The sequence below is a fragment of the Centroberyx gerrardi genome, chromosome 18 (genome assembly GCF_048128805.1).
Source record: "Centroberyx gerrardi isolate f3 chromosome 18, fCenGer3.hap1.cur.20231027, whole genome shotgun sequence".
NCBI lineage: Eukaryota > Metazoa > Chordata > Actinopteri > Beryciformes > Berycidae > Centroberyx > Centroberyx gerrardi.
The window spans coordinates 16639267-16779653 of record NC_136014.1 but is presented as its reverse complement, the minus strand read 5'-3'; the positions used below and the strand labels follow the sequence as shown (position 1 = coordinate 16779653).

The window sequence follows — 140387 nt, the reverse complement described above, 5'->3', positions numbered from 1 at the left end:
TATGCAGGGTACGACCTGTGGGAAGTAGCAGTGACACAGACGCCGTAGACCTCGATAGAATGAAACAGGTAAAGGAAACACACAGTAATAACTAGACTATAAACTAATTTGGCTGACAAAATCCTAATTCCACTTTTCACTGTACACACTTTACTGTGTACACAGATTTCTGCAAATATATATGTGAGATCCATTATGAACAATAATTTTTTGTTGTGTTTCACCAGGAAATCTTGGAAGAGGTTGTCCGTGAATTGCACAAAGTGAAGGACGAGATCATTGATGGTATGTTCCACTATGTTCCTCTATAAACACACAGTGAGAAATCAGGCCACTTGTGTAGGATCATTGTTTCTCTCTCTTCTAATTTGTGTTAATAGCTACTTCATTGGGAACTTATCAAATGGGATAATAGGAGAGGAGTTATGTAGTTGTGTTGAGTTGCAACCACTAGGTGGCACCAGAGATTTAGACAGACAGACAACTAAACAGTGGAATGAAGCCTGAACACTGACTCACCTGCATAGGAACATTGAGAACATTTTAGTTATGTCAGAGTCAAGTCAAATGTCAAAGTCTGACTCTCTAGATTAGTGAACAACCTGCTGCTGGGAAACGTATATTCTATGATGCAAAGCTCATAATACACAGCATTTGTACGTAAAATGAATACACAATTGTAGCAACTGATAAAATAACTGCTGGATAATGTTAGAACCTGTCAAAATGTAATAAAATGTCCCTCTAAATGGGTTGAAAATACAATAAAACTTGTTAATGTAGGCCTAATAAATTTCCAAATTATGTAATCTTCAAGCTTCAGATTATTACATTACCTGGCAATTACATTATAAAGATTGTAATATATATTACATATTTTATTGCAATATTAAAATAAAAATTACTATCAATTACAAATTAAACCTGTTAATGGAATAAATTCCGAGATAATGTAATACAATCACATTATTACATTAACTGGCAATTGACTTCATAAAGAGGGGTATGTGATAACTTGGGTTATTACATTATTAGTCAATATTATTATTATTACATGATTGGTTGAAAATATACTACTATTATAAAGTAATAATTGCAATAAAGTAATGTGATTTATTACATTATTCAGCAATTTCTTTCAACAAGTTTTATTACATTTTCAACCCATTTAGAGGGACATTTTATTACATTTTGACCAGTTATTACATTATTACTTGCTACAATTTTAACATTGTGACCATCAGTATGTTTTCATGCCACATTTGTAAGTCTCACCATGTTATTTACATTTTGTTTTACTTGTCAATTTCCATCCCCATTGAATGCAATATGTCCTTTTTATCCCCTCCAGAGGTTGTATCATCACCTTAACTTTGTCCCCATGTTTTTTCTCTCTCTCTCTCTCTCTCACTCTCTCTCTCTCTCTCTCTCTCTCTCTCTCTCTCTCTCCGCCTGCAGCCATTAGACATGAACTCAGTAGAATTAGCACGACATAATCTTTCAGAGCCACTCCCCCGACGCGCCCCACCTTTTGGAACCATCGCCCCTGCAGCAGCTGCTGCGGCCCGGAGGAAGAGGAGTCAGGAACGGAGGCCCCAAACTGTGACATCTACTCTTTCTGTTTCTGCTGCGGTGTCGAAGCAATGTGGCAACGTTGCTGCGGCACTTCAGAAATGTCTCTTTAACATTTTGGTTTGGTTTTTTTGTTTGGAGAGGAAGACGTGAGCGGGGCGCACACTCTCGCACTGATTACTCTGATTTCTTTAAAGTCTCTGTCTGTCTGTTCGCCCAGTTTGCTCCTCTGTCCTCGGCCTAAAGGAAAATGGATAAAATTCAAATGTTTCTTTTTTTTGTTTTGCTTTTTTTCAGAAGTTTGTTTTAAAATGTTGTTATTATTGCTATCATTTTCATTATTATTACTATCATTTTTATGATTGTCAATGTAATGATGTTAATATGAGTAGTAGTAGATTAGTGAGTACAATGGTAATAATGGGGAAATGATAATGAGAATATGATAGTAATGATAATGGTGATAAACATTATTGCACATCATTTTATGTCAGCCTTTTGTATTTTATATTGGTCGTTTTCATTTGGTTTTGTTTTAGATACGATTACAAGCACATATTCCTTTCTCATCATCTGACCTGGAAAATTTTTTAAAAAGTTTTTTATCCTTTTCGCCAACACAGCTGTGTGTGGAATCATGACTGAAAAAGACCTGAAACAGAAGGTGGAATAAACTATTGTTCTTTGGATATTGCAAATCTTATGAACAAAAAAAATAATACACCAGAGTATTTGTGATCATGTTGTTAATAAAATGTTTATTGGCTGCAAGGATATGGTGAAGTATTGTTCATTTTATTATTTCCTTTTATGACAAAAGTGCTTCCTGGTTTGACAACGAAAAAAAAAGATACACACTAAGTTTAAAATGAATTCAAATAAAACTGTGAACAATGTCTTGGATAAATGAGGCCGTCTCTTTCATTTTGTCTATTTCATGGTTGTTTGTGTGCTGTTTTGATGCCAGTCTGCCGCTTATGTCTGGCTGTTATTTCTCCTTTCAGTTTTGATTGTTTTGAAATGCCTCTCCATCGACATAAGGCCCTGGGCTTATTGAGTGGGTGCAATATGTTACAGCTGCTGCAACACAGAGAACTGTGAAACATCTGAGCCGTTTCTGTGCTAATGCCATTATTGTGTTATACAAGTGTTACAGTGTAGGATGCTGTAGTAATAGGATGACTATTGGGGTTCTGTTATACTCACCTGCCCTCCAGAAACATTTAAGTAGATTCAAGAGATGAACAATACAAATAATGCAATGTATAGCATATTTAGTTTTTCCCCTGCAGTGTGTTATGACTGCTATTCCAAAAAAAAAAATAGTTGTCATAATAATTTACAGCTATTAAATTCCTCCTATGTTTGTCATTTGGTTATAAGATAAATTCATAGATTCAATATAACTGCTGCAGTTACAAAACCCTTGACTATAAGATGTGATATATGAGTTTGCTGCAGCCTCTGCCAGTGTTACATACTGCTATTTTTTTTACTTTAGTATGCCAATTACCTACCTGCTTACCTATCTATCTATCTATCTATCTATCTATCTATCTATCTATCTTCCTCCACTGGTTTCAAGGTCTTGGTGGAAACATGAAGGTAGGTAGCAGGAAGATTAAAATGGGTTCTCACTTGTCCTTACAGATATTAATATCAAAAGCTATTGGGTATCTTATGTTTCCACAGCCTTCCATGTACCTGCGACATATGGCAGGCTGAATAAACTGAAACTAATGAGAAAACAAGGCACATATTGCTAGATTAGCTCACATAATAGCCCACAAATTATGTTTGGGTTTGTGAAAAAAAAAAAGAGAAAATGTGATTCGCTTTAGAATTGATGATTCATACTTGATTCAGTTAAATTGAATGTAAATGGGTTTTTAACACAGAACAAACTAGATTAGTGCTAGTTCTCTGGAGTGTGGCTTTGGGAGGGAGTTGTTCATGTTGACAAATGTTGATTCATACTGAAGAGCGGCAAGGCCTTACTAAACCAGAGCAAAGTGAGAGGTATTCCCCTTCAGACTCAGCTTTGGTCATGCATATTTGTAATGCAGCAGGGGCAGAATGTGTCTGTCTCCATACTGCCACCTGCAGATCAGACAGGTCAGAACTGATAATAAAAATCAGATGAATAACCCAGTCTACTCTTCTCTTTTTAGACTGGCTGGTAGGATGCAGTGACTTTTTTTGCAATGATAAGGCTTTTATCTGTGGTGCAATAAGATGTTGGGCTTATTGTGTGGTGGTGGTGGGGTTTTCTACCTCATGCATTGACAGAAAGTAGAAATATAGTATATATTGATAATAGGAGACTCCTGGAGGGGGCCAAAGTAGGGGCCGGAGACCCCCAGGGGGAGTATTTAGAAAGAGATCAATTTTGTATTATTGCATTTAATAAAAGTTAGCCCAGTGAGAGAACAGAAGAATGACTAAAAAAAATGAATATTCTCATCAGAGGTTTCACTCTCTTCCTCCCTGCGTACAGCATAAATTATGTACAAAATCATATTTAATAAATATCTAAACCCCATATCTATTTAGGGGTCTCCGGCATGGGAAAAGTTTGGGAACCCCCTATTATTACCAGGTTCATCGAAGTCTCGCGATGTTTCGAGATGAGAGCATAGTGGCGACGAGAAGTGGCGTGGGACGGAGTGAAGAGAGTTGTTATCGAAGAGGGAGAACAGACAGAGGCAGGAGCAGGGGGTGTGTTTGTGGGGCCAAAAAAAAAAAACCGAGCACAACACGGCGTGAATGAGAGAGGCAAGCTGGCGGAATTCAACATGGCATCCGGAGATACGTTGTACATTGAGGCGGACGGCTCGGAGATGCCGGCCGAAATAGTGGAGCTACACGAGATAGAGGTGGAAACGATACCGGTGGAAACTATCGAGACCACGGTGGTCGGGGGAGACGACGACGACGACCAGCCCATGATCGCGCTCCAACCGCTGGTCACGGACGACCCCAACTCGATCCACCACCACCAGGAGGTGATCCTGGTCCAGACCCGGGAGGAGGTGGTCGGCGGGGACGACTCGGACCTGCACACGGACGGCGGGTTTGAGGACCAGATCCTCATTCCCGTGCCGGCTCCCGGAGTGGAGGACGAGTACATCGAGCAGACTTTGGTGACTGTTGCCGGGAAAAGCTCGGTGGGTCGGATGAAACGAGGAGGCGGCGGCAGCAGTGGGAAGAAAGCTGGGAAAAAGAGCTATTTAAGCGGTGCGGAGGCTAGCGGTAGAAAATGGGAGCAGAAGCAGGTGCAGATAAAGACACTGGAGGGGGAATTCTCTGTTACAATGTGGGCGTCGGGTAAGTAACGCTAGCCTGGCTCTATCTGTCAGCTCCAGTAGCTCGTACACCCCGCATTGTTCATGCTTGGTTGTTAGCCGTTGCATGAGGCCTTGTTGCAGGGCGTTGTCCTCCTGCACCAGACTAGTTCCTGGAGTGGTCCGTCGCACCGCCAAAGCAAGCGCAAATAATGCAAGTTTTCGATGCAAAAACGCGCTGTGGCAGATTGAAATGTTTTTGTTTTGAAGGGAGGCCATGTTTTAGGTGTTGCTGGGCGCCGCCATATTCCCCGAGACTAGTAAGTATGGCGGCGGCCCGAAAAAATGGCGATAGTTCGGGCAGGCAGAGATGGCGGCGGCGCTTCGGGGAGAGAGAGCAGAGCACACTGCTGGGTTTAGGATATCAGCAGGCCGCAAACTGTGGCGCACATACAGTCACCTGCAGCTGGCGTGCACTTGGAGAATAATGCGGGATGTGCGGGAAGTTTATTGTGAATGTAAATTTGTGCCAGTTATTATTTAGCCAGCAAATCGTTTAGCTCTTAGCCATGGCTGCTGGTGATAGTAAGTTAACCAGACAGCCCGTAACGTCTAGATCACCGTCTGTGTAAAGTGTTGACGGTGCTGCAGGTTTCAATTTGCAATGTAATTTTATTAACCACAGTCACTGATCATTAGTGTGCCATTATGAGCCGCAGCAGATGGACTAATATTGGCTAAGATGTTAGGTTATCAGTAGTAATGGTTACCTAAATCTCGTGTTAAAATTATAATTAAAATGTAATGCATTATGTAATAACTTATTACTCAGTATATCCTGCTGGCTGAGGCGGCTGCAGATGTATTTGACCTCCTTAGACGTGTAGCTAGGGAAATGCCAGTATGTTATCGGTTCAGTCTCTACAATGTGTTCTAGATGACAATAAAGACATTGACCATGAGTCAGTGGTAGAAGAGCAGATCATCGGGGAGAACTCCCCCCCGGACTACTCGGAGTACATGACGGGGAAGAAGCTGCCCCCTGGCGGCATCCCGGGCATCGACCTGTCAGACCCCAAACAGCTGGCCGAGTTTGCCAGGTGAGTGTGTGTGTGTCTGACTGTGCCTGTTATCCCTAAGCAAACACACCCGTTTCCCGAGAAAAGCACACACAATTGACACGTACTAGAATGAATATTTCACACAGGAGAAGGCTGTCATTTGTGCAGCAAGATAACACCATGCAGTGTATCTTGAATCACGATGAATTGTTAGTCAGATATGGTGCCAGACTAGGGGAACAGTTTGTCCCTGGCACTCTGTACAGTCACCACTCTTTCGCTACTCTTTTGCAAGTGTTTATCAGGAAAAGCAATAAAAAATGATGCTCATAACATTACGGTCCAAAAGTGTCTTGGGTCTTATTGCATTCACCAGAATCCATAGCTGTCCAGTGCAGTCAGACAGGTTGTTGACTGTCATCAGATTGCTCTCTGTACTCTAAAGGAGTCACAGTTTAGGGCCTTTTGGTCCAAACCCAGCCTTGTAAGTGCTGGTCAGTTTACTAGAGAGCAGGCTTACATTTTATTAAGAGAACATAGTTTGTTCACAAGGTCCCACAGAACCACATTACATTTTTCATGGTGTGTTTTTTATTATTTGCTTTAATTACTTGCACTCTTAACAGTTGTCCACAAACCTACCTACCTACACACACACACATACCGCCACCTGGGGTATAAAATTTGAAGTGAGGCAACTGTTACCTTGACAGAAAGCCTTGCCCGGCTGCTGGCTATTGATTAACACTAAAAAATCGACATCTAAACTGGACTAAGAGATGGACTGTGTTAAAGCTCTGTGTTAAAGGGTTGGCCTTGATGGTGTGTGTGTGTGTGTGTGCGCATGTCTGTTTTGTGGTTATTAAACTCTCGACCCATGTCGGTTTTTTTAAACAGGATGAAGCCCAGGAAAATCAAAGAGGACGACGCTCCCAGGACGATAGCTTGCCCTCATAAAGTGAGTGTGCTGACCCGACTCCGAGAAACCTTCCCACCACTTGACTAACATCTGTTACCATGAATGTAATGGTTCTCTATGGGATTAGTAGTCTTATGTTGTTGCTTTGTTATTTTCCGTGAAATCGAGAATTTCTTGAAAGGTTATTTCAACATGGAGAAAGCGCTGGGGTGTATGGATTTCTGTGTACTTACAAGAAAAATCAAACTCTATTTGAACCCTACATGTTTGACTACTGTGCTGAGGTTTCCTCGCTCTATGGGCAGAGTAGTTGGTATCACCACAAGTGGATTGGATTTTATGTGAATAATGGAGGATTGAAGCTTTTTTAAGTGTACACTTACACAACAAGGCAGTTGCACCCCTGTTCAGGATCCTAATTCAAAGAAAAGTTAGTAGATGAATTATTTGGAAACCTGATGAAAGCAAAGGATACAAAGCACAACACATTTTATATTTGTATTTGTGTACAAGAGGAAAAAAAACACTGCTTTTAAGCACCGTCTTAAGAGTTAAAACCCCTGTTGAGACTTGTGTTGTTTGCTAACCCCGTGCTGCACTGTCTTTCCCCCCCAGGGCTGCACAAAGATGTTCAGGGATAACTCAGCCATGAGGAAGCATCTCCACACCCACGGGCCCCGCGTGCACGTCTGCGCCGAGTGCGGCAAGGCCTTTGTGGAGAGCTCCAAACTCAAACGGCACCAACTTGTTCACACGGGGGAGAAACCCTTCCAGGTTGGCATCTGCACACACCGCACCCACACACAGTTATATTTACATTGCATTTACATTTTAGGTATTTAAGCCTATCGTTCTCTGTCTGTCAAATAAGCACACTCATACACAGTCAAAATTCAAGCTAAGGGGAATGGAACAACTAATTGCTCACTTACAGGGTCCAGAAATAACAAGCAGCAAGCGGTAAATGCCAGTATAATTTGTCTATGGCGGATAGATCAATACGCGCCACCCGCCACGCCGACTGGTAACATTTTGAGACATTTGAATGCCTCGGTTAAATAGTCTTTTGCTTGTAATTTGAATCCTGCACTTGATGAATTGCAAACATGATCCATTATGTGAGTGAGCAAATTTTAAATGAACACACACTACCTGCTTCTGTACACAGTGATTTCTGATTTCTATGAAGAATTATATTTTGGTAGGAAAAAATAATCTTGGTAGGGAATTTTTTTTAGTTTATCAGCCCTTGTCAGGTGTGCCAAAAAGTAACTTTCAGACGCTGCATCATCAACTTGAGTAATTATTCCCTTGTTCTCCTCTTTCCTCTTCAGTGTACCTTTGAGGGCTGCGGGAAAAGGTTTTCTCTGGACTTCAACCTGCGCACACACGTGCGGATCCACACTGGAGACCGGCCCTACGTCTGCCCTTTCGACGGCTGCAATAAGAAGTTCGCCCAGTCAACCAACCTAAAGTCCCACATCCTCACACACGCCAAAGCCAAAAACAACCAATGAGAACCCACCCACCAGCCTCAAGCCACACACACCCAGAAAAAAACACAACGCATCTTAGCAACACACGTGAAACCTCGTTTGAAGACGGAATGAAAAGCTTGAGACTTTTTGATTTAAAAAGAAAAAAAAAACAGAGAATAAAAGACTTGAAAAATAGTGAAATTCAACTAGTTTTCCTCCCTCCCCTTCTTCTGCTGTTGTATTGGCTGAGGAACACGGTGACTATTCCCCAAACGCCCGCCCCTGCCGCCACTGTCCTTCTCTTTCTCCAGTGGCGCTCAGTTGCCAGAAGATGGAACCCATGGACAAACATCAGAGACTATTTTTACCACAGAGCGAAGAGAGAAACAGCAATCTGTCCTTTTTTTATTTACTTTAAATTAATTTTGCTGCATAGCTTTTATTTTTTCTTTTCCTCCAAGTGTGCATATTGTACACTTAACTTGGGCTATGTTTACTAAAATTGTGATTTTCTTCTCCTGCGTTAAGAGATCTGTACCTATGATATGAAAGGCCTCGGCCTTGTGTGACCCGTTTCACATGTATGAGAAGTTAAAAAAAATCTGTTTGTTTGCATTTCCATACCTTCTTTGGTTGTATTTTTCTCTAACCACAAAATAACCTTGTATACTTGTATTGTATGGCTGTATTGAAATTATGTAGACATAGATAGAGGCGTGATTTAAAGTGTTAACCAATTAAACTTTTAGTCATGAGTTGCTTTATCTTTTCTATGGACTGTCTTTACACGGATAAATGAGTAATATTAACTTACTCAGAGCCTGTCTCAGTTAAAGTATCTGAAACGTACATTAAATTGACTGCTAGACCATCACTTTCTTTGTTAGAATGTAATGTACAGACGTCAACCATTAACTTCCTTTGTTGATATTTACACCCATGTATCTCAATTGCCCACAATAAAATGGGTCATTCCAACCCTGTTGAAATAGCCGAATGCTTTTACTGAGTGCATCTTGTTGATTGACGAGTGTTTGCTATTCATTTTAGACGCAAATGCTTTCTCGTATACATTAGTGCTAATGGCCAGACTGCAGCAATTATCCAAGCGTATAATCCTCCAGCCTGCTGGTGGTTATCAAGTCTAAATCTAATCTTATGTCTAAATTCCTATGGTTAGGGAATATCCCGTGTGCCGTCCCATGCATATGTATGTTTTTTAGGGAAATAAAAGCCCCAAATGTCTGTCTTCATTCATATTTAGCTTGCACACGTTCTAAAAGTTGCAGTGGCTCGGTGGGATTTCCTTCCTTCGCACGTCTCCACTTGCAAATTGGAGTTTACACTTAAGTTCATGCCTGTTCTGCTCAGGCAGCAGGATTACCACACTGTCTACCTCAGCGTCCTGCCAAGATGCTGCTGCCAGGAAGCCTTTGAGCCTGATCCTTGTCATCCTGCTGCAGACTCCCGACTCCCGCCCACACCAGCTTTCACTGCCACCTATTGGCTGTAAGTGGTAAAGACTTTAACCAGGGTGACGGCGCTGTCCATGGTGCTGAACCCATCTGCGCCCTTATTGTACAATAAAAGGGATCAGCTGTGATTAAAAGGCCGTGACCAAGCCTGCTCGTTTGAAGAGTTTCGTCTTGTATTCAAACAGCAGGAGTTCATTATCTGCATTTCTCCTCCTTCTCACTGTCTGTAGAGGTCTCAGTCTGAGGGTTAAAGAAAAGCAAAAGGGAGCCGAGTGGCTTTCTGTTTTTTTTTCCTGAAGAAATACATTGATTCAGCTCAAGTGCATTCCTGATGTCTTATCGGCTTTTTAGACACCGAAGAACTCAGATGCACCGCTGACTCGCTGCTTGAAATTCAGAGCCCGATGCACTTCCCTCTACCTGAGACCGCAACAGTCTGACTGGGGTTTAGCCCACACCGTCTGTGTGTGTGTGTGTGTGTGTGTGTGTGTGTGTGTGTGTGTGTGTGTGTCTGTGTGTGTGCGTGCGTGCGTGCGTGCGTGCGAGAAAGAGAGAGGGTGAGAGAGCAAGTTAGAAAGAGAAAGAGTATCTGTGTGTGCGTGTATATGTGCGTGCGTGCGTTTGTGTGCGTGTGTGTATGTGCCCCGCGTGCACGTGCGCGTGCGTGATGTGTTTAAAGCCCGATTCAGGCATGATTCCACTTGGGGGTCTCCTGCTTTTTTCTTTTCTTTTTTTTTTTCTAACGGAGCATTTATTCATGCGATTGGTTGTTTTGATTGACAAAGGCAGGGGAGAGTAAATGCGCTACTTGTTATGCAGCCGAAGTCTGTCAAGCCTCCAACACCTGCTCTCTCTCAGATGCTTATTTCATTATGGCTTCTCCCTCCCAGGAGCCAAGGCACTTGTTTTTTATCCTGTGCTGCGTGTTTAACCTGGATGTTATTCTCTCTCTCTCTCTCTCTCTCTCTCTCTCTCTCTCTCTCTCTCTCTCTCTCTCTCTCTCTCTCTCCCTCTCTCTCTCTCTGCTTCTTTGGCCAAGTCTTAGGCTATTTGCAGCGGAGTGTGATCTCAGCCACAATCTCTATACGCCTGGATTTTCTTTCATCAGTTTTCCCTCTGTCGCTTTCTCTCTCCCTCTCTTTCTCTGGCGGAGAGCAAACAAAGGTTTATCACACTGAACCAAACCGAGCAGCCCGGCACGAGGGCAGCCTGCTGCCGCTGCACTAAACCCTTCATCCGTGAATGTAGACTAAATCAGGAAATCCGTACAGATCGACCTGATCAGCCCTCTGTGGTTTATTATTTATTTTACATTTCTTGATAATATTCTTGCAGGACCCTTCTCTCGTCGGCGCTTCATGGGCGCCTGTGCCCGATAAACTGATTTTCATAGTCATAGGTAAATAAAAATGCACTATCACCTCCAGTGGGAGATCAAGAGGAAAAAAAAACCCAACATAAATATAAACACAACCCTATTATAGCCTATTTTCGACATTAATTTATATATCCCCCCCCCCCCCCCCCCCCCCCCCCCCCCCCGAAAATACCACGTCTTCCTATAACTTACACCAGTTTGACATTATTCTATGATTTAGAGCAATAGCCTACTATGAATTTAGGTCAGAAAGATTTATGTCAACCCAAAAAGGTGAGTAAACTTAATTCCGCATATAAGGAGTTGAGCAAATTTAATTTTAGGTGGGTTTACCCTGCAATACATCCCTGCTGGTTGCATAGTCAAAGTCTGTCCATGATTATTATGCTTAACTCATCCATGGCTCTCTCTATCTCACAGCCAAATGAATGGTAACGTGCGCAGCATTGTTTCAGCACAGCTCAATTTCATCTGCAGGTCAAATCTCTGAACTTAAATCTGTTCTAGACGCGTTTAAAATCTTTTCAAGTGCTTCGGGTGTTTTTTTTCGCGGTGGGCACAGATAGAGATGCTATTTCCATGCAGAAAATATGTTGCCAAGGTAACAGAGGAGGGAGAGAGAGAGAGAGAGAGAGAGAGAGAGAGAGAGAGAGAGAGAGAGAGAGAGAGAGAGAGAGAGGCTGAGATACCCCCTGAATACCAGGACTGCCGCTGCAGACGCAGAGCACAACACTCCGCCCTGTCAGCATCAGCAGAGCAGATTCTCAACCCATGTAAAACACTCATTACACATCTGAGAGCTGTCTGTGAATGCTTTAAATGTCGAGGCAGGCTTTATCCGACCAATATAGGCTTTCTCTCTTTCTGTTTACGTCTCTCTCTCTCTCTCTCTCTCTCTCTCTCTCTCTCTCTCTGTCTGTCTCTATATATACACCAGCTTCTCTCTATATCTCTCTCTCTTCTCTCTCTCTCTCTCCCTCCCTGTATATACCTGATATACCAATCTCCTTGTCTCCCCCCCCCTCTCTCTCTCTCTCTCTCTCTCTCAGCTCCCCTCTGTATCCATTTCTGTCTCTCCCTGTATGTACAATACATTATATACATCTCTGTCTGTCTGTCTGTCTGTCTCTCTCTCACCCTGTATATACCTGTCTCCTTCTCTCTCTCTCTCTCTCTCTCTCTCTCTCTCTCTCTCTCTCTCTCTCTCTCTCTCTCTCTCTCCGTGTCTGACTCTCTCTATAGGCTATATATAGGCTACCAGTATCTCTCTCTCTCTCTCCTCAGTCTCAGTCTCTCTCCCCCTCCCTCTCTCTCTCTCTCTCTCTCTCTCTCTCTCTCTCATCAACCACCAAACGTCTATCACCAATTGACCTTTATTTGATTAATACTTCATTTCAGGATCCTCATCACGTCCAGCCTCTCCTGCGCCCCGCCCCCCCCCTCCGCTCCGCTCCGCTCCGCTCCACCCCGGTCACTAAAAGGTGCGCGCTCTCTTCAAAAGAGTATAGCTATTGCATCTACATTTCAAATCACTGACTGTAACGCTGCACGCTGCACTGGAGGTGTGATCTGTGTTTTTTTTTTTTTTTTTTTTTTTTACATCGCAAACGTGGTCACAGTAAGATCAAAAGACCTTTAAAGCCTTGTTTATGAAGAGCTACCTGACATTCTCAATTTTCCCAGCAGCACCACTGTCCCATCAGCAGCAGTGGATGACAAATGATCAAACAATTGCTGAGGAGCCATCGCACTGATTATTCTGTCTATATCCCCTTGTGTGTGAGCTTGTATGCTTCATGTGGCCAATTAGTGTGAAATTCATGTTAAATGTGACATCATGGTTTGATATCTCAACTTAACAAGCACACTTGGATGAGATCACTATGACCAATAAATAAGCAAGATTAGTAGGCCTACACAGTCGATTCATAATCCTGGCATGACAGCCATAAAGCCATGCAGTATCTCGTGTGCATCTGTAGAAATGATTTAACCACGTGAGGATGAGCATGGCCCGGTGATATCCAGGCATGCACACATTAATATAATAGTTTGGGACCACTGGATGTTTCTGAGATGAGTGAGCAAAGCCATGTGGTCCACAACCTCCCAACAGCCTCCTGTATCCTCCATTACCAGAAGCCTGTAGCGATAACAAGATTAGCATAAGCACTTTTAGTAAGTCACTGTGAATGGGATCCTTAAAGAGGCTTAACCGTCCCCCCATCACCAGCCGCTGATAGATAGTTGGGGCTGACTGGCAGATCTGCTCGGTTGCTGCTACTGCTCTCTTAGTGATCTCCGGCACTGGCAATCAATGGCAGATCCATCATTGGGGACGCTCAGCGCCGAGACAGAGAGCAAATCACCGCTATAAGCGATAGCAGCTATCAGGCAAATGGGCAGAAAATGGTTCCTAATGGTGCCTGGTATGTCTGGTGTAAACTGCAGCCAGCCTCTTTGTCGTCCATCACCCTGGAGCATATGTAACCGAGAGAGGGGAGGCGGCAGGAGAGGAGAGGAAGAGGAGGAAGCATCTGTTCGTTCAGCGTGGGAACCCCTCAGGGGGTGAACGAGATAATCTGGGTTCACGTCAAGCCAAATCTGGTGTCTGTGCAGTGGGACGTTGCCGTGACACTTAGTGAGTCCGCGTGTCAAACAGTGGAAGTCACTCAGTCGGCACCCCGTGGTGTTTGACCTTCACTCAGCCAACTCCTCCGCTCTCTAATGGGAGTTCAAAAAACGCTCACTCGTTTTCTCTCTTGGCTTGATCCCGTTGGTAATTGAAGTATCGTTGACTCAAAAGCAGAGCCGATAAAAAATGAATGACTCTATTCTCCAAACCCTTGAACTCACAAAGTCACAGAACAACATGGGTCGAGGGGAAACTAAAATAGCTCTATAGCAATTAACATCATTATTAGTTATCAACTTTAGTCACGAGCTTGACTAGACGGTAACAGTTGGTGCTGAGTAAACGAGGAAGTCTTTAGTTTTGATTTGACCATTTCAATTATCTCTCCCCTTGCCGAGACTGCTGTTTTCTCAGAAACAGTAATCACATTCAGTATTAATGAGCCATGTTCATCCTGGACCCATTTACTCCTCTCAATAATGCATACTCTTTGGAATTGCCTGTGCATATTTTACACTGCACCATCTCCCCCCTGTGTGTTCCCCCTGAGAGGGATATCACCGGTGTTTTGGTCACATTCACTATCTGGCCCCAGGTGCTTTCTACATATACTCTTAAGGATAATGCTTACCAGGGAAGCAATGTCTCATGTGTAACTCGGGCTAAAGCCGCCTGCTGTGCAGAGATAATGAAACACTGAATTGCTGCATGGAGGGTAAAAGGTGCCAACACACTTGTTGAAGCACCTCGGTCTTCTTCAATTAAACATTCCTATTACTCCTCTCTAACTGTGATTCTAATAGGCTCTTCGGTTTGTTGAAATAGGCTCAACGATCTCTTTAAACAAGACAATTGACCACAAATTGGACACGTCAATGCCCCAATGTGATTTTCACCATATCATGATTGTCATTAAAAGGAGGCAATTGCGGCATCAGTGACCATGTTGGTTTAAGTGCTCTGTAAAGAGACTTGTCCTGTCAGAACAGACTGAAACTCACACAAAGGAATGAAAAGTCCATTACCAGTGACAGCAGAAAATGGATTTAATTGGTGGAACATTCAGGCTCCTATTGAGAAGGGGGAAAAGCTAATCAAATTGCCTCTCACGATCACTCTGACCCAGTGGCATTTGAGTAGCATATCAAATCTGTGTGCTGGCTGTGTGGTGATTGGCCGGTCTGGCTGCAGAAGGCCGGTCGCGGACTCAGAAACACAAAAGACTGGCAGGCGAGTCCTCGAGCGGGCCGGTGGGTGGGGGTCAGGGGTTTGGATGTGAGGGGAGGATGTGAGGGTGTGTGGCGAGAGTCTTGCAGTTAAGTGGAGTGAATCAGCTTGATGCAAGGCAGTGGAGTGGAGAAGGGGCAGGAGGGAGAAGGGAGATAGGTCAGATGGCAGTGGGATGGAGGGGTGGAGGAGAGAAGGGAGGGGGGGCGTAGGAGGAAGTCTAGATACAGGAAAGGTATGATAGGGGGGTTCGCAAGTGGGGCAGGATCATGCGGCGTTGTGAGGGGTGAGCGTGCGGTTCTGATTTGGCCGCGAGGCGCACATCGCTCTGCTCATTGACAGACCTCCAGCCGAGGTCCATTTCCTCCTAAACCCCCTGCCCCCCCTCACCCCCCCTCCTCCTCCCCTCTTTGTGGAGGTGCACTGAATACTGAAGAGCCAGAGGCTGCATGGCTGGCTTACAAAGAATGCTCTTTTCTGTCTCCTGCACTCCCTTTCTGTTTCGCTCGCTCTACGTTCTTTCTTACTCTCAGCTTTCTGTGCCCTCTTTCTCTCTCCCCGTCTCTTGCTCTCTCCCCGTCTCTGACAGAAACCCTCTTTACTTTCTTTCCACCTCTCGCTCCCTCTCCGCACCTCCGCCCCCCTCCCCCTCCCTCCCTCCCTCCCTGCCATATTTGTTTCAAAACCTTCCATCTACTCCTCTCTCTCTCTCTTCCTCACCTCCCCTCTCTTCCCCTCGTTCCCGCTCTCCCCAGAAACGCATCTATTATTAACACACACCTCTGGCACTCACCAAAGACTGAACCAAGGTCCAGGCCAAGCTCCTCAGCATTTTAATCACCCGTAATGAGCAAGAAATAATAAATAACAGTGCTTGAATCCAGGGCCTGTTTGGGTGACAGCAATTAATGTATGTCTAACATACTGTGTATGTGCAGCACTTCTTAACAGTTTTCCCTGTAGCCTACAACACTGTTTTTCACCAGGATCTCAACCCAATATGCTGTAGGCTATCCCTCGAGGTCCAGCTCGGTGCACATGTACAGAAATCAATCCGGGCAGCATCCGACCACCAAAAACACCGGGTGAATCAGAGCTCGCATTCCGGCAGATAACGCATATCATGTCAGTCCAGCGATGTGAGACATTACTGTAATTGTAGATTAGTTGTGTTGCAGGTTTCCCACTGCGGAGGCTGGCGTGTTTAACCTCTCGTTCTTGCGGCAGGCTTCTGCAGTGCCTGCCTGCCTGCCTGCCATCCCCGGCGCAGAGTCTGAGGGCAGAGGCAGCGCTGTCAGACGTGCGTGGATGTGCGGGCGAGAGGCGTCCCCGGTGACTAGCATGGCCTCTTTTCATCATCTGCTTCCCTCTTCCCTTTGAACAAACACAAGGCGCTCAGGGCAGAGATCTGTCAGAGGTCCAGCGCTCGCAGGGAGAAGGGGGATTATGCTGCTTCAAGATTACCGAAACCCCCCAAAATCATTACTGGTAGAGCTTGCTGAACTAAGGGATACATCAGTTGTTTTTGTTCGCTCTGATAGGGCTTTACCTTGAGATGGTGTAGATACAACCAACCCAGATGCAGGCTACAGCACACAGCGGTCTGCACTCGACTACTGATGCTATGAAGAGGGACTTGAGGGAAAAGTTGGGCAGATTCACAAGGCAAGCTGAAAGTGGATTAAATCTGAAAGGATGTGAAGCAACGCTGTATCACTGCATCGCTCTTAAAAAAACATGAGTATGCCCCTTTTATCACTGTTTTATTTATACTGGTAAACATCAAACAGAAACAACAGCAAAATCAAGAGCTGACTTCCTCCCATACTCATGTGTTTATCGTTTCTCTTACATCGACAAGTTAATTTACAATGGTTGCCACTGGTGTGACATGATAGCGTCAGTAAGTAAAAAATATGGAAATGAACGATGTCCCTTTCCTCTGGATTTCATCCACACGCAATATCGGATCACTTCCCGCACCTGTCATGCTGTTGGTGTTGGTTCAATTGTCGTTCAAATCAGTCATGACAGGAATCCTATCAGTGTTGAGTCTTTATGTAATTATGTGATAAAAATGTATCGATTCAAACCGGAGGGCAGTATTAGGCTGAGTCGACTTGTGCCACAAATGCCGCATTGTGCTGTGTCTGGAGTGTCGTGATGAAAAGATTTGGGCTCTGTCTACTACATTCTGTCCCAACACCTCTGGGATGTGCAGCACATTCATAATCTTTCCAAACCACCGCCAAGGTAATTAAGACATGTCACCATCTGTCTGTAGAGCCGGAGACAAGAATCATATCCAAAGTCTACAGAGATTGTATCACTTTAAGTAACAGGCAATGAGAGTACAGGTATAACAACCCCAACCCCAACTACCTGTTTCCCTTTCTTTCTTTGTTATAATATGTCCAACAAGGTTACTGCATTCAATACCACGTGAACACTTACGTTGTCTTGAGATATACCTCACACAACTAAACATTTTTTTGTACATGAAGTTGCTTTATACATTGTTGTGCCTTTCATCAAAGTTCGATCAAATGTCGCTATAAAGAAGACTTTGATAGGTTATAAGGTAGAAAACAAATGTGAAACGCTTCCCATAACCCTGTATGCCTGCCCTGCCCCCAGATATATGAGAGAAGCTTACAGGTCCCTCAATAGAGAGCACAAAAGCTCAAAACAAGGCATAAAATCCCTGTCTGTTCCACAATGGGCCACAAATCCAATCCAAGAAAACAAGAGAACCCAGGTCATAAACTCCAAATCATAAAGTGCTCTCTAGAAGCCACTCAGACCTGGAGAGCTTGTCCCTGGCCCGGCGAATGTTTGTTGTGCTCTCGAGCTGCGGCAGCTCTCCACTCATTGACAGGCTCCGTTTGGAGCGCAAACTGCCCCCAGCTTTGGGGTAGGCCACATAGTAGCGCTCTTTATACGAGTCCACATTCAGGGAGTGCCTGCGGTTCACCCTCGTACCCCCTGCAGGCACAGTCATGTAATGGTGGGGGGCTTGGTGGGGCCGCGGGCCCCTGGGAACCGCAGTCCATTTGGTGGGCTGGCCGGGTACAGCCACTGCAACAGCGGTGGCCATTTTAACCTCTGAGGAGTTATTCCGGTTCATGTTATCTAGCTCAACGTCTGCCTGAGCTTCAGCTCGGCGGGCCTCAGAGGGTTTCGAGGGAGCGATGGAACGTTTGGGCCTCAGAGTGCCTGGGGAGGCCGGGTGCCAGCTGTGGCTGGCAGCCGAGGTAGAGACGGTGCAGTCAGGGATGGAGGGTTTGGTGGTCGCTACCACGACTGGCAGTCGCTGCTTGGCTGGCTCCGGGGGCGGCAGGGCAACTCTCAGGCAGTCCTTGTCATTCTTCTCTGGTCGCAGGACTTGCTTGGACAGGGACTTGGGGATCCCACAGCCCTGTAGCTGCCCGTCACTGCTCAGCGAGCGAATATCCCCCATCTCCAGTGCCTGAGATAAAGTGAGATGGAAGCAGAGACAAGAAACAAGTAAGACGAGGGCGATAGGGAGACAGAGGAATGAGAGCAATTCTTTGAGGCATCCCTTTCAATATCAACACCGTCAACAACAATACCGAACCGATAAAGAACAACATAGAAGGAATCATACAAAACTGACCTTATCTACGTCTCCTTGGTTACAGACCCGGTAGCGCACAATGAGGAAGATGATAAAGGCAAGCACTGAGGCCACAATAATCCCTCCGATGATAACCACAATGGTGCCGCCGAGAAATTGGGACTGCATGAAGTGGCATCTCAGGTACTGCGGCTCAGTGGTGAAGTGGATACAACCTACCACCCTGGTGGCCGTCAGCGCGGTCACCTGGTCATCGTAGATGGCCAGCACACACAGGTCATACTGCGTGCCGGCCGCCAGGTTGTTTACCAGGATGTTCTTACTGGTCGGGGGTATCATCCTGTAAAACAAACGCGTTGTGAATCCTGATATCGACTAGAGAGGGTTAAATGACAGGAGACAGAAGCAAATCAGATTAACCGGCTTATTGTTTTGTAGCGATGAAATGACATGACAATCATTTGTCTCTCAGGGGGCTATTTAAGATCTGTCTGAGGCATAATCTTTTGTGACATTTGATTTATTCTCTCCAACATCATTACTGATAAAAGGTTGCTTTCGGTAGCTGGGGATGCAGGATGCATCCGTTTGTTCACAACATCAGGATTATGGGCTTGATTCCCTAACGTGTCTCCTGCATTCAGTAGCCGATGCTGCATGCCATGGGTGTTGTTGACTTGAAGTCCGTTTGGATAAAAGTGTCTGTGTGATGATCCTATCATATCTTAGTGATAAGCACTAAATATGGAGTGAAAGAGGGGAGAGATGAAAGAATGCTGTGTACGCCAGTTTCTCAGATGGGCATGTGTGAAGCCTCTGAAGGTTTTTGTAAAACACTGGCTGACTTCTCTTTCATCTTCCCATCAGTCTGCAGCTTAGTGCTGACACTCTATTTTGATTTTGTTGATTAGGCATTATCAAGGTTTTGCACATAGTAAATGATACACTCTGGCAAGGGGGATTATAAGTCAAAGAAAAAGAAGTCTGATACAGTGCATTAGTCTGTCTTCCTGATGGGATAAATAGACACCACAAATAATCATGTTGACAGCCAGGTCCAATTCTTAATGACTGAATTTCCAGTGGGGTTTAAACAATGAAAGTAGACTATAAAAGGTAAAACAAGGGTCATGAGATTTTTTATAACATGGTTCACAACAGCTTTTAAACACAGTTTGCGTAAAACCATGCAGATTTCAGATTCATCTTATTAAAGAAGGGGTACAAATTTGTTTTGTACACCAGCACTTTAAGAGAAAGGAGCCTCTCTGCCAGTTTGATTCTACAACCTCGGCATGTTTCATATCAATCCAGCACGACTCGGCATGTGTTGCTGCCTACCTGTAGACCAGTGAATCATCGTAGCTGCCATTGTATTGGATTTGGAACATGCGGATTCCAGGAATACTCCTCTGGAAGTTGAACTTGACCAGGGCCGAGGTGGAGGTAGCCTCGGCAATTACCACTTTCTTCTCCTGGCTCGTCTTTGCGTTCCCCAGGGGCACGCCTCCCGCCTCCGCCCCCGTCTTGGTCACCGTGGCGATATCTGATGATCCGGGGTCGGGCTCCTGCTCCGCGATAGTGTTGTTGGTGATGTGGGGGAGTTTAGCGATGACCAACTCCATCGTCTGCTGGGCTTCCCCGGCCGGGTTGGAGGCTACGCAGGTGAAGGAGCCTGGAACACAAACCCAGAAGATTATCATCCTCCCTGATATTCATTATGATGCACAGACTAGTACTACACGCCACACATCTATTAAAGTCGCAATGAAATGGCATTTTGAGAACATCTTGCTTGTATTTCCGGTTGAAACAGGATGTTGGGGCGGGACATAACGTGGGGAGGGATCATTCAAAAGTGTCCGGTGGTGTAAACCGATGGGATAGCAGTATCTGCCAGGGAGAGAAGGCAGTTTTATATGATGGGAGGGGCAGAGAGGGGATCTGTGATATTTACTTCCGCCAAGGAGGTTATGTTTTCGGTGCCGTTTGTTTAGCAGGATTACGGAAAAACTACCGGCCCGATTTTCATGAAACTTCGTGGAAGGGTGTAGCATGGGCCAAGGAAGAACCCATTAAATTTTGGAGCGGATCCGGATCCGACTCACGAACAAGCAATAATAACACGAACCTTGGCGGAGGTCTGCGCTCTCTGAGTGCCCTTCTAGTATTGGTTGGTTTTTAGTTTTCCAGGAAGGGAAAGCAATGGGTTTTTGATATAAAAATCTGAGAAAATAAAAACTTGATCATTTTAACTTGATAATTTGATAATCTTGATAATCTTTGGTATGTATTGTAAATAGGTGTATATAATGACATGGAAAAAAAAGGTCATTTTTCATTTCATTGTGACTTTAACCAGTGTGCCAGCAGCCTACACACTTCCACGCTCCAAACTTTATCAACTGATGTAGACAAATACTTCAGTCCTATGGGCCACTGGTGTACCCAAGTAAACAAGTAATTTCGTTCAGTCAACAACACAAGCACAGCCGCTGGGTGTAAACAGACCGGAGTCCTTGACAGTGCTGATGAGGATGTCCAGCGTGCCGTCACTGTGGACCACGGCCCTGGAGGAGTTGGACATAAGGCGTCCGTCGGGGGCGATCCAGTGGATAATGGGGTCCGGGTCGCCCCTGGCCTTACAGCGCAGAGTCACACTCTGACCCTCCAACGCTCGCAGCTCCTGAGGCAAAGCAAGGCAAGGCAGTTAGAGCTGGGACTTCTGCATATTTGACAAAATACAGGAACACTGAATCTACTCTTGTTCAACTGTCGTTGAGAAAGCCTAAATGACTGAGATACCATAATTAATGCCATTATTGATGATCGATATTTCTAAATTGTTGCATTTTAAAGCTGTAGTGTCTGATATGAGAATATAATCAGCTATTCATCTTCATCAAGATAACAGGAATTACCATGCGTATGAAGGCAAGATAATCAATATGACAGTAATTTTGGAGTGTATATGCAACGGTCTTAGTAAAGATTTAGTTTCACTGCAATTATCTGAAAGGAGTCTAGTGAATGTAAATGAGGATATATAGCTGTGATTATTTAGAAAGGATTTGCAATCAGATGATTTTGTTTGCGTGCATCAATCGAGGGCTAAGTCACTGTAAGCTTTCACTGTGTAACAAGAGCGTCACAGAAGATCCATTATAAACCTACAAATAGCTTTATTACACTGATAACTGAAAATCCATGAAAAAGAGCTACTCCAAACAATCTCAAGGCCACAATTTGATTACATTTTTAAAGTAAACCATGCATGATATATTTTATCTGAAACAATATTTGGTTAGCCTCGCAAGCCAGAAGAGCCTTGCAAGTTGATCAGCTTTGAGGCAGATATTTGATTCTGCTTACGTTAATCCAGGATGGCATTTTGTGCTTTCTGTGCCCATCACACCAAATATAAGCCTCGCAAGCCAGAAGAGCCTTGCAATATCTTTACTAGCAGCCAGCGTTATATCTCACAGTGCAGTTATACCTGCATACAGTTATACCTGGGAGTGTCTGGTGATGAGAGGAGGCTCACACAGGAACTCCTCCTCTGAAACCGTCCAGAAGTAGCGTCCAGCGAGGTGTTGGGGTGAAGCGCAGGTCTCCAGATCGTCCTCCCTCCTCAGCCTCCTCAGCCACAGCAGCTCACAGTTGCACCTCAGCGGGTTTCCCCCAAAGCTCAGCGCGAACGACGTAGGGCCCATTATCCCCGACGTGGCCAGGACCCCCGCCCGCTGGAACACGGGGTCGGGAGGAAGCTTCTGGAGCTTGTTGGAGGTCACGTCCAGCCTCTTCAGCTTCTGCAGGCCGGAGAAGGTGCCCTCTGGGATATAGCTGAGCATGTTGTGGTCCAGGTTGAGGGTGTGGAGGCTGGACATCCTCTGAATGGCCACCCACGGGGCGCTTTCCAAGTTGTTGTAGGACAAGTCCAGCTCTTCCAGGGCTGTGAGGTCGTTGAAGGCCCCGATGTGGATGTTGATCAGCTGGTTGTTGTTGAGGATGAGGTGGTGCAGCTTGGACATGCCGCTGAAGGTGTCGTTGGTGATGCGGGTTAGCCGGTTGCTGTCGAGGTGAAGGGCGCGCAGGTTCTCCAGGTCTTTGAAGGCGTGGGGCGCGATGGAGCCGATGGTGTTCCGAGAAAGGGTCAGGTCCACCAGCTTGGTCATATTAGCAAAGTCTCTGCGTTTTATGCTGGTTACAAAGTTATCGCCCAGACGCATCTCCACCGTGTGCCTGTCGATGTTTGGGGGCACAAAGAGCAGCCCCTTTTTGTCGCACAAGGTTGCCAGGTTGGGGTTAAGCATCTGGCAGACGCAGCGCTTGGGGCAGACCTGAACTTTGTGGGCCTTCACAGCCATGCCGAGGACTATCAGATAAACCAGGAGAGACTCCATTTGGCTTTCCAGTCAGGTTAATACACCTAAACAAGACCGGTGAAGAGAGAGAGGGGGGGGGGGGGAGGGAGAGAGGGAGAGAGGGGGGCATGCTATTTATGAAACAGTTTGGAAATGCAGAGCATGAAATGTGGTGATTGTTTGTAATTTGTGTAATCTCTATCACACCTGCACTGAGAAATCCCCTCCTAAAACGGCGCTGGGGGATTCTACTCTGTAAAGCTAAGATGTCAGCTTTCGCACTAGATTTGAAATATTATTGACAACTCAGAGCTGAGATTTGCAGAGAATCCAAGCTGAGCAGGGAGCTAAACAAGTCAATGCTTGAACAAACCATAGAGGCTGTTCAATTAGACATTAAAATAATTGTTCACCTGCAGAATTTCAGAATAACATCGCGACAGTTTTACTTTTTAGCCCCTGCTCTGCTGATCCTACTTTTTGATATGATAATGCAAGTCCTTTCATGTTTGTGTACAGAGGGATGAAAGTCTAGACCGGCGGTCCAGTGCCTCATCAGAATTAGACTGATGTCTCCCAGGATCATATCGCCAATGGAAAGGGATGATGGGGCCCACTGCCTCCGTGAGGATGTGCTATGCCTGGCTATTGATTTTCTCTCTGCTCTCTCTGCTGCTACTCTTACTTATGACACAACTGAGATGGGGGATAAGGAGGGATCCATTTGATGAATCCTGAGACCTTGTCAGGGATATAGCATGTCATAAAACTAAGAAAGTGGAGCTCAGAGCACAACTGTGCAGGAGTACGACACAATAAAGCCGATTTGGTGTGACATTAGCCCTGATTATATTTGAAACGAAATTTATTGTCATTTTTGTTCAACATGCAATATTCATCCCTCTGGGTGTCCTGTTACCGCACACAGAAAGGAACACCAATCCAATCAAACACAGAGAACAAGAGATCCAATCCCACAACTGTAGTAAAAATACAAAGGCTAACCTTTAAATACAGAACAGAATGGCTGATTTATGATTATGGCTTTCTGTGGTTTGCTGGTAATGCCCCCATTGCCAACGTTTGGTCTTGGAGAGTGTGCATAAAAATCTTGCCTCAGCAAAGGGCCAGCCAACCGAGTTACTTCGTGCTTCAAAGGCCTCTGCTGCACCAGAGCTGTGACACAGAACTCACAGTATAATAACCTTGACAGTCAGAGTATGAAGAAAATGTCAAAGAGTGAAGAATACCTCAGACAGAATGTGAGTGACACGCAGCCATGTGGGGGCATGTTTTTCATGTTAAAAGGGAGTGAAGCCTGGTGGCATCCACTGACAACAGTTGCATTTTGACAGCTGTATAAAATGTATCACAGCCTGACAAGCGGGGAGAAAAGAGGTCGCGTTAAAATGGCCCATAATAGCAAGGGGAGGGATGATATCATTTGGGAGAGCACACTAGGTATGACATTTTCATGAATACTGCTGATCAAGCGGCCATGCATCAATGTCTTTCCTGACCCATTTTTACGAGGGACAACTTCACCCCCTTTACCAAGTCACACAAGTGCGCTGCCTCGGCTCTGGTGTGGCGTTTTAGTCAGGGGAACAGCAGCGCAGAGATCTCAGTGTGAAGCTGCTGAGAAATGGACTGTAGAGCAATTGTTAAATGCTGTTATGACTCTGCTTAAAGATGGCAGATGACTTCAGTGTCATGCAATACTGCGAGGCTATGTGGAGTGATGTGCAAGCACCCATGTGGAAGGGAGAATATATATATATATATATGTGTGCGTGTGTGTGTGTGTGTGTCTGCGTGTTTGTGTATATCAGGGAGTGGGTACAAGAGAGGAGGTGCATGCGAGTGTTCAAGGGAGTGTGTGCATGTTCATGTTTGTGTGAATGTGTGCCAACCACCTTCTGCTCTGCTCTGAGTGGCACAGCCTCTGGATGTGCAATGAGGCGGAGAAGACCTGCTACTTCCCGACTAGAATGGCGCTGAGGACGTGATATTGATTCACTCTGCGGAGATGGGGCTTTTTTCGCCGGTGAAAACTCAGCCAAACGTGAAGAGAATGGTTGCAACGGTAATCCCTACGAAATTCGTTTTGTGAGGACAAAAGGACAGCCCCATCGCCGCAGAGACCGGGCGGGAAAGATCTGTTGCTGTCTACCTAATTTGCATTTAATTACGGGGTGTTCCACAGAGATTTGCATAAAAGGTCACACTCATCAAGTACATGAACAAATAACTAGATAATCAATCAATGAATTCATCAATCACACACTTCATCTTTAAATGTCACTCCCTCGGAAAATCATTATCCTACAGGTTGGGCTGTTCATTATAGTGAGGCGACATGGGAGGGCCACAAATAAACAAAAAAGCAGATAATCTACTGATGCTTTAACGATAATCTCCTTCTTAGTCAATCAAATGTTTCTTTACTACCTCTGAGCAGGTCTTTTCCATCTCAGAGCACAGACTGACAGCACACACCCACACACACACACCAGTGGGTGGAATTGTGCCTAATAGAGGTAGCTCACTACACAACAACCCCCAGCTATGGAGACAGACATTCATGCGCAGCAGCAGTGTACTGTAGGAGAGGATATCTATGCTCTCCCTGGGGCAGCATTCGCCAAGAAAAGCCTTATGCAGCATGCTGCATGCCAATCGGCCGGTGAGGTCATGGGGGATATGTTTTCAGATGGTCTAACTTATGCTGGAGCTCATGTGAGAAAGCCTCTGCAATCCACGTTTGGGCAGGGAATCAGGGAAAGCAGCCCTGAGAGGGGAAGTTAATGAGATGAAGTCTGCTTGGTATGCCTCCACACAGGCCGGCATAATGGCACATGGCAGTGTCTCACCTGGGTTATACAGCGAAAGCAGCTGGATATCTGCTACTGCCAAAAATAAGCTTTGTTGTGTCAAGGAGGTAAACTGATGCTGCAATACATGATGGTAAAAGGGTATCGACAAAACAGTGAAATGGGTACTCAGCCTGCCCACTTTATGAGACCAAATGGAGCTGCTGCATCTGCTGAAGTGGATCAAATTTTGACTGAGCTGGTAGAAATTCTATTGTGTCTGATAAATGCTCTTGTAGCCCAAGTCCAAACATCCTGACCAAACATCGATGCTGTTACGGCCATCTAACTAACACATCTGTGTTTGTGAATGTGGGTATGTGCGTTGTGACACCCTTTTCCTACAGAGTCTGCCAAATTCCCTGCCAATGTTAGAATGCGATAGCTCTTGGGTGACAGCCTTGATACCATGGCAACACAGAAAACGTCAGTTTGGGGTGAGATGTAATCAGTGGCTCATTTTCAGATCACCTAATAATATTTACAACAAAGACTGTTCTCTGGAAGAAAATACCTTGACAATTTTGTTTTTGGTAATGGCAGAGGTTTTGCTTGGAAGCCACTGCAGACTCATTCTACCATGTATGACACCTACTTAACTCTGTACCGATGAGAAAAAAAGGAGAGATTGTATACTCAGCTAATTCAGTATTGGATTCAATGTTGGGAGTGACTGAATTGTTACCATTCTTCCAGCCTTGCGCATAAATAAAAAAGAGCAATGGCTAGATGGGGCTGGATGGACCTCTGATGTAGTTTAATTTATTTTTCTGTTTCAGCCAGACAAATGTCTGTGACTGTGCGTGTGTGTGTGTGTGCCAGGGGATAGCATACTAAGCAGACCCCACTGCATCAATAGAAGTGCTGTTCATCAGCATTTACAACTACCCCTTGTAATTCCAAGTGTTTTCCTTCACACAGTATCAGAGGAAATTCAGCGCTACCTTGATAGGCTAGATAGGCTTCCATGACTAGAGCAGGCTTCCCATTAGTCCAACAACAACGAACACAGAAAACACCATCCAGATTTTAGATGCTGCTGTCTTGTATTGAGCAGGAGACTGAACCGACCAAATTCAAATGCTGTACATTGATTTTACACCTTAATTCTCCCACAGCAGCGCAGACCCCCTGATGTGAAGGGCTTATGACCTGGGATTTTCTTCCTGAAAGAGGAATGCACAATCCTTAAGGAGCACCTTTGAATATCAATATGACCTCCTCAAGTGAATATTCTCCACACTTGGCCCACAAGTGTATAGATTTTCAATTCTGTCAATGATTGTGATCGTACACAGTGCAATGTCTTCATATCAGGATCAGCAACCGTAAAAAAAATAATATGCAGAATCCAGACCTCTCTTAGTGAAAATATCATGTTCTATTACAAAGGCTCTCAAGGACAGCCAGAATTAAATCTATGATCACAATTCACCCATTCATTCATTTTCCCTTTTCTGGAGACCCTCAAAAACTTCTGTTTTCTCCCTCACACAGCAACAAAATGGCTAAATAATGTATAATGCTCTCTCTCCTTCTCCTTGTTGTGTAATCAAAAAAGCTGCTCTCTCTCTCACACACACACACACACACACACACACACACACACACACACACACACAAACACACACACAGCATGTGGGCCAGGTGTGTGTGCATGCAGTTTGTGAATATGCCTGCACTGATAGGCCTGGATGTGAATTTATTTTCTTGAAATTCAGTGTGTTCGAAATGTGAATGAGAACGATTCTATAAAAAAAAGAAAAAGCTTCTTTTGTGTGCGGAGCAAAATTTGGGTCAATGAGTACAGAGCCTGTCTGCACAAAGCCTTGCTGTAGTAGAACCATATATCACTTCTTTTCCATCAGTGAAAGATAGCGGCACAGGCTACATCATTGAGTGTATTAACATAGCAGTAAGAGCAAATAGAGGCAGTAAAATGAGGCGTGGGCCTGGTTTCAGTGGTGTAGCAGTTACAATGGTGCCTCAGGCACTCATGAATAATAAGATATGTGATAACTAACACTCGACATTAAACAAGATCATTATACCTCATCGTTTATAAATCTCCCGGACAATATTTTCACTTGTCTACATCAGTCACCTGGCACTATATTTCCCTGCCTACATACTTAACCAGTAATTAATTTTCTTACTTGGCCTGATTTAGACTTTATCACACCTTACCAAGTGAATGATTGACGTGTAATTTGCATATCAGTCGTGGTTTAACCAGAGCACACACCTCATTACAGCAGCAGATATCACCGGTCCCTCTTTAGGCTGATAAAAGATATGATAAAACACACAAACATTTCACATCTGAAATCAATCTTGTCCTGCATGCATCCGAGAGCGGACTGGGTAATGGGCGCATTAGGCATGATTCAGTTTCACCTGTAGAAAAAACAGCATGCAGCCAAGTGGATACTAAAAATAAAATTGCTATCTGACCGCGTTCCTTAGCAAATGAGGAGATTTTTTTTGACCTTGCGGTACAGGTCCTGGGCTAGCGGGTTACAGCCTATACGCATAACCCCTGTCATAAGGGAAATTCTCCACCTTTTTTCAGATGGGTCCTGGGAGAACTACTCCAAGTCAACAGTATATTGCGCTTCTTGAAAGGCAGTTTCCCAAAAGAGTTCAGGAGCTATAATTCACACCATTTCACACCAGCCTATAAAATGTTAAATTTACCTTGCAGATGGAACATCAACCCAGGTCAATGGAGGGTGATTTGGAGCTTATTCCCTCCCAGTGGGGCTACGAGCATACTGAAGGAGCCTCGTCTAAAACAGGACCGACGGTGCCTCTTGGAGATAATTCAGGTGTCCCGAAAACGCGCGTCTTGGCTCCTACATCAGCGTGTGACGGCCTGCGAAACCACCGATGCCCTTCAAGAAATCCATGACCAACAGATAAAGGACGATTCCCTTCCGATGCCCTCCGACCGGTAAATTCTCACCGACAAATACAGCCCGCCGTCGCCTATGTTAAAAACCAGAAAACGTAACCTGAAGGGTCCCGGTATGGCTTTGAGGCTGCAGCTGTGCAGGATCGCCTCTACTGCGCATTCGCCTGCATGCACCTCCAGAAGAGAAAACGCCTTTGTAGCGACAGGCTGCTTTATTATCTACAGCGCTGAGTGACTGGTGTGCTGCTGAATCCAGCCAGATGTTCGTATCGCTTTCACGAGGTTTTCTGGCGACGCAGGGCTCAGTGTTGAGTTAATCCAGATTGACTGAAAGGTTGCTGCCATATATCCCCTCTTCTGCCCCCGGACTACTGTCAACCTCTCGCTGCCACCGATCCAGCTCCATTTCTGACCAGAGGTGCTGTGCTCGGAATGGTAATTTGTGCGCCCCGAGCTGCACAGAGACCATTTGTGTGCATAGACAGATGCAATGCCTCCCAGCCTATCTCACAGGCAGGAATCATAATTTATTCATGTAGATTGAACTCTGCTGCACGAAAATGCAGTAGGCCTATCCATAAACGCAACATTCTCTCTCTCTCTAAAAAATAAAAAGTAGGACTGCAAGAAGGTTAGTCAATCAGTAATCATTTAGATAGGCAGGAGTCAATCATAAGGAAAATGCTAATGAAGAGATATTTAATCTAGCAATTTAGGAAAATATGTCAGGCAATATCCAGTGTAGGCCTAAACTTGATATAAGATTATATTATCAGAAAACCACCCATCTTCTTCTGCATGAAACCACTGAGGTGAAAATCTACAGTAGGCCGGTCTACCTATACACTTTATGGTAAATCACTGTTTTTCAAGCTTGGATGTTACAGTATAGCTGAATATTTCTGCATGCATTACATAGATTGTTGGCAAGAAAGTGTCGAGTTGGCTTAAATTGAAAGCGCTGGCTCCCTGAGGGTCTGGCTGGCACCCGAACCCATCACTATCAGATGCACAGGGTCGTATGGCCTTTAGTGCAAGTTGGCAAGGTGCACATGAATAGGTCTATTACAGCGGCACAGTCACCTTCTTGGACGGGATAGTCGCACACTCAGTGTTTTTATTCCCAAGAACAATGGCCTGTGCTGCTCCTGGGCCTCTTGGCACTTCCAAATAGATGTTTGTTGTCATCCAGAGAATTACCCCGAGGAGCTCTACTCCAGATCAATAGCTCCATCCAGTTACAACTGACGCACTTCAGATCAATAGGAATAGCCTCAGTGTAAGTGGTTTAAGCATTCATAGCTATCCAGAACTGGAATGGCAAGAGCCCTCAAACAGATTTTCATCTCTAAGTGTACAAAAATACATAATGACTGGTGTTAGATGTGTAACTGTGACACTGTGTTGCTGTCAGTCTTTGTTACAGTAGGACTATCCAGTCTCCTCATTAGACCACATGGTACGAAACTATAGTCAACCGTCCAGAGTGGCTAGTAGATTCAAATCTTCACTTGCCAATTACATTTCTTGGTAGCTGAAGTAATTTTCATGCTAAGATATGAAGAACATAGGTTGGCTACCTGCAAAAACAGCTAGTAGAATAACTGAGTTTTACCAGCCACACCCAAAACTCACTAGCACTTGGCTGGTGGCAAGTGGTAATGTCAAGCCCTGCATGTGACCTACAGTTACTGTCCCATCACAGCCATCCTGAGCTAACAGTCGATAGGAAATGACACTGACATGCCTTGCGCTTTGCTGTACTCTTTTACTGTTGTGATTGACTTCTGGTTTTCACTGATGCCTGTCGTCCAGGAACTGCTGGTAGGTGAGTTTGTCTGCCTGCTCGCCTGTCTGGCTCTTTTTTTCCAGGAACAGCCCCATGCCGTCCCGTGGAGGGTCAGCGATGCTGCGGCTCCACAGGGGCTCTGTGATCCCCAGCAGCTCACGCACGCGAGCAGAGATGACCTGCGGGGCACACGGCAGGGTTGAGTTCTCTGATAACATATATATTATTTATCTAACCTTTATTTAACCAGGTTAGTCCCACTGAGATTAAGAGCCTCTTTTTTTCTGGGGAGACCTGGCCAAGAAAGCAGCATCATGATAAGAAACAAAAAAAAGTTGCAGATCGACAACAATATATCAAGCTAAAATCACATAAAAGACAGAAAAAGGTGACATTTTCTACATAAGCACTCCAAAAGGCAACAGTCTATCAAAACAGTATACTGGCTTATAGGCCAAACCTATTTTAATCCTGACTAAATAAAGCAAAGACAACTCCTTATTGAGTCAATCTGTCTCAGGATCCTTCATTATCACTTTAAAGTCACCAAGAGAGAACAGTTCTTTAAGCTTTATTCTTAGATTTTCTGCTTGATTTTACAGTGAGCTCCATAAAGAGGGAGCAGAGTACATAAAGGCACTTTTGGCTCATTTAGCTCTGACCTGAGGGAGAGATAACAAAAACAATCCTCCTGACTGTAAACAGCATATATGAGATACAATTGATCTATCTGGTGTTTATTGGCAATGATGCTCAGTTCCAAATCCAAACTTTAATTGGATGTCACACTGTTAAAAAGAAGCATGTTAAACTGCCAAATGTGATGTGCAACTGAGCTGGCACCAACTAATCTTATATTTACTGAAACACACATTGGAGAGAGCTTTGAGGTGCAATATTGGTAACATAATATTTAACATACTGTATATTGAACGGTGGCATGGTATTTTGTTACACATCATATGCTAAAACACCAATTTGAGCATTTGAAAGTTGTGTGAGCCACCATCTTTGCCATTTTTAAAGATATAACAGCACTGTTTGGTAATTGGCACAAAGAGAGGAGAGAGAGGAGCTGTGCGCTGTTGGCAGACAGGATGCTTGCATAATCACATCAATCTCCAATTTCTGACACTAGTCTCTCTGAAACTTACAAACAAAAGAGTTTCTTCTTCTTCTTACCTGCATATCTTTAAAATCTGTGATCCCTAGTCTTGGAAGGTAGACACAATTCACATAAATGAGCTTTCTTCCAGTGATGAGGTTCTCCGTGAAACATGCCTGCGATATAAATGGATTAGGGCGTTGAGAACTGAAATACTGACAGCTTGATGGACGCTACTCTGTAACCGCATAGCCTGTATTATCTCAGTTTTAGTCAGGTGAATTAAACTTACTTTATATTGTGGATATCCTATGGATTCAATCCACCCTGCAACGTCATGACAACTCCAGTATAGGAACTCCATGTCGCCTGTGTGTATGTTGCCATGGAAACTGTCACTGCCACTAGGTGTTCGTTACCTTGAGTAGCTAGGTAGAGTTTCCTTGCCCCACAAAAAATGCGTTTAGTCCAGTCGGGAAGGTGTATTAAAAGTGCTGGGTCCTTATGCTGGCAGTACTGGACGTTTTTTAATGCAACATAAACTTGTATTTTTCACACCAAAGTTACTGAGTGGGGGTGTTTTAGGTTGAATAACACAGTTTGACTTTGGACCAATGAAAGATATGTAACGGAGATGAGGCGGGTCTAATCAGTGGTGGTTGGGTCTGCTTTTGTAGAGCAGCCAATCAGCTTCATAAAATTTAGGGCGGCTGGTAATTTGCGCGAATTGATTGGTTCTTAAATTGAGCTTGTCCCGCCCACGCTTAACGGAAACAGAATGCCTACGCGCAGCTTTCACTGATCTACACATCATCTCCACTCGTGCTAATCACTGAAATCGAGACTGTGGAGACGTAGAGGTCGTTTAAAAGCGCAGCATTGGCTTTCACCTCTGTCCGCCGCTCGACTGCATGATTGCTGCTACATAAAGTTCTCTTGCACTCGGGTGTCTTTCGGGTCGGTTCAAGGGCTCCGAAGCAGGAATAGAAACAAGCGAGTTTCAACAATGGCAGCGATTCTCGCCAGGTCCCTAGTGAACAAGAAGGTAAAGCTAATTCGTGCTCTTGTTTTATAGAAACGTTGTTTTGTTAGACGCTGTGTGCAGCTAAAAAGAGCTAACCGAACCTAGCTAACAAAGTCGTTGCCTTCCACACACGTTGCAGACAGTCACCCCTCCTTCTCGCTTGCAGGCATGTAATATTTATGCATGGCCGAAAGTAGTTGGGTAGGTAAGGTTTTATTTGCATCACGTGAACAGGAATTACGAGTCAATTATGCAAACAGACTGCTCCTGTTCCTAGAAATTTCGTTTTTCTCAATTACTTAAACACATAATCCTCGGATGATTATCTACTACCCCATACCATCATTAACTCATTTGCTCACAGCACTATATCATTTCTCTGCTTTTACACAAAATGCAAATGTGAAGCACATTTAGTATTTAGTATTGAAGTATTGATCAAAATGGATTACGCTGCTTTTCGGTTGAATGCATGCATTTATACATATGTTTATAGTGCAAGTCCTTGCATGCAAAATAGTACAACCAACATTCAGTCAACTGAGACACACACACATATTACGTAAGTGATCTGGTATTGTGTAAAATAAATTGACAAATACAATACAAGCTTGCATTACAAGCTTGCATTTTTTGTATTTTACTGTAAAGGTATGCAATGGGAAAACTGAATAAATATTTTTGTTGACTTTTGTGTTTTTGTGGCATAATCTTTGACGGCAAAACTATGCAGTCAGCTACATAGAAAAATGACAATTTGACAGTATTTTCCAGTAGGCTGCTATTGTCTCAATATGGTATAAAGTAAAAGAACACATTTTCAGGGTACATTGTGTCATATTGATGCCAGTAGTTAGCAGTTTGTCTGTCTTGGTTTAAGCAGTGATAAGGGGGACTTTAAATTTGGTGACATTGATTGGATTTGTTGATGGATTAATTTACTTTTGAAACAGGAGTTAAGAGTTAGGGGCTTTTGCAGGTGAAATATAGTTTTGTGCCACACAGTATAAACTGTTGTAGTGTTTGCACTTGCAGTTTTGAGACTGTTGACAATGTTTCAGAAAACGTGTTAAAGCAAATGAGAACTGTAATATGAATTGAAGTTCTCTAATGCCTTGGTCTTATTTTGTTACAGGCCCCTCTCCAGCTGGGCCGCATGTGCTACTCCTCCTCGGTGGTAAGAGCTTTCAGTCATCAGCTTTCATAACTCATCAGTGGATGAATTGTCTGTTGTTCAGCACAGATTGTTTATATTGTATGGAATTTGTTAAAATGATGCATCATATTTGATTATGTATTGATGGATAGATTACATAAATGGCCCTAGTGGTGATGTAACCATAGAGGAAGTGAATTTAATCATTGTAATTTTTGTGTTTCTGTAATAATGCTCCAGCCCACCACCAAGCTGTTCATTGATGGCAAGTTTGTAGAGTCCAACACCTCTGAATGGCTTGACATTCACAACCCTGTAAGTATGCTTGGATGAAGAACTGAACCTAACCCACGCAGCTCCTGCAGTAACGAGATATGTGCTGTATATAATACCAGTGGAACTTTGTAATAGTAACTTGGCATGAAGCTGTAGAGCGGGGGGAGTGAGTCTGGATTTGATCAATTTGAACCCCCTCTACACAGCCAGTTGAACTGAAAATGCATGTTGATGAATTTATGTCTTCCATAAGCCCCACTGGCAATTTCCTTGTCAAGTGTTTGCCTCCAGCAACGCAGCGATGGATGATTATAGAATGCTAAAGCAGCCATCTACTCGCACTCCCCAAACATTTCACATCAACAACAATATCAAAAAATAAAAATTGGGTTATTAATATCGATGGACTAATGCATAGCAATAACACTGATTACTTCCCCTGCTCTCAGTCAAGTGTAATATAACCTGACTGGATTGTCCTGGGCTGTCTCCTGTTCCTCAGGCCACTAATGAGGTGGTGGGACGGGTTCCCAAAGCCACCGAGGGAGAGATGCTGGCAGCGGCGGACTCCTGCTCCAAGGCCTTCCAGTCCTGGTCCGAGACCTCCATCCTCAGCAGGCAGCAGGTCTTCCTTCGTTACCAGCAGCTCATCAAGGATAACATTGTAAGGAAATGTCTCTCTCTCTCTCTCTCTCTCTCTCTCTCTCTCTCACTCATATGCCTCAGACTTTTTTTTTTTTAATTCATCATCGATCAGTGTTTTTCCATTTCCTAGAGAACAAATTGGTGAGCAAGGGAGTAGCTATATGTGTAATGGTTTAAACAATTATTCCTTGCTGATGTCTTGAACTCTTGCTCAGAAGGTTTCCCCCCTTGATATTTCAGAAAGAGCTGGCTAAGCTGATCACACTGGAGCAGGGCAAGACCCTTGCCGATGCTGAGGGAGACGTATTTAGAGGACTGCGTAAGTAAAGCATGGCCCTGGCTCCCAGCTATGCTGTTGGATTGTGAAGGCTGGTGAATGGATGTTGGACATCATATTCCCTTATTGAAACTGTTTGTTTTCTGTTGTCTATAATATTCTTATCTCCCGACGACAAGTCTGTACATTTGTTACTCCTTTTATACCAAAGTTCGATCCTAAGTGGCTTGAGGATGGCCATTATTTTTGCGTAACTGGACACCCCCCAGCATATAAAGGCTTGCATAAATTGATTTTCAAGAAGTCTTCAAAATGCCCAGTTTAATAAAGCAAGGATCATAGAAACGTTAGATGTAACAGTACAATGTGACCATTTTGGTATTTTACTGTTACTGGGTTTTATGCCTTTTTGTAAAGCTCTGCTTTATTTACAAGCTATTCAAACATTATTATTCAGTTCCTCTCAGTGAGACGCGATTGTTGACATCAGCAGATTTGCATCAGTGACAGAGATGTTGACAAATTAAAAAGCCATTGGAACTCCAAAATAAAAAGAAATATATATTTTGCTCACTACAAGATGGAGCTGCCAAAGTATTTTTGTACTCCTTAGTGTAGTGCCCAGTTTTGGGATGCCCAAATCATTTTGGGTTACTAACTTTAACTTATCAGCTGAAGGCCAGGCTGTGTTGGCAGGTGTGGGTTGCCAGCATTGCAGAGATTTACTACAGTGCTGGCAAAGGGACCAACTTGATTTCACAAGACCAAAAAAACTGTTTTCTCCAAGAAATAATAGAAACTGCTCAGATTTTTTTTAAGCTTTGGCCTCCAGAGAAAAAAAGATTTGGCCATGGTACAAACTGGATAATACACTGTAAGGTGTACATTAAATCATGTTGAATAAAACATAGACACCAACATGTATTATCCATTAGTTCACTGTGTAGCTCATCTCTCAGATGCTGCAACTCTTCTGGGCCCTCATTTATCAAGAGTGCGTAAGTACAAATATGCGTGTAAACCATGCGTATGACCATTTCTAAGCAAAGAGTCGGATTTATCAATTTGTGCTTATGCTTGAGAACGTGCGTAAATTTAAGCACAGCTCTGAGCATTCTTACGCACAGCACCAAGCGGTTGAAAATGAAAGACCACCAAGAACGACAGGAACAGACAATCAAATGAATAGGCATTTTCATAATTATTAATATAAAATTCCTTAGGCTTCAGTAGTTGAGACTAAAAGTGCATGTTATACCATTCATATACAATTTCGACAGTGCATATTGTTCAACTATATTATCTAGTCCATTTAAGCATACTGAATTAAATCGACTAATCATCATTTTAATTAGTATGAGTGATGAAATTCAGGATATAGGCAATCATAAAAGGCAACAATAAGACATTGATAGTTGTGTGCGCAAAATGGCTCATCTTGCTTTGATGGATGATTTGGAGCATTATGCATTGCGCATGGAGCGCGTTCTCAGAGAGCACACCAACTTTTTAACTGAAAGCGATGAGGGGCGACTCAGTAGATTTTGCTTTATTGGACCTCTGCCCCACCTTCTTCTTCAGGGAGGACCTGCAGGCTTAGAGAAATATATTCAAATGAAAATTATGTATCACAATCCGGTGTCCGGTCCACATCGGACAGGCTGGTCTCAGTCTGTTCTCCGCCTGTTGCAGCAATGTCCCTCTTGTTGACTATAATTATTTTGGATTCAGGTCAAAACCTTTTTTTTTTTTTCTGCCACTGCTCTGCTGATAAAACTGTTTAATGCCGCCGCTCACACCTGCTGACAGGCTGTATGTTTTCACTTGTTTATCAATCTACCATCGAGTGTTCCAGAAAGTACTTTGTGGTGCCACAACCTCAGTTAGTAATTTTTAATAATTTTAATAATTCAATGTCTGCATCTGTAAATTCTTCCTCCTGCGTTCTTTGTCTGAGCCGTGTTCAGCACAGAAGAGATATCAGTGACATTTCCTGCTGCATTTAAAGGGAAGGTTGTCACAATATATGATCGATTGGGGGCGTAAATTTATGTTAATGAGTGGCTGTGCACGAGTATGATGGTGGTTTAGAACGTGTGGTATTTATCAAGGCAGGTTACTTACAGGTTTGCGTACGCACGTTTGATAAATACCGATTTTTTTTTTTGTACTTATGCACATTCTAAATTTTATTCGTAAGAGAGAATTTAGAACCTTTTCTACGTAATGTTGATAAATGAGGGCCCTGGGGTTTGCCTCACCCTCTCTCCTCCTCTTGGCCCCCTAGAGGTGGTTGAGCACGCCTGCAGCATTACATCCCTCATGCTGGGGGAAACCTTGCCCTCCATCACAAAGGACATGGACACCTACACCTACCGGCTGCCCATCGGTGTGTGCGCCGGCATCGCTCCTTTCAACTTCCCCGCCATGATCCCTCTGTGGATGTACCCCATTGGCATGGTGTGTGGCAACACCTACCTGATGAAACCCTCTGAACGGGTCCCAGGATGCACCATGCTCCTGGCCAAACTGCTCCAGGACTCTGGGGCACCAGATGGCACACTCAACATCATCCACGGCCAGCATGCAGGTGTGTGTGTGTGTGTGTGTGTGTGTGTGTGTGTGTGTGTGTGTGTGTGTGTGTGTGTGTGTGAGACTGCACAACGTTAGCATGAAATATGGAAAGGGGTAGCAAGAAGTGTTTGTTTTTTAAATTGTCTCTTTATTCAGATGCAGATAAATAAGCTGTGTGTGTGTGTGTGTTGAGCAAAAAGCAAGGTCCAGAGATCATTTAAACATTAATGATATACCCTTTGGCAATATGTAGATGGTGGTTTGCATAATGTGTGGCACCTATGTCTTTAAGTAATTCACCAAAATGCTGTAGGCAAGAGAGACCCATTTTAAACTCTGTATCAGTGGCCACTGTGCCTTTAGGGTGCAGTGAAGAAGAAGAGGACTGGATTTACAGTATCCATTTGTATCTCTCATGTAGCGGTGAACTTCATCTGTGACCATCCTGCTATCAAAGCTATCAGCTTTGTGGGCTCCAACCAGGCGGGAGAGTACATCTATGAGCGGGGCTCCAAGAACGGCAAGAGAGTGCAGTCTAACATGGTACATCCAGAACACACAACACTACATTTTAACATCCTTCGGCTAAATATGCTACTTCTGTGTTTGTGATTATCTATCTCTCTGGGTAGAAACGGTTATTTTCCATGATAACCCACACATTACACATGGCGCCCATTGTTACGGACAAAAACATTTGCTCTTGCTGCTTCACCAAGACTAAAGCTTAGTTCTTGGCTGCAAATCCCTGAGGTTTGTTAAATATGTGATTAGCCTTTTTCTGCATCTGTTTGATGTCCTACAACGTATTGCAGAGAAAAATCCTACAGAGCCATGTCCTACATTTTTGCATTTTAGGGTGCCAAGAACCATGGTGTGGTGATGCCTGATGCCAACAAAGAGAACACACTCAACCAGCTGGTGGGCGCTGCCTTTGGGGCGGCTGGTCAGCGTTGTATGGCTCTGTCAACTGCCATTCTTGTGGGCGAGGCTCGTGATTGGCTCCCAGAGCTGGTGGAGCGTTCTAAGGCACTGCGCGTCAATGCAGGTAATTTCAACAGTATCTCTTTGCTAAAATGAATACAGCTTGTTCTCACGGATTTGATATAAAATACTGGGGTGTATGACAACTGTCCTGTGTAAGGGGAAATTATATCCTAATTTTATGTGCGTGTGTGTGTGCCCTGAAGGCGATCAGCCTGGGGCAGACGTGGGCCCCCTGATCTCTCCTGAAGCCAAGACCAGGGTGGATTCTTTGATCCAGAGCGGGGTGGACGAGGGAGCCAAGCTGCTGCTGGATGGCAGAAATGTCAAAGTCAAGGGATTTGAGAATGGAAACTTTGTAGGACCCACCATCCTGGGCAATGTTACGGTGAGACAGGAACTGGAATTGGGTTAGGTTTTGAGTTACCATGAAGCGGTAGGGGAAACTCACTGTGCTGTTCTCCCCAGCCGGACATGACATGCTACAGGGAGGAGATCTTCGGCCCAGTGCTCGTAGTCCTGGAGGCCGAGGATCTCGATGACGCCATCGGTTTGATCAACAAGAACCCCTACGGCAACGGCACCGCCATCTTCACCAGCAACGGAGCCACCGCACGCAAATACACACATGAGGTGGACGTCGGCCAGGTGAGAGACGCCGCCCCGAAGCTATGTAACAGACAAACTAGGTTAAAAGGTGGGGGTGGTGTCAGTTTGAGAATGAGGAAAGAAACACTTGTTATATATCGCTTTATTGGACTGTGATTCAACCAAGTGAGTCAGACGATCTTGTCAGCATCAGAGCCGTCATCTTTCATAACTGGATGTCGGCTAATACATTGGCTTCCCGCTGCCAGGCAGAGCAGAGAGGCTCCAACGGAAATGCTCCGTTTTTGCTCTCTGCCCTTTTCCCTTCTGTCTCCTTTCTTCTCTCCACATTTCTCTCACTCTATCCATAATAATTCATTGTCACTCCTCTCATTCATTCTGTACTGACTATCTTTACTAGGGGTGTAACAATTATCCAATTGGAATCCTTGGGACCGGGCCAGATATACAAGATATGGCTGTACCAATTTAAACATACGAGACTGGGGGGTTATTGGCCGTCTTACGACCAGAAAAACACAATTCGACAGTCAAAATCTCTATCAGTGTTTCTTTTCTTTCGCATCTCTCTTTCTCCCTCCATCCGTGTCACACTCGGCTGTGACTACTCCCCTCCCTTTGTGAATGTGACGGTTGTGAATGTGACTGCAGTTTCTGCTGAGTTTACGTCACATGAAGTGGGGAATAGTCAGTGGAGTGACTTGATGGCTCAAAGCAGTGACTTGGAAGTGTTCATGAAAGTGATGCATTTAATACAGATTTTCTACCCCAGTTTGCTCATTCCATTTGCTTTTTTTTTTTTTTAAATGTTCATCCTTTGAATCAAAGTTACTCTTGGAATAATTTTGTGGTGCCATTAACTTGACCTAAAGAGCTTTTCATATATTCTTATATAAAAAAAGAAATACTAGAAATAGGCTCTTAAACACTTGTTTTTTTTTCCCCAAAAAATTCTGGGGGAGTATGTCCACTGAACCCCACTAGCTATAATGTGTCTTCAGGTTTTTGTCACATTTTGACCCCAGATGTGTTTGCATTCCTGTAGTAATTATGCATCATAACTTCTTGATATTATGGTGACTTATCATGTGTGTTTATGTTTTTTTTGTACAGATTGGCGTGAACGTGCCCATCCCCGTCCCCCTGCCCATGTTCTCCTTCACCGGCTCCAGAGGCTCATTCAGAGGAGACACCAACTTCTATGGCAAGCAGGTAAATAAGAAACAAGCTGCATCACGTGTTACAACATCGAATACTACGCATCAAAACAAAATACTTTCACAATACAGACACACTCCCCTGTAGAAATGTTCTGGGTGGCTGCCTGTCACAGTAGTTGTCTCTTTCTATCACCAGGGCATCCAGTTCTACACTCAGATCAAGACGGTGACATCACAGTGGAAGGCTGAGGATGCCACCCTGACGAGCCCAGCTGTTACCATGCCAACCATGGGACGCTAAATTGACAGGAGTGCACCAAGAATAGATGTGTGATTACATCCAGCATAACCTTCAGTGACTACTGATATGCCTTAATATTTAAGAAGGAGCCTGAGGGGGGTTATCGATAAAGGTTGCAAGTCTGTTACCGTTTAGAAATATTTTTACAGGATTATTAGTCGGTGGTTCTGCTACTTTGAACAACCTGGACGATGTTGCACAAACAAGTTGTCCATTTCAAATATAAGCCACATGCTACCTCTTCTCACAAGAAGGGGGAGATAAACTGAATTGATGCAATGAATGATGCTGTCACAGAGTCTCCAAGGGGGTTGTATTTTCTACCATCATGTTCCTTATGTTAATTTTCTGTACTGACTAGAAAGACCATGGTCTAGTCGGTCATTTCTTTGATCCCCTGTGAACTCTGCCTTCACCTTTCTCAAAACCTATAGGAGGAATCAAGCAAAGGATGTAGGATTCTGCCTCAGAGAAATCAAAGCTCTTCCAATGTTCTTCTATCAGTTTCTGCTGTTTTTTTCCACTTGCCCTGTGTATCAGCATTGTGTAGATATTTGAAAAGGAGATAAATTGAACAAATGCTACATGTTTCATCATCATTTTATAACACTCCAGTGAAATTTAAATTACGGTTCCAGCTGTTGTACTCAAACTGTTTGTCCTGTACTGTCCAGTGTCTGGTTTAGAGTGTGTTTAGTGTGTGTTTGAATTTGATAGGTTCACAGTTTGCTCTGTAGTATCACAGTGATGCTTTCTTTTTCTGGCCGTGTATGGTAGAGAATTTGTATTGCATTGTGTTACATGTGATAAAACCTGACACTTGATATTATTTTGAATCGTTATCGTGAAATTCCTTGGAATAAGTTGTTTGTAGCTGCACCATAGTTATTTGTTAGACACCTTTCGATCCAAAGTATCTAAGAAACTTTGTCTCCTTGACTGTTACCTAAATAGTTTTAAGGTCTTGAGGCCACCAAATAAGATGTGGCTCTAAGAAGAAGCAGATTACAGAAGATAACACTGACGTTTTTTGTGTTTGCAGTTCATTGTTTGAGTAAACACATCACACAAGTTGTAATTTGTCTCATAACAGCTGTATTCCGATTTGTTATGAAACAGTTCCCTGGTAACAGCTTAATGAACTCCAAAAATGAAAGATATATGGCCACATCATTTGAACTTGACTTATTTGTGGTTCAGCAATACACAGCCTATAATTTTGCTACTGAAAAGATCCCTCTGTTTTGACTGCCTGTAAAATGAAAACATTAGAAATATGCTCCTGCTGGCAGAAAATTAATTACTGATGGTTTCCCCTTGACTCCATCGAGCATGCTAGACATTGGTCTTGTGGGCTGTTTGTGTACTTCTACTCAGCATGTTTGTCAGTTTGACATGAATCTCTGAGACCGAGGCTGCTGAAAACAACTGCTGGTGTTTATCATAACAGGGGTGACGTCACGGTAACAGCTGTGAGAAGAGTAGCTAGTCGGACATCATGGTGAGCATGAACTATGTTTAGCGTTCAGATAACTCTTCAACAGAGGTTTTATTCTGTATTTTATAGGCACAGGTCTTTGTAGTTTTGTTCAAAATTCAAGTTTCTTTGAGGAGCACGTTGTAACCGGCAGCCAACTAACTTCGCTCAGCTAACTTCGCTACTTAGCTTGCTAATATCAGTTGACTGAATATGCTGAGAAGCTAAGCTAACGTTCATTTAGCGTTAGTTGGTCATGAATCCTAATATAACACTGCAAATTAAGTGTATCTGGTATGTAGCAGGGTGTTGTCATAATTTGAGGGAAGAGAAAAGGTGATAAGCAAGGTAACAGGCTTACTGTACCTATTGGATAACAGTCAGTGAAGTGACAGATTACAGTAACGTTAGTAAACCAGTTAGCTGTCGTTAGTTAACAGTTAACTTAACCTGTGAGTGTTACATACCATGGTGTTTAATTTGCTTAATCATTCAATTTGATAACGTTAGCTATGGACTTGACTTAAGCTACAAGCCCAAACAAGTCTAGCTAGCTGTCACAGACATTGTTGCCTTAGATCATACTCATTATCACATGAGCTTTCTAGAAATAGTGCTGTAAGTGAATATCAAATATCCTGCCAGTGGAAGAATACAGAAATACTCTGTAAATGAAAATCTCCTAGACTAGATTTATGAGTCTCTCTCAAAGCTAGAGACCTTGGTGCTATCAAGAGACAAATCCTGGAGCGGTTTCACTGACAGTGAAACTGCATCATTGACAGCGCTGACAATGGATTATTAACTTTATGGACTCTGTGACTGTAGATTTTATTCCAACATTTTCTGGTTCATATCTGTTAATGCTACAATGAAATTAAGTGTATTTAGATATAAAACCCATAGTCAGTTTTTAATTCATCGTCAATGAAGCAGCCTCTGGATTCTCCTTGTAAAGTACAGAACCTTAATATTTCAATATCAAAGCAATGGTCTGTTTTATTCCATTGTTTACAAGCATTACAAATGTAAATTAACCTTTTACAACTTCAAAAAATTCAAAACTCATGTCATACTGTCAGTCCTATCAAACACTAATTTATGAAACCATTATAGAAATCATTGCTAATTCAAATGCAGAGAGGATTGTAAGAATCCTTTTTCCAGCTTCCATTTGAGTGCAGGATTGTGAAAGGTAAGTTCTTGTGAGCACCGAAACACCCCCGGATTTGGCAGTGTCCTCCAGTGAATACACATAGACTGAAATGACAGCTCTCAGTAATAGATGCTGGTGCATTTTGTCATTTTGTGTTTCTATCTTTTTTTAACAGAAAACCATTTTGAATGAGCGTACATCCAGACCAGACATGACAATGATCTCAGTCATACAATAAGGCTCAGATTGATAAAGCCCATCTTTTTTTAGGAGAATTAACATTTTAAAGATCACACAGAGGAGTACACTCCCTTTGCAAGATGCAAATAAAAACTGAGGAATGAACCTATTCTTTTAACTATAGATAGATAGATAGATGTTCTCCATGGAGGAAAATCTTTTTCCACAGCAAGTGTTCATTACATAAAACACATAACAACATAACACGGCATAGGATGTACCACCATAATACAGAGACAAGGATCACATATCACAAGACAAGCATGTCACAGATCGATACTTCATATAGCTTCCACTTAGCTTCTGAAGCATTTCAATAATCATCAATGAAGAATAAAGGGAAGGCGACAGGGTGGCCTAGTGGTTAGAGAGTCCTGTAACTGAGGAAGACAATTAACCCCTACATGCTCATTCATTGTAAATTGCTAGTCATTGGATTATAATCCAATGGATTTCTATGTAAATAAAGTCAGCAGCAGGGTGACAGTGTTTCAACAGGGGTTTGTCATACGGCAATGCCTGACCGGGGCTTTAAGACATCATTGTTTATTGTGTTGGATCTCAGTTTTCTAGACAGTTGGTCAGGTTAATGAATATTGGTTGAACTTCTTAAGATCAAAGGAAAAGGATATTTGAATTCTTCTTATAAGGCCCCCTACCAACACTCTTGAAGCTGATCTATATCCAAGTCCAACCCTGTGAAATTATGTTTTTGTTTTTTTTAGATCGACTCCATTCTGCAGGAGTCGACTCAGCAGGTAGAGAGGTTGCACTGATCTCGGGATGTTTCCCTGCGGTTGGGTAGAATGACTAAAAGGGTGTGGTCAAAGGCCAGAGTAAATAACTTCATCTGATTGCTCCTTACTCCTCTGTTGCCTGTCACCCCGCGACTTAACATCTCTCAAGAATAGGCAGCGACACTCGGTCCTCTTGTTTACCCTGAGCTGCTTCGTTCAGTTCGTTCGTTCAGACCTGTTGTTTTCTGCTGATCCTCCAGAGTGAAGATGAGGCCCGTCGTGCCCGCGCTGCTGCTGCTGGTCCTGCTGGCTGTAGCGGGGCTGAGCCGTGCCCAGGCCAAGACCTCTCTCCTGGACCTGACCAACAGCATCGGGAGCATCCTTCCCAGTCTGAGCCGCCCAGCCAACTTCAGCCGCATCTTCTATGGGGTGATGTTTGATGCAGGGAGCACAGGGACACGCATCCATGTCTACACCTTCATCCAGACTGACTCAGGTAGTGTAGTGATTACTCTGTTCTGCTTCCCTCTACTCTTTCACTCAAATACTGTTGATTGCATGATATCAGTAGCCAGTATGAGAAATGCTTTAAATGATGATGAGGATTTTTGTCATGTGTTGTACAAACATGGCTTGTGAAACATTTAATGAAGTCAGTTTATTTACAATGCAAACAAGCAGTTTTGCAATGCTGATTAGCAGACAGGTAGATGCGATGGCATTGAATCTCTCTGCCTTTCATCACCCTCCTTTCTCTTGTCTCACAGTCTCTCAGTTCTGTGAAACTGCAAATTAGTACTCTTTAATTATTTAATTACTATTACTGCAAATGTAAAACTGCAAACTGCATAGATTGTACTTTAATTCATTTATTTTTCAAATAATAAAATTCAACATGCATTGTCTTGAATAAGGAGATATATTCTGCATATGTATGCTAAGCAGATTTAGACCTCTTAATGCTTTTAATAGCTGCTGCATATTTGATACGGGGGGATCTTGTATCTTTTAGTGGAGCTGCCTGTTTTGGACAATGAGATGTTCCATTCCATAAAGCCTGGCTTGTCAGCATATGCTGACTCACCCGAAATGGTGAGTTCATTGTCAAATTTAATCAATTATATTGAACCAAAGGAAAAGGTCCGCTGTCTCTATATCATATACAGAAATGCTGCCAAAAACTTGCCTTTGCAGGGAATCACTTTGGTAATGAAGGAAAGTAGGAAGTGAGAAAAGCTAAATGACAAGCAAGTGAAGATTGAAGCAGCCACATCCGACACATGACACCTCAAGTGTTTTCTCAGCTCCAACCAGCCACCGTTTTATCTTTTAGTCAAAAGACTGCTCTGCTGTGCAGTGCAGTGCTCTTTTTGTGTTTAGCATTGTGTGTCTGTCTCTAAAGGGTGGGCACACAGTGAGGATGTTGTTGAAGGTGGCCAAGAAGACCGTCCCTCGTCTGGAGTGGAAGAGGACCCCGGTGGTCCTCAGGGCCACAGCTGGACTCCGGCTGCTGCCCCGAGAGAAAGCCGAGGCTCTACTTGACCAGGTAAAGGGCTGCATGGACACTTAGACATGAGATACAAAGACTGAACATTGGGAGCACTGTTTAGACGACGAGGGGGCTGAGATAAGGTACAGTGCAGGTGTGTTTAATGGGGGAAAATGTTGGACACTACACTGTCTGACACTGCTAAGGGAGGAAGGGTAAAGCAACTTCTTAGCCTGTGAGGGAGCAGGCAGAAAGTGAAAGGAGGTTTCAGTGGCATGACAGGTACTACAGAGGCAGAGGAGGAAAAGCATTGTTATCAGAGTGGTGGAGTGAGCTTAGGGTGGAAGGCTCTTGTGCAGGGGATAAGGTAGTAATGGATGGCCTGGGGGCACCTTGGGAGATAAATGATACTTTATTAATCCCCCTGGGGGAATTAATTAATCCCTTCTAGTGGAGGGCACCTCTGGATGAGCTACCATTACAGCAGATAACATTAAGGCCATTCCTCTCTCTCCCCGGCTCCCTTGTGCTCTCTCCCTCTTGCTCTGCTGCTCTCTTTCTCTTGCTCTTTTGTGCTCTCTCTTTCTCTGTCTCCCTCTTTCTATCCCTCGCCTCCCCTCCCCTCCCTTCCTTCTTCTCCTTCAGGTTCAAGACGTGTTTGACGAATCTCCTTTTTTGGTCCCAGACAACAGCGTCAGCATAATGAACGGTACAAACGAAGGTAACGTCTGCCCACCCTTGGCCCTGACAAGCACCACTCAAAGTCATTCGTCAGCTATCACTGTCACTCAAGTTGTTTCTGCAGTGCTTCGTAGGTGGCATCAGTCATCCCTCTCCCCCAGTTTTAGCGTGCTATGCATTTTCTTTATGAAGTCTTTGTTTACGGAAGTCATTTAACTAAATTGCAGTAGATTATTGCTATCTTTTATGATGACACTTTAGAAAATGGAATTGCTTTTGGCCACAAAGTTGTTGTGACCTTAAAAGGCTGTAATTACGTGGTGAAAAAAATTTATGGTGTTAGGCCACATGTTATGCTGCAGTGTAATTGATTTGTCAGCATTTCAAACTTGTTTTTTGAATTATAGCTCTTGCTCAAGTGTTTGCACTTGTTAATGTTTGTATGCTGTAACCATTGTAATTTTTACGAAAATATGTGGTTATCATTTCTAAAATTGAGCTTGTAAGTTCCCCCTGAAATGACTGTTTTCTCTTTCTTGGTTTGCTTGTTTGCTAATTTCTGTTATGTAGGAATCCTGGCCTGGGTATCTGTGAACTTTCTGACAGGTGAGGTCTGAAAACTCGTGTCTACATGGTCTACAGCATTTTCGTTTTCTTCTATTATTAAATGAAGCCTGGACTATTTATGCACTTGTGTCTTATGAGCTCAGATATATCTAAGCATAACTCGGTGTCAGCTGAAATTGTCACGGTGTCTTATTATAGACCGTTGTTCACTGGTAGACAGAAGCTGAGCGTGTACACCTACAGTGTAACTGAACACAATTCCTTTCCTTAAAAGGGGATGGGTGTGATCTTTATCAACCTCAACATTGAGATTTTGTACTTTCTGGTTACACGTCCCGTGCCAAAATAGGCCTTTTGAAGATAGCATCTAAGGTGTAACTGATTATCTCTCCTCCGCCGTGGAGTCAACTGCTGGGTCAACTGCTGGATTAAAGTAGGTGTCGTGTGAAATGTTTTTAGGTCACCTGAATGTGCAAAACAAGAAGACTGTGGGAATCTTGGATTTGGGTGGAGGATCTACGCAGATCACTTTCCTGCCAAAATTGAGGGTTAGTCATTTGCATGTTTAGACAATTCTCTGCAAATTAAATTTAAGCCCTTTGTGATGTGTAATCTGCATACTTCATATCCCTCTGTAGAAAACTGTTGAAAGTGCTCCCACTGCTGATTACACTGCCAGATTTGACATGTTCAATTCAACATATGAATTGTACACTCACAGGTAACGGATTTATTAATTAATGCAAATATAGATGATTTTCTATAATATCCTGCTTTCAAGTGACATACTAATCCCAGGCTGCCCATGCAATGGTTAGTTGTCCTTTTAGCAAGATATTAGTGTAATTGCAAGAGACAGCCGTGCTAAAAAAGGATTTGAATTATATTTGATTGCATATAATTAATGCCTGACTTAATCCTTATTCAAGATAACTTCCGTATTACCCAAATACTGAGTGTAACTCTTCTATTCACAATATTTTAATTGGCCTCCAGAATAGACCAGTTGCATTACACATGGACTCTGAATGAAACCTCTGTGTGCAGTGAACTGACCTAGTTGTTGTAGTTATTTTCAGTAAAACAACTCAAAACTCTCCTCTGAAAGGTTTTTCATCATGAAAACTTAATCTGTTTGTATAGTCACTAGGATGTGGATAATATGCAGAGGGCTTTTGTTTGGCCTACTTTCAGAGTAACTTACATGCTACATGACAGTCTCTTTCTTTCCTGGTTGGTTTTGCATAACAACACTGTGACTCCCTCCAGTTACCTGGGGAACGGACTGATGGCGGCGCGACTGGCCACACTGGGAGCTTTGGGTGCAGAAGGTACATGAATGAAAGGTACTCCGTTGCCATTAGCTGTAGCTCTGCTGAGTCCTAGTGTTGTTCATTGTAAGTGTGTCTCAAAAGGATCCCGAGACACAACAGTGAGCCAATTCTCCAAGTATCCCCTTGATTCCCCGAATGTTTTGTCCTTCCCTGTTTTCTCCAAGTAGAGAGAGAGAGAAAGACGTTTTTGTGGGATGCACTTGAAATCTTAATTTCTAATCAACAATTCCAATGAGACACTGAGAAAGGATGTGAAGTGCAATGAATCACCAAAGGGCTTTTGAGAAAATTGTCTTATTAGTAACTATCTCGGTTCTTGAGTCACTGTCTAAAACCAGGGTGACCAGGTGTGCGGCCGCTGAGCCAATCAGAAGATAAAACTCTTGTCTGTACTCTCACAGGATTGGATTGGCAGGTTTTCAGAAGCTCGTGTCTGCCGAAGAAGTTCAGCGATGAATGGAGCTTTGGAGGGCTCACCTATCAAGTCAGTGGGATCCCAGATGGTGAGACTTTGTTCCCTTGCAAGCAAGTTTCTTCATATCAACCGAGTACAAACAGCCGCAGAGTAAAAACGCTGTCGTAAATATATGGCACCCGGTGCATGTTTGAACAAAATACATAAAATTGCAAATGTTATATAAGCATCTAAACATGGGCAATATTGTTGACTAAACCCATCAAAATGGACTTGCGCAGCATTTCCTAATGTGTTCCCAACATAAGGTGCGTAATTTACATCACCGTCTCTGTTTCTGCTCCAGGTTATGCAGGATACAAGCTTTGTTATCAAGAGGTACTTAAGGTTGTGAGGGGGATTATCCATCAGCCGTACGAGCTCAAAGACAGCAATGTTTTCTATGCGTTCTCCTATTACTTCGACAGAGCTGTGGATGCAGGCCTTATCGGTTAGTACACACACACACACACACTGTACACACCTTACATAATTACACAGAGCCAGCAGGACATTATTCCCCATTCCAATTCTAGACAGAGTCCGTGAAATATGAGTCATCAGCACCTGTCTCTGTGGATTTGACGAGCCATAGGTGTGTAGTTATTAGAGAAATCACTATCCTCTGCCAGTCCGAGCTGAAAGGGCACAAGCTCTATTATTAGTATTATGGAAATGTGCGTGTAGTCCTGCTCTCATTGTAATGAATGGTATAGCATTTTAGATGAGAGGCAAATGACCCCGATCACCCCGTGTTGCAGATGGGGCCCGAGGAGGGATGCTGGAGGTCAGAGACTTCAAGAAGAGAGCTAAAGAGGGTGAGTCGGGCACAGAGTCCTGAAACGCTTGGCGATGCATCATTACTGTGACAGATCTGCAGCTTGCTGTACTTGAGACACGGTGTGCATCTCAATGGTCTGGACTTCTGTCCTCTCCTCCTCCATCCGAAACCCTGCCCTCACCCTCACAGCAGCATACAGATGACTGATTATCCAACCTAACAGAGACATGATTCCCCTTTTGTCTGCTCAGTGTGCAACAAGATGACCAAGTACCGTCCCATTAGTCCTTTTCTATGTATGGACATGACCTACATCACCTGTCTGCTTAAGGATGGCTTTGGCTTCAAGGAGAACACTGTGCTGCAGGTAAGGCAGTGTCATACACGACACAATCAACAGGATCAGGGGCCTCATTTATAAAAATATAGGCAACTTGTAGTCCATGTTCAACTCAACAGCAAGATCGTGTTTCAAAGCATGGTTGGGCATTATAGAATCAAGTGCGCACGTTTGAAGTTATGCAGTCTTACCAGTCGTATATAAATCATACTCCAACTCCCATTCGAAGACACATGAGCAAGATTAATTAAGCTATGAATGCCCTCCATTTAGTATTTGTAATTACTGTTTCAATATAATCCCTAAATGAGAAGGAGGCCTTGACACAGCAGTCATGGCTGAGAGAAAAATATACTGACCCAATACTCTGCAAAACAGTATGCCAAGTCTGACCCTGGCACAGAGCTGGACAATTTTCTGTGTCAAGCATGAGGTTTGTAAAAAAAAAAAACCTTTCTATAAATGATGCCCCAGACCACAATATAACACAGATGCAGTAGACAAAAACAGAAATTCTACACGCGACATTCTGTTGTTACTTTTTTATTTCAATAAATACAAAAAGGCATTTGAGTGATTTGGTGTTGGGTTTTTTTTTCCCCTCCTATTTCCCCTCCTAGTTGACCAAGAAAGTGAACAACGTGGAGGCAAGCTGGGCTTTGGGCGCCACGTTCGACCACTTCCGCAACCTGAAGATCCACTGAGGAGAAGAGAGCAACGGGAGGAGGAGCGAATACTGCTGATTCAGGTGGTGCTCAATAACAAACGTACCGAGTAATGTTCACTGCCTTATCTAACCGTCCCAGACGTTTGCTGTTTGTTTCATAAGGGTGTAGCTAACCTCATGAGTGATTCTTCATTTCTTTTTAAAAGCAATTATTCTCAAGTGTTAATATATTGAGCTGTAAATGAGCAGCACTTGTTGCCTTACTCCGAGACCAGCTGAAGCACTGAGGGCTGAAATTTGACTGAAAGCTGTTACCAATATCACATTCTGTTAATGTAGCATTGGATGTTACTGGATACACAATTTTGTTCGAAATTAATATTTTTTTGTGTGTAATGCTATAACTAGAGAGGCTAGTTGTGCAAGTCCAGTGTTTTCATGCAGCAATGTGATGTACTGTGCCTTAGCAGTTCTTACTGCCAATTTTTTTGTTATTAGTAATGAGCGGAGAGGGGAATACATGTCTGGTACATTTAAATTTAACAGTCAGTCAGTTATATCAGCCATTGAACTTCTGGGTAAAAATAAATGGCACTCGTTTTGCATTAGGAAAATCACTGCATTTCAACCTTTAACTTGTGTTACATGATATTGCAGGTAACAATGCGTGGTCATTGTCTTTATATTTTCATAAAACGTCTTTTTTTTTTACACCCGTCTCAGTATTTCTTTGGGAGTACTTGTTTTCAAAAACTTGAGGAAAAGGTTGTTTGTACAAACTTTTGCATTTCACACTTCTTAAAATAAAACCATTATTGGCTGCTAATTACAAATATCTACAGGGGTGAAAGTCAATGATTAATCTATTTACAAAAAGATATCCTTAATTAGTCCGCTTTGCCTTTGACTGACTAGCGTAGTGCTGTTGAAATGGGCAGTGTATGACAGTTTCATGATAACGGACTACAGCAGAGCCACCACGTCTTCTCCGTACGCATGGCCCTCGGTCGTCATGGTCACCAGTTCGTGTGGCTGAGAGAGAACCACCACCGAGTCCGCAGAGCCTTAAAGGAACCAAAAACACCAAAGCAATTTCAAACAGGAGAAACTACACGGTAACATGAAAGGCGTCTAGCAGTGAGAAGGCCTGTCCTGCTTTATCTATCCAGAGGTAGAACCTAAATGGACACCTTGACATTTTCAAATTCATTTCACCAGACACTCGTCACCTTGCAGGGGGGATAAAACTTCCCAGATTTGTCCTTGAGTTTCTGCAAGCTTGCACCTGGCTATGCTCCTTGGTTTTAATGAAGAAAGCTGACAGGCCATTTTAGCGAAATTGAAGGACAAGCATAGGAACTTTATCCAATATACAGGCTCGTTGACGTTCTGACAAATGGGGACAGTTTTGCACGACTCTGGGTTGAGGAAACTACCAGCCGCTAGTTCAGATACTGATTTCGCGCGCTGGAAATATCCATCCCTGCATATGTTACTATATTATTATTGTGCTTGATGTCGTATGTGTCTTCACACTCCTACCTGGAGCTCTCAGCATAGCGTGATGAAGATTCATGGGTTCTACTGTTGTTGTCATGGTGACCATACTGTCCCCAGTCTCCCCGTCTGCCTCCAGCAGACTGCTATGGGTCAGAGCCTCTCCTGTCAATCAATCAATCACACACACACACACACACACACACACACAGACAACACTTGAGTGAAATTTCTGTACAACACTTGGACCCATTACAGCTTTTCTTGAGACTCTTAAGTGCTCTCCAAAAGGTCACACTGGCAGTTTGGCTTAAAACTATTCAACACAAAAGAAACATGAAGTGGAAGACACACAGCCGCTTAATCCATGACTTTTAAAAAGGCATCCGGATTATGCTAAACTGAGCCATACAGTTTACTTGTTTGTGATAATGAATCATCTTATTATTTCAACTTGAAAGTGATCAGTTGCTCATAAATTCTAACGTTAAAATACCTTTAGCCCGCTATGATAAAATGGTTCTTGGTCTGATTGGGCCTGTATAAACTCCAACACGCAGGATTTAATAACTGATCCAATAAATCTATTGTCTGTAAATGCAACTTGAGAACAGAGGGGGTTGTTCTGTGTTATTTTCATTTGCTCTGCTTGTACAAAAGACCAGGCTCTTCGGGGAGGCTGGCCCAAATAAATCTGTTGTTTATAATTAGAAGTTTAGCAGTGTTTCCTCGGTGATGATTCAGCTGCGGTGCTTCCCCACTGCTACAGTGATGTGAGAAGAATGAAAATTCACTGTCTGGGTTTATTGTTTAACCCAAAAAGAATTTAGGTCAATATTATACAATTAGTCCATAAGTATCTCAATGAGAGATATTTTCAGCCCATAAGAGGCACTGAAACTGATGCACAGAATAGTGGCGGGGGTGAATCCAGGTCCCCGAACCAAACTTATCTCCCACAGCTACAAAAGGAGACTTACCTCAGTCTCCAAAAATGTATCTCAGTAATTTTGTAAGGTGAAGGCAAGAAGGAAATTTGAGTCAGGTCAGGGAAGCTTAATGAGGTGAATTTGAGTTATTGTTCTTATTTAACTTGCATATTTTTCAGTCCTATTTGACTCCATCAAAAGAATCCTAACAAGTCTATCTGTGCTGTAGTGTAGTTATAGTCGCTCTGCTTTTTCAAAAAATTATGTATCTTATGTACACTGCGCAAATTCATCTATTGGTCACGATGAATAAATAAGTTGAATAATAAATTATTTAACCACAAAAGGTCATGAAGAAGTCAAGACGTACTCCTAAATGTAACTTTAACTATGGAACAATATCCGTATGCACATTTTAAAATGTACGGGCTGCTTACAGCTACATAATCCTAGGATTACCATTTCTACCTACCGCAGTGTGTGTGTGTGGGAGTGTGTGGGAGAGATAATGTGAGTTAGAGAGAAAGACCTGTTTCTCTGCTTTCACTAGTGAGTCCCTCCTCTCCATGTCTCTTCCTCATGTGGACATTTCTGCTGCCGGACTGGGAGAAGGTCTTCCCACAGATCCCACATAGATGAGGCTTCTCACCTGGGAAACAGCACACACACACACACATAAACAAAAGGACACACTTTCCTGTGATCTCTTGTGAACAGATATGAGACACTGAAAAATACTATAGCTGTAGCACACTAATTACAGAAACTCCTCAGCTGTCCAGCTTTAAGTGTGTCCCACTCACCAGAATGAACAAGCATGTGTTTTCGTAGACTGGAGTATTCTGCAAAGGATCGCCCACAACCATCTGCTTCACACAGAAAAGGCTTCTCTCCTAGAAGCAGCCGCCCACCACACACACACACACACACACACACACACACACACACACACACAGGTGAATACACACGCACACAATTCTATTTCACTCCACAACACAAAGGGTTCACATAGTAAAGCCTCTTGTTGCAGAAATGCACTGGAAGCCCCAGATCTGCATGTTTTCAAACGCACCAATTGTTTTCAATGGCCCAGCGCACTCTAAAAGCATCAAGTGACGCGCCAAGCCAGGCTAATGCATCTGATGCAAACTTGGGTAGATTTCGGAGCATTTTGGAGATTTTTGTTATGAGGTTATTTGACCCGTGGTGACAACTGACCTACTCTGAGGCAAAAGGACTGAACAAATGTAATACAATTACTGTGAACAAAGTGGGTAATGTGGCAAGCAGTTCTCCCAGACATATGGACAAAATATGAACACTATATATAGTGTAGCTGCTCTACTAACTGGTCTCTAGATATAAGAAGCAGACTGTGAAACAGGCCATGAAAAATCTGTACGTCACCCTAAATAAAATATGACACAGTACTGCTACTTATTGCAGTAGTGTACTGGCGGCGCCAGTGTTGCTGACGCGTCGAATCTCCGGCCTTGAGTGTGCCAAGGAAGCATCAAATGAGGAGTCAAATGGAGTCAATTACTGCTTCCAGTGTGTTTGGGCCTTTAAGCGCGAACGTCTCCTGCTCCTGCTCCTGCTCCTGCTCCTGCTCCCCACCTGTGTGTGTGCGTCTGTGGTTCTTTAAGTTTCCGGCGGTGGTGAACTTCTTGCCACAGTTCTTCTCCTTGCAGATGAAGGGCTTCTCGCCATTATGGGTCCTCATGTGAACCTGCAGTCTCTGCAGCACGTAGAAACTCTTCCCACAACCTTCGGCGCCGCACCTGAACGTACGGTCGTTCCTGGAAGCCAAGATAAACACAACTCTCAGCGTCTCCTGTGCATACTAGGTTTATTTGCAACAGCCCACCGCAATGTCAGGCAGGCCAGCCACAAATACATTTCCCAAACTGATATTTATAGAGCTTTTTGCGATACATGTACACACTGTGTTTCTCTTACCTGCCTGGTCTGCTGCCACCACAAATATCCAGTGGGAAACTCCACAGCTGAACAGTCTAACCGCCAGTACATCCTCGACTTAGCTGTCAAACATCCTGCAGGCTTTTGATCTAATCTATATCTGTCTGACACATGCTGATAGCTGATATTTGCATTATTAACGGTACACCTAATATTAATTCTTCAACAAGATACATTATTGATCTTTTTGCGTGCCCTCCTGCAGGGTCACTGGTAGTGATACAGCGTCTTGCTCAAGGACACTTCAGCACAATCCAGGTCCTTCAGTCGCTATGCCACACTGCTGCCCCACTGTTTTTACATTTATTACATTATAATAATCATGGAACAAATTTTTCTCTTCTCTTCTTCTTTTTTACAATTAATCTCTTTGCTTGCATTGTTTAGGTTGGGGCTATCTAACACCATTCCATCAGGATAACTTCCCAGAACTATTTTCATGCACATGAAATGGAAGAAAATGGATATGGTGATCATGTGATTTCCTTGAGGACATAATTATTTCACGTGTGTGTGTATTACCTTTTGTGTTTAAGTTTAGGTAATATTGACTTTGAATTTTCAGTCAGATATGTACTATCTGTGTGTGAACATGTGATAATTGCAGCTACAGTGTGTTCTGATCTGCATAAAGGGATGGAAACTGTACTAGCCTGCAAGCTTGGTGTTATTTTTCAGTCTGGTCAAGTCCAAAAATTATCCGCACACTAGCCAGAATTTTAGCAGGGTCCAGTGGAGATGGTTTGTAGATAGCAGCCAAGTGACTGGTGCTGCTGCCCAAAACCAACTGCTGAGTTCCACCACTGTGTGCAAACGCTCTCACCTGTGTGTTTTGAGATGGTATTTGAGATGAGCGGGCCAGGTGAAGGTCCTGCAGCAACCCTCAAACGAACAGCGGAGGATCTGCTTGGAGAGCGTGTGGCCGGTGCGAGACGCCAACTCTCGCTTTTCCCCGTCTGATGTGAAACTGTGTGTGTGGTCACCTAGGCAACCGGAAGAGGAAAGTGAGCAAGAGAGTGGAGAAAATAATCCAGCAGTGCCAGGTGGCAAGTCTCTGGAGCCTGGCTGTATAAAAGCTAATCATCAGGGACTGAGACCTGCTGAAGTACTAGAACATGGAGAAAACAACCCAGCGCTGAATGCAATCACTCTCTTTTAAGCTGCCAAGGACTCCCTGCTATGAATGCATTTATCAGTTCCAATTTTGCTTATGGCATGCCAGTAGCAATGCATCTATTACTGCTGAAGGGAATCTGTATAATCTAATGAAAGGTAGTGGGAGGGCAATCATTTTCTGGTCATTACACTAGTTTAGATAGATACTGAACTTTTTATTCCACACTGAAACCAGTTATATTGTGCTGCAGTCATCTTAATCCACAATGCACCAAGGTACAAAGTATTGTAAGACAATTTCTGACTGTTACACTAGCTCAGGGTTTCGACATTATATTCCACAATGCACTTAAGTACTATAAGGCACAGAATATCTTCTGCCTGATGCTTATGCAAGACACTGCATTTTGGTCTTGGGAGATTGTGTCAAACAAAGATATCCAGAATCCTTCAGTGCTGATAGATTGCAATATACATGCAAATTTTGAGTCATGGGTATGATTAGTTATGTACGCTTGAGATCAGAGAGAATGTCCACCACAAATGCGGTCTCTCTCTCTGCAACATGCTTTGGCATGTATGCAAATGCCTTCCTTGTCAGAGTCAATAGCTGACTGACAGTTCTTTTGCCTCAGCTTTATTTGTTTATGTGAAACAGAAATGTCACGAGTGAAAAACAACAAATAAAAATGTCACTGCACTGTCCAAAGAATTTTGCAATTCATTGTAAATCACCTCTTAAAAAGATCATTGGCTTTCTGCTTGTACGGATTAAGTCAAAGTGACATTACTGTTATTGACACTTGCAGCCCTGGCGTCCTGGCTGGCCTTGGCGTCCCTGGCAAGCTGCGCCCGGGTGGCGGCGATCAGGCTGTCGTGCGCCAGCTCCTGTACCCGCAGATACCATGGAGCGCTGCCATCTATCCCATAGTCCCCCGATGAGACCCCCTCGTCATCCTCCTCCCCGGCTCCATCTGCAGCGAAGATCAGGGACTCTGAGGAGGCTGTGATGCCTGGGATGAGCAGCGGAGAGAAAGGCAGAAGGAGAATCACTGTCAGACAAGAAATGCAAAGACACTGCAATATTGTGCAAGCTCGCCAATGCCTGAGCCCCTCTAGGTTAAACTCCTGGATTCGTTATTGTCCTACAGTCTCTCTGAGCATTCTGGGTTTAAGATGACGCTGAACAGACACAGAAAAAGCACACACACACACGCACAAAAAAACACAATCCATCTCCATTCAGGATTTAAATATAACAGAACAATGGAGAGAAAGTGATTCTCTCTCCTGGAAAGTCCTTTATGTCCTCAGCGATGTTCATTCACAGAGTCAGACAGAGAGCAGTCTGGGAGCGGACCGAGAGCAGACAGGGGTGTACGCCAGTGTCCGAAATTAATTTGTTGGCTCTGCTGCCAAGGGCTAGTAAACCAAAAGCAATTGCCTGCCAAGAATCATTTTTACCAGCCAAAACAATTAATGTACATTTTTCACACAAATATGTCACCCTAACCCTTTTCAATGCGATTTTGCGCATTGTATCAGGTACTGTGTGAAACACTGAGTACAGAGACAAGAGCAGATTTAGATTTTAATTTAATACTTGCTCACTCTTTTATAAAATGGATCAAGCTTGTGATTCATCATGAAGTGACTCACCATATGGTATAATGTTATGTTGTTAACGTTAGGCTGGTTAACCATCCAGACAGGCAAGAAACAGGAGGAAAAGTTATCGCAAGTTTAGACGCTAGCCCTTAATGTAGGGCCAGCGTAACAGGCAGCCAATCAGGAGCCTGTTTGATACAAAGCCATTGTTTTGCTGTGATTTGATTTCACAGAGTGTGTGCGGTGGCCAGCGGGGACAAAGTGTGAGAACAGGCAAAGACCAAAGACCGTATACAACGGAGGCATTCAAATGTTATCGTCTCCAAAGTTAAACAGGCCAGTGTGGTGGGTTATTGACGCTTATTGTTGTATCCATCAAAGACAATTTTACTGAAATTTGGCACCTGATGGGTGTCCATTTCATTTCAGACCCGGGTGTGGACAGTTGAGGGTAAGTGCTTTGGTGTCCCTTTACCTTTTGCAAGGTTCAGTAGGACGTAGGAGGTGCTGTCTGACTGCTGTAGGTCGTGCAGGATGGGCGGGGGGCTGGGGGAGCCCCGCGGGTGGGAGTGTGCCTGGACCACTAGAGGACTTCGCTCTGAAGCGCCCCCAAAATCTGACAGGGAGGGAGAACTCTCGGGCTCATGGCTGAGGCCGCCATCTGAGGAGCAAATCAGAGTCTGTTAGCACTGCAGCATGTAATGGGAGCTTTGTCCTGGATCAAACAACACACATTATCTGCAAATCAATTTCCCAAAATAATCAGAATCTGGTTTACTCTATCAACCTTTGTGGCATTGGTGCAGAGACTTATGACAGTATGGTACAGGATAGGGCTGGGCGATATGGTTGAAATCAATATCACGATAGTCATAAGGATTTTTTTCGATATTGATATATATTACGATATGGCTCACGTATGCAAAATACATGTTAAATACTCAAATTAAAGCTCATCCCATTGAACCAAATGGTAATGCTAGGAGTGATATCAAACAAAACTGAAATTTTCAAATAATATTCCTTAAAATGTTTCATACCTCATTTTGTCAAAGATTTTAAATAAAATGTGCTTGTTAATATCAATTTAGAAATCAGAATTGTGTGTCACGATATCCTAAAATCACCCTATCGTGCCGATATGATTCCACTGAAAAATGATAAACGATAATATTTAATTATCGCCCAGCCCTGGTACACGGACAACAGGACCTCACATACAGTGCGAGGGATATAACAATATACTATACATAGCACTCTACATATATACTACATTCAATATCTATAAATAGTTGTATCTGCACCATCAAATCTGCATCATCACTTCTCTTTCCAAGTGCATTTACACGGACATGGGGTTGGTCCTGGCGGATTGATGACAGATAACAGAGACAAAACACACAACACACATTAAATGTCACTAGGGATTTATATCCAGAGTTTTGCCACAGAACCCTAAGGCTGCTAAAGCCATCTTAGGTAAAAGTGATGCACTTCTCTAAAAGGGCTGGAACTGGAGTCAATAATCACTTTTCCACAGCAGAGTCATGTGAAGCTTGTCAAAGCTAACTTTTAATCATGTAGGATTGAAAGCGACACACTAGAACCAATGCCAATCCAAACTTCTAGGGAACAAAGATCTTATGAAACCAGTGAAATATTCACACAGCTGTAATACATCGGAAAACTGTATAATACACTGAATAAAATTAATGTCTGTGCACAGTTGAGCCCTTGTGACAAAGAACAATCATTATAGGTTTTGATTTAAGTACCGCTTTCAAATCCCATTATCTTAAAACAGTATAATTGGGTGCTATGCACACTCACAGTTACAGACGCAGAGGTTGTGTGCCTTCAGGTAGTGTATAACATTTACACTTCAAGTACTCTGGATTGACAATATATGCTTCAATTATCAGAATATAGTTTCGCCCTTGTGTATATTTTTGTTTGTTATACCAGCCTGGCAATGGAGATGACTGAAGTTTGGATAAATAAGGTTCAACAACAGCTGTCAACTATCTTGTCCAAAAGGCTGTGATAGCAGCTGCTGACCTGTCAGCTCCAGCGGGCTGCATAGTGAGCTCTCAGTCGGGGCCAGCAGAGGCAGGCAGGGGTGTTTGGACTCTGAGTCCTCCAGACCCTGAACCAGGGGGATGGACGCGTTCTGCACAAACTGCACCAGCAGCTGATAGGACAAATGGAGAAAAGAGTGAGAGCATAATACCAGTGAGGTGAGACACACGTCAGAAATGAATGTGAAGCTTGTGACTTATTTAAAGTTATAACCCAAGTCACATTGAGTAACAAAGTGTTCTGCCTCAACAATAAGGAGGTTACCTCAGGTTTGGAGTCAAGCTCATCAGAAAGCATGGGTCACACTTTGTGAAATCTGTAGAATAAGAAGATGAGCAACTGTGACCAGACGGAACAATCCTCAGCACTTCTCAAAGTGATCAACTTGGGCTAAGGTCACACAAGTTTAAAACCAACACTTACCCAAAATTGACCTGCTAATTGTGAGATTCTCAGTTGTTTTGGGCGCGAGTCATCTCTTACTCAAAACCATCACACGAGACCTACGGTCAAACAAAACAGGACAAAAACGTCAAGTCAAAAAGTAAACGCAAATGTCTAGCCTTTGCTAGCTAACACTGCTAGCTGCTACAAATATAACTTACTGGCCGAAAATTGGCCGACCAAGCAATGCAACTATGCAACTGAAGATTGACAATAATGTCAGTATTTATCATCATCCTCCATCTACATAGTACTGGAGAGACAATGGATGAAAATCTGTCTTGTTAACTTAGCTAGCCAGCTAGCTTAGCTACCAAACTAGCCGGCGAGTTTGTTGTTGTTGATGGTCGCTGGCCAGCTAGCTAGCTAACCAGCCAGATGTTAGCTATCGCTGTCAAAGACAATAACCTGGCCGCTGAAACTACACTACGAATCCGAATCCCATTATCCATCTATATCACCAATGAAATATTAAATCAAAGCATTTACCTTATAAATAGTGAATTTAAGACCAATGTGAGAGTACTGTGAGAAATGTGTCAAAACATAGTAGCAGGTTTGTTCTACGGAGACCGTGATGGAACAATGTTTGAACCACTTCCGCGTTTAGTATACCGGTACATATAGCTGTGTCATCAGTTCCATCTAGTGGTGAAACACTGTTAACTACAGTGGACAGTTCTCTTTAAATGTTTGCAGCCCAGATATATTTTACATAGTGTAACATTGGGTGATTTGTCTACTTGTTATTTATGATTTAACTTATTTTTTATTTACTGAGTTAGTTGCTTGACTAGGCTGAGTGGGATAAAAACTGTTTACATTGAACTTGATTAATGATTGCTGTATATTAATTGTCAATAAAAGCCTGAAAAAAGAAGACAGAAACATTTTAGTGTTTATAGTTATCTTCTCTATGCAGAATTGAATGCTTTCCGGCCCCCATGTGGGCTAAAAATGTTGACTTGAATGAACTGACTTTAAACAACCATAGAAATGGTGCCATTAATTAACATCTTACTGTAAAACTGAGGTGTGTAATAATAACATCCAACCACACAGACAGGTTCTTTGGAATGACATTTATTATACAAGCAATGACTCTCTCACTAGAAATGTACAAAGAGTGCCTTAGAGCACCTTACACCAAACCCTCCAGTCTTCATCTTCCTTTAATGATCTTTGATTGGTAGCTGAAGTGTCCCATTATTCATAAGTCCATCTTCTCAGAGGTTTGCCGTCAGCACATGAAACAAACATCTTTGTATCTTTGTAAATCTGCCAGTAGAATGAGAATTTGAACAGCTACCATAATATTTTACCAGCCTACATAGTTTTAGAATAGAAAAGACTGATTCCACTAGTTTTAGAATTAATATTATTATAAAAAAAAAACAATCATGTTTGGGCTAATGATCATTTTGTCCACTGCTACTGCTGGTGCACTATTGAAACACTGATAATAAAAAAGAATCACAATCCTCACATTTCGACATCTTTGAAATGAAAGAAGGCAGACTGAAATACACTGAAAAAAAACACAAAGCTGCCAACATTTAGATAAGCGACTCCAGTGTGCCATAAGATTACCATTGTCCTACAAGCAAAGGCAGTACATATTCACCTGTGTCACTGAAAGCTATGGTAACAAGCAGGTTTAGCCTTTCATAGGTATTAAACAATGAATAACAATGTACATAGTTCACACCTTAAAATGCCTTTCCTCTGATCCAATTAAGTTGTTGCTCTGAATTACAGTAATTACTGAACAGAAAGTAGTGGTCACATAACATGATCATATCACAACTACAGTTACAGCCCAGCAAGAAATATGTACTCTAGTTGCAACAGAGGCTACGGTTAAATACAGTTCAGTTGCTGAACTCTTCAGCAATAAAAAAAATCAATAAATAGTAACTCGAATTTATATGGATAAGATAAAAGGAAGACTGTCAACTATAACGATGTGGATCCATGTAAACAAAGCCTTATTTTAGGTTACAGTGAGTTGATTGCAGCTACTGTCAAAATAAATGTGCTATGGTTTTAGCCAATGGCAGCAGACAAGGAAAGCTCTTGACTGTTAAGATGGGCCTGATCAATATATTGGTGTGCTGCTATTATCAGATAATGATAATAGATCCGACTTTTCCAATATATCAGAGCCATCATTTATTCCACTGGTAGTGCACCAGTAAGATTGGTACCACAAAATTTGAACATAATTCCCAAAATATGTCTTAGGTTTCTTGTTGAGGACTTGGTCTAAAGGCTTATTAATGATGTATTCTGTAACAATTATACCACAAATATATATATGTTTTTGGATGTTAATTTTCTTCCCCAGGTATCAGCATTGGACCAAAAAAGAAATCATATTGGTGGGGTCCCGACTCTAAAGGATAGATGATAGCTATAAAAACTGAGGCACAAACACACTGCCATTGCTTTTTTGTAGGCCAGGGCAGAAGACAAAAAATGCTGCCTGTGGTCTTGCTGCTGACATTTTGTCCTTGCTTATGAGTCGTACTGTAGAGGAGAAAGCTTGATCACCACAAAACACAAGGTGTCTCAATAAGGCCTTGATTAAGCACACATGGCATATAAAGATATTACTGGGTCTATTACAGTGACAGAGTACACATATCATAGCCTCATTAACAGTCACATCATCGTGTTTACCTTGTGCACACATTCCCAAATTTGTTTTCAAAACCTGTCTTGTGGCATTTCAAACCTTTGCTTTGTATAGTAAACAAGGATCTATTTATATTCAGATGCACATGGCTAAAGACTGCAAAAGTAGAATATAAATCATCCCTTACTTGAGGCGTTCCTCATATCATAAGCACATTGAGTGCACTGTAATCATCACAATATATTACACTATAATTACATACACACAGAATATGCAAAAAATAGGGGTTGAATGCAGAGGAAAATATTCCAAGTAAGAAAATCTCATATGACAATGTCATAATACATAATACATTGTAATTCATGTAAATCTTATACATGATTATAATGTAATGAATAGTACATATACACTTTTAATGTGCTTATGATGCCTCACAATGCACTTCAAGTAAATTGTTAACAAAAAGACCTTTGCAGTTTGTGTTTCAAATGAGCCGCCATAGCTGCCTTAAAGTACTGCTCAGAAATCGCTTCAGAGCTACTCTGAGAATATTTTAGTGCAAACACATACATACAACATACATCAGGTTTGGATATTAAGGCCATAATCACACACACACACAGAAAATTACACATGAATGTGTCTTGGCCCAAACATTTATAACTTTGGACTTCATTGTTACTTTTTGTTTGCTGAATAAAACTAAGATCTGGATATAAAATGCTTGGATGAAAAGCTGAATTGCTGTCTAGTTTAACTAATGAGCCCCTAAGTTGACACATCACTACTGTTCTTCACAAATGGAACTGTTCTGATGGTTGTATCTTCATCTGAATTCAATTTCTTCAAGTTTCTTTCAGAAAACTCCATAAGCTGCATGCAATTTATAATTCCAAACAGAAGATGAAAACAGAAACAAGTGTGCACTTAAGTTAGGCAATATTGACTCATTAAATTATATCCCTAGATATAAAAAAAAAAAACCCACAAACAACAAAAGCTACAACACATACATCAAGCCATTAATAAATATTGATTGTTATGAGCTATGGAAGCACACTCCACACTTGAATGTTACCTGCCTGGGAAGCGCCTGAATGGACTGAGCTATACTCCCAGTCAATTTCCAAAGTGTTACAGCTGCCATCAACATGATGGGAATGCTAAGCGTGAAGGTGTCAACGAGTGCCACATCATACATATGAAAAGTTTCAAAATACAGCAGAAACTCAAAAGACACTTTAGGCATATGTTCTTCTGTTTAAAGACGCCGATAAGCAAGAGGCCCTGAACACATTCAGTGTGAAATGAAAACACTCTCTTAAGCCTGATAATCATAGATATACAATGGCTGACTGCAGCACAGTCACTTTGAAGTTAAACATACCTTGTCATTCTATTTTCCTTTTGAAAGACTGCTTGTCACAATCTACATCAACAGTTAAATGGACATTAGCTAGGCAACACCTCAGTATCAATGGACCAGAGCGGAGAGCTACCATGAATGATGCAAGAGTTACAGATCAAAAGAAACATCAGCCTACTTCAGTTTATGTACTGAGATCAGAAATTCTGTTGTCATGAGCACCAGCTGAAGGTTTCAATTTTAGATGCAAATAACCATATTGCGTCATGCATTGTCAGGGTGAAAATATCCAGTCTTGCAGATTTGAATCTTCATCCCTTATCTTTAAAAATCTGTTGGGGCTGCTGGGTTGAATCGATGATATAAACGTTAAGTCTGAGTGTCTGCCACTCAGTAAAAGATGTCTGTGCAGCAGAGAGGCAGTTTCAGTGGAAGAGATCTAGCCAGGCTGGGTATGACAAAAAAATTGAGCTGTGGCTCTGGCCTGGTTTGGGCTAAGGCAGACGGCAGCCAGAATGTAGGCCACAGCACGCTGTCTGTGTGTGAGAGACTGGAGGCGGTGTATTGTGGAGCACATTACTTCCGGTCCAGCTGTCTCTGTGTGCTCCAACCCCCCATCCTTCCCTTCCCTTCCTTTCCCCATCTCAGTCTAAAGGATTACTGTCTAGCCTTAGTCTAGGTCTAATCTGCCTTTAAGATGCTCTGGGCGCCCCTCTCTTTCTCTTTTTCCCTGTCCTCCTCCTGAAGGCTGGTCTGCAACTTGGCATAGATGCTGCTGTCACCGCTCTGCAGGGCCTGGAGGAACAGGTCGGTGTGCTCCTTCAGCCGGTCCAGTTCAGTCTGGGTGCGCCGGTTCTGCCTCAGAAGCTCCTTGGTTCGGAGTGTGATGTCCAGGAGACCAGATTGGCTCAGGATGTTGTAAGTGTTGCAGAACCGCTTCCTCTTTGTATCAGAATCGCCGTCTATGTAGTTATATTCATCTTGGCTGCTGCTCTCTTGGGTGGCAACCTGGGGCAGCGGGACAGGGAGTGTCTGGTTCTTGGTGCAATTGGTGTGGTTGGAGGGCGTGAGGGACGGGGAGGGGGTTAACTCTGACTGGCTGACAGCTGGTAACGGCCTCTCCCTGGCAGGACTGCTGCTGGCACTGGTTTCTGTTGAGGGGAGAGTGAGCCGGTGCTGAAGCAGAGGGGACATGGAGCTGGGAGGAGCAGGAAGACTCGACGTGGTCGACCCAGAGTTACTGGAGCCACCAGACAGATTTCTCTTTCTCTTGTCTCTTTGATGGCGTTCCCGGTGGCTGGAGGCCAAACTACTGCCTCTCTCTGACCCTGTGGAAAAGGATGAGGAATATGAAGAGGAAGATGTGGAGGAAGAGGAGGAAGAAGAAGAGGAAGCAGTCCCTCTCCCTGAGGAACTAGAGCTGTCTCCAGGGTGTGGGGCAATCTTGGGGTAGGACTTCAGGATGGGAAGATACTTCTTGGGCCGTCTGTGTCTTGAGGAGGCCTCTTTGGAGGCAGAGGAAGCTCTGCGAGAGACCACAGGCTGCAGGAAAACCACCTGAGGCTGCTGGACAACTGGCTGAACCACCTCTACAGCGGGACTAAACCCCCAGGGCTTCAGAGCAGGGGGGTTGTCTCCAGGCTGTAAGGGAAATACAGTCAAAATACAGGGATTAAGCAGGCGGGTCCATCACAAGCATTTTCCCCCTTTCACACTTTACGTGTCTCTTTCTCATTGCTTACAATGGATATGTGATCATGGTGGGGGATGGGTGTGCTTGGTCAAACATTTGAGCCACAAAAAACAACTACAAAATGGTAGAAGTACGGAGCTCGAACACTCCTGACATACACAATAAGAGAACACATCAACCTACCCACAAACCAAAATCATGCTGCTTTGCTATGGCTGTATAGTAACAAAATCAGCTGTTCTATATTAACTAACTAGCACTTACGCTAAATAGAAAGAAATAGACAAAATATCTTCTAGCTTGTGACACATAAGTTACACAATTTATACAAGTCACAGGAGGTAAAGCAGTATTGTATTAATAAGCCATGACGGAAAATAAATAGTTAATTCCTCTTACCAATAAAAATGAAAAAGATATCCACAGACTAGACTGGCATCACTGTGGTTTATTCAGCAATGTTCCAACAGAACTGGTCTTTGTCCAACACACGTGTGTATGTCAGGTATGCATGCCTAATAAAGCCTGGTTGTGCCCAAAACTTTGCTCAATAAACCACTGAATAAACCACTAGAAAAGCATAACTATTATCTTTATTATTTTTCTTTGTCCTATCATTTATTTAAAGACCCTGGATGCTTATATCTCCTGGCTATATGCTAGTTGAACATGGTCATGGTACTAACCACACAAATAATCATGACATCTAAAGTAGCAGATATGAATAGATTTCTTTCTTCTATTCTGCTGGTGAGCAGTTAGTCTTGACACTGGCCAGTCCTTTTTTAGAGTGTGTCACATTCCAGGCAACTGAAGACAACATTCCAGTTAAACTCAGGCGCAGTAAAACTGGACTGCCACTTCCCTGTTGTGATCTGCAAACTGTTGCCTGAAGACTGAGGTTTGGACCTCTGAGCAGGAGCAGGGAGGGGATTAAACAGCCATGTACCTGCTTGAGGAGGACGTTGTTCATGATGATCATGGGGGAGAGGCTGGAGTAGGAGCCTCCCACCACAGCCAGCTGAGAGGGCTGGGACCCGGAGCCGGAGCGCTGCGACCCTTGCCGCACCACAGAGCGGGGGGAATCCTCTGAGTCTGTAGTGTCCATCATGCTCGTGTGCTCCGAGCTTGCATCTACAGGACAGGGAGATGGGTAAGAAACTGAGGTTGCATTATGTGCTACTGTATAATTACGGCATGAAAGACTGTGGCAAGAATGAACTCGAACCTGAGAATCCAGAGTCTCTCTCCGAATCTGCTCTGGAGTGCCCAGACTTCATGGTGCACAGTTTGTTTGTGGCCCTGGAGTGATTCTCTGCCTTCCTCTTGGTGCTCATCTTGTTTCCTGTTGTAGTAATATCCTTGGCTCAAACTCCCACATCTACATCAGCATCTCCGAGAGGTTGAATCTGGGAATCAAACAACTATTGAGTAGCTCCCCTTTTTGTGTCGCTGATAAAATGGGGAGTTGTACTGATTTATACGACACTGATTTGTTATTAGATGGCATGTGCAGCCCACCTACATCTATATTTACATGGCAAGGAAAGGTATAAACACGAGGAGTGAACACCAGCGATGTGATGCCCTGGATAAGAGCAACTGAACACTAGCAAACAAGATGAAAGCACAATTTAACGTTAGCTAACGTAACTAACACACTAACAAACTGGCATTAACTGACATTACGGCACGAATTACAGGCAGCCTCCATCTGTTTCAGCCTGGTTACCTAGGACATTGTAGCTAGGCACCGATAAATCGCCAAAGTGCGACTTGCTCTAATCGCATAAAAACATCACAAAACGGTTAACAGAAACAAAAGAAAGTACATACCACGTCCTTGGAACAGCTCCAACGATGCTGGTCCTCAAGCCCGAGAGAGACGAGCTCGCCGCCGGTCAAAGTGTCTGTCTCGGCGTATGGTTTTTCGGTGTGCAGCCGTTGTTGTCTCGCTAGGAAGCTACCGTTGACTAGAACTCGGTGTTCCACGGTACTGTACACGAGACCGAGACCGACCGCTCCTCCCCCGTTGGCTCAGTCACATGCGGAGCGCGATGCAGCGATGTGTCCGTTGCAGTTTGATTTTCTCTGCGAGCGTTGCAGGGAAAGTGTCGTCGGTTGTGGAATTTGTTCTCGGACACCATCCGTGCTCACGGGTGCTGAAAAACGCAGGGGGAGATACACGAGACAGGGTATTCGTTGTAGTGCTACTCTCCCATATTTGGAAGTTAGGGGCGTCGACTTGTGCGGAGTAGTGGACACGTCACATTCTTTAGGTTGTTACGCCCGCCCACTTCCAAGATTTCCTGGATTGTCATTGGCTGGCGAGCTGGCACTAAGCCAAAAAACGTGACCGCTACAGAATGTGTGGCAACTTGAGGACACTGTGTTCACTTCCCTAACGTTAGGAGTTGTACAGTGCAGGCATTTGAAATGTACCGTCGGGGAATCCAGTGACGCTAGATCGCAATGTTCTGCTGGATTACATAATAGCGTAGTTGGTGTAGAGCTAACCTCAGGTTGGCCGCAAGTCCTCTGAATGTTCAGTAGTAAACAAAACACTCCCTCTCAGAACAAAACGTCCTCACGTGCATGGGGTGCTGCTCCTAACTGCATCGCTTTGGACAATTTCTGCTATCTGATTCCAATGCCTGAAATATAAAGGAAGATGAGGTGCATGTTTTTCCTAGAGCAAGTTAAATACTAGCGCACACAGAGGGAAAGAAGCAAAAACACTACTTAGCAGTGAGAGCAGCAATTATAGTAATTCCTTATCTGACTGTACGGTTTTGTTGTTGAGTGTGACTACAGGGCTTTGAAAATAATACAAATTGATGATGGCAAACACTAACCCCTTGTGCTTTGCCAACAATGTGCTTACTACAGTGCATTCCCAGATAAAGCGTCCACAGTGTCCTCACATGTTACCAACCCAAATGGTATACCAATGCAAATGTAGATAGCACAGAGGCACCTTGTATTTGGAGTACATTTTATTACATGAACTTGTACTAGTATCCCATAATTAGGAAGAGCAGATTCAATACAGCTGTTCATCGAAAGAGAGAGCTGATAAATAACACTTTACGAAAACAAAATCATAGAGTGTCCATCCTGTTTTAGCTGCGCACCAGGGAAGAAATGGTAGGCCTTTTGTGACAACTTCCAAACAAAATGAGTCACTTTGTAAAGGAGTCATAGCGGACATGTAGTCATGGTCAAGGTATCTGGCCTCTCTCTGAATTTTGCCATTGTCCTGACAGTTGATCAGCAGTACCTCAGGATGGATGGATGGAGGCCCTAATCCCTTTCCCTTGGCAACTGATAAGCATCCCCTGTTAATTTCCCCCGAACTCATTAAGAGCAGCTAGTTATCCCTTTCTACTGTTGTATCCTGTGTCTATCTTTAAAACCTCATAAAAGAGCAGCTAGATTTTAATAATCAAAACTAATTTCTGAGTTTGGACATTATGGTTATTTATTGCCCTAATGATATTAACAGATAAAGAATGTCAAGGACAAGCAGGTGGAGTCTGATATCTGACGGATGCACCAGATGACTGTTCATGACCATCCCAACACACTGCTGCTTCTCCATAGTGGACCGGTGAAAAGACGCTTGGATTGATGAAAAAGATTATTAGTCCGATATCTGATGAATACAGAGAGCTTGTGTTGTTGACCATTCCAAAGCTGCGTCACTCCTCCATATTCAGCTTTTGACAGACGTTTGAATCAGTGAAGATCAACCTAGCTGTGAGGGCGCTGGCACCTGAAAAAGACAACCGGACAAACAGATTAAAGACATTAAAGAAGGGTTGTAGAGCTTGAGTCTGGTCTTGGTCTTGAGACACCACTTGGAAAGTCATGTCATGGACAGTGACCTTATTGGCCTCAGTCTTGTGTGCCTACTAGCAGGGAAGATAACAAAATTGGAAACCAGACATTCCAACTCTGCAGTATTTTGGGTGATTTTAACCACTGTTATCTTAAGGATGAGCTCCCTAAATAAAAACAACTGATCAACAGTCCCACACTTCAGGATAAGACACTGGGCTCCTTTGTCTCCATCATTAAAGGTACATTCTGGTAATTTCTCCCCACTTCCTGCCAAAACTGATCATGAAATCGTACACGTGGTTCCAAAACAGTAAACTCTTCAAGGTTCCAAAACTCATCCCTAATTATCTCTACCACTACCAAGGTGGACCTGGAAAGCAGTTAAAGAGCTCAAATACTATCTCAGTACTGCAGAGCTTGAGGCCCTCAGATGCCTCAATGATAATTTTGACCCCTACTGTCTGCTCCTACTGCACATCTGAGGAAGTTTGCCTTCCACAGGAGAGCCTTATGAAGTGCAGCAATGCTAAACCACGGTTTACTAAGGAACATACAGCAGGAGCCAAGGAAAATCAAGAAACAGCAAAGGTGAGTATTGATTGACTAAAAGCGAGCAAACAATGCCATGCAGGTTGGTAAGTTCCTGCAAAGCCGGACTGCCAAGTCACAAGTAACCCTGACTCAGGTTGCTCAACACACTCACAAGCTAGGAAAACACCAAGCGCCCCTCCCCCAACATGACCTCAATTTACCAAATTCAGTGGTGTGCACACACTCTGAATGGGGCAAAACTCTATAAGGGCAACATGTGGACAGTTAAAGCTGAAGTTTCATAAAAAATACCTTTAAAAAGGCATTTACCCAGAAATGCTAAGGGGGTCTAGGGAGAATCTTTTGAAAATCTGCTACTAAAAACAAATTTATGGTGATTTTTTTATTTTTTTCACAGTGGCATGTACATACCCTTTCAAGATAGAAAATGCAATATTCTTTCATTTTGTCCCCCTAACCAAGATTAATATGTAATCCAATCCGAAAATTACAAAAACTTTGAAATATCAAATTGGACAATATAAGTAGTTTCTTTGTTTAGCAAAATAGTTTCGCAAAAAAATATGTTTCCATACAAGATAAGAAAGTACGCAATCAGTATTACTATACTATTTTGTATTACTATACAAAATAGCTGGGTTAGTGTTAATAACAATAATAGAAATGTCCACCTTCCTCCAGAAATTGAACTCTGTGCGATCAGTAAGAGTCAATGCACAACTCTTTTTGCCCGTTAAGACTTCCAGGTGAAACCGCACAGGCTGCTGCAAGTGAAAAATCATTCACTTTTTCTTGATAGTTTGGCATGCTATTTTAAAAATATGGCTAATATTCTGACCAAAAGTAATCATACTGTTAATGGTGTAAAAAAAAAATTAGATGAGTGAAATAGATGCAGGCTGTTCTTTAAAACTGTGTGTCCAGGAACCTACAAGTGCAATTTGGCATCTCTCAGAGTCCTGGCAGATTTTCATCTGAAGGAGCTACAGAAATGTTTTTTTTGCACAGACTGAATAAGAGAAGAAAGCAAGAGGATAAAAACATTCATGTGGCATTAAATGATCACTGCTGACCAATGTAAGGATAACTGTCTCAATGACTGCACTCCTCACACAGTCGTACTGAGGACCTTTGAGTGACTAGTACTGTAGTAAAGTACCGTAGACACTTTTCAGCCACATGGATGCAGACCCTCCAACGCCCATAATTTATTTCAGGCATCTCATTCTATAGTGTAAATACTTAATCGTACTAATTCACTATTGGTCACACACTACACTTTCCTCTCCACCCATCCCATATCCTAATATCTGATTTTGTTGAGAGAGAGAGAGAGAGAGAGAGAGAGAGAGAGAGAGAGAGAGAGAGAGAGAGAGAGAGAGAGAGAGAGAGAGAGAGAAGTGAATATCCGTGAGACAGACTGCCCTTTTGACCTGCATGTAAGAGGAGCCCTCAGAGAAACTAAACACCAAACCTTATCAAAGGTCTGGGGTACGTCTGTAAAATGGTGGTCCTGATATTTGGCAGCTTTGAACATAATCACAAACTTGCTGTTAGAGGCAAAGTGGTTAAGTGGTAAACTGGCCTCATTCCCACAGCGGCAGACATTTTGAACTGACGTCACACTGGGAAACTGGTAGGAGAGATTGGCATATAAAACTAGCTTTCCTTCAGCACATAAGAGAGGACTTCATAGATCTAACCGCTATCGAATTAGCTAGCAATCTTGTGAACTACAACAAGGACGTTAGCTAGCTTACTAGCTATAGCAGGCCAAATATATTACCTTAAAATGTGAGCGTATAACCCTCTGGATCCATTCATTTCTACTATGTGTTTCAGTGGGGAATCTGTGAAATGATAAATGCTTGCATGATGTGCATCTTGTTACCCACCCTGAATGTGTTCAAAATGGCCACCATGGGAATAAGGTCAGTTTTCAAGTTTTCAAGACTCCAATATAAAAGCATTATTTTTAAGGTTAGGTTTATAACAGAGGGAATGGATGTGAGTCAAAAGAATGTACTTTCAAATATAAAACACAAGTTTGTATATGGAAGTGGGGTATGACACGCACTTCACCCCATCAGAGCAATCTACTCTGTCTTACTTTTTTTTGGCTTCCTTCTTGTGCGTCCTGTTTATCTACTCTGAGGATGCCACTGTCCACCATAATGAACACTATTCTCCTCAGTGTGAATTAGACCAGACAGAGCTGGACCTGCAGAGGCTGTAGGGTAACCTTGTTTCCCTTCACTGTGCAGATTATTCTGCCTGTGTCATATTTCACTTTTGTAGCAAAATGCTGCTGCAGCTGGGATACTGATGCCTTGAATCTAACAGAACTTGACTGGATATTACCGGTTTTGAGCTGAATTTCTTCCTCAATTGCTTGGGCATTGGGTTAGTTGGGTTCTAGCTAAAAAAAACAAACTATTTTCCCTTGGGTACAGAGTAGATTTGGTCAGAAGTTTTTGGGTTTGTCTCCTGCTCAGTTTCAATTTTAAGGCTGGAGTCAAGCTCTGCTTGTAGTTGAACTTGTGCTTGTGTCGTGCAAAGTATAACCTATTTCTAAGTGCCATTAGCCACACTCTGCCACGCACCCTGAACCTGATCGAGTCAAATCAGATGCATAACGGATAGATGAAATGCAGATAAAGGGATGCATACTGTACATGACCTAGTTGCCACTGCTGCGTGACATAAAAACTATATGAACAATCCTGTGATGATGATGAAGCAGTTTGATGTTCTTCATGAGCTCCATCAGGCCTAACCAGCTTTTCTTTTCTTTTTTTCTTTTCTTTTTCCTGTTTGGTTTTCACGTTACTTATATTTTTTTTAATTTCAAACTACACTTTTGCAGTATCAGCCCTTGTTTGCAAGTATCAGTGGCCTTGTATGCATAACTTGTGGTACTAAATACTCAGCAGCCTTGGACGGATGCACAAACCAGTCATAAGTGGCCAGTAGATTACAGGCTTGTCAAAGAGAAGAGCAACACAGCAGGCAATATATTGTGATATTGTTTCATCTCATCTGTCCTTGGCAGTCTAGCAGTGTGGCGGGAACAGTGATAAATGTAGCCATAAATGTCCAAACATTATAAACCGTGTGTGTGTGTGTGTGTGCGCGTGTGGTGTGTGTGTGTGTGTGTGTATGTGTGTGTGTGTGTGTGCCACATGGGTGCAATCCATCTCTTACTTGCCACAGTCTTTTGCTCTCTTCCTGTGTTTCCTCCTCCGAAGTTTGTTCTTGATAGACTGACTGCTGCTGGGGAGGAGGAGGAAAGTGCAATGAAGATATTGACATAATATTAAAGAATGATGTATAAAATGCACAGATACTGACCTTTCATTATTCAGATGCACCTGTCGGGGTCTAAAAACAGCAAAACGCAGTTTGTTAGCTGTGCTAGCAGAGGCTCGTGTTGCATTTGGTGTCTCTTATGGACAATTAACTTCCAGTAATTTACCTGCATTCACATTCCTGATGCTCCACAAATGTGAGTTCCACATAACGCCCAGATCTCTCAGTGGGAGTAATCCTCAACAGCTGGGACACAAAGGAAAGGTGACATGACAACACTAAACAGTAAACAGAGCGCATAATGTTTGACACCTCCACAGTTATTCATTTGATAACACACATATCTCCCTGAAGGAAAACACCTTCCACACCTGCAGAGTGGTGTTGCGTTCGAGGGTCGGGTGGCACTCCAGGTTCTCGTCCCCACAGCAACCGGAGCATCGCCAAAGTGGGACACAAGCGGGACTAAAGATATGCTCCACTCCTCCAGGGTACTCCTGCTCCACATCCACCAATCGCTCCATAGGGCGACACAGGCTCCTCCTCCACACCTCATGGAACAGCATTACTACAGCAAGAGGGGTTGAATCGCATGTCATTCAGTCGGCTCTAACAGGCACAAAGCTTATTCAGTGGGATATGATCAATATGTAATGATCATTATATTATTGTATATAGGTGAAGACCCTTACCTCTTGAGCGAACCTCTACTGCAGGGTGTGAAATCTGCAAAATATGGCTCAAATAAGTAAAAACTTATATGTAAATAGATCAACCATTCAATTTCATAGGATAAAAGAACTGACATCAAAGCTAATGCCCAATGTGGCCAATGCTGATACATGCAAACTGACACAGCTACTGAGACTTGAGTGGTTACAACAGAAGCTGGTTCACTGAGAAGCAGCTGCGGAGCGCCCTCTTGTGGCAGAGAGGGCATGGTGACCATAGACCTTGACCCTGTGTAAACAGTGATGCAGCAGCATGCTTGTAAGAGGATATCACTAGGTCATTGTTTGCAAGTCATGCACACAGTAAAATGAGCAGACAGATAAAACCCTCCCCCCCAAAAAACAATAACATTTGATATCTCAATCTGTTTTAAATGAGGTTTAGAGTCTCAGGAGGCAAAAAACTTTCAAAGTATGTAAAGCTGCCATTGCTAAATGTATTCCCTACACACACACAGGCAGTCAGATGAATCCAAACCACTCTGGTTGATGCAGGGCCTCTGAGTCTAATGTAGAGGACCATCAATAAGATGTGTTGAAACTGATTCTCTCCCAAGACGAATTTGTGGTTTCTCAATGTGGTTTCCCTTTAGTCTCCATAGATTCATGCTCTTGTAAGATCAGGCACATTTTGAGAAACACACAGTTCACAATGAAGATAGTTGCCCAACTTTGGGGTCGAGACCACATGTGGAGACCCTTGACATCAAACTGGGGTCCACAGAAAAATTCCCAGCCAAGCTTAAACGACTGTCGTAATATTTGGTTATTCTTTTAAGATGAAATACCACCACCAGTGGCTTTTGAACTGCACAGAAGTTGTAGTGTGAAAGCTTTGTGGTCTGCCTGCCCAGTACAGTTCAAAGGTGTCAGTGAACAGCATGAAGAGTGGCTTTATTTCTGTCTCCCTGGGGAATTAAGAGTTGGTTTTCCACTCTGTCATACATTATACATTATCACCAAGGGTGGAAGTAAGTAATTACATCTACTGCCTGTTACTGCAATTGAGTATAGCTTGTTTGTGTACTTGTGTACTGTAATTTTACTTTTACTTAAATATGTTTTCACTTATGTATTGTACTGAGCTACATTTTAAATCACATCCATTACAGATTTTGTTGGCTCTCCATAAGCATCAGAAATTGGCCAATTGTGGAGCCAGTCAGCAAAGAAAAGTAATATGGCTTTACTTTATTTAGATTTTTACACTGGTAATTTTACTTCTACTTGGATGTTTTAGTACTCTTTCCACCCCTTATTATCAATAATCTCTGATCCATGTGAAGCTCAGTTTTCTGTTCCAAAATGTTGAAATAACAGGAATTTTCCATCCACATGGGGGTTTCACCTGCCAAAAAAGCTTGTAAAGTTAAGACCTGCTGATGTGACACAGTTCAGTGGCTCAAAAATAAGAAATCTATTACAGTTTTGATTATAGATTCATGTTAGCGCAATAAAGAAAAGGAAATTAGCACACCGTCACAATGAATACTGTACTAGGTCTGCAGTGAATGGCAGCAATTCTGAAAATAACTAAAAACTAATGAGAATTCCAATCCTTGATGAAATTTTTAATCACATGAGCGCTCAAGCATGGACCCCGATACATGCCACTCAATGCCGGTATCTGAACATCCACGTCTCTACATGCATGTCACATATCTTAATAATTCATGAACAAACAGGAACACAGGTCAGGCAGCCAGTTCTGAGCTCCCACAGTCTTAAGGTAATCATCATTCTCCCTGTATTTCCTAGTATAGAGATTTCAAACTGAAATGTGCGTGACCTAAGCAGAGGCATGCGGCTCCTTGTGGATCCTACAGAGAATATCTGTTGCCTTGGAAATAACACAGGGGGATTTGATACATAATAAACAAAGATGAAGAGACAGCGCTGAGCAGTATCAGAGCACCAGTTTTGTAACTTCTTAAACCCGGCTCCCATGGAAATCGTTCCAACAGCCTCAAAATGCACAATGGCGATATTCTCTGATTGAACAACAAATTGAGCAGAAACACAAGCGCTAAGTTGATCTTGGCTCTCCTCCCCTTTTGAATATCAACTGTCTCTCTCTCTCTCTCTCTCTCTCTCTCTCTCACTCCTCACCTCTCTCTATCCTCTTTCCCCATCCCTCCCTCCCTCTATCCGTCTCACTCTGAGAACATTGATGAGAACATTGTCTTTTATAAATGTCACATGCAGGCAATAATATTTTTTTATGGGATTTTGGTGTATTTTACTGTAGGTGAGCTTGTACTTGTGTTGCGCCAAGTACAACAGTATCTCTAAGAGCCTTAAACCGCACTGTCATCCAACAAGTAGAATCAGATGCACATTGAATAGCTGTAATGAAGATAAAAGCCTGTATTGCTTGACTTGACTGTATATGACCTAGATAGCCAATTAACAAGTGATGTAAAACATATATGAACAATTCTGTGCGATGGTGAAGTGGCTTGATGTTAGTTAGTTAGTTAGTTAGTTAGTTAGTTATTGTATATTGAAAAAGCAAGAAAAAAGAAAAACAAGAACATATCAATGTTACATACAGGCATGAAACATAATTTAAAGATGGAGAAATGGAAACATCAACAAATAACAATAAGATAAACAAGTTGTTAATAATGAGATGATTAAAAATGCGTACAGCTATGATTTTGCTTCAGCAAGAATTTAACATTTGCATTAAAAACCTTAATGTCTTGGATTAATTTTATTTCAGTTTCATAAGGAACTCCATCACATATCAAAAGGTCTTTGTCCAAGTCACCAAATCATGGGAATAGCGTGCTTCTTTTCTTTTCTTTTCTTTTCTTTTCTTTTCTTTTCTTTTCTATGAGAGCACGTGTTTTTTAACTTCTTAAACCCATGGAAAATGTTCCAATAGCCTCAAAATGCACAATGGTGATATTCTCTGATTGAACAACAAAATGACCAGAAATACAAGTCTTAAGTTGATCTTGGCTTTCTTCTTCTCTTTCATTTCAGCTGTCTCACTCCCCCCACCCCCCCAACCCCTAGCCCTCCCTCTATCTATCTCACTGTTTCTCATTGTGTTTTATTGAAATGTCACATGTACGTTTCTGGTCCGCTGCTTGAGCAATACAATATTTTTGTGGGGTTTGGGTGTTTTATTACTGCAATCTCATCTGGGCTGGTTTAGAAGAGTCTTATAAATCAAAGTATTACATGCAGCTTACTGATATCGAGTGGAGCCGCACATGAAATCCTTCTCACTGTATGTGATTCACATGGATCTGCTCCAAGTCGGGGGCCTTAATGTATTCTCAAGGCAAGCTCAGTCTGAGAAGTAGGACCGTGTTTTCAGTCTTTCACAGCTTTATATTTACTCTTCTCTCAACATATTATCACACTTAAGATTTGGGAAGGCCAAATTGATCAATAATCTGTGTTTAAGGACATATTGCATTCTGGGAGCTACTGTTTCTTGGTGGTTTGATTACTACAGCGGCTCAGTATACAGTCTCATTAGCATCAACCTCACAATTCTCTCTGGAATAAAGAAGCAGAAACTTTGTGGTGGCCTGTTTGAAAAATGTTTGATTGCAGCATCAAATTAGCTAAAGCTGAGAGCAAGAGGCAGTCTGAGATGTCTGATGATGTAGAAATTAGCTTCCTACTGTATGTCACTAGGCATCTTGTGCATTTGTGGGTATGTAATGTACCAATCCAATGATAGAATCTGCCAAGACTTCTGGACCCATATGAAAAAAAGCCTCTGACATGACGTAATGAGCAATATTTGGACACAACACAGGTGAGCAATTTTGCCAAAATTGTGACCAATAGTTTTTTTCAGAAATGAAATCCTTGAAATCTTGCTTGTTTTTTAAAACTTTAAAGCTTTTAAAGAAGCATTTATAAATAGTTTTATTGGCCCATATAGACACTATAATAAGCTAATAAACTATAATAAACAGCAGAGTTTTGGCTCTGTTTTCAGCTGAAAAAAGTGTTTTTTGGGGTTTAGTTTAAGAACGATAATGAGCATTAACAAGCAAGGATCACCTAACTGTTCAAATTTTCATGATGACAAAAGAGACAAACTGATCTCGGACCAGTGCTCCTGTCCTAAGATAGACCTACTGGACTACACTATGCATACAGACCACGGTTCTTTATTCCACAATAGATAATAGCCAACTTCACCAATTGCAAACTTTCTTCTCAGATCAAGTCCTACTCAAGCCTTATCCTCCCTCCACTACGACTCAGTCCTGTATCCCCACGTGAACTGCCATGTGGTTTCACTGTACATGGTGTATGGTATATTCAGTGTGTTCTCCCTCCTGGGTCAGATGCTCTTATAGGAAGAGGAAGCACCTGTGCAAAACCAGAGAGAGATATGCCGACCATTACTGCCGCATCACACCCGCGGGACCGAACCCAGCAGCTCTATGGTCTCGACAAACCACAGCGTTCAGTTTGCTTCAGGAAAGGCAACGGCTCTCTAATGTCAGGCAACGGCTTTCTCCAGCTTACTTAGCATGATAGAGATATATTGATGCATCAGTAGTCGAGCTCTGGTTTAGTTTTTCACAGTTCTGCTCTCAGTACAGGCTCTTGACTCCAGATATGTGGCTATGTAAACTTCTATATCTTAAACTGGATCAAAGCAACACAACACACAGCAGCTGCATCTACTAAGGCTGGTTGAGTAAATATCTCTGCACATGAATGATTGCCATTATGCAGCCACTGTAAACAGCACTTTAAACATCCCAGTTCCCAAACCCATAAATGAAGATGATGTCTTCATGGAGTGGCACAGCCAGTCAAAATGCTGCTAGTATGTAACAAGGCTGGAGTGGAGCAGATGTTGTTCTCTCTCTCTCATCCAAAAAAAAAAAAAAAACAGCACACCATCCAAATGTGACTCCTATTAGCCTACTGTTTCACGTGAGGTGGTAATAGGAGTCACATTCGGAGTTAAGAAGAAAAAACAGGTGGCTTTTAAGAAGGAAAGACCTATGCAGAGAAGGAATCTGCAACATTAGCAAGTGACAATTCAATTACAATTCAATTCAATCCAATTACAGCATGCAAACTGCCAGGAGACGTGATTCTTGTTAAAGTTTCAAAGTGGAAACAACCACACATTAAATCCAACAGCAATCCAACAATTCCACAAAAATCTTATAGTACATTATTCAATCATTCCACAAACAAGTCATAAAAATATCAAATTGCAGTTACTCAAACCAAATTGATCAAACTGCATAAACTGCATCACATAAAAAGTGTCATCCAATTAGTTACAGCGTCGTTTGTATGTAAGGCATTTGCGGTGTTGGTTGAATTACCTGCGCAGGTATCAGCTGCAGCAGAAGAACCGCTAAAAGGTGAGACGATCCGATGAAACTTTGCATACTGCCTCGACTCCAACCTGTCAGAAAGAAATATCAAAGCAGAGAAGAAGTCGTGTTGGAGCGGCTGAAGTTTAGAGGCTTGGCGCATCGTCCCGCTGTGCGCTGCTGGGATGAAGGGTGTGCGCCACTTCCATGACTACAGCTGAGGATCAATTAAGAACCGGACCGACAGAAACTTAGGAGAGACGATAAGGTCAGTTGAGATAACCGGTGAGCTCTCTGTCTGTTGGTCTGTCTGTCTGTCTGTTGGTCTGTCTGTCCGTTTGGCTAGCTTGTTCTCTCTCTCTCTCTCTCTCTCTCTCTCTCTCTCTCTCTCTCTCTCTCTCTCTCTCACATACACACACACACACACACACACACACACACACACACACACACACACACACACACACACACATTCGCTTTCTCTCTCTCTTTTTAGAATAAGTCTACTTTTTTCCAGGAAAGATATTGTTGAAATTAGTGACACCACAGAAGATTAAAAAAAAAAAAAAGTACTATAAAGTCCTATGGTGATTTCTGTTTGGTGGCCATCATACTGCCAAATTATTTATCAAGGTCCAGTAACTCAAGCATTTACAAATAGGTTGATAGACTGTTTTGTTTTTCGATTGGCCCATAGAGACACTATAACAAGCTATATAATAAACTATAATAAACAGGACTTAATGACTTGGAAAAGGAGAAGTTGCTATGATTAATGATGGCAAAATTACAGCACCACAGGGCTTAATATTACTAGATAAAGTTGAAGGTAAACTCTGGTCATCTGTCAGTTCTGTTATGTAGAACTGTCAGATAAGCAACCTGTGTTTGATCCGTCTATCATTAAGCTACTGTGGCATTTATGAAATTAAATGGACCAGTGAAAATACTGAAGTCGTTGAGGCTAGTTGACTGAATAGTTTCATGTTTTTCACCCAGACATTATAGACTCTGGCTTGGACTCATGGGTAATGTGGAGATACCAGTGTAGAATAGATATATGAAGTAATGGATAGAGTACTAAAATGTCCTACTCAAGTATAAATATTGTTACTTTGCTGATATTTTAAGTAGAAGTAAAAGTACTGGTGTAAAAATCTACTTCAGTAAAAGTAAAAAGTATAACTTTCTTTTTAGAAAAGAGAACATTTTTAGATGTGATCTTTCCCATGCAATTCTAAAAGGATGACACTACAGAGCTCAAACTAGATTCTTTTAACTGGAAAATCACAAAATAAAGTGTACAAACTAAGTAGAAGCCAGATTACTCTCCTCTACTACTCTGCTGACTGACCGTTCACTGCAAAGGACTCCACAATTTGTCAATTTACGATGGTCCAGTTTCTGATGCTTATGGAGAGCCACAAACTTTGTACTTAAAAATACAGTACAACCGCACAAAAAGCTACTCAATTAAAATAACTTGAGTAAATGTAATTAGTTACCCTTGACATGAAAGTGTGTAGAGTCCACACGTCCCTTTTTTCCTGTGTGTTTAGGGTATATCCCCTCAGCAGCCTGACTGTAACTGAAACACAGGACAGTGGGGTCAGGTCAGAGTGCACCGACCCCCCCCCCCCCCCCCAGCTGTATACTAGCTGCCAACGCACAGCGGCTCTGCTCCGTTGTGGGATCTGGCTCCCAGTCGCAGCAGCCTGGCTCTGCTGCACTGTTTACACACCCGGGCGCTGTGAGTGTGGCCTGAATAGTCTTGGCACCAGCGCAGACCTGAGGTTATCAACCCCGCCACTCCAAGTATGAGCAGAATGTCTGTGAGGGATCCTCCTTCATTCCTGATTTTGGCATGTTTATGCACAGTCATATGTTTACTACAGATAAAATGTCTATCAGCATCAGTAATGATATGGTATTCCTCTTATACACTACCATTCAAAGGTTTGGACACACACATTTTTCTTTATTTTTACTATTTCCCACATTTTAGAATAACAGTAAAGACATCAAAACTATGAAATAACACAAATGGAATTATGCAGTGACCAAAAAAGTGTTAAACAAATCAAAACTATCTTATATTTTAGATTCTTTAAAGTAGCCGCCCTTTGCCTTGATGGAAAGGCAAAGGCTTTGGAAAGAAATTCATACATAGGCATCAACTTCACTATTTATATTTGTCTCAGAAACAAATTTCAAGCATTTAAGCATAAGCCTTTAGATCAAAATGGCTTTAAGATAATGAAAAACATAGTACATTCAATCAGGCGTGTCCAAACTTTTGACTGGTAGTGTATAGATATTATTTAACTGTACTTATTTTGCAATATCTGTCTTATTGTGGTTTAGTCATTGCTCTCTTTTTCATTTACAGTCAGTTCTTAATGATGATTTCCATAATGACTAACAGGTGCTTCAAGCGATACAACGCCATGTTCCAGTTCTTGTTTGCTCAGAGAGAGATGCCCCCTTTACATTTATTACAGAGGCTCAGATGTGTTTTTACAGCCAGTGTGATTTACGGGCTAATTGGGTCGGTGTGTTTTGAAAAACAGCGTCTGTGGAGGAGATAACCAAGACGGATGATTCCTCCCCTCTCGCCACATCGCCTCTCACTCCCTGCACGCTGTGATAGTGCGCTGCTTTAGTGTCCATGTGGGAACAGAGTCATGTTTTCCTGACCTGGAACATGAAGTTAATGAATTTATGAATGATGAACTTTGTAATATCCCTGCTGTTCCGCTTATTGGTTTGCTAGCATTTTCCTACATAGGCAGAGCTCGTCCACTTCCCTGTGCAGAAGTCGGGGAGTCCCCTTCCCGCTCGCACTCCCAGTCCAATAGGCAGAGGTCAGACAGACAGCTGCTGCTTCCTGTCTCTGGGAACCACGCTGATGCTCAGGTCCCAGTCCCCATCGAGGGAGAATGGGGTTTCCCTCAGCCGGAGCAGCAGCAGGTGGGACTGTTACAGCTCTATACGGTCCACCATAGGGTCATGCAGCATCTCCATCTCCTCTGATGTGGGCTGGGCTGTGGCTGCCTCATAGTCACTATGCTGGGAAAGGGATAATCTGTGTTCACAAACAGTAACTCACTCACACTTTGGCCTGTAGGAGGTCTGCGCTCTTCATGGCAGTGCGCAAATGGAAACAAATGCTGCGTGACCTGCTCGAAAGTCATAAATATCAGCAATCATATGAGTAACAAAGCTTCCCCCCCCCCCCCCCCCCCCTCTTCTCTCTAGAAGATCACTCTGGAGTTGTTGAAAGAGGCTGTGCAGAAGTCTCCCAACATGGAGATGAATCCTCAGGGGAAGTCGTTTGACCTTAAGCCTTCTGGGTCTGTTGGGTTTACTGCTGCCGCTGATATAGGCGGTCCTCCAGGCCTAAGGGAGCCCCATAGAGGACGATTTGGGAGGGCGAGATAATAACAAAGAAGGAGAGGGAGAAAGAGGAAGAGAGGAGAGAGAGAGAGAGATAAACCTCTCATCCACCACTTGGGGGCAATGTATCTCTTAGTTGCCACAGTTCTTGGTTCTCCTCCAGTGAATGTTTACGCCAATTGTGTACGCCTGTGATCACAATCCAAACTGTATCCGATTTCCCAGACTTTTTTTTTGCCCGTCGTAAGCCAGTAGGTTGCATTGTGGGTAATGTTCCTGGTTCCCAAGCCCACAGTAGCCGGGCGGTGATGAATGTGACCCAAAGGGACAAACAGATGCAATTCCATTCTGGGACACACACAGACAGACAGACACAGACACAAACAGGGACTCTGGGCCGTGACTAATATATTTAATTTATATTTTGAACGATGGAATAACATGCAGTGTGCTGTAGACACATGGACAAAAGTAAACACTCATGTCACTTCAATTCATCCAGAATAATAAACCGAGTTGAACTGTCAGTTTGAGGCCTTCTTGTGGCGGTGGTGGGAGTGCATTTGCCTCTCAGAGATTTTGGTGTACAAGTTATTTTCACCCTCACCTCACTCACACCAGCTCCTTCCCAGAGAAAAAGTAATTTCCTTCTGCTTTGTCATTGCTGAACAGAAAAAAGAAGCCAGGACATTTTTAATATCAGATTCAATTTCAGGAATTCAGCTGACGCTTTTATCCAGAGTGACATACAATGGGTGCAACAGTAGAATAACCTTAGATTTGTACATCTCCAAAATTACAAGCAATCAATAGTAAGGATGGCAAGAGTCAGGGTCACTGTGGCCTGATAATCATGGGACCACAGAAGGATCATATGGGAGAAAAGAAGATAAGAAATAAAATAAGAGCTAAGGAGAGATTCATTTAAAGCAATTAGAGCAGTGGTTCTCGACCATGTGCCATCCAGGCCCGAGAGTCTGCAGGTTTTCATTCCGACCAAACGGCTGATTTTATTGATTAGTTCATTCTCTCTGCTGCTGTGGTGTTGGGTAGGAAGGAAAACCTGTCTGTGGAGAGTAAGAATAACTTACCCTCCACAGATTAGACTGAGCAGAGAGGACAAGATCAGCGAGGAGAAGGTGATATGACATGAGGTACTTTTTTTTTAGGCTATGACGGAAGATGGGGAGCGACTCTGCTGTTCCGACTGGAGTGGGAAGGTCACGCCACCGTTAGGGAGCGAGGAGGGAGAACAAGTCGAAGTAGGAAGGGAGAGCCAAGCTGGTAAAGGCAGAACATACAGTAGACTCACATGTTGGGCTGGACTATGGCCTGGAGCAAAGTGGGTGCAGATCCCTTTGCAGCCTTGTATACCAACACCAGGATTTTCCTACTACCTCACTTTCTACTGCTTACATCCCTACTTTAATACTGAAGGTGGGTGTCATTTGCTTTACATTGATTCAATAGGAAAACTGGAGCATATATAGACAACTTGGCAATATCACTACACTCAATCTCTAACGTTTTGAGATACAGTATGTTTGCAACCGCCCAATGTGTCCTACATGGCTGTAAGAAGCGGGATGAGCGTTCTCTGGATTCCTTTGCTCTAGGCGAGCGCCTGATGAAACATTCATTGCAGGATATATTCCCTATGATATTGTACAAATGAACAGCTCAGAGAATCAACTGGAAAAAATAGAAGCGATGATTGCGGCAGCACCCGTGGCAATACTCTGAGAATAAAGGTACTTTTCCTGGGTTGGACGTGATAGCACTATTTTAAGCTAAGCCTCATTTGAATACTAGATGTCAGTCAAACTTTACAAAATGAGCATCTTGTTCCTTGTAATTGGAAAGAGCTGCAGGGTGTGCAGTGGTACAGCATCACAGATTAGAGTGTTGGTTTTGTTTTCTAGCTTTGGGAGGCGAGTCTGTGGACTGTCCTAAGACTTATGGAACGGGAATGTTATACAAAGTTCAGGCTGGTGTCTGCAAACGATCTTCAAACAAAACCCCTGACTGATCTGCTATTTCCTGAAAAATATTTGAGCTACCATTTTTCATTTTTAAACATGCCGCATCCTAGGAAAAAAATGAATCTGTGAGAAAAAAACGGTCTGAATCAACTCCGGGGAGGGCTTTGAAGATCCCAGGAATATTTATTTTGTAATACTTGAATTTAAGGGTTACAGAGCAAGATGGCATTGGCTGCTTCAGCACTTCAACAACCACTTTACATGGCAAAGTACAAACAATAAATAAGCAAAACATTTGTTCATTTTTTAAAAACTATGAGTGGGATTTGCCTTCAAAATGACAGAGCCAGATTTCTACACCATATTATACATGAGACATTGAAAAAAACAAATCTGCTCTGTCGCAAATTGACCAGCATTTTCTTCAAGTGGATCGCTAAATCTCAACAGTGTGAGATTGCACGGGACATTTCAACTTAATGCAGAAACTGTTTTTCAGTTCAACTGGTGCTCATATCCAGAGCAACTTACTGTATCAAGAGTAAGCATTTACAGGACGATATTTCTCTCACTACAACGCCTCCGTGTCACTCCTGTGAAAAAAACCCTTAAATCTAATTTCCAACATTTCAGACGGCACCTCACACCAACATACGGACATGGGTATACAATGTGAGTGCAATAAGAGAAAACATGTAGCCTAATCCTAATTTAAACGCATTTTAGTGTTGGTTTCAGGATTACAGAGCAGTTAACATAGTGACAGAGACTCATAGTACAGTGAGACGGCACAGAGAGAGACAGTTTGAAATTAAAACGCTGTGATCCCTTACCCCCCGATGGAGCGTTACGGTGAGAAACACCAAAGACTGGTCTTCTAAAGTAATTGCCTCAAATCACACCATCTTTCCTAGCTGGTGAGGTGAAAGAAAGAATAACTTACCCTCCACAGGCTAATTTTAATTTTACATCGCCTATCATTCACCAGTCCAGGATCAGTGCATAAAAAGAACTGCAGATGGCTACTAGATATTAAGAACAACCAGTAATGTTCATGTGGTGTTGAGACGTTACATCCAAGATTACTGAACCGTTCTATCAGGAAGGGGGATAAGGTGTTAGATTGTTTGAGTTACAATGTTACTGTGTATTTTTGAAGGTCTATTTCTCTGTGGAGAAGGCTCTCTTCATAAGCGGAGGTGGGGTCTTCCCTGCTTCGTAGACAGATTCGGGGGGAGGGGAGCTCAGGCAGCACCAGTCTGGGATGCGGCCAGTCTGGTTGTAGTAGTCCCGTGACACTGACCTGCTGCCCAGGATGTCCTGCAGCGCCCCGAAGATAGCACCTGGGGAGCGGGACACAATATTAATGACTTCTTTCAGCTTGCCTGGGACCCAAATGACACAGGCCCACAACCAATTTCAGGTCCTGAACCACAGTTAATGAAAAACAGAGTTAGGGAACTGGCCTAGCCAAACAGATCTGACTAGCAAAAGGAGGAAACTGGGCTGTGCATTTGACTTAGTGGAATAAACAGAGACACTGATGATGAGTCTTCATTTTTGTCATAAGTCCCAAGTTTGTCATAAGTCTGTTTGATTGCATTTGTACTCATTCTTAAACAGTTTTATTCATCACATAATTAAAATTAGAGGCAAATAATCAATGACAATAATCATGGCTAAGTCCAAAAACACATGAAGACTTTTCATGCTGACTTCACCAATATCTACTGCATGCTAACCATGCTGCATATAGTACATTCAGCATATCTTTTTAAATACTTGTGTGCAGACTAGAGCATGACAAATTCAATATATTACATTTTGAAGTCCACATTTAAGTGCAAACATGGATGCAGACCAACTGACAAAATTGTTTGTCTTCTGAGATTGTTGAATTACACCACCACTAAATATTGCATAGCATCATACAGTAACTAAACCTTTATCACACTACTTCCAGACCATAGACTGTAAAAAAAGACTAATATTTTACCAAAATCCACTCATTCAAAAAGGGAAAAAGTATGACATTTTGGTTTTTGAAGTCTACCGATATTGGAGAAATATTTCCCTGCAAAGCCATTTTAAAATTCAGTTTACCTAAAAGACCTTCTGTTCAGCAGGTAATGTGTTATAAATATTTAGACTGAGCCTTATGTCTGACCTCCGAGCCAGGCGGTGCAGTTGGGCTTGGCAGGCGGGGCGTGCAGGCGGAAGGTCTTGGTGGCCAGGACGTCGCAGTACTTGGGTTTCTCCACCAGGAGGCGTATCTCCGCCAGCAGACGGTGCAGGAAGCCCGGCAGCATGGCCGTGCCTCCGATCACCACCAGGTTCTCAGAGAGCACCTTACGGGTGTCAATAGGGCACTGATGGAGAGAAACACACACACAAATACTGAATGATAATGTGCATAGGTAGCATTACATAATCAATTAATGCACCCTGGAAAACCACAGATTACAGGAGATTTACAAAGATGAGATGTTTGATGAGATGAGATGATTTTTTTCAGCTTTTTTTAATCAATAACCTTTAGAATCAAGCATGTACGAAGGAAATAAATTCTTAGATTAGTGCAATGCATTGACAGAGTGGAACAAAGCTTATAGAAATATATGAAACACACATGCGCAGAAAAACTGAAATGCTTTGCAACCGGGGAACTGTACAGCGGCTTATTCGTTTAATTCCTTCATTTTACCTCATCATACCCTTTCAGTAGACAAAATCAGTTTGGATAAAAGAAACGGAACATAAAACAACCGTCATCCAACTCTGTTAAATTGGTGCTGTGGGAAAACAGATGAGGCAGGAGGAAACCAGCAGATCTGCCACTACAGGGAGGCACTTTCTGGTCATCAGCATGAGTGCAGACTAAGGCATAAACAAATTGTGATGGATGAGGGTCAGTGTGGCTGGCTTTGCTGCAGTGCCTCTCCTAGTGGATACAGCTCTGCTGATGCCTCAGGAGAGTCGTCTTATTTCAATAGATCCTGAGTAGAGTACTATTGTAGTATTCCGCTGAGACCAGAGAGCTGGGACTGGGTTATGTATTGCTGTTGCAGTGAAAATTTTGAGGCTGTGTAATGTCTGCCGCTATGCCTATAGAGATTAATTAGGTTGTCCCGGCCTGACCTGATCGCCACTTGCAACAACACTCCACTCTTCTCGTTGGAAAGAGCTGAGTGTTGCCATAGTTACATAGTACAAGTCTATCATACACTCAATTCCACTGTTATAGAACAATATAGAAAAAAACAAACAAAAACAAATTGGACGCTGTGTTCCTCCTGCCTCGATGATTATAGATATCCGTCTGATGTAGATCTTTTAACTGTTTTTACATCTGGACTTCATCTTATTTTGAATCTGCGTAAAGTAACTCATAAAGACCCACTTATTCAAGCTTGCTCTCTCACATGCCAAAACATACTGTATGAATGATTTTTCATCTACCTTGACCAGAGCATCAAGTATCAGAGAGGCCACACTCTTCTCCTCATTGTCCTGCTCAAACAGGATCTCCATCACAGAGTCCCTGCAAAACGGAGAACATCTCATCAGACACAACAAGAAACAACAAGAAAACCAACAAATCACAACAATCCCATGACACTGACCAGGGAAACAGCGAGAAAAAATGGCAGCTCTCATCTCATTATCACTGCACCAGAGATGGACAGTACAGCAGATAGACAAACTAAGTTCCTGAGAAGACTTGGGGCTACACAATTATGGCAAAAATGCTAATCTTTATTATTTTGCTAAATATTGTGATCACGATTATTACTTACGACTATTTTTCCTGGTTTCAGGAAACAATTACTTTATTGCACTTTTGCACCTTCACATATATTTTCACCTTTTCAGCGCAGTATTTCTCAAAGTATCAGCAGCTAGAAAGTCTTATTTTCACTCTTACTGTCTTACTCTTTTTGTGGTTCTTTTATTCCTTTGGGGCGCAGCTACAACCCTAAGGCAAACTTTGCACAGATTCTTTACTTGTTTGAAGTCATCTGGTTTAAAAGACGATCTATGTAAATCTTCTCTCTTTCCTTCCCACCGGAGCTGCCTGCTTCTCCATTTTTGGTCACATGGACGCACGTTGCTCATTCAAGGGTTGTGATCGGTCACGCATTATCGGAAGCATTTGATATACCACAGTGGGACTTTCAGGGGAATTGAAAATATAACACACTTTGATATCACTGAATTATACAATTATTAATCATGGAAACATAAAATTGCGATATATGATTATCTACGGTTATATAACCAGACTCATTCTAATTACCTTGCACTATGAAAGAGGGAAAGATGTTAATAAACTTGGATGTTAGTCAACTTGCATACACAGCCAAGATGTAAAAAAATAAAAGACAAGGACAAATGCAAATATCATAAACTTGGAAACTTTCTAGCTCTATAGAAAGGAGAACTAAGTCTCTGGGTTTGAGCATCCTTTACATGCAACAACAGATATGAGGAGCATAGTTTGATCAACTACCTGATTGGTCCTTTGATATGCAAAATCTTCTCCCCATCCAATGGGTAATCAACATCGGGGGGTGGAGCTGGGCGCTAGAAGTACATTAAAAAGATACAACAATCTTACTAAAGTCTAGTCGAATTGACACTATGGAAAACAAAACAGTCTACTGATTGAATGTACAAATACTTGTGTCAATAGACTGAAGATAATGAGGTGACCAGAATAACCAACTGTGCCAGACAGCAGCCATTTCCCTAAATGCTTTGGCCTTATTTGACAAGACAAGATTTCACTCACTTCAGCTGTACCATCCAGGTTAAATTTGGCTTCTTGGATCTTGAAGCCTCTCTGCAGGTCACTGACAAAGCATGTTCTGACTGCAGGAAGTACAACAATTAACAGAACCGATATACATGACGGCTACATTCACAATGACTGAATTAATATGCCTGAACAGTTTGGGAAACTTTTTTTTTTACTGTTGATTTCTTTTGGGAGTGCTGCCTTTGGCAGTAATAAGCAAAAGAGTGATCCATTATCCTCATGGGAGCAAAATGAGAGGAACGGAAATTAAATCGGAAAACAACTCCTTCCCACCTACCCTTGATGTCCTCCACGATCTCCTCTGGGATGGTCCCTGAGGAAGAAGATGCAAAAGAGAAAAGAAACTAAGTGAAACTTCATTTTCTTTGGCTCACTTATCCACAAGTCAAACATACACCGCCATTAGGTTTGTTATGAGGCTGAATCACCATTTGAGGAAGTAAACACCTGATGGGCTGACACTGGACTGATGCATCAAAGGACCAGCAGGCAAATCCAGGTCCCCGAAACCACTCCATGATTCCCTTCAGTAAACTTCTACACTGTTGCCAAAGAAACTTTGTTGTTTTGTCATTGCTGTCTAGAGTGGATAATTTATAATTCTTGGATGGACATTGGATTTGGGGCACTAAGGAGAACATAGATTCACCCGATTCTTCCTAAATCAGGTAGTGTCGAAGGTTGATTACACAGAGAATTCAGCCCTATTGTGCCTACTGCAGGGATGCAGATTGACAGTACAGTAGAGTCGGTTTGGTGTCTGTCTTAATTATTGATGTACACATCAGGCTTGTCTTGCTCTGCTGCAACTGTAGACCCGACTGCTCAACACTATGATTCAGTCACAGTACGACACTATCCTCCATCAAGAAAAAGTAAGCGGGGAGAGAAAATCTAAAATAGACTGTATGCATATGTATAATTTAGAAAGTGAGAGAGGGATTCACTCAAACGTCACACAGAAACAACTGCTTATGAATAGTAAATACTGCATAAGGGATAAAAGCTATTATATTTTCCTGCTTTCTGCATTGTGAGACAAATGAGCAGACCCTATAAGAGTTATGGCATTATACATTTATCCATTATGCATCATCATTGATGTTATCCATTTAAAAATACACAGACATATTTTATGCCATTTTACAGCGATTACCAATGGCAGTAGGTACACTCTGTCCAGTGGTGGAGTCTGTGTCCACTGTGCACTGCTCCACAAGAAGCCCGTCCAATTCTCTACAAAACAAACAAAAAAATACAGACACATGCAGTCATGGCACAGTAGACAAGTACCTCTAAATGAAAGCCACATTATACAGTAACAAGATGTTCAGTCAATGCGTGAATACAAAGAACAGAATGAAATGGAAGTGTTCTTCCCCGTGGCAAAGTGCGCATAAAATCAAAATGGAAACTTGAGCTTCACTGGCAGCAATATACTACTTAAGCATCTCTTAAATTTGTTAGAGCTACTTACTTATGGATGGCTTTCCCAGCCAAAGGCAAAGCCTCCCACGCTGGCAGAATAGGGGTGCACTCATAGACCTGATTTCACAGTTAAGGTGGTAGGCTAGATCATCCGGAAGAGAAAGTCAATAATGATGCAGTACACACCTTCTGTCTCTTGCATTTATAAATTCACAGAGCAATAAAAGAACACATCAGAAATTTATCAAGAGTAACATGTCTGTTTGTGTGCCTCAGCGTCCATTTTTCTGTGGCGAATCTACAGAGAATGGTTTAAGAAGGATGAAGTAGGAAGACCCAAGGCCAAAGACTTCAAGATGGTGGAAAAAGGATACAGGTAGCACCAGCGTCTCTGTGTAGCCGCAGTCCATAACCAGGGCTGAGTTGATACCGAGGGTCATGATGGACATCAGGTGACTCGGGGCGAACAGCACAGAGGGAACCTGGGAAACACCGTCAACCAAAGAATGAAACCTCAAAAACCCATCAATCATTATATCTTACACTTACTACTAAGGTTATCTGTAAAGTAAAAAGTGTTTGATGCTACATATGTGACAAAATTTTAGACAAAGGTTAAAACAGGACTCCCTCTATTCAGCCAGACTGAAGTGCTTGAAAAGTTGAATTGGAATAACCGTTTATAAATGTGTAAGAAAATCACATTCTGGCTGTTATTTTACGTTATAAGCACATGGCCCAATTGTATATGAACGTGCATTTTCTGTTGCTGTCCCTCGCAATCGTTAATTCTATTAAGACATGTGGCTGTTTGAAACAATAAGTTTCTCAGCAAAATACATAGACATGACTTAAAAAATAAAATACAATACACAAAAAATACTCAAAATGAAGTGAGAAGCTGTAAATCAACTGTTTATGGAAAGCCCAGACTACACATCATTTGTTTAATTTATAGTGCATGAATTAAACATGGCAGAAATAATCCTCTTTCATGTGCAAAAATGTTTATAATCCAATGCAAATATTGAATACAATTTTGTCACTTGCACGCAAAAGTGCAATGGAACTTAAAGCAATCAGGTGCTTACAAACCTCATATCAGCCTTATATCCTCCTAATGAACGGATTATTTGAATGGCTGAAATTTCAAAACAGTCCAGTTGAGGTGCAATTATTTTATTTGAAATAAGAGTTCATTACGAGTTAATTGCTCTTACTAACAGATTACTGTCCTGCATGTAAAAACAGTAACTGTATTTGTAACATCAGTGAGACACGCTCCACATTAATGCTCTGTTTCCAAACATCTCCAGCTTCTGTTTGTCTGTAGTACCTCAAACTGTTTGAAGAAGACCCTGGTGAGCGTCTCTCTGAAGTGGGAGGGGCAGAGGATGGACTCGATGATGACCACTCTTCTGTCGCGAGGGTTCACCAGCAGGTGCCTGATCGTGGCAAAAATTTGATGAGTTTGACTCTGAACCACTCAGTTTCAGTTGCCAGCGGTAGATTATGTCATGTGCTCCAGCACAACCATTTTGACATTGCAAAAATCATTATCAACAGAGGCATTTAATCATTTTGCAATTTCAGATCTCTGGGATTATTGAAAATACTTAATGGCAATAAAACACGTTACAATTATCTATTTACTCTTTGCAGAATTTCAAGGTTTCTGGACATGCACTGCCCATCCATTATTAATAAATTACTTTTTCTACTTTTTTGCTGTTTGTTGTGTTTCTGAATACATACCTCATAACAACATAACTTTGTTATGCTAAGAAAGAATAACTAATTGGGGTAGCGCCGTCTCACCTGAAGTATAGTGTATGGATAAACTCTTTGAGGTTGACATATAACTCTTCTGTGTTGATGTTGTACTGAACCACCCTGATGGCCTATGAGTGAGACAAACAGCGTCAGCATACATTACACATTTTCCACAGGTCCTTCCAATGAGTACATGGTTATAAAAGATTAAACCTTAATGCCGTCTCACCTGTTGCTGTCCCGGCTTCCGGATCTCGCTCGGAATGATGAACCTGGGCCCCGTTTCCCCTGCAAAGCCACATCTGCAACAAAAAGCAGCCGTCAGCTGTGTTGTCAGAGGAGTGTTGTGCGGGGATGGAAGGTGAAGATTCACTCAATAATCTTTATTTGCAAAAAGAATGCAAATGGCAACCATTCTTAAGCACCAATGAAAGGAAAATACACTACTTATTCAAAAACCATTCACAAACAAAACGTATAAATACTCCAATTTGGGAGTCAAATTTTCATCCATTTGGAGAAAAACGAAACATTTAGCTAGGATGGCCGCCTAATACTTTAATGAGCAGGGAAAACCCTTACAGTACGGTTGCAAATGTAGAGACAGAACAGATCTGTATCAAACACTGTAGACAAAGAAGTCGTTATTTATCAATGGACACAGAAAGATAAGAAACTGGACCACTTGATTATCATATGACTTGCCTCTGGCAGGTCTATTGCTCTTTCTATAACTTACCTTGTACTGCAATTCCGCTGACAAGATGACGTCCACCACTTGGCGTTATAGCCATACTGATAGCTATGTTGCTACTGACGTTGAGTAAAGTTATTCTTTCTTTACGTAGCTAACGGTATCTCTACATTAGCATAAGCTTTTACCATGGCTAAACGTCAGATAGCTGGAACACTGACATTACTCAAGTGGCTAGTGGCTAACAGCCTAGCTAGGTAATTAGCTACCTAGCTAACAATACGACAACTATTATTGTAACGTTATACAAGAATGTGTCATATGTGAGTGTTCAGGCTCAAGCACTGCACTAGACCTCAGGTAACCAGACACAGCAGGTTTACAAAGAGAACATAAACAACATAACTATCATAACAATTTACTCACAGTAGCTTTACGTTAACCAAATGGCTGTTAGCACGGAAAGCTAACGTCTGCTACTCACTTTGTGTACGCTGCTCCTAAATCAATGACGACTGCAGTCTTCTCTCCCCCGCTTCCCAACGAGTCAAATAAGGGCATTTTATTGTTTTGTTCTATACTTTAGGCGAAAGTAATATCGCGAATTAACCCCGAAAAAATTACATACATCGGAAAAAAAAGAATTGTTGTCTTCCTGCTGGGTTGGGCTGGGTCTTCCGACGGGCCGTGACGTCACCAAAGTTTGCCTGATCAAAAATAGTTTCAGGCTCGAACAGGAAAAAAATAAATAGGAAAAATCATGATCAAAATAACGTACCTTTCAGCATTTCAGATGACATCAAACGCAGAACTTTCAAATCTAATTGGTAAAGTGAACAACGATTATAAAATAGCCAACAACAACAGACCTTACACCAAAGTCCTAATTGATCATTTGAATACCTAATTTTCTTAATTTCGTAATTGTAGTTTGCTGTATTTTTGTGTCTATCCTCTCTTAAGCGATGGGGAAAAAACATTATAGTGTAGGCCTATCACTGGCGTTAAGGGCGACACTGTCACAGCCCTCTTGATGAGAAGAGTTACAACTTCAGGTTAAGGAGCTGTCCATTCAGCACCGCGCAAGCACATGTTAAAGGTTGACCTGATATGCCTCTTTGGGGGGAAAAATCTGTTAAGAGACACAGTAAAACAGAGACTGAAACAAAATAAACCGCTAATGATCACAGAAAATGAATAAACACACCTGAAGGGAATAACACCCTTATCATAAATCAGAGGTTGAAGCTGTCAGTCTTAATAAATGTTTGATTTGCAGCCCTGGTGGCGGCACTTCAGAAGCCCAGGCGGACATACGTAGAGAAGACTGAGACTTTCATTCAGTGACGTTGAGCTGCACAACAACAAGCCTCTCCTTCAGCCTGCTTTCCACACTACATCTATTGGAGGCTATACATGGTAAATTTGTATTCGTATGAATTGATTTGTTTTTTTGCACACTGCAAGAGAAGCTTCCTGGCAAGGCAATCCGACATGAATTCTGCAAGGTAAAGGCGATTTTATTTCTAGACATCTTATAATGCGACTTTAATTGTTACCAAATGTGAATACATGTTCGATCTCCATAACAGAATAAGATGAGATGATGGATGCGTTTTCAGCTCGGGCTGCAGGATAGTCTCTAGGTAAGGCTATGAATAGCTACAATGTTGCGTTTCAGTGCAACCATTTCAGATGGATTCCTGCAATGGGATTCAACACCGCAGTGTTGACTGGTCTTACAATCCATATGTCTGGCTGATTATATTGTCAGGTCAAGTAGTGGACTGGCTACTCTTGTTGAGTGCATCAGTTATATTGATCACAGGAAAGGTGCGCAGGCAGAAAAGTGGGCATTCAGGGCTTTACTGAGACATCGCTGGACTGTGCATCATCATCAGGGTTTGATGATGATTTCTCTGAGACGCTTGTCTGACTCAGGCAACATAGAAGGGTGTCACCCTGTTAACACAGCGGAATTTCAACGTGTCGTTTCTCTTTATTTTCTGCAGCGATGATTGATGTCTATTGTAATCCCATCATGCACAATGTAGGCTACCATACACAGTGTTGACGTTTTAATTCAATGTAGCATTTAGGGGTGTACGTGTATCCTCTTTGAAGATTTTGAGAGAAGCTTACATAATTTACCAATTTAGCATCCATGGATCCAACTGAATAGGATCCAAGAGGATAGGGAACCTGGTGCTATTTATAGTTTTGTAAAGTGCGGAGGGGTGCAAAGGATTGCTGTGTCAGATTCCCCTCTCTCTCTCTCTCTCTCTCTCTCTCTCTCTGTCTCTCTCTCTCTTTCTGTTCTCTCTCTCTCTCTCTCTCTCTCTCTCTCTCTCTCTCTCTCTCTGTTTCTCTCTCCGTGTGTGTATGTCTCTATTCATCTGTATTTCTTTCTGTTTATACAAAAAGAACATGAGAGTCAGAGATGAAAAGGAATATTATCCAAATTAGTTGAGCTATTCAAAACGCCGCAACTACAGGATCAAAGCAAAGGCTGACAGAAATGCAAACTTAATCCTCTTCTCTGTGATTATCATAGGCCAGGCTTCCAAAATAAATAAGCTATGAAGTTCTCAAGTGAATAATACTTGGCTTTTAACTCTGGCCCTTTCATCTGCAAATGCTACAAACCTTTGTAATGTGGCCTGCCACCTCATCTTGCCCCTTCCAGGCTCTGCCACCTCTGCTTTCTGTCTCTGTCCTCATGTCTGCTGCTTGACACAGCCACTGTTCAGACCTCAGCTCAGCCTATTAGCATTTATCATTTGCACCCACTTTCACCTTTCACCAGGCATTGAGAGGAGGCAGAGATGCTGATGTCTGGGACGCTTCACCGCCTCCTCCTGGCTGGAACCTGTCTCTGTGTTTATGGCACCCCGATCCGTCTCCACGTCCCGCGCGCCGCCCCCACACAGGACAGCAGCTGTGATGGACAGTGTGCCAGCTCAGTAACACCTGGTGGATCAACACACTCCACAGGTGCAAACGCTGAGTCCTCAGACGCAGACAAGTCTGCCTTTGGCACGTCAGAACATGTGACTGGCCTAATAGTGAATGTAGGTGCGGAGGGAGGGGCTGGCCCAGATGGACGAGAAACGGGACCAGAGGGGATAGTCCCAGTGACGCAGGCAGGAAATGGGGACAGCCATGATGGAAGATCTGGGCCGAGCGAGGCTGGTGAAGAGGCGTTTAACCAGAGGAGTGAGGCAGAGACAGCGGCTGCCGTTGGGAGCTCATCTGAGATGGGAGAGGCTCAAAGACAGTCACATGCGGCTCCAGTGCGGTCCGTGGACTCAGAGAGCGAGCCGGCCTCCGTCGAGGACGCAAAGGAGGACGCACCTGTCGTCAACGAGGCCGCGTTAACTCCTACAGGTGAGAAACAGCAGATGGATACCCCAAGATCAACCCTGTATGGATTTTCTGCCTCCTCCACAGCGCCACCACAGCTAGAGACATCCAGCCTGAGGGTCACAGCCTGGGACAGCAAAGGACTGGCCCAGGAGAAGCAAAGGGACGGCCCATGGAGCGAGGGGGACGACAGAGCAAGTCTGCCCGGCCTCGGGGATTCTCTCCCGGGTAAAGAGACAGAGACAAGCAGGCCGCCGTCCACTGAACCTCCTAATCCTGCAGCCTGGCTCCAGAGACTGACATCCCACAGCACCGCTCTCCTCAGTCCCATCTCTCCCTCATCCCTCCTCTCCCCTCGAACCTCCACACCTATGGCAGCGTGGGGCCAGGAGGGAGTGACCGTTTCTACTCTCCCAGACCCCCTTCTGCCTGATATCGGACCAAACCTGACGCCTAGAGAGGACGGGCCAGAAAGCCTGTGGACTGAGGCGGTGAGACAGAGTGGAGGTAAGTCTAAAAAAAGCACAAAGGCATAATCAGTGTTGGTGGGAAAAGGACAGAGATAATATTAGACAGATAAACATAATTCTCTCACAGAAGTAAAACTTTCTCCACTCTCTCCTTGCTCATTAATTCCCTATATCTGCAAACTTAACAACAGAGCAAACCATATTCATAAGCAGCACACAAAAGCCCTCTCCGGTCCATAATGTTGTAAGGTAATGCTCTGCAGTCATTGTCACCCAATAAGAATTCCTTCCACAGTGAACCATATTTTCCGGCTTGCTGGAGTTTGCTGGGTTTCAGGAGGTTTCATTAAAAAGTGAAGGGGGGGAAATGAAAACGACACGTCTAGTGGCAGAGATTGCCTTTGATGATTGGCAAAGAGGCGCCCGCTTCTCCACGCTCCACTTTGAACCCCAGCGGGGACCCGTGGCAGTCTAATTACTTTCTATTCCTGACTCGGGCCTGAAAAAAAAAATGAACACAACTGCCAGGAAAGGCTGGTGGCAGGGTGTGTTATACAAGTCTTTGGAGGATTCAACCCCTCTCTCTATCTACTCTACACCCCCCTCCCCAACCCCTCTCTTTCACTCTCACCCTTTACCTCACCCCCCACACTCCCCATCCATACTATTGTAAAGAATGAGGCAGGTTATTATTCAGTGAGGCAGTAGAGGGAAATGGATTAAAGGAGTCTGTCTGAGCCAATATGTGTTCCTGGCGTCCGTAGGGGGATTGTCTGTTTGATGAAGCTTCCCCCCAACAGAAAGGAAGCTGGCAAAAAACTCAATTCCCAAAAGGGTATTATGTAAAAGGATTGCAGTCTTTATAAGCATTTTTCAGCCTAGCTTTAAAAATGCTTTGGACTAAAGGAAATGCCTGAGAGATACGCAGTAAAAGCGTGAACAGTTTCTCCTGTGACAGCCCCTCTGTGGTAGCCTCTTATCTAGAAAGAGCCAATTTTCAAACAAGCCTCTTTTCATTGTGTCTTAGCTGTATTGTGAACTTGGCTCTGAGAGCGAAAGTATTTCTAACGAGCAACTTGCATGTCCAAAGAGGTACCTGTTTCAGAAAGCCGCACTCTTTCATAAATACTTTAGCACTATATGCTGAAGCCTTGTCTCTGCTATGCAACAGAGAGCTTATACATTTTTCATTTTACCTGTCAGCAGAGTTGTGTCTAAAGCGCTGAATGGTGCTGAGAATTCACAATATACTTGAGCAGCTATAGAACCCACAACTCTACATCATTGTTTTTCCCTTGGTTTCCTCACTGAATTCAACCAAGCATAATAACAAAATAACATTTTCAGACTGCAGTATTTTGCTGTGACCAGAAGGTCCAAACAAATCCGCCCTTTGGGAATTCAATTCCCATGCTATGTGTAGTGACCCTCATTCTGCCTCTGCGCTTGTGTTGATACGATTGCAGCGGACACGGTGGTCCCTCTGTCCCAGGACGAAGCCACAGAGGGCACCATGTCATCGGAGGCCCTCCCTCTCATCTTCGAGCCTTTTGATGATGTCACGCCGGAGGGGGCAGCAGCGGTGGTCATCCTGGCACCCGGCAGCTCCCAGCCTCTTGCTGCCATGGCAACCAGAGGAATGCTTCTGTCAGAGGCGGACCTTGACCAGCTGGTCACCGTGGAGACAGACAGTGACGGTCCCTCGCACACCCCACCCCTGCGCTTACCAGACTGGACGTCACCTTGGCAGACATCTGGCGCCGAGCTGCTAGAGCCAATCAGCCCTTCGAGTCCGTCTGCTTCCCCGCCTCTGGCCGAAACCGAGCCGGGACTGCTGGAGGATCCGTCTGAGAAAGGTGAGGAACACTTGGAATCTCAATGTCCAGACGATATTCTGTGGACTATGGACTTAAAACTGGGGACTATGGACTTAAAACTGGGGACTATGAACTTCAGGTGAACTTGGAGATGCACTGGATTACAACAAATGCATTTCTAAGTTCACCCAAAATCCGATAAAGCATCTGGACATTGGGACTCGACCTCCCACACATTATGAGAAGTTAAATAAAGAGTGTCACAAGTTGGTATTGTGCTTACGGTGCAAAAACTTGCACTGCTCTTTGCTTCTTCCTCTTGGGATGTGGTGTGTGGTGTCTAGGTGCTGACAGGATATCAAACCTTGAAGAGACCTTGCCGACTACCGGCCCCTCCTTCTCATCCATCCAGCACTTTGTGACAGCGGTAACCAAGGCAACCCACCGGCCTGTGTCCAAATCCAGATCAGGGTTAGAGGAGATGGAGTCTGAGGGTAAGCCTATAGTTTTACACTTGACTGCAAAGATGAAAGACAATAAATGTGGTTCTTTCAAGTTAACGTTTCATACAATGTTTCCTTGTGGGGTCAGTTCATTAGTAGTCGTATAAGATTTGAACTAGACAATCACACATAACTAGAAAAATGTAGTTAAAGAATAGAATTTAGAACTCTTCCTCCATGGCCGACACACGGACGGAGATGAATTCAGCAGGGGGAATTTGTAGCCGAGGGGTAACATACGCAGGAGGTCGCTCCCTGACTTTCCTTTGTTCCCCGCAGAAGAGCCAGATGAGGATGAGGAGGATGAGAACACTGAGGAATCGGAGGAAGACGAGAGCGAAGAGGACCTGACAGAATCACCTAAAACAGCCTCGACGCGGCCGCCCTACAGCCTCATCCCTCCACCCCCTGTCTGGGTTCAGCGCAACCAGGGGCTGAGTAAGAGACCATGGACACACACACACAGAAAATTTTAAACCAACTAAAAGGAAACATAGAAATACAGTCTTGTTGTTTGTGGATCTATTGATTCTATGGCTCTTTTCTTTTCTTCCAGTGCGTAGCTGGGTAGAACTGATCAGGGAAAAGGTAAGACTGCCCCCTGCTGTCCTTGAAAAGCCCTAAATTTTCTTCATATTCTCTCAAACCGTGGTGAACATTTGTTGAAGGCTGCATGTGTCGTGTCATCATTTGTTACGTGTTTACATAATGGCTACTATCACTATTATTGATGATTATTTTGATTTCCCCCTGGCTCTGCTCTCCTTCTGTCCTCCTGTCTTCATCTATCATCTTCATCTATCATCTATCATTTTAACCTCTGCGCGTCGCCCCTCGGCAGGCGGGCTACGTGTCCGGGATGTTGGCCCCGGTGGGCATCGGCATCACGGGGGCCCTGCTGATCGTAGGGGCCCTCTACAGCATCAGGATGATCCACCGCAAGAGGAGGAACAGCTTCAAACACCAGAGGAGGAAGGTCAGGCAGCCAGAGGTCAATACCCATACTTGTACTTATCACTTGTTGTTTGTTCAGTGTGCATGCACAATGCTTGTGTAATGCAGCGATGAAAAGAAAGGTCAAGGTTTATTCGCTAGGGACTGAAATGTCCGACGACTTTGGGAAAAGTATGTCTAACTCAAGCCAAGGCCGCAGCATGACTGAGTCAGAAACGGCCATTCATCCTCGCATGATCCCCCCAGGACTAATCCTTGAAATCACAACACATCAAATAGGTCCTGCACTCACTTGTTCACTCACAGCAGTAACTATTTTTTCTGTTTTTGAAAGGTCAAATGTCATGACTCAAGTTTAGATTTCATTTTAACAAAATGAAGACCTACAGGTGATACTAAACAATATATATGACCCAGTTCTGTACAAAGAATACTTCTGTCAGGACAGGAGATAATGAAGATGAAGATAATGAAGCCATTTTTCTCAGTTTCACTTTGTGCAGTTACTGGCCTTTAGCTGCAGGCCAATGGGTTGATGCAAACAACGCAGCTTAATATTTCATTTCCGTTTCATCCCCAGCAACCTCGGGAGCCCGGCACCAATCGGCAGGACCAGGCCATGCTATTGGCCGACAGCTCCGAGGATGAGTTCTGATGATAACCTTTGGAGTCCTCTGTCAGTGACCAATGGCTGCCGCTCCTGTAACGGAGGCTCGGCGAACATCACCATCGCTATGACTACCGCATCTCCAATCACCCTGGGCTGTTTGGCTATGACTCATCTGATCCACAGAGTGTGACTGAGTAGGGCACAAATTGCACAGGCTGTACAAAGGTCAGCGTTGTATTCCCCCTTTCTAAAGGTAGTAATGTGAGCACTTTTCTGAATGCTGTCAGGTGATGTTGACTCCGATGGGTCGGCAATGGACAAATGGGCCAAATCCATGAAGGCAGTGTGATGCACTTTTGAAAAAAAAACCAACTGTGTCACTGAAAAAATATCGCTGCCCCGTAAAAATAAAATAACATTGGCAGAGCAGCCTAAAAGCATCGCCTGTAAATTGAGGTTTTGGCTTTGTGGAGTTAAGGGGAACGTGTGGACCAGCGAGTATCGGTCATGTAATAAAAGGGCTGTAGAAGATTTCAGACATTACATAAACAGTGTAAATATATGTATATGTAGCTGACTTAGGGTCAGTCGTGTTAGTGTAAATAAGGTTTTCTTTCCCCCTCTCCCCCTACACCTAAAATGTTAACTGGAGCAAGGTTTCCACATAAATGAACACATTTTAGAATCATTTACATTTACAATAATTAATTTTGCATTTAATGCCTAGCGTAAGTGTGAATTTAGTGGAAGTGTGTTTTGTTCAAACTCAATTGTTCATAAAAATTGCTGTGTGACAAGCACAGAGGGAATATCATTCTCCTGCAAAAGCATGTAGCACAAAAACAGATCAGCATTTTGATGTACAATACAAATCTGTATACCGACTGATATTACTCATTCTTTTGCCAGTGGCAGAATCTTTCTGTTTTCCAAAAGCATGACAGCTTTCTAGGCTGTAAAAAAAAAAAAATAGCTGAACTCCGCTTCAGCAGCTTATCCATATACTGTACAAACCCGTTGCAGAGACGTCATTCTAATAAATTAAGTGAAATCCATGTGTTTCTGTTAGCTGGAATAGCACAATCATTGAAGACACTGGGGCAGAAGATAATATTTCCCCAAGTGAAAGATTTTTTTTTTCCAGCTTAGTTTGCACAATAGTGATTTTTGTGTGTTAATCTATTCCAGACAAGGGCAGATAAAGGAGAGGTTTGGCTGAACAGTCACACTACTGAGATGCAATAACATGAGTTGCAGTCGGATCCAGTTTGGAGTAGGAAGCGTTCAGTGTCGTTCATGACTTGAGAGAAAAGATCAGGAGGCATCTTTTAATAAAATTCTCCTCTACTGTAGTTCAGAAAGACACAGAAAAGATGCAACATTTTTCAAGGCACTGAAATATTTGGAAAGTAATTAATTTGAACAGTGTATGTATTGCCAATGACATTTTGCTAATCATTTTGTTTTGTTTAAACAAAAAGCTACATTTTATGTGACTTCATGAATCATCTGATATGCTTGATGTACAAATATTGATATTGCCTGTGTATATGCAATAATACTGTTTTAGGTTAAGTGTGCTGTAAAATAGTGGACACATTTTGGTCTGTTTCTGTAGATATAAAACAGGATGTGATCACAAATAAATAATTCTTCCAGAGAGCGGTCTGTTTGTGACTATTTCAAGATTATCATGTCTCTTCCCTAAAACACAATACAGCTAATAATCTCATGTTATGCAAAATAGTATAAATTGTGTGTTTTGAAAGAGAAACGTATCCAGACAACAGACAAGACACTCTAGTTTACAGCATTAAAAAAATCAAATAATTTATTTCTGTGTTCTTTTTCCACATTAAATAAAAGCTATCGGACATTTTCAGATCAAAATCAAGAGGAGACGGGGAAGAGGAACAGGGAAACAAAAAATCTGACATGCAAAAAAACCCCTTTTCTCTCTCCCCTTTGCACACTTCATGGATGGCGGTGGGGGCGGGGGGGCGGTGATGCTGGTCGCCCCAAAGACTGCAGGAAGCCCCTGTGGTTGGTTTGTGGGGACCACAGTGTGTGGCGCAGCATGACTGCCAAGTCAAACGTCGCTTATCTCACCGACAAACCGGTTTCTGAGGGCATACATAATTGTGACATCTGATAAACTGCAGGAGAACGAATGTCATCCAAGGAGAGGACAGAGGAGCACGGCTGCTGCCAGGGATTGTTAGTATGAGCGAAACGTAAAGTCTTACTGCAAAGAACGACTGCGTTTGACATTTGTGAACACTAAACTGGCATAACAAGTCACTTTTCGCCCTCTGTAGTGGTGAAACCCTACAACTGACTTCAAACGCAGAGGAGTCGGCGGCGGCGGGAGCTGGTTTGTCACCACAGGCCATGGCTACACACTGATATTGATGACAAAGCCCTTCAGTTGGTGTTCATGGTCTAAACCGAGCTGTTTGGCTCACTGTGGTTGGCTGTAATGCCCATATACCCAATGGCACTGCCAGAGTTTCACATGATTAAAACTAGGAGGGGAAGATAACGGACCCATTCCATCAAAACCAAGCCCAAAAGGATGCGCCCCATTTGTCATAAATCACCTCCTCATACTGACAGCTGGTTTGAAAGAGCGTGATAAGTTTATTCGATATGGTGACACCTATCCAGTCCTTTCATCCGTCAGTAGTCACTGTGTAAAAGAGGAAAGGGCCAGACAGTCAGGGGGCAAAAATAATCTGTATCCAAAACAGAGAGCCATATGAAATGAACAGCAGACTTAAACCTCCAGAATAAACTCAGATTAAACCAAGATGCCAGTTTGGGACGGGGAGAAATAGAAATCTAAAAGGTGACGAATGAACAGTAAAGAGAGCAGTTGGCTTCCAGGGTCTAGATCTTTTTTTGTATGAGAACCGCTAAGCGCTCATCATTCTAGTCAATTCTGTGGGTGGGCTAAATTAGCACAGAAACGAAACAGAAAAACCAATAAATCAACCAAATTCCCCCAAAGAATGATTCACAAAAACGTGCTCTCAATATATCCAATGAATAGAGAACAAACACTCATATACAAATCTGAAAAAAAATAATAATAATAGGTCTTCTGATCTGTTGTTTCAAACACACGCAGACACAAACATACACAGGCTGTTGTGTGGGTGGCAAGTCTGTAAACATCTACTCTCCCTTTCACTCCTGGGCTCCTACGTCGAATCATCTCAGCTCAAATGTTTAAAGGGGAAATAAACCCAAATAACGATTATGTTTCTGTGGTTGCATTCACAACATGTCTCAGAATAATATGAGACTAGTTCATCCCTTAATTCATGGTAGTTTATATAATCATCTGACCCGCACAATTCTCAGCTGGAAAACTTTTTTTTTTTAGTTTCCACAGTCAAAATACTGTAGCTAATGTTATTCAGTGTTATTTTCAGTTGTGTCAAGGCCATATGGCAATGTCATACAATGCTTTCTAATCTGAATATTGTAGGCAGGATAAAAGTGCATAGACGTCCCAATTGCATAATTTGAGTCACTACAATTATCTTAAAACCCTGTTTCAATTGAAATTGCTTACACAACCGTGATTTGTTCTTCAACTTGGCAAATAATCAGCCATTCTTTGAAAACGATGATTTTGGGTTTATTCTCCCTTTCAGGGCAACTATCAACCAATCTGTCTCTTGTCCTCTCTGTCACATCAACCACTAACCCTAATCCTGGAAAGCTGAAGAATGTGTGCTTTTGTTCCTCCCCATTACTAACCGGTCCTCTCGTCCTTATTAGTTCCGGGCTGGAACAAAAGACTTGCACCATAAAGGCTGTGATTTTCCTGTGCGGGGCCTCTGAAAGTAGAGAAATAAAGTCTAAACAGAACTGATTCCACGCCAATGTCAAAAGTAACAACAAACACACACACAGACGCGTTCGTACATACACATACACACTGCAGCAATTTCCAAAAGAAGTGCATCTGACCTTTTGTTCATTTTACGCCGTTTTAAAAAAACGCTGCTGATGCAAACTGTCTTTGCCATAATTAGTGTGGATTGGAACGTCCCGGTGCGTGTGTGTGTTCCAGGCTGGAGATCTTTAATGTTAGCGAGGTTGGTTGTGCATCAAGTTAGGGCACCTGGGAAGTGCATGCTGGACTCAGCCGCTACGGGTAGCATGAGGTTGTACAGGTGTATAGTAGACAATCTAAATAAACTGAGAGCGAACAAAAGAATAAAATATAATCTGCTAAGAATACTTGTCTTTTTTCCTTTTATCAGAGATAAACACACATACACAGCATACTCAAACAGGAATCCAGCATATTTAATACTACACCTCAAGTCTGGTGCCGAGGCAGACCAGAAGCAGACCGAGGCCCCGGTGTCCCGCCCGTTAGCAGGCAGGACGCTGCAGGCCGGCTGTGAGCGGTGCTGGATAGAGTGGCACTTGCAATGAGGAGAATCGGAAGAATAAACTGAGGGAACAAACTGCGATAGCTAGGGCAAACCTGACCACACCGCCATTGGCAAGGGTTCTCTCTAAAAGAATCCACTTTCTCCTTTAGGGAATTTTGCAGTGGCTGGCAGTGCAACTGGGGGAAATAAGCTTTGATCTGCAAAAACGGGAAGAAAACAAAAAAAACAAACAAAACAAATCCTCACTCATACTCCTTCAGGGTTTGATGAACTGAAAGATTTAGTGAAAGACGCTGAAGCAAAAAGGCGGCAGATCCACCAGTTGGGCAAAGTTTGAGGTGCTAAGGGAATGATTTGTTTAGATCAACTGCTTTGCACCAACATGCTTACACCAAACAGTTCTGCTTGAGCAGAGGAAGGAGCTAGGAGGGTTAGCCTCAGACTGGGTCGAGTACTGAGTGTTAATCAACACACACTCATCACACTTATCCCCTCACTCACGTTAAAATAAATGCATGCATATCTTTACAGGCTTCAGCCTGGAGGCTGAGGCAGGTGATGGAAACGGAGCAGCGAGCGACTGCTATGCCCGTTTGACAAGATGGGAAACAAAAACAATACATAGGGAGAACAATACACACAAATCTGTTTCCACCCAATCATGCGCTCACACATTCACACACACACAGACACACACACACACACACTCGCTCACTCACAGTCAAACCAACCACGTCACTTACACATGCACACGAAAATAGGCAGAACACTCACTTCCCGAAAAACACGAGGCGGTACAAACACGCAGTCACACTATAGCTTTTCCGTCCCCCATCTAACTTACAAGATTAAAAAAGAAACACAAAAATAAACTCCACAAATATTTTCTTCCCAGTCTGTTTTTACCGCCCCCGCTTCCTTGTTTCACTTGGTGTTGGGTTTTTTTGTCCGTTTTTTTCCTGTGTTCTGCAGGATGACTTGGTGCGGCGCCTTGTCCTCTGGGGCTTGGACACGTGTCCTCACCTGAGCTGCCTCGCACCTCGCTTCCTGGTCAGTACGGAGTCCAAGCTTGAAGGTCAAAAGGTCATCTAGTCCCAGTCAAGGTTGTCCCAGAGACCCCCCCCCCCCTCCCCACTCGCCCCCCCCTCCTCGTCTTAAGGTCCAAAAACTCTGAGGGGCCCCTTCATGAAAACATCAGGTGGGATTTCAGTCCATTTCAGCCTCAACAAGAGTTGTTCAAAGAGGTCAAGGACAAAAAAGAGGGTGTGTCTGCGTGTGTCTATGCATACCTATGTGCATACTCTTATGCTTGTACACAGGTGTATGTGTACTGTGTGTGTGTGTGTGTGTGTGTGTGTGTATGTGTGTATATAAGAGTGAAATGACCGAGGCTGAGCTGAGGCCGTCAAGCTGATAGTCTAAGGGGTGAACAGCACCCACTGTCCCACCCTCCCCCGTCCCCTTTCCTTTCCTCTAGCGGAGCCACAGTTTGAGCCGAAGTGCGTCCACACCGTTCAGGTAGTATCTGAACAGCCGCTTGTCTCTGACAAAACCCAGGTTCTCGTACAGCTTCAGGGCCGACTTGTTGGTGATCTCCGTCTCCAACACAACCTGGGGACACACAGACGGCCGAGTCAGTGGGCTGTTGAATAATACTTATTCAAAAAGTCCGTTTGAATGAAATTACTGTCAGGAAAAAAATTGTGTTGGTTGTTTTGGACTTTTTTCTTAACTCCTAGGACAAAAATAATGCATTGATCCAAGTATTTATGATTTGTTTGGCTTGTTGATGGGATCCACACAAGCTCCAACGCTGAAACTCATGCAGTTTGCATGTGTTTCAGCACAAGCTGCGTTTGCAAATGTCTATGTATTTATGGTTCAACTGAGATAAATTGAAAAATACAGGGATAACTTGGTCACCTTGTGTGTATGTTATCACACTGCCAAAAAAATGATTATTAACATGGTGAAGCACAGCGGCAATCCTTTGGTCTCAGTCAGTAAGGAGATCAGAGAAATAACAATGCTGAATCTAATTTTCCACCTCAAACATCTGCTCTGTCTGGAGAATAATTACCCATAGATTTGAAAATCTACAGGTAACTACCCTAGTGTGTGTGTTTAGTGGGGTGTAGGGAACAGAGAGTGACAGAGCGAGTGAAATAGTTTGTAATAGTGGGAAGCTAGTGAATGACTTAGAGCTGGTGACAATCAAACCAAGGTTACTGGCAAACTTAGATAAGTGAAGGCCAGTGAGGAAAAACAGGACCTTGAAATGTTAGTACCCGATTTTCCCACTAGAGTTTGAACCAGGGCCACGGCCAAACTTAAAAAGCCTGTAGGAAGATGACTGCACACTGAACTACTATCTTTTGCTGAGGTGCTACAGGTCAAAAGACATCAAAGTTGTGAAGGTGTATTTGACCAAAAGCTTGGTTTAATTAATAAAGAAACTTGCATGGACCTAAGTGTGCAGAAGTTTTACTCTTCCAACTTAATAAGCCTAAAACACAGACATGATAGTATTGCTGGTTAAAATCAGAACAATATAAAATACCCGAAATAGTGTTGGAAAACGCAGAAATACAGGAATATATGAGATGTGCTACAAAACACTGAAAGCTTGGGGAAAAAACAACTGGGGAAAAAATCACATCCCTGATCGCACCGTTATTCGGGGTAACAAATCATCTCTGGATGTAACAAGATATGAGACAGCAACATTGTCAGTTGGAAAAAGGAAGGCATGCGGAGTGAGTGAGCGCCGGTTAGCACTGGCCGTCCCGTAGCGGAAAGGAAACCGGGTATCTTACCTCGTCACAGTCACCCTCCACCATGGCATAGATGGCCTTCTTCACCAGGTTAGTACCTGAAACAGGAAGACCACAAGTCAGCTGCGGCACACAGATAACCAACACACAAAGGGTAAAGAATGTAACGCAAGGTTTGTCTATTTTTCTGGCTTAAAAGCTGATAGTATAGGAAAGATATAAGCAGTGTGACTGACATTCAGCTGACACTAGGGAGTGGTGTGACACACGTCACAGACACAGAGTGTATACCTTATCTAAATTTCTACTTTGCATAAACAGATTTGGCTGTCAAAGAAAGCATTACGACACTGCCACAGAGCCTGGTCTAGGTTTCGTATCGCGGGACAGGCCTTGCTGTTGGATTTTAGACTCCTCTATGGGAGACGGTGCAGTGCTGCGGTCTCACCGATGCTTTTCCTTCTGTGTTTTGAGTCCACAGCCAGCATGGCGATGTAGCCGCGACGGAACATCTTCTTGTGCATGTCCAGCTTACATACGATGGCTCCGACACACTCCTGCTCCACCATGGCCTGGGACAGACACACACACACACACACACACACACAGACAGTTAAGTCCTCTGACTGACTAGCGAAGTAGCCAGTCAACAACATCTCTAAAGTTCCTGTCATTCTGCCAGCACAGGACTCTCTGAGCTGACCTTTGACCTCTACTCTGCATGGTGCTTCCTCTAATGTCACATGAAGTGTTGCAGGCAAACTGGTAGTGGGAGGTTTATAACCTCCGAGCTAAAAGGATAAACAAAGACAGGACAGTGAAGAGCCTAAACTGGGGTGTTGAAAATTCACACTAGATGCTGTAGGTGCTTTGAGAGACGCCGAGTTAAAGCACAACTTTGCTCTGTCCTAAGACTGAAAATGTAACACTTAGAAAAGTTTGACGTCTATTATACTCAGGGCACCTCGCCAGGTAACGTCACACTGGAGCACTCGATACATGTAGCACGTTTATCGGACTGACGTTTCGACTGTGCGTTTTCCTCAGAGTCCACGATTAGAAAAGTTTGCACTGCATGCCTCTGAATGCCTGTACACAGATGACTAAACAAAAGGCCCTGGCATCATCACAAGACTGACACGGAACCCACAAACAGGGATTTTGTCACGTCAATTCATTTCTTAATTCCTTCTCTTCATTTGAAATCTATTAACTCTGATTGTAATACTTAAGACAGAACAAGAATGAAGGATTTGCGTCAGACAAGTGGTCATTCCACCCAGACTGAGGCTATAAAAACTCCCAGCCGATGCCCATTGACTGCGGGCTATTTTTAAGTGTGTGTAAGCTATATATGTTCATGTGGCCAAGCCTACATATCGCAAATATGTTCTGCGGCTTCTGTGACACACTGACAGGTGATTATTTACTGGCCAGGCAATGTGCATGCCCAACTCCAGCAGTCACACCCAAACTCAGCAGAAATGTTGTATAACTGCAGATACTGGCAGTCTAAAAGAGGGGAGGGTTAACACACAGTTTATCTTGACTTGACAAGCCTAGTTGAAGACTTGACAGAGGCAATGTAAAGGGAGGTTTTCTCTTTGGAGTGATTTCAGGGAGTTTAGAGCACTGACAACCGGCTGTGCAACTAAATCTAGGCTTGATGTGCTGACACAAAAAGTTAGACTGGCACAGTAGATATGACACATGGTTTTCTTCAGTGTCTACTCACCAGAAAGCAGAGCTGTGGCCAGTTGTGGATGAAGTACCTGTAAGTATAAATTGAATAAGGCTCAGACAAGTCCTTGGTGATCAGTCTCATGATCCATGGCATCTGCAGCTCGGACTCGTAGCGGACGTAATGAATCCCGTGGCTCTCTTCCTCCACTCTGCCGGGCGAGCTCTTCAGCTCGAGCCTCGCCAGCTCCGCCACGGGCGGGTCTTGGTGGGCTTCCCCTCCGGGCCTGGCCGTCTCAGGGTGGTCCGGCGGCTCGCCCGGTGGTCGCGGGGCTTCCGTGGGGTCGCGCTCTCCTTTCCTCTCGTCCTCGGGGTGCTCTCCGATTCCGGGGTGGCTTTGCCCTGCCTCAGTTCTTGTGATAGTCGGCATTCCGTTCATGCTATTGTTAATCAAGAGAGGGTGGCTGCCGTTTTTGGAAAAGGGGCTGTGGCCTTCGTGTTGGCAGTGCTCACTATTGTTTCTGTCGCTCGGGGTCCCCTCGCCGCCGCTGTCACAGTTTTCCATGGACGGTCTCGGATTGTCAGGTCGGCTTCCTGTGTGTTGGTGGCTGTCAGCGTCCTCCGCGGGACTGACCAAGCCGTTTAGCTGCTGCTGCTCCTGGGGTTGCATTTTGAGGTGTAGCGCCGTCGGGTTAGCATGTGATAGCATGTTTTTCTGCTTTTTCTTGATCGACCGTTTGACCTCAGTGACCTGCGACTTCTTCCCAGTCCCGGCGGTGACAGAGTCGTCCCTGTCGCAGCCTGGCTCTCCGTCCTCCCCCGGCTCCACGCTCCTACCCCCGGGGAAGGGAGTAATTTCAGCCGGGGATGCAGGCAATGCGCTACTAGGCCCAGTCGGCACTGTAGCCATCCCACCGCATTAAGGTGGAGATTCACGCTTGAAAAACGTCAAATACAATTTCATTCACAAGGTGAAAGGATATACAAACAATATACAAGTTACTTCACCGAATAATCTATAAATCCGAGGATTATTGAGGCGATATCGGATTCGCTTGCGACGTTTGTCGCTGCTTTCTCCTCGATTTCCCTGCTGCCGGAAAGTGCTGTCGCAGCAAACGCCATTGCAACAGTAGACAGAGACGTTTTACGACAGTGGTGTAATTCAACAGACGAGCACTTTTTTTTCACAGGCCTAGGCCTATTAATTTGCTTACAATGTTTTGTTTAAAAAAGTTAATCATTAGGCTCTGTCCTCTCTAACCTGGTCTAACTTCATTGAGTTCTGTTGAGATTGAGATAGCCCGGGTCTTGCGCAGGCGCTCTTTTATCAGTTTGGTTTGCATTGCATTGTGTTATGCACGCTTGAATTTGGACCACAGCCTGAAATATGTTGGAGCATTGTAGCATTGACGTGTGATCCTTTTTGTTTTGAAACGGGCTTGAAATGTAATTCAGAGAAAGCTGGTGTCTTTAAGGGTTAACTAGTTTTATAACATGACTTATTAAAGTACAGTATCTGTAGAGCCGTTCTCCCTCCAGTAGAGGACGCCATCTAAATTGAGGATACTTATTGTCTTGCAAAACGGAAGTTTCTCCAATAGATGTCGCCAGTAGATTGGGTTCGTTGTTCTTTCTGGATCATCCTGCTGGATAGTCTTCATCGGCCTGTCTGCTGAGGCTCTTGAACCTGAAATTGAACTTTGTCGTTGATCGCAGGAAGACCTTTCAGCACCAGAGAGTGGACAGCGACTGAGGAAGATGCGGTTCATCTGTCTGTCTACCGATATCAGACAATACTGAGCTTTGTGGACTCGTTTTTCCTCACAGTTGTATGCTCCTTTCCCAATTTCACGATTATAGCTGGAATGTAATCCCAGGCGAAAAATCACTATAACTGTAATACTCCTGCAGGGACCTACATGGCATCTGCGCTACTCAGTTCATAGTGACCTTATTGTACTTTATGGCATATTTTATCTCCTATGGCTTTACATATTTTTATTTTATTGTAGTATAATGCACATATTCTACATATTTTTATATTTATTTTCTTATTTCTATTTTTCTTATAATTTCTCTATGCCTATATATATTTCTGTGAGCAACTGCAACGAAACCCAATTTCCCCTCAGGGATCAATAAAGTATTTCTGATTCTGATTCTGATTTTATTATAATTTCCCTATAATATACCTCTAGGGCCTTGTAGTTTGTCTGTGGTACTCAGTAGTGTAATAATATCCCCTGTGGTACAACTAAATAATTTTCTGTGGTATAATTTTTTATTTGTAGCAGCTGTATGATGGTTTTTATGTCAAGTTTTTCTGTGAAATGTGTGGGTAAAATTAATTATAGGATTACTAGAGTTGTTTTTCTTAAGGGAGACACAATTTCAGACTATGGCTAATGACTGACAAATGGCACAGATGGAGGTAGAGGCCAAGTTTTTGTTTTTGTTTCTTTATTCAGTATTCCTGCCTGGTTGCTCACTCCCTTTGCCTTGTCATGGGCTGCAATCAACATACTTCAGCACTGGCACTGCTGGGGGAGAGAAGAAGGGGGTTCAGGGTGGGGGTGCAGACCTCAGCTGGAGCCTGGCAAGGTGGGTGGCAGCACCCAGTCGGTCAGCAAGGGGTGGGGGGTGTTGGTGGTGGTGGGGGGAGTTCTCCTGTCCACAGTTTGGGTGTTGTGAGCAGGTGGAAAGGATTAGAGGTGCTGGAGAGCTGTATAGCAGTCATGCAGATTACCATGTAAATGCAAACACACAGTCACAACACACACACACACACACACACACACACACACTCAAATCAACGCATGTACACAAACACACAAACAGTACACAAGACAGTACAAACATGCAGTTATAGTTTCCCCATTTAAACTCAGAAGATTAAAAAATAAACCATTTTTTTCAGTGTTTTTACCCTCCAGCTTCCTTGTTTGACTTGTTTGACGCTCTCTCTCTCTCTCTCTCTCACTCACACACACACACACACACACACACACATGCGCACACACAGAGTTCCACTTCATTTTTACTGCTGCCAGTTGAATTAGACATGGAATTCAAGCGACTCAAGCCAAACTGACAAAGCAGTGAGATTGGACTGACCTCACAGACTGACACAGCAGACTTCACTTCAGTCCAGGGGAAATTATCTGCAGTGAGGTCTAATGCACCTAGGTGGCAGTGTTGCTCTATCGTGTCCACAAGTACCTCCATGTACTCAGCGCTTGGACCACTTGACTTGCAAAGCCACCGTGTGCATCATCAAGTCCTACAGCGCCTTGTTTCCTGATTTGAGGGTGCATGCATAGCAATATGTAAGCAGTTTGTATTAAGTTCAAGCAAAACAACAATCAGAAGTCACAGATCTTAAGTAAGACTCACAGAGTGCTACTAGAAAAAGGAGAGATAGATAGATAGATAGATAGATAGATAGATAGATAGATAGATAGATAGATAGATATTTTCTTGCCTTCTTGCCAGAACTGATAATATGTAAATAATGGTGCCATGATTAAGCATGTGACATGTCAGGCAGAGATGCTGACACCTCCTTCTCTCTCTCTCTCTCTCTCTCTCTCTCTCTCTCTATTCAATTTTTCATTTTGTTTTTCAAATTTTCAATCCAGTGTGCTTTATTGGCATGACAGTTGATGACAAACAATGACAAACAATATTGACAAAGTATGTATATTTCAGAAAATGAAGCCCATCCCCTCCCTTGTATCAGTGTGTGTGTGTGTGTGTGTGTGTGTGTGTGTGTGTGTGTGTATTCAGCTGCCATAACCAGACCCTCCACTGTCAAGTGACTGTCTCTCATTCTCTCTCTCGCTTTGTTTTTTCCAAAATAAATACAGCTGCCATGAATATATGTTTTCTATGCTATAGTGGAAGGAGGGAGAGTCATATTTTGTTTGTAAATATATGTTAGAGAGAGAGAGAGAGAGAGAGAAAGAGAGAGAGAGAGAGAGAGAGAGCGACGGCCCTTTGAAAGCTAAGCCTTGGGGCTGAGAACTCTCTGAAGAGCTGGAATCAGACATGCACAATCAGTTCCCCTCTTCAAATCTCCTTTACAGGCCTATCTACTTGAACAGGCTTCTCTTAATTACTTTCTCTATCACTTAGCGTGCTGTGACTGGGACTAAGAGCAACGTCTTGCCAGAGACACTTGGCTGGTTTGAACCCATATTTATATCTTCTTTCTCAGAATCCTGTCCCGTACCTTTTCTCCCTCTTTGCTCCTTTCATTCTGCGCTGCTCTTGTCTCTCTCTCTCTCTCTCTGTCTCTCTCTCTCTCTCCGCGGCTCTCATCGTCGTCCTGTCTCCCTTTCCAAATATCTCCAGGGCTTTGAGTTGCATCATGTGACTGTGGCGCTTGTGATTACAGCAGTTGGCACCCGTTCCCATCAATCTACGAGGGCTGTGCGCTGAAGATGCAGTATCCAAAATACCTTGGAAAAAAAAACATGACAGCATGTACAAAGAAGTCACTATAAGGTCAGTATGGGAAATCAGGGAACCAGGCTGCAGCGTCTGACATCGAAACCCAACCTACCCTCCTCCTCCCAACCTCTCTACTCTTCTCTCTCCCTCTTTCTTTCTCTCTTCCTTTCTCTCTCTCTCTGTCTGTCTGAACCAGTCTCAGGGGCTGGAGGCCAAGCTTTGGACCTCCATTTTTTCCCCCCTCTCCCTCTCTCTCTCTTTACTCCTGCCTGTCATGTTGGCTCACTCCCCTCGCTCCGCTCACTTCCCTACGTCCTTCTCTCCCTTTTGTCTGGCGTCTGGTCCACTAGAGCTGTATTTAATTAGTTTCTGTTGGGTTAATTAGGGGCTAAAGTTAGGGGGTCGGACCAGAACAAAAGCGGGTCAGGCTGGACGGATGCAGGTGCTCCAGAGCGGTTGCCAGATTCCACCGTTCAGATTAAGATGGCTGCAAACTGTCTGGAGTATTGGAGAGAGAGCCACCAGCAACTCACAGGGGAGGGATTTTCACCACATATGGGATGGCAGCCCCTTCACGCCCATGTTGGCATCGTCGGCTTTGATTGACTGTATCTTATTTGAGAATTTGTGACATCTCTTCTTGAAACTACCAGTGCTTTTTTTTCCCAGAAGAAGCCACTTTATTCACACGGTTTGAGCTCGCTTTCATGTCTTTTACCTCTCGTATTACACTGGCAAGCATCTGACAGCATTGATGTGTCTGCTGCTGGGTAATGTATGGCGCGTGCCGCTGAACAGCAAGTGATTTCTTTCCCAGTCTGCTTCTCTGTTGCTGCCCGGCCAAACAAGGTGCTGTGTTGTATGCGCTCATTCATATCGCTCCCAGCACTCAGCCCTTTTTCATCTGTGAGTGGCAGCTATACCCCCTTTTCCCTTTGCTTTGTTCGTTAGCTGTGTAGTATACAAAACATGTGAAGAGTACATCAAATGGCCAATCCAAACAAGTGAAGTATACATAAAATGGCCGATCGCAGCCTGTGAAGTGCACATCAGTTGTTCAATTGAAGTGATCACATAGAAATGGAAAGACAGGCGGTGAGAGTCTAGCAACGCTTTAGCTAACAAGAGTTTGAATTCTTTGAAGGTTACCTGATTACTTAATGTAATTGTGGCATACGTTATAATTTAAAAAATATGTTAACTTGTTAGGCTGATGCTTCCTTCTGTATTTAAGTGAAATACACACTACATGACTTTTGTTTACAGAGGTAAACCATGAAAGAGGGAGAGGAGCAGATAGTGACACAGTCCGACCTTTTATTCTGTCCTGTGGAGATGAAGAGGGATCAGATGAAGTGATATGAGCCAGAGGAGAGGAAGAGAGGAGAGGAGAGGAGAGGAGAGGAGAGGAGAGGAGAGGAGAGAGGAGCGAGGGCATCTCTGGCATGGCTGGAGCCCCTCAGTGTGTGAGGGTCCTAGGGCCCTTTAGACAGGCGCCAGCCCAGCAGGGAGCAGAGACAATCACGCAGCACCAGATTCAACGCACAGAGATGGAGGGAGAGGAGGAGAGGAGGAGGAGGGGGGGGGGGGGGGAGCGGGACAAAGCTCAGAAGGGTGGAGGACATGACAAGGAGAGAAGCAGGTCCAGGTAGAAACGGAAAGAGTTGTTGAAAAGAGGCGAGATGAGAGGTGCGCTGAAAAGAGATGGGATGGAGAGAGAGAGAAACACAAGGGGAGATCAAGGGGAGGCGAGCGAGAGGAGAAAAGGGGGTAAGAGCGAGGGAGAGAGGAGGAAGAAAGAGCGAGGGAGAGATAGCGTATATTCCCTCTGTAACAGTCTTTATCACCAGCCCAGATCGTGGCGTATGAACAGTGATCCAAGTCAACCATCTGCTGAGGCTAGATAAGCCTGGGAGAGCTGGGTATTGAGCTGTCACTCAGGGAGGAGCAGGGAGAAAGAAAGAGAGGAGGGGAGAGAGAAATAGAGAGAAATAAAGAGAGAAAGCGGGGAGAGAGACTGGGGAGGGAGGGGCCTGTGCAAGGTAGAGAAATTCAAAGGAGGAGGGAGGAAAGATTTGTGCGGACTGGATAGCATCCGTCTTGTTAGAGAGAGACTTAGCGTCAAATAGATGTCCAGTCCTGTCCTGCCTAATCTTCAAATATTCCTTTACCTAATTACAATGACAATAAAATGAGCCTGTGTTTACTGGTCTTCATTTTCTTCAACTAACTCCTCACTTCTCTACACACACACACACACACACACACGCATCCACTTACGTCATCGTGGCTTATCATAATAATGATAAAATGAAGCTATTTGTTATTTTGCTATTTTCTTCAATTAAGTCCCCCACCCCACTTCACTCTCTTGCTCAGACACACACACACACAGACACACACACAGTTACACACACACACACACACACACACACACACACACGCGCATTTGCACACGTCATAATGGCCAATCAAAATAATGCGAAAATGAGGATATGTTTGCTGTTCTTCCTTTTCTTCAAATACCTTCCCCACCTCACCTCACACACAGTTGCACGAACACACACACACACACACACACACACACACACACGCACACACGCACACACACAGGCCATCATGGCAGAGGGAGGTAAGGATGCCCCTATCCAAAAAAGCCAACCAGAGGAAGGACACCTCTCCTGGCTCCAGTGTGGAAGACAGGTTACCAGTTGGTTAAGCCCATGCGGCCGGAGCACAGGTGATTAACTTAAACCCACTTAAACATACACCGCTAAACCACTTACAGCATAACTATGAATGAGATTATCCTTCTGAGGGAGAGTGTGTGTGTGTGTGTGTGTGTGTGTGTGTGAGAGAGAGAGAGAGAGAGAGTACGGCATTCATGTTTACTTGTGCGGACATTCACTAAATGTATGGGTGAACACATTTGTTTCTGCATTCTCGCTGTTTTTGTCTTTTTTTGGGCATACGGCCCATCTTTGGAACTGTGTGTGCACGGATGTGTGTGTTTGTATCTATGTGTGTGTGTGTGTGTGTGTAAACGTGTGGTACTGTGGTAGTGTGGGGCATGAGTTGTGGCTTGGGGGGGCTGGGGGGGGCTCAGGCCTGGGGGTGGGGGTTAGGAGGGGATTAGCCGAGGCCAGTTGGATCATTTTACAGCCGGAGACCCCCCCTCACCCTCCGCAGTCTCCTGGACAATGAGGATTAAACTCCTCTTGTTCCTCAACTCTGAAACGGCAGGACGACAAAGACACTATTCCTCCTGGGTCCCTGGCTGTGGCTGGGAGCTGAGTTGAGGGAGGGAGGGATGGAGGGAGGGAGCGAGGGAAGGAGTGAAGAGGAGGAGGAGGAGGAGGGAGGCAGGAGGAGGCAGGGGGTCCATCATAAAATTAATCCCTTCACAGTTTCCTCTGGGTGCAAAGTGAGATATGAGGCAGACATGTCTAATGAAACGCTACAGTCATCTAAGGGCACAGCGATAAAGGCATACATTAAACTAATGGGGCTCGTCATTAGTGCCTCTATTAAGCGGATCGAGAGGGTTGCAGTCTCCTTTGGTGATTGGCACGGAAGATTAATCAATCCACGACATTCCAATAACGCTCCACCTTCCCACACTCTCCTGTGATTTAGTGCTGACAACTGCAATATTTAAGCTCACATACTGCACTCATGTGATCCTCAAGGTTGAAACTGTTACTGACAACTATTTGGTTTTCAGAAAGCTTAGTACTCACTTTGCTTTTGTAGACATTACATTCTACATTAAAACTACATCGTATAACACAAAAATGGACAGTGTGGAGTATCCTTTGGACCCTCTGTGAACAAGAGGTATCCTAAGCTCAGTAAATTGAATCAGTGCAAAGATAAAGCCTGTGTAAAAAGCTAGTGTCGAGCAGTGTGTGATCATAGCCCGAGGCATGGTGATTAGGGATCCCTATGTGGCAAAGTGTCCACACTAGGACTTACTGTTGGGCTCAGTATGTGGCAGAGTGTCAGCCTTAGGGAAGGAGAAGGGATTTAGTAGCCCTCAGTGCCTGCGATTACCATTACTGTAACTATTTCTGTTGCTTTTACTTTTGTTATATGCATAGAGGACAAAAGCTATTTTGTGTTGTTGTCTTAAGCCAAAATTTGCTGCGGATCAATTTTACTGGTCGACGTCCAAGTGACGGGGACAAAGAAGGAGGGAGACAAAAAAAAGAGAGAGGTCCACTGGTTTTAATCTGGGAGAAAAACGAGGGAGTCAATATAAGAGAGTAAAGAGAGGAGTGAAAGAGAGAACGGAGGAGGAGGGTGAGGAGCACAACAGCACCAGGGGGAGTTAGAGGAGAGAGGAGAGGAGGGGCCTTTCATACAAAAAAAAAAGGCTCTCTTTTACTTTTAGAGGGCAAGAAAAAAAAAGAGCAAAAGAAAAGCTTCTTCTCGCCTCCTGGACGCAGTGTCAAACCCAATCAGTGTCTGGTCTGGCAGCGCCGCTCGTCTCCCAGGCACCGGCTCACAATGGAGGCCAGCCACGGCCGCCACACCTCTCACTTCCAATCTCCATCCTGCGGGACGGGCCCTATGGAAGGATGGAGGGACCGACTGAGAGCAGGGGGCCACAGGAGGGACACAATGCATTTCACATGTTTAAATTCTACTAAACAAATTCTTCTGCGATGAGAATTGGATTACCGAGTAAAAGTAAAAACACTCATAATGAAGTATAGCTGCAGATCAGTTCATGTTGATTTGGACAGTTAACATCAGTTTTTATTTTAGAGGAGTTGGTGGCTTAGAATAAGCTGTTGGGTGTAGGTGGACTATTGTTCTTAAAGATTTGCTACACAGGTGGAAAGAATGGGACTTAGTGTCAGGGTGCATATATGTAAAGCAAAAGCCAAACACAAACATGGATAAACTGCTCAACGATTACAACCAGTAACAATCCCTGAGCTGTGGAAGTCCCTCACTAATAAACGTGAGCAACAAGGCTTGATCCTTAAAAACCTCGCCACTCAAAAAAATGTCTATCGTGAATAGACACCCCCCTAAATCGCATTGTTGAACAAATCCTGTATTAAAAGGAAAGAGTTAGTCTGCATTTATACTCTTGAAGACTTTAGTTAAGCCAGTGCCTCTGCCACTTTGGAGCGCGGGCTTCATCGAGCCTGAGTAAATCCGTCTCTCAATGGCGATTGGCTGAAGCCGAGGGGGCCATCTTTTTCACACGCTTCCTTGCTGAATCCCCCCCCCAAGCTAGTGTTTACCCGTCACCAAACAATGGCCGGTTACTGGCAATTAAACAGCATTTTCCGAGGAATCCGTGGCACTGGTCTAATGGCATTACTGTTGGACGATTCAATCCTTGAATAGTCAACAGGATTTTGCCTCTCACCAGGAAAATACTGCTTCATCGAATTACCCGTATTACATAGATTTACCCAAAGCTTATGATTCAGGGTTCACAGATTACTGCTCTTCTAAAGATGGCGGGAGAAAGGAGTGATAGGCCAGGAGAATGATGACTCCAATGCCTCAGTACGAAAGCCAGGCTCTGATTTCACTGGCACACTCTGCCCCGAGAGGCTTCGGCAGACTATAAACACATTTACATAAAAACCGATGTGGATTCAGAAGCGCTCTTGCCGATCTTCTGTGATGATTTAGTTACCAGAAGGCGCACACTGAGACAAATTCCTCTTGTTTTTACTGTTCTTTACAAATAAAGCTTTTATGACTTGATTGTAATTATCCATTAGATGTTGCAAGTTATGTACATGAATTATAACGGTTTACACAACCAGAATACAGTCAAACCTTGACAGCATTATATACACACACACACACACAAACAAACACACAAACACACACTCACATATAGGAGGCAAACTGCACATGGTGCCCTTTGACCTTCCATGGGTCGAGTCGGGCCGGGCGGCTCGGGGAACCAGGAAGACCGGCCAAGTCCATTATCTCACAATGAAGGGCTAATTACTGGGCCTGCAAGCCTCAAATCACACGGCAGCAGACTGCCTGTCTCTGTCCTCCTCTCACCCAACATCTTAATTGCTCTTTTATTCTCTCTCTGTTTTACTGTGCCTCTCTCCCCAACTCGCTCCTTCTCTCGCCTCAGCCATTTCACACATAAAAGCTGGATGCTAATTGCCTGCTATGGAAATATTGGGCCTGTGATTAGCAAGGCGGAGGGTTTGGCTGGCCTGTGTTTCCCTGTCTGTATGAGGGAGTGTTGAGCCAGCATGCCGAGCATAAAAAAACCACCAATAGGAAACTACGATCGTCAGTCGCAAAAGAAAATTCATTTTTCTGTCATTCATATGCGGGGCGGTGTTGAAAGTGTGAGGACATTGTCATTGTGCTCCACTGGCAATTTGTCAGACTGTTATGTTGGCGAAATGTTGATTGACAGAAACAAAATCCGCTTCAACAAAATTACAGGAAAATTAAAAGTTCAGTTACTTTCAGTCAGAGTTAGTATTGTTAGAGTATTGTTATTGTTCGTATTGACAGTATTGTTATTTTGCAATTACTGTTTTTCCTCTTATATTGTCTAAATGTGATGCAAATATTAACAGCCTCACCACTATCCTTCATTCTTTAACTGAACCACTGGCTTTCAAGCTGAATTAATAAATTATGGTCATATGTCACTAAACCACAGAATCAGTTTGTATTCTGTCTGAGATGTATGTGATTGACTGATGGATTTCCTATCCAGATATCGTTTTGTTATATGGAGAGTAATTTAACCAAACCCTCATTACTTTCTCCTCACTGACCCTGACTTATTATCTCAATCTGTGGGTAATTCACACAATAAAGGCCGCACATAATCATCCACTAACTAGTCATTTTAACAACAAGGGTTAGTCTTAATAGACTCTACAATTTCTACATAAGATGCTTATACATATGGAAATGAGACCCAGTGGGGGAATTTGCAGAATCCACTTCTAGACTGCTGCTTTTTATAATTGTGCCCTCTAACCTGCTCTTTTTTCTGACGAATTGTTCATTTTACAAAAGCTATTTTCTCCACTTCACTGGAGAAGTGGCTAACTTACTTACTTAACCCATCTCCAACTTCAGTCTCTTTTCTATCAGTGTGAAAGCACGTAGGCTAATTAAAAAAAAGTAAACAATATCCACTAAAAACGCATTGCCTTAAGTATGCATGTATTGTCATATCTACTATTCTATGTATGCATTTTATGTATGCAGTTTAAACCACTGACTTGAAAAAATAGTGGGATTTGTTGCATTAAAATGTTTCTTTTATTTTTCCTCCTTGGGAAGCCTTAGCCCTTCTCCACACCCTTCACGGTTTTAGCAATTAATCTTAGTAATATTGCTTCAGTCCCAGTCAGCTGGCATCTGACCTCTGCCTTGTTGCAGTACTGACCAAACCAAAGTTTTTGAGAACGTTGGCGGATATTGAAATGGTCTCTCAAACACTTTCTTTTTTGCGGCGGTTCCCCAAGTGCTTTGTCCACGACGTTGGAAAAGATGGAAAAGGGGAAGAAGCTAGTTTTCCCAACGGTGGGAGCAATGGAGTGTTTGGGCAGTGTGGGGAGTGGCGGGGGAGTTCGGGGGCAAGGGGTGCAGGTCGGCTGTTCAAAGGCTGGCTTTTTGCATTGTTGGTCAGTTGGGGATTAAGGCCCTCTATGCAGCAGAATAGCCCCTCTAATTAAAAAGGATAAGAAGGCAGAAAAATAGCGAGAGGCACGGGAGGAAGCAAAGAGAGAGGGAGAGGGGAGAGCAAATTTGCAGAGAAAAGAAAGAAAAGAAAAACTGTTTTCAGTGTCACTCCTGCAGCCGGACCCACCGATTCAGACTGGATTAACTTTACACTCCTCTCTCTTTCTCTCTCTCTCTCTCTCTCTTCCCTTTCTCTCTCTCTTGCAGTCTCCAAACTTTGTGTTCCACTTGCGTTTTTCTGCAGTTACAGTTTAACGTTACATTCTTAGCATTTAGACAGATCTGAACGAAGCTTCATTGAACTATGTTTTTAGATGGTATCTTTACAAAAGCTTGATGGGTTGCAGCTACACCATGTAATAACAACACAATAATTGCTTTAAGTTTTTATACTTTTTTCTCAGCTATAGCCAGACACTATAGACACTAAATTTAGTTCCACACCCTGGCACCAAGGCCTCGACTCATTTTGGATCCTGCCACATGTTTGCTGAGAGTGAATTTGAGTTATCTTTTTCTGTATAAAACCTGTGTGTGTGGTGTGTGTGTGGTGTGTGTGTGTGTGTGTGTGTGTGTGTGTGTGTGTGTGTGTGTGCGTGTGTGTGAGCTCTACTTACTATTTGCTGTCATCAGAATGTGAATAGAGGGGCTGTGTGCTGTGCCCCAGATGCTGGGTGACAGTAGGTGGGCTGTTTGCTGTGGGGATGCCAGGTTGTGTTTTTGTTTGGCCCTCCTCTGTCCCGCCTGCCTCCCTCCCCTCTCCCCGCGGGGGTCTGGGGCTCCTGGGGCCGGTCCCTGCTGACCAATACCCAGGTATCAGGCCTCTCAGTTTGGCTAACACTAGCCGCGGGCCGCGGGAGGTTAACGAGGAACCAGCAGGGACAAGACATTCTACCCTCCCATGGGCAAACCGCAAGAAGTGCATGTATCTCAATGAAGGGCATGCATGAGATTTGGTGTAAGCCACGCAGTAGCTACTGCAGTAGCACAGAGGGTAACTTGATACCAATGGAAGTAATAATACTGCTAGCATAATATAAAACAGTAGTATGAGTCAACCAAGTCATTTCACTGGCAAATCATTTCTCACAAATAACCAGATGTATGTGAGTCTTACTTGAAAGCCTGAAAACTGATATTTCATAAAATAAACGACAGCTATAGCTTCGTCTCTGTTGTTTCCATAGTAAACACCTGCTGTTCAAAGCTACCAGACTCTTCTGGTATATAATAGTTCAATATTTATGGACGCTCTCCGCTGTTCCTTGTGATAGAATCATCAATACGTATCGCTGCCACCGCCATGCCTATATCAATAAATCCATCAGTGTGGAAGTACAGTGCAGATGGCAAAAGATAGTGGGTGATACAGTTATGTGTGTGTGTGTGTGTGTGTGTGTGTGTGTGTGTGTGTGTGACAGATGGGGGTGGTTGAGTGGGCCAAGTCATTGATTTGACCTTGAGATGGACAGATGAACTGCACTGAAATGGTTGTGGCACAAAATTGATTAAAATTCATCAGTACACAATATATTGAGCTCTAACCGAGTGCATAAGCTTTCTTTATGTATCAATAACCTGAAAATAATTTCATCCCGAAATTTAATTAGGTTAAATTAAAATACCATGGCCATAGGAATCTGTTATGATTTTTGTTCTAATCGTTTATGGTCTGTTATCAAACGTTATTAAAGGAAGCAAACAATAGCCTAGTGGAGGAGAAAAGGAGGCTGCACATTATACTTTTCTCATGCCAGCAAGAATTGGCCAATGCTGTGAGACTATATCTCAGTCCCACGATTCTTAGCCTTCAATTCGTCTCCCTAACAGCAGGAGAAACCGTGACTTCGTCAATTGGCCCGGAGACAGGGGGAGGGCATATTGCCACAGACATTAACAAGCGACTTCACCTTTTACAATCACGGCCCCGTTTAGCTCAAACGCTCCCCGGGGCTATTAGATATTTTCCGATGAATTATATATCAGAGCGCGAGATGAAAGGACTCAGCGTGAGCCAAGAACATAGCTGTGGGACAAGGGGACGAAATAGTTAAGCCCGGTTAGGCTGTTTGTTTTATATCATCATTTAGGCAAAATGAGAAGGAGCAAATTCCAGTTGAAACTGCATGTGTGATAGGCTGCATAAAAGCAACTGAATTATAATTACAAATTATGATCTACATTGACACACTCAGCTGTAGTAGATTGTCTGTGTGTTAGACAGACTTTTCACATTCACTGCAAACAGAAAAGTCTTTAATTGAGGAGCTCGTATTGATTTTAGGCTTGCCTAACAAGCCATCAGCTTCGACAGTCTGTTAATCTGGCATGTAGACTCCTAATTAGGTCTGTAACCTGCTGGTTGTTTGGGACCATAAAGCGGAGTCAAAACCCATTATTCAGGGTTGCTGAGGCCAAAGTTTTATCAAAACGAGATGAAGCCAGTAGTTCGGCTATGAACAGTTAAATTCACTCTGAATTTGAATTGGAGCAGCGCAGACAGAACAGGGAAAATAGCAGGTTACAATTAGCTTGCTTGATAATCCAATCCAGACGTTCATCTAATCCCAAAACACATCGTGTCCCCCTGGACACAAATTGGGAGGATGGAGAGGCGGGGGAGCGGGTAACAAGAAGTATACAAAAACTACCTCACATCAACTTTTGTCAAATAGGCTCGTTCAAACCCAGAAAATTCAATAAAAGACGCTTAATTTAGGCTACTGTAGCCTATTTTTGTTTTGAACTTGAAGAAGTCAAATAGCGTGTCAGAGAGAGAGAGAGAGAGAGAGAGAGAGAGAGAGAGAGAGAGAGAGAGAGAGAGAGAGAGAGAGAACTGGTCCTTCATGGACCAGTTTTTTTTTTAAATCTCATTTAGAGGGTTACAGGATCAAACCGTGACAGATCCCCAAGAAGTTATTTTCACCCCTGGCTGCAAAACATACAGCCTAGACCTACCGTAGCAGCGCTCAAGTTCTGCTTGCTCAGCTATTTTGACAATTAAATAAACCCATAGCTGTAGCTAAAGCTTTACTGGCCCGTTTCATATTTTCTGATTATATGCACATATTTTACAGAATAATTAATTGTAAAAAATATTAAATTTCTTCGTGGAGCTCCAGGCTCTGACTGATTATGTTCTCCAATTAGTAGCCTATAAAACTTCCAGTCTTCGGTTCTGATTGGCTGACTCACGTTCGAAGCCGTTGATAGCCGATAAACGCACACCTGTGGCCGCATAACTGCTAATTACGGCCTAAATATTAATGCACCAACCAACCAAAAATCACCACTTGTAGACTGCGTCGTTTTTAGCTGCTGTTCAAGGCTACTTGGCGGAAAAGAAATGATAGAAAATGAAAGATTTCTTGAACACACAGTATGCATTTTTATTTTATTATTATTACCACCGTTTTATAAAAACAATAAGTCCCAAGCGGCCGTGGTTTACAGTGATTTTGGACGAGGTGTTGTTAGGCACACTTGGCACTGTAGGCCACTTTGCTACAACTGAGGCAAACGTTGCAGCATCGTTTCACACCTCTGTCCATCATATATTTTCTCCCGATTCCATTGGCTGTTAAAATGTCCTCGCAAATGTCTGTGTAGCCCGCATAAATACCGAGCATCACTTAGTATTATTCACATCCTCCGAGCAGGCAGATCCAGGAGGAAATGACTCAAGCCACCTGATATATTCTTCCACTCTGCCGAAGACAGGGGTTTAAAAGGGCATTTTAAAAGGCAAGTGAACAACAATTTAAATAAAGTGATGGACAGACAGCTTTATTTAAACTTAACGCTCGGTGTTTCAGTGATATTCTTCAACGTTGTAGCTCTTATTCTGATCGAGGCAGGTTATTTAATCTCGTCTTCGTGGCTGTGAAAGCCACCAGGAGCTGCTTGTGATGGAAATGCCGCTGCATACGGCGCGATAATTAGGGAGGCGTGTTTTAAAGGGAAACTTTTTTTCCCCTCCTCATTCCTCTCTGATCATGGGGGCTGCACTAGTCCGGCCAGAGGGGCATTCAACCACAAAACAGTTAAGTAGCCTTCTGGAGGACGGTGGGCCAGTCCACTTTATTTAAAAATAATACAGTCCAACTCCTTGCTGTGATGTTTGTCTATTTGGTTATGTTCAGGGATGTAGAGGAGAGTAAACCCATCTAAAGTCAATTGAAACACATTTTTAAGATGATATCAATCTTTTTAATGTAAATTCACAGTAGCCTAGGCTATGTAGAATCCAACGTTACAACGTCTGGTAACGAAAAAACAGAAGAAAATAATGTTTTATCTGAAAATATAATTGATTTTTGTTGCTATTGGTGGTTGTTGTTGTTTGTATTATGGTAATAATCGTCTGGATGTCATATAGTTTGTCCAATTTTTTATTTACCACTAAATCACTGGTTATGTTGATACATTGTGTAGGCTAATGCAAAATCTCTGGAAAATAAACAATAATTATATAATAATATAATAATAAATAATAAACGCAAGGCGAATATAGGCCGTTGGACTGAAGCAGCAGCAAATAATAATAGCCTAATAGCATAATAATAATAATAATAGTAATAATAATAATAACAATAATATTAATGATAATGCCAATCAGCCAGTTCTCTGGTTATTACTGGTCGTTTAAGGTCCATATGAACTTGTGCCTATGTGTCAGTTTGGGAAAGTGAGTTGTGAGGCTGGATGTGGTGATGGGATGGGGGGTGGATGGGGAGGAGGGGGGCTGTCTGGCAGTCAGCTGGTCTGATAAATACAATGCCAGTCTTTGTTTTATTTTCGTGACGCAGAAAATTAATGAGGCCCGAATGCGGAGTCGTGGCTGGCGTCCTGTAATCAGGCCAGCGCGTGCCGTCCGGATTATCTCGTTAATTTCTTACAGAAAGAAAAAAAAAACGAAAAAAAAAACCCCAAAAAACTTGTAGCCAATAATAATTAATTGTCGGACAGGGTATTTATTATTGAACGGATGTGGAGCAACCGGTAGACGGGGTCTGGGTGAAAAAGTGACAGATTGAGTATAGGAGTGGCCGTTATTGGCTGTATAAAACCGTATGAGGGGTCCGGTCAGGACAGACAGACAGAGGCACCCTGGGGACCTGGACTTTATTCTACAGGTAGGTGTTATCTGAAAATGTTACGGGACGCCTGGGTCAGCAGCATGTGGAATTTAGACTAATTATTACCTATTATAAACAAATAATATATATTAGACATTGGAAGATTTTTCTCCTATATCTTCCATGCCTGTGCCTACTATTATTATTATTATTTAGTCAACCTACAGGCCTGCCAATGGCCTTACCCTTTAACGAAAAATCACTAGGCCTATAATATTACTAGAATATTCCTATATGCACTTTGGTACTCAGAGACCCTCTCCTACTATATGGTATTTACTAATTTCCTATGGTATTCCTATAATATTCGTATAGGAATTTGAAGTTTTGCTGTGATATTTATATAGGCCTAGTGTCCTTGTAAATGTTATTACAGGATTGCTGTTCTTTTTCGTAACTATAATAGTACTGGACAGAAAATTAATTGTATTAATTTGTCTAAATTGTTGTTAGATAATTTTACTATCACTGAGAAAATGTCAAATAATTTAATTAGGCCTACACTGACTTTGCATGAAAAATTCTTCACGTAGCCTATAAGCAACTGAATTCAGGCTAGAGTTGTTTTTTTCTGTATATTTAAATCACGTTTCCTTTCTCCTTGCTGGAGAGAAATATGCCGGGCGATCTCCTTGTTTGTTTAGATTAAGATTAAGTGCTCCTTTCTAATCAACACTTTTCGATAGTCTCACCTCCCAAATCTAATTACCGGGAGCAATTCATTAGGGGGAAATTGCCCAGGGAGAGTCAATATAACGTCGGTAAGAATTACACTTTGGGGAATGCCTCCACGTTTCTAATTATTTGCTAAAGTTGTCGTTCGTATTTGATCCGTTTCATTTGAATGTACAAGGGTTTTAGCCCACAAACAAAAGGCCCGAGATAGAAATGAAGATGGAGCTCAGTTGTATTTGAATGAGTATACTGAGTTTGCAGTATTGCCTCCTTTGTTTGTCCCCTAAAGGTTCTTTTGTTATCAGCATTACTTATCGGTCAACAGTGGGCTTTGTCTCTGCAAATGGCCCCCCAATCAGCTGTCTATTTAGCTACTCCTAACCTGTGGGTATATGCTAATTGGGTGCCTGGTTGGGGCCCAACGAGTGTGCGCATTTTAACGACAATGTTTTGTTTTTGGTGGTACTAGGAGAGGAGAGTGTGTGTGTGTGTGTGTGTGTGTGTGTGTGTGTGTGTGTGTCTGTGCGTGTGTGTGTGTGTGTGTGAGTGTGTGTGTGTGTGTGAGGGGGGGTTACGGTTGGAGGGGCAAGGCTGTAGTGTGTGTGCGTGTGTGTGTGTGTGTGTGTGCGTGCGTGCGTGCGCGTGCAGGAGATAATAAGGGGGCGGGGCTGTAGTAGCAGCACTGTGTGTGTGTGTGTGTTGGGGGGGGGGGGGGGGGGGGGGTGATGGCGTAAACGTTTGTCAGCCAGACAGAGCATCCTCAGTCCAGCAGGACAGCTGGGGGTCTCCACTCGGCTTTAAGAGCCCCGCGAGCCCGAGGACGCCCACTTCTGTAAAGCCACCTTGGTGCGTAAAGAGCGCGCGCAAACCAGCGAGCAAGCCGAGGACGCAGACGACTCTAACCCCAAAAAACCAACACATTTTCTCCTGTTTTGTGTCCTGCTCAGGTTGATCTGGACGTGGTGAAATCGCAAACGGAGACGCGACAGGATTAAAATATAATTTTCTGCCCTTTTTGGTTTTCTGAATCCTGCATCGGTGCCCCTCGTCCGGACGCCAGCATGATGTCCTATTTGAAGCAGCCGCCGTACACGGTGAACGGACTGAGCTTATCTACCTCAGGCATGGACCTGCTGCATCCTTCAGTGGGATACCCAGGTAAAACCCAGATACAACCGTTTTTGTAAAAAAAAAAAAAAACTATTCAGGCAATGAATCACAAATCAGCACAGACTATGTGAATAGTTTGCCTGTTTTTAAATAGTAGCCTATTATTAATAATAAAGGATAACCATTCAAACGAGTTAGAACCTTCATGTGTCCGGATAATAATTTATTGTATAGTTCGCAATGTATAGGCCTTTGTTTATTATGTTTACATTAACAATAGAATGATGAGTGACTCCTTACACCTATATATCTCATGTTTTTGTCTTATATACATCAGATCCAATAATAATCCTCATTCATAATCAAGCCATCATAATAAGCCTTAAAGCCACTATTTTGGGCATGACCCATCTTTAAGTATAGTGCCTATAGGATATATAGCAATCGTCCAGAAGTAAACTTTTGTTTTGTTTTTTAAATAAATATCTTAAACTATCTGGAATAAAGTTATGTGTGTTTTAAATTAGTCAAGATGGTGTATTATTTCCTTTTAAGTCAAGATTCAGTGTTTTTTCGTTGATTATTTTCCTAACCTTTGTCGTTTTCTTTCTTCTTTCTACAGCAACCCCTCGCAAACAGAGGAGAGAGCGGACGACCTTCACCCGGGCCCAGCTCGACGTGTTGGAGAACCTGTTCGGCAAGACTCGTTATCCTGATATTTTCATGAGAGAGGAGGTGGCCTTGAAGATCAACCTGCCTGAATCCCGCGTTCAGGTGAGTCTCTACAGCCTTTACCTGAACACCAAAGTTAATTAGTGGAATATCGCAGTTTATTCGTTTGTCCAGGCGAGAGACACCACTTCAGGGAAAGTGTCCTCTTGATTGATGGAGTGCTTGTTCTTCAACAGCCACCTAATGGGTTATTGTCCTCGAGGAGAATTTCTTTCTCCGTTAATTAATTTACTTCCATCGTGAATTGTTGACTTAAATAGAGGGAGTAGAGGATGAAACGCGAGTTTACTCACCTTTTTATTTGCGGAATAAAGTTTGCCCACTTTATAGGCTGACAAATCTATAGCAAAAAATTGTAGTAGGCCTATAGGCTATATGTTATAGTAGCCCAGTATAACTGATCTAGGTAAGTTAGATGAACATAGTCTTAGGGAAACAAAAACACAAGTGAATGTTTTTCTGAAAATATAATTGATTTTTGTCTATAGCTATTGATGGTTTGCCTTCTGATGGCTGGAGTTCACCTTTTAAATTTACCAATAGCACACATCAGAGGTTATGCTCAAATGTTTTGTTGACACAAAATAAAAATAAAAATTTCAATACCCTAGTTATATTTTGGTTGCTTTTGTATCTAATTAAATGAATTTAAATGCATTTCTTCCCCTTCAGGTGTGGTTCAAGAACAGAAGAGCCAAATGTCGCCAGCAGGCCCAGCAAACCCAGAGCGGCGCGCAGAGCAAAGCCGCCAGGCCGGTGAAGAAGAAAGGCTCTCCGGTCCGAGAGGCCAGCTCGGAGAGCGGAGCCAGCGGCCAGTTCACGCCGCCCTCCAGCACCTCCATCCCGGCTGTGAGCAGCAGCGCCGCGCCGGTGTCTATCTGGAGCCCGGCCTCCATCTCCCCTCTCTCAGACCCGCTCTCTACCTCCTCCTCGTCCTGCATGCAGCGCTCTTATCCCATGACCTACACCCAGGCGTCGGGCTACAACCAGGGCTACACGGGCTCCTCGTCCTACTTCAGCGGGATGGACTGCGGTTCTTACCTTTCGCCTATGCACCACCAGCTATCCGCGGCGGGCTCCGCCATGAGCCCCATGGGCACCAACGGGGTTTCCAGCCACCTGAGCCCGGCGTCCTCCCTCCCCACGTCGGCGTACGGAGCGGCGGGACTGGGCTTCAGCGGGGCTGCGGACTGCCTGGACTATAAGGATCAAACAGCCGCCTCATGGAAACTCAATTTCAACGCAGACTGTTTGGATTACAAAGACCAAGCCTCATCGTGGAAATTTCAGGTGTTGTGAGAGCAGAGAGAGAGAGAGAGAGAGAGAGAGAGAGAGAGAGAGAGAGAGAGACGGTTTTCACAATTACAATAAACTCCAGACTATTCCTTAGCCCAAGGTTGGGAGCAGTAAGTCGTTGAAATGGAGTAGGAGTGGTGTTTTCCACGACTAGGCCCCAACTTCTACCTCGGGCAGGACAGAGTAGGACTGCCCAGCCAGTTGTCTCACTTGTTGGGTTAAATTATTGAACATTCAGAGTGAACTCTCCTTAACTTTGATCAAGGACACGGAACAAAACTGTTGACCAAGAACAAAATGATCAAGAGAACGAAACATCCAACACTTGGTTGAGTGTGTGGAATAGGTCAGCATCTCCTATAAGCTCCTTAAGGACGCCCCTCTCTTGTCTTTTTTTTTCACTGGCAAGCTGAAGGGCCCCTTTGATCAAAGCGTAGTGTGTGTGTGTGTGTGTGTGTGTGTGTGTGAGAGAGAGAGAGAGAGAGAGAGAGAGAGAGAGAGAGAGAGAGAGAGAGAGCAGCTCTGAACCTGGATGCACTATTTAATTTATGAGAAAAAATGTTTATAAGACACTAGTTATAAGAGACAATCAGTCCGTTTGCGTGTGCTCATAAATGTCCCTACATGTTTTTTTTATTTTTTATTTTTCTGTGTTAGATTTTTTGAGATTGTGATTCTTTGTACCTGTATGCAATTTTGCCTCGCGCCCATGCGATACAAACCCAGCTGTGAATTTGATAGTTTTATTTTCTCTATGTCTCGAGTGTTAAATGATAAATTATTATAACGGCATATTAGTTGAAATAGGGAGAGCAGGGTAAATCGAGCCAGCAGCAAAGTCCATTTGAGCATCTGTGACAATTGGTTGTAAACTGCGATGACAAGGCCACACACACTAATAACAATAAAGAACACTTGAACTGACCCAACATTGTGGCTGCATGTGTAAATCCATCTAAATCCTCTCTGTTTATCCCAGTGGCATTATCACCTGTTCCTCTGCACAACAACAGCATAACATGTCAATAGGCCTGTATTTTACAACCAGGGGTTTAACCCACCTCACTTAACCCAAATATTTGTTTGTGGAATAGAGTTTATCCACCTTTTTGGGCTGAGATATGACCTAAATTCATAGCAAATAGTATCAAAATTAAATTAGGCCTTCATGAAGTTTGGGTTTCTTTAAAGGAACCGATAAATTAACGATTTTCTTAAAGTATTTGTTTATATTGGTGGATATTTGATTTATGATGATCACTGTTTGCTGGTTATAATGTATCCCCCTTTTACATCTACCACTACATCACCGCCTGAATCCCATAACTATCATTTCTGTCAGAAGTCCCCACATCGAGTGGAAGGCAGGGAGGAATGTGAATTATGGGAGAGCTATGTTAATCCCGCCTCATAAAGAGGATAATCCAACATTTTATTGACGGGTGCTCTTTGGTTCCGGCCAGTTCACACGGTGAAATGAGCTGTGTGGCTGAAGAGTCCGGTTACTTTGAATAACACAAGCTTAAAGGCGAAATAAAATCACAAGAAAATGGACGTTAAAATTCACAGTGATAGTGGTAAATAAAAAGGAGGGTATATTATAATCTCCAGTGACCATCATAAGGCAAACAGCCACCAATATGAACAAGAATCAAATATATTTTCAGAAAAGCACCAATCAATGTGTTTTTTCTACCCTCATATAACTTACATCACTTTGACACTACTTACTATGATCTATGAATGTATTTCATAAATATTTATGTCGGCGTAACAATGTGCACACTAGCAAATTAAAGGTGGGTAAACTGAGTTTTAGTTTAGTTTATCCTGCACTACATCCCTTATAATCCATCTATATTTGTCTGATATCAAAGCCTGCGGTCTAGCCCCAATTTACGTGTTTTTTTTTAAAATAAATGTTATAAGCCTATAGGCCTGCTTTAAATCCTTTGGTCAATACATGATGATGGATTCATAGTTACACAACAATCTCTATCAAAATCAATTTAGCACACCAGGCATCTGTTTCAGGGATTGTGATTAGGCCTATTGAGCATATGGATTTATTTGTGTAGTGAACATAAAACCAAGCGGCCTATTTGGGGATGAGGAAGAGAGAGTCTAAACCTGAGCTCGTCCAGGGGCCCATGGATTAAAGAAGAGGGTTCAAACTATCGGTCTAATTAGGAGATGACAGGAGACGTCAAAGAGGCTTCTGATAACTTTAACGTGACTTTTTGCTGCTGCTGAAGCGCTTTGTTGTCCATTTGACCCCCAATTAGCACCAAATGACACACACAATTAAAGAGCAACAGAAAAACAAGAGACTAGTCTGCGATGGAGCCAGCAGAAACTATAACACATTGGTATCTATAATATCCATCCAATATTTTGAAATAGAAAATCGAGGATTCCATAGGCCTACTATAAGAAGAAACGAGAAATTTTTAAACTTTATTTATTATCATATTGACAAAGAATATGAAGTTGGCACAAGCCTTTCGGTGCCACATCCTGGTAATAATTTTAGTAAACTAAAATCACAAATGAAATCAATACTTTGCTGTTATTAACGATTTGTTGAAAGCATAAATTGGAAAAACTTCGCTTTGCAATTGTATCAGTTGCCTCGCCAAACGGAAACAGGCTAAAATGTCTTCGTTTTGTCAAGCCTAATCTATTATTTTTAAGAGTTAAGAGTAGACATATTTTATAGAAGGCCAAGTACAGAATACTTAGCTTCATCTGAGGAAACAGGCCTGCAGTCTAATCCAATGATTTTCTAGATTAATAAATAGGCCTAACACAGTCGAATCCCGGTCACCATCAACAGGATAATAGCTCTTAGAGATTTTTTGTGATATATCCCGTGATGAAAAATCATTAGCCTATAATATTCCGTTAGGGATTTATAATGTGTCTATAGTAGGCCTTTTCAATGGTGAGTTTATGGTAACCGTGGTATGTTTTTGTCGACTATAGGCTATCCTATCTATAGCTGGATGTCTAAACGTTGGGTCTTTTCCTTGGTCCCAAATTATTATCCAAAGCTTCAACAGGTTCAATAACTGTTTCCTGGATTTAAACTTAGGATCTAAGATGTCAGCAGAGAGCAGTAAGTCACTCTTCGTGAGCAGGAGGCCCGGGGCCCCCAAGTATCCATTCGGTTTTAATTAAGCACCAAGCGGCACTAAAGGGGACATATGGGTCCGGCAGACGCGCTTCATTAATCCTCTCATCGCATTTGAGGATGTTAAACAATAAAAAAGAGGCTCGGAAGCCTCTTCTTGGCCAGGGCGACGGCACATTTTGTCGACCGTCGCCCTGAGGCAGGGCTTTCCCAAGCGACACCACTTCACCACGGCCGGGGATTTCCAAGAGCCCCGCCAGCAGAAAGGGATCCGACGCTTGAGAGGCGTCTCCTGCTTCCCAGCGGTGTGGAGCTCGTTACTCCTACTTTAGCCTACTCATTACTTGATACTCATTTCAAACCTAACACAATTAACGTTACTTTAGGTCTTTATTCCCTGGGAGCAGTAGTTCGTTAACGTTACACTACTGGCAGGGGTGGACACAGTGATTTGGGGGCCCTATAGGCGAAGCTAAGCAGGCCCCCCTGAACCCTATGACTCAATATTGATTTTTTTTGTTGTAACAGGAGGAGTGGTGTTTGCCAATATTTCTTTTTAAATTCATGATAATAAGCTTATTACTTGATATTCTTGTCTTTTGTGGGGCCCTCTGGCTGCCGGGGCCTAGGGTGGTATGACCGCTCCTGTCTGCTCGTTATATTAAGCTAGCTTACTTAAACGTTATGGTAATGCTAAAACTGGCGATTAATTCTGACCTTCAGAAACAAAATTCAGTTAGGCTAGACCTGCCTCAATGATCAAGGAAACCAAATAGTTCTGCTCCATAAAAGTATTGGGAATAACCTAAGGTAAAGTAGCCTAATGCTAAAGTTTTTCGCAATTTCTCATCGAAGCTAGCTTAGTGCATGAAACTAATTACGAATTATGGCGAAAACCAATAGGCTAATGGCAGGATGTAACCAACGGTCATTTAAAAAAAAAAAATCATTGTCATTCTATTAAAAGAGGGTGAATACAAAAGTAATGACTAATTTTTATCACCAACTGTGTATTGATTTTATTGCCTAAACTAGTATTTCGTTACACTACTTATTTCTGGGGAAAGTAATGACATTACTGTAATGCGTTACTAAGCAACGCGGCACCACCAACACTGCTTCTCAGCACTGCCATTACTGATGTTCTCAGAAATTTAATAAAAATGTGTCAAAATCCATCAAATGTGGATATTTTACATTATTTTTTTTCATTTCAGTAGGGTAAGCCAAATATATATATATAGGCTAGGCCTACTTAGTGTGTTTGCAGTATTCAACTCAGTAGTGAGTTATAGTAACCTTTTTTTTTTTTTATCTCCCATGGTAAAATATTCCAATAATATTCTTACATGGACTTACAGTTTGGGATATTTATAGTAGCTTTCTAAAATGTGTTATATCATTTTTAGAGCTGTATTTTGTAAGGTTTTCACTAGAAAAATAGTTCTATTTGCCTCTCCATGTAGTCAGCTTCAATTAACCAGAGCATTTGTGGACAATGATGGGGCTATTTATTCAGACCACCACCTGGGCCAATAGGGCGCAGACAAATATGTCAGTTATAGCCTGGAGGAGAAGAGAGGCATGCCATAAAACATCAAGAAATGTTTATTATGTGGCAAGAACTTGTTGAACCAGCCATTTATTTGAAGGTTTAAATTCCGTAGGCTATAACCTATTATTATCAATTGTATACAGACATTGTACATGACTTTGTTCAGATTAAATAAATAAATAAACAAACAAACAAGTATAAGTATAAGTTGGCCACACTGGCAACAGACCTCAACGTTTGAATAACTGCCATTTGGTAAGTGGGATCTGAACCTGATTTCTCAACAGCAGTTGCATAAAATAAGCACAAACAAGATAAGCTGAATAGTTGTTTTTTTTAAATTTTTTATAAAGAATAGAACCTTGGAGATAAACGGCCAATTTGTTGCTGAGAATATAACTGAAGACTATTGTTATGCAGAAGCATGTGTCCTACATTCCCAGGGAGGCAATGTCTATCACATATCAACACACCAACACATACATAATTCATCTACAATGACAACAGTCATGGAATCTCATTTAAATGAATGAAACAATAGTGTTTCTGTACTCCTGTACAGCCTGTGAGTCTGGCGGTTGGGGGAATATGGTAATGGTCATACACAACACACGGGGTTAACGCCTCACGACCTTCTCCATGCGTGTTAAACCATGTCATGTTTAGAGTGATTTCATCTCGTGGATTACACGATTGGATGAGATTAAACTCAATTTTATCAGATGCACACACTAAATGTTGCCATGTGACATTTTAATGGGACTTAAAGCAACGCAAAATGTTCTTTTAATTGCTCTCAACACTGAAGAACCAAAGGTTAACCTGAACTCATGGTAAATTCTAGGTAACACTTTCATTTACAGCTCCCTTATTCTGGGGTAAATGCAGAGTAACAAAATGTAATATGCAGCAAATTAGGGATCAGAAAACAAAACTATTACAGCAAAGAAAGAGGGGAACCTGGCATGTGTTTTCTGTCTGTTTCTGTATCTGTATCTAATGGTTTATTTTTCTGAAGCTGTGAGCAAATCCCTCAGTCTGACCAGAAGGTGAATGATCAGTCTGCTGGTAGCAACAGAACCAGTCCCGTCAAATTTTGTTAGATTTGCAATAGCAAACAAAAGGAGTTGTAGGCTAAATAAACTGTTACGTTATTTTAATCCTTCCATCACTGTATATAACAGATTCAGAGCTCCTATTGGCATGACCAGTTTGTTGAATGGCAATGTTTGCTGACAGAGCAATGTTAGCTTTGTCAAATCTTATTTTATTACAATTTCAGGTTTTGCCTTTATCTATATCTTTGGTATAGAGTTGCCATGTCAAAGTGAAACAGAGCTAGGCCTTGAGCCTTGTTGTGAAAAAGTACAATATATACCAAGTAATAACATTTGATGACTTTAAATGTTAATTATTGTCATTTTATTTATTGGTATACATGATTTTCCCAACAACAATTTTGTCTTTCTCTTAGTACATAGACAGGTTGTTTAATGTGATATTTGATTGCATAGGTCATTGAATCTGGATATAGTGAGTGTCCTTCAGGGTGAATAAAGACCTACAGAACAGAACTGAAATGAACTTAAAGTTGGCTCTGTATAACAGAGTGAACATGAAGTTGTTGGTAATCACAAGTATGGTAGTTAACTATTTGACAATTGTGAAGTATCAATTGATTGTGCCAAATGTTGTCAGGCGGCAGTCGAGTGCTTGGTGTTATTGTGCATGAAAATTGGGAAAACGGGGCTATATATAATAGGTTCAGGTTCAGGTTCAGGTTTATTTGGGGCTGTTCCAATTTTTTGATGAAAATTGCTGCAGAAAATGGTTACAAAGTGGACCTCCTGAGTGCTGGTCCAATAATAATAGCCGCTTTCACCTTCTGTTGATGCTATTTTTGTATTGCATCCATGGCACGCTGCATGCATGATTTTAATTTTCCAGAGTCACATGATGAAACTGACACTGTGTCGTGAGCAAACACCGGGGGATTTATTTTAAACGTTGATCAGCAGCTTATATTGGGTTTTTAGTTTGCTCCTCATGAATTGCAACTTACGTATCCGTGAGAGCGTTGAATGACACCCACAATTTCCATCCACCTGCATGCAAATAGGTGTAATGTCAGTTTTAAGTCTCCCCGGCCTAGGAAAACCCCAGGAAATTATAGATTCCACGAGCACAGGCCCGCTCTAAAATCATAGAAATGTATGTGGTTTATTTCATAATCTGTACATTAATCCCTCCCCAATAATAACTCAGTTTACGTAGAATTATGGGAGGCGACTGATTTTCAAGCCTATTATTAATCTAAACCCCTTAACAAGGAAAGGTGAATTATGAAAGTAAATTGTAATGACTTCTGAGTGGTGTTAGGATTTGAGCCGGGTCTCTCTACCCATATGGCTGCAGTTACAGATGCAAGCCAACAGACGCTAATGCTGAGATATTGTTAACAGATGAAATACAGCACTATAAAAAAGCCACACACACACACACACACACACACACACACACACATACACATATACACATAAAGCGGAAAGCTGATTACAGGTTTTAAAGAAAATCCAACATATGTAAAAAAAAAATATGATTTGCCATTTTAGAATTAGTGCTTTACATAAAGTTAATGCCTAGTTAATGTTTCTTTCTTTCTATTTTTCAAAGCATCCATTTAGCTTCGAGACCTTTCAAACCCAGGATTATATTGACAGTGGACGGCCAGCCAACAAAGCACTTCTGCCCTTATGTGAACAGCCCATTAGTAGAGAAAAAAAATTCATAAATCTCCTTATAAGAGCAAAAGGGAGATGTTCGAATAACGGATTACATGCATCTAATGGCCAAATTTGCATCCATAAGCTTGTTGTGAGGCTAAAAGCATTTGACGCAAACAGATGATTGAGTGAAGCTTTGTCGCGCCTGCATGTACAGTATGGGACCTAGACGGGACACTCAAACCTCAGCAAGGAGGTGGTGCATGCAGATCTCAAAACTTGACCCCGATGACATGAAAATATACCTGCACAATGGACTGATGCCTCCTTGCTGCTTTACTCAGCAATATTTTGACCACAGCTGGTCGTTTTGAAGCTGTCTGCTATGTTATGATCACCGATGGGACGATATATATCTCATAATACGATGCGTTACGTGATATGGGGTTCACGGTTCAATAAAACCACAATACGATGTAATAAATAAGTTTAATGACAACAAAGTATGACCTTACAGAATTATATTTATTTCTGAGTCACAAGTCTTTCTAACAATGACATTGGCTTGCTAGAATGTAAACAACAATTTAAAAATATCATTACAAAGGGCAAATAATATAATTTGGATGGAGAGCTTGTGAAATTGTGATGGGTAAACCATCCCATTTGTGATTACTACTACGATACGTATTGTCACATTTTTGTATTGCGATATATTGAATTTCGATATATTGTCCCATCCCTATAGCTACAATTGGAGCTTGTTGTTGAAATGCAGTAAACCAGAAATCTGGGTTTATACAAGACATTTGCTTGTAGTGTTTTCATTAGGGCAGCAGTGCCAACTGTGCATTTAAGTGGACAACTTGTTAGACAAGCAGGAACCTCAACTGCCAAACCTATCCTGTATTGGCGTTACAATAAAGAGGTCAAAGGTCACGGGACCACCCTCTGCCTGTCAGACACAGAATGGTACAGTGTAGAAACCACATATAATTCCATCCGTGTCAATCATCAGTGCATTTAGTGTCTGTCATTTACTTTATAAGACAAATAGGAAGCGATTCACGAAGAGGAAGCAGAAATACAACGGGTGAGCTACAAGATCGGCCCGACGTCTATGGGTTTCCTCATTTCGCCCCTCCTCCCCCTTCCCTTCCCTCTCTCTCTCTCTCTCTCTCTCTCTCTGTCTCTATCATGTGGGCAGATGGAGAGGAAGTACAGTAGAGGAGGACGGATGCGGAGTGTGTTGACAGATGCCCCTCTCCTCTCCCCGCCCCGCCCCGTCCCGTCCCGGCCCGGCCCACCTGTTAAGGGCAGCAGCTCCAGAGCTCCTGGAAGCGAGCGTGTCTGTTGTGGACGCACGCAGGGAGGCGGCAGGGGAGGGGTGGGCTGGAAATGCTGGCACGTGCTTCTCGGCAATTACATCTCTCACTCCGATTACATCTCATATCTGTGCGTTCTCTACCTGTGTGTGTGTG

The 140387-nt window shown here is 43.0% G+C and overlaps 11 protein-coding genes across 15 annotated transcripts in view; 5 read left to right on the top strand and 6 right to left on the bottom strand.

Annotated features, from left to right (window-relative positions):
- Positions 1-1670, top strand: part of evlb (Enah/Vasp-like b) — a 35363-nt gene extending 33693 nt beyond the window's left edge. Inside the window, exons 11-13 of the mRNA XM_071912467.2 lie at positions 8-68; positions 228-285; positions 1459-1670. Of these exons, the coding sequence (XP_071768568.1) occupies positions 8-68; positions 228-285; positions 1459-1496 (157 nt within the window). The 3' untranslated portion in view covers positions 1497-1670. The remainder of the gene's footprint in view (positions 1-7; positions 69-227; positions 286-1458) is intronic.
- Positions 1671-4249: 2579 nt separating this feature from the next.
- On the top strand, positions 4250-9301 carry yy1b (YY1 transcription factor b). Its single transcript, XM_071912454.2, has 5 exons — positions 4250-4899; positions 5806-5956; positions 6815-6875; positions 7452-7610; positions 8171-9301. The coding sequence occupies exons 1-5, from the start codon at positions 4368-4370 to the stop codon at positions 8351-8353; spliced, it is 1086 nt and encodes a 361-aa protein (XP_071768555.1). The 5' UTR covers positions 4250-4367; the 3' UTR covers positions 8354-9301.
- Positions 9302-17802: 8501 nt separating this feature from the next.
- Positions 17803-23030, bottom strand: lrfn5b (leucine rich repeat and fibronectin type III domain containing 5b). 2 transcript variants are annotated; one of them, XM_071912459.2, is made up of 6 exons: positions 22140-23030; positions 21139-21313; positions 19969-20302; positions 18667-18967; positions 18228-18498; positions 17803-18188 (listed from the first exon to the last, which is right to left on the bottom strand). In XM_071912459.2, the coding sequence occupies exons 1-6, from the start codon at positions 23028-23030 to the stop codon at positions 17803-17805; spliced, it is 2358 nt and encodes a 785-aa protein (XP_071768560.1). The 2 variants fall into 2 exon arrangements, with proteins under 2 accessions (XP_071768560.1, XP_071768559.1); XM_071912458.2 differs by having other exon boundaries at positions 17803-18498.
- Positions 23031-32564: 9534 nt separating this feature from the next.
- Positions 32565-41507, top strand: LOC139922021 (methylmalonate-semialdehyde/malonate-semialdehyde dehydrogenase [acylating], mitochondrial-like). The gene is made up of 12 exons (XM_071912456.2): positions 32565-32717; positions 33832-33873; positions 34093-34167; positions 34631-34792; positions 35014-35092; positions 37338-37640; positions 38046-38167; positions 38483-38672; positions 38815-38996; positions 39077-39256; positions 40331-40429; positions 40574-41507. The coding sequence occupies exons 1-12, from the start codon at positions 32679-32681 to the stop codon at positions 40676-40678; spliced, it is 1578 nt and encodes a 525-aa protein (XP_071768557.2). The 5' UTR covers positions 32565-32678; the 3' UTR covers positions 40679-41507.
- Positions 41508-42134: 627 nt separating this feature from the next.
- entpd5b (ectonucleoside triphosphate diphosphohydrolase 5b) lies at positions 42135-50687 on the top strand. 2 transcript variants are annotated; one of them, XM_071912449.2, is made up of 14 exons: positions 42135-42179; positions 44549-44784; positions 45301-45380; positions 45691-45834; positions 46423-46498; positions 47029-47064; positions 47485-47573; positions 47664-47746; positions 48295-48356; positions 48761-48862; positions 49121-49264; positions 49575-49631; positions 49846-49961; positions 50555-50687. In XM_071912449.2, exons 2-14 carry the CDS (start codon positions 44556-44558, stop codon positions 50636-50638), a joined length of 1302 nt encoding a protein of 433 aa, XP_071768550.1. In that variant the 5' UTR covers positions 42135-42179; positions 44549-44555; the 3' UTR covers positions 50639-50687. The 2 variants fall into 2 exon arrangements, 1 of the variants encoding a protein (XP_071768550.1); XR_013507436.1 differs by lacking the exons at positions 42135-42179; positions 50555-50687 and having other exon boundaries at positions 44454-44784; positions 49530-49631; positions 49846-49882.
- Positions 50688-51214: 527 nt separating this feature from the next.
- On the bottom strand, positions 51215-60315 carry znf410 (zinc finger protein 410). Its single transcript, XM_071912447.2, has 11 exons — positions 60234-60315; positions 60075-60126; positions 59790-59922; positions 58207-58392; positions 56915-57136; positions 55831-55990; positions 54645-54826; positions 53831-53920; positions 53557-53676; positions 52144-52263; positions 51215-51665 (listed from the first exon to the last, which is right to left on the bottom strand). Exons 2-11 carry the CDS (start codon positions 60105-60107, stop codon positions 51565-51567), a joined length of 1347 nt encoding a protein of 448 aa, XP_071768548.2. The 5' UTR covers positions 60108-60126; positions 60234-60315; the 3' UTR covers positions 51215-51564.
- Positions 60316-61321: 1006 nt separating this feature from the next.
- On the bottom strand, positions 61322-68099 carry cipcb (CLOCK-interacting pacemaker b). Its single transcript, XM_071912461.2, has 4 exons — positions 67788-68099; positions 67180-67360; positions 66901-67085; positions 61322-65899 (listed from the first exon to the last, which is right to left on the bottom strand). Exons 2-4 carry the CDS (start codon positions 67286-67288, stop codon positions 64940-64942), a joined length of 1254 nt encoding a protein of 417 aa, XP_071768562.2. The 5' UTR covers positions 67289-67360; positions 67788-68099; the 3' UTR covers positions 61322-64939.
- An 866-nt stretch (positions 68100-68965) lies between these two features.
- Positions 68966-79896, bottom strand: pgfa (placental growth factor a). Of its 2 annotated transcripts, none has more exons than XM_071912465.2 (7): positions 79714-79896; positions 74348-74381; positions 74027-74223; positions 73822-73901; positions 73698-73727; positions 73551-73616; positions 68966-69726 (listed from the first exon to the last, which is right to left on the bottom strand). In XM_071912465.2, exons 1-7 carry the CDS (start codon positions 79777-79779, stop codon positions 69705-69707), a joined length of 495 nt encoding a protein of 164 aa, XP_071768566.1. In that variant the 5' UTR covers positions 79780-79896; the 3' UTR covers positions 68966-69704. The 2 variants fall into 2 exon arrangements, with proteins under 2 accessions (XP_071768566.1, XP_071768567.1); XM_071912466.2 differs by having other exon boundaries at positions 73551-73613.
- Positions 79897-85245: 5349 nt separating this feature from the next.
- actr10 (actin related protein 10) lies at positions 85246-94454 on the bottom strand. The gene is made up of 13 exons (XM_071912460.2): positions 94281-94454; positions 93332-93404; positions 93148-93230; positions 92666-92774; positions 91704-91811; positions 91379-91446; positions 91058-91137; positions 90179-90214; positions 89875-89954; positions 89593-89666; positions 88542-88623; positions 87250-87451; positions 85246-86425 (listed from the first exon to the last, which is right to left on the bottom strand). Exons 1-13 carry the CDS (start codon positions 94355-94357, stop codon positions 86244-86246), a joined length of 1254 nt encoding a protein of 417 aa, XP_071768561.1. The 5' UTR covers positions 94358-94454; the 3' UTR covers positions 85246-86243.
- Positions 94455-107394: 12940 nt separating this feature from the next.
- naa30 (N-alpha-acetyltransferase 30, NatC catalytic subunit) lies at positions 107395-111467 on the bottom strand. Its single transcript, XM_071912468.2, has 4 exons — positions 110438-111467; positions 109151-109274; positions 108745-108800; positions 107395-107539 (listed from the first exon to the last, which is right to left on the bottom strand). The coding sequence occupies exons 1-4, from the start codon at positions 111290-111292 to the stop codon at positions 107402-107404; spliced, it is 1173 nt and encodes a 390-aa protein (XP_071768569.1). The 5' UTR covers positions 111293-111467; the 3' UTR covers positions 107395-107401.
- Positions 111468-129418: 17951 nt separating this feature from the next.
- On the top strand, positions 129419-131498 carry LOC139922019 (homeobox protein OTX2-like). 2 transcript variants are annotated; one of them, XM_071912453.1, is made up of 3 exons: positions 129419-129515; positions 130090-130241; positions 130872-131498. In XM_071912453.1, the coding sequence occupies exons 1-3, from the start codon at positions 129419-129421 to the stop codon at positions 131496-131498; spliced, it is 876 nt and encodes a 291-aa protein (XP_071768554.1). The 2 variants fall into 2 exon arrangements, with proteins under 2 accessions (XP_071768554.1, XP_071768553.1); XM_071912452.1 differs by having other exon boundaries at positions 129419-129536; positions 130087-130241.
- The last annotated feature ends 8889 nt before the right edge of the window (positions 131499-140387 follow it).

Excerpts from the sequence above, each read along its gene's own strand:
- yy1b (XM_071912454.2), top strand. The coding sequence starts at position 4,368 with ATGGCATCCGGAGATACGTTGTACATTGAGGCGGACGGCTCGGAGATG. Across the intron at positions 4,900-5,805 it reads TGTTACAATGTGGGCGTCGG|ACATTGACCATGAGTCAGTG; the intron begins GTAAGTAACGCT and ends ATGACAATAAAG. Across the intron at positions 7,611-8,170 it reads CGGGGGAGAAACCCTTCCAG|TGTACCTTTGAGGGCTGCGG; the intron begins GTTGGCATCTGC and ends TTTCCTCTTCAG.
- lrfn5b (XM_071912458.2), bottom strand. The coding sequence starts at position 23,030 with ATGGAGTCTCTCCTGGTTTATCTGATAGTCCTCGGCATGGCTGTGAAG. Across the intron at positions 21,314-22,139 it reads TCATCACCAGACACTCCCAG|GAGCTGCGAGCGTTGGAGGG; the intron begins GTATAACTGTAT and ends GCTTTGCCTCAG. Across the intron at positions 20,303-21,138 it reads CAGCACTGTCAAGGACTCCG|GCTCCTTCACCTGCGTAGCC; the intron begins GTCTGTTTACAC and ends TTTGTGTTCCAG.
- LOC139922021 (XM_071912456.2), top strand. The coding sequence starts at position 32,679 with ATGGCAGCGATTCTCGCCAGGTCCCTAGTGAACAAGAAG. Across the intron at positions 32,718-33,831 it reads GGTCCCTAGTGAACAAGAAG|GCCCCTCTCCAGCTGGGCCG; the intron begins GTAAAGCTAATT and ends ATTTTGTTACAG. Across the intron at positions 35,093-37,337 it reads AGACGTATTTAGAGGACTGC|AGGTGGTTGAGCACGCCTGC; the intron begins GTAAGTAAAGCA and ends TTGGCCCCCTAG.
- entpd5b (XM_071912449.2), top strand. The coding sequence starts at position 44,556 with ATGAGGCCCGTCGTGCCCGCGCTGCTGCTGCTGGTCCTGCTGGCTGTA. Across the intron at positions 45,835-46,422 it reads CCGAGGCTCTACTTGACCAG|GTTCAAGACGTGTTTGACGA; the intron begins GTAAAGGGCTGC and ends CTTCTCCTTCAG. Across the intron at positions 48,357-48,760 it reads GGGAGCTTTGGGTGCAGAAG|GATTGGATTGGCAGGTTTTC; the intron begins GTACATGAATGA and ends GTACTCTCACAG.
- znf410 (XM_071912447.2), bottom strand. The coding sequence starts at position 60,107 with ATGCTTTCTGATGAGCTTGACTCCAAACCTGAG. Across the intron at positions 57,137-58,206 it reads CCTACTGAACCTTGCAAAAG|GCATCACAGCCTCCTCAGAG; the intron begins GTAAAGGGACAC and ends TGCTCATCCCAG. Across the intron at positions 53,677-53,830 it reads ACACATGCTTGTTCATTCTG|GTGAGAAGCCTCATCTATGT; the intron begins GTGAGTGGGACA and ends GCTGTTTCCCAG.
- cipcb (XM_071912461.2), bottom strand. The coding sequence starts at position 67,288 with ATGAGCACCAAGAGGAAGGCAGAGAATCACTCCAGGGCCACAAACAAA. Across the intron at positions 67,086-67,179 it reads GAGAGACTCTGGATTCTCAG|ATGCAAGCTCGGAGCACACG; the intron begins GTTCGAGTTCAT and ends CCTGTCCTGTAG. Across the intron at positions 65,900-66,900 it reads ACAACGTCCTCCTCAAGCAG|CCTGGAGACAACCCCCCTGC; the intron begins GTACATGGCTGT and ends TTTCCCTTACAG.
- pgfa (XM_071912465.2), bottom strand. The coding sequence starts at position 79,779 with ATGCAAAGTTTCATCGGATCGTCTCACCTTTTAGCGGTTCTTCTGCTG. Across the intron at positions 73,902-74,026 it reads AACGCAACACCACTCTGCAG|CTGTTGAGGATTACTCCCAC; the intron begins GTGTGGAAGGTG and ends TTTGTGTCCCAG. Across the intron at positions 73,728-73,821 it reads CATCAGGAATGTGAATGCAG|ACCCCGACAGGTGCATCTGA; the intron begins GTAAATTACTGG and ends TGCTGTTTTTAG.
- actr10 (XM_071912460.2), bottom strand. The coding sequence starts at position 94,357 with ATGCCCTTATTTGACTCGTTGGGAAGCGGGGGAGAGAAGACTGCAGTC. Across the intron at positions 89,955-90,178 it reads GATCGTGGAGGACATCAAGG|TCAGAACATGCTTTGTCAGT; the intron begins GTAGGTGGGAAG and ends TACTTCCTGCAG. Across the intron at positions 86,426-87,249 it reads CTGCACCGCCTGGCTCGGAG|GTGCTATCTTCGGGGCGCTG; the intron begins GTCAGACATAAG and ends CCCGCTCCCCAG.
- naa30 (XM_071912468.2), bottom strand. The coding sequence starts at position 111,292 with ATGGCTACAGTGCCGACTGGGCCTAGTAGCGCATTGCCTGCATCCCCG. Across the intron at positions 109,275-110,437 it reads GGCCACAGCTCTGCTTTCTG|GCCATGGTGGAGCAGGAGTG; the intron begins GTGAGTAGACAC and ends TGTCTGTCCCAG. Across the intron at positions 108,801-109,150 it reads ACACAGAAGGAAAAGCATCG|GTACTAACCTGGTGAAGAAG; the intron begins GTGAGACCGCAG and ends TTCCTGTTTCAG.
- LOC139922019 (XM_071912452.1), top strand. The coding sequence starts at position 129,419 with ATGATGTCCTATTTGAAGCAGCCGCCGTACACGGTGAACGGACTGAGC. Across the intron at positions 129,537-130,086 it reads TAAAACCCAGATACAACCGT|CAGCAACCCCTCGCAAACAG; the intron begins TTTTGTAAAAAA and ends TTCTTCTTTCTA. Across the intron at positions 130,242-130,871 it reads TGCCTGAATCCCGCGTTCAG|GTGTGGTTCAAGAACAGAAG; the intron begins GTGAGTCTCTAC and ends CTTCCCCTTCAG.